This window comes from Stenella coeruleoalba, assembly GCF_951394435.1.
Source record: "Stenella coeruleoalba genome assembly, chromosome: 2".
In the NCBI taxonomy this organism is placed as follows: domain Eukaryota; kingdom Metazoa; phylum Chordata; class Mammalia; order Artiodactyla; family Delphinidae; genus Stenella; species Stenella coeruleoalba.
In genome coordinates, this window is record NC_137147.1 from 43716956 (window position 1) to 43861134 (window position 144179).

A 144179-nucleotide genomic window follows, 5' to 3' on the forward strand; every position below is an offset into this window, starting at 1 on the left:
TGCTACAAGGACTTACCTTTGGTGGAATATTTTGGGTTGGCCTTTTTTTTTTTTTTTTTTAATACATAGATTGCTTCTCCCCTTCGTGCAACCCACTGTCCCAACTCTCAAGCTGTCACCAAACTCTGTGCATGGCAGGAATAATTTCATGCTGAGTAAAATGTGTTTAATTTCACATCCTGTAAGAATAATTACTTAGCATAATGCCACTTAAAATGTATTTCTATCTGCAAATGCTAATGGAGCTGCAAAAACCTGAATCATCTTTGGAAAGAATTAGGGAATTAAGGGTGCTTTGCCTTCACTCCCTCTTCTCCTGGAGAAGGACTGCCTGAAGAGAGAAACCCAGACCACAGGAATAATCCAAGGCGAGATCCTGCTGTCTTCAAACTGGGTGTGAGTCCAGTGGCTTTTCGGGGAAGTTAATCCCACAGACCTCTCCTGAGCCTCCGCCAAGATGCTGCAACAGAGCCTCAGGCTCCCTGGAGATGCCCAATCCTCACCCAGGTCCCACTGGACAGCCACTAGGAGGGGACTCAGGCCCAGGGCCAGTGAGGACCACCTACCCGAATGGCAGGGCTGTGGCCTTTGGCCTTAGGGATCTTGTCTCTTTGATCATTGGTGCGCCCAGGTAGTAAAGACCACTGTGCTAGCTATTGCTCATCTTGAGGCTTAAAGCTTTCAATAAAGAACGACAAGGACTAAGAGAGAAAAGAAGTGCTTTGCCTTAAAAAAAATTCTTTAAACCGCTTTATTTTGAAATCATCTTAGAATTATAGAAAAGTTGCAAAAATAACTCAGAGAGTTCCTGTATACCCGTCCCCCGATTCCACCTAATTTAATAGCTTACGTGACTACAGTACAATGATCAAAACCAAGAAACTGACATGAGTGCAACATTATTAAGTATTAACTACACGGCAGAGTTGGATTCGGTTTCACTAGCGTTTCCACTAATATTTCTTCCGTTCTAGAATCTAATCCGGGATCCCTTATTGCATTTAGTTGTCCCAACTCCTCAGTCCCCTTCAATCTGTGTCACACTCTTTGTCTTTCCTTGTCGTTCACAACTTTGACACTTTTGAAGAGTACTGGTCAGGTATTTTGCAGAGTGTCCCTTCATTTGGGTTTGGGTGCTATTTTCTTGTGACTACATTGAGGTTATGCATTTTTGGCAAGAATGTTACAGAAGTGCTGATTCCTTCTCATTGCTTTGTGGAAGAGGGGCCTGTTCTCTTCCAGCAACGGAGTGAAGCAACAGCATGTGCTGAGGGCCTGAGGGAGCCACTGCACCTCTTAGAACCTGGGTGGTGGGTCCCAGAGAGTCAGGCACTGAGCCTGAGAGCACTCAGCATGCTTTTCTTACCTGTCTCTTCCCTTCTCCGTTACCATGGTGGCAATGGAGAAGTGAGAAGGTTTCTTCTCTGTAGGCAGATAGCACTAGTGTTTTCTTAATCCAGTGCAGAAGGACAAGGTGTAGCCAAGGAAAGCAGAGTATTATGGATGCTGGGGGGAGAAGAGGTGTGGGGAGAGGAGGACCACGATGGAAGTGTGGGGAAAGGAAAGCCGTTTGTGGATTCAGCAGGGCTCCCTATGACCTAGGAGTGAGAATGAGGACGTCTCCGTGGGTGGGAACCGTGTTAATTTGTGTTGAGGCAGTGGTGGTAAACATTTCTCAATCAGCATTTGTAACTATGAGACGGCAGGTTTGATTTCCTCAGTGGGGTTAAATGTAGTGGTGGTACAAAAGGACCCTCGGGTAGATTTTAAATGCTTGCATTTTGGTTTTCTCCTTCTCTAGATTGGAAGTTCCCTAGGGAACAGGCCCTAGTCTGTCTGGTTCCCCTCCCCCTCTGAAAACCTAGTACCCGGGGCCTGGAACACTGTAGAGCTCAAAAAGTGTTTATTGATTAAATGAATTTTTAAAAATGAGGTTTTTTTTAATTTCCTGGTGTTTTTTAAACTTTTTTTTTTTTTGATGTTGGGGGTAGGAGTTTATTTATTTTGGCTGTGTTGGGTCTTCGTTTCTGTGCGAGGGCTTTCTCTAGTTGTGGCAAGCGGGGGCCACTCTTCATCGCGGTGCGCGGGCCTTTCACTGTCGCAGCCTCTTTTGTTGCGGAGCACAGGCTCCGGACGCGCAGGCTCAGTAGTTGTGGCTCACGGGCCTAGTTGCTCCGCGGCATGTGGGATCCTCCCAGACCAGGGCTCGAACCTGTGTCCCCTGCATTAGCAGGCAGACTCTCAACCACTGCGCCACCAGGGAAGCCCTAAAAATGAGTTTTAAAAAATTGAGTGGATGAGATACTCATTTACAAAACACACTGACGGGCACTCCACTCATTCTTTATTGCAAGTCTGTGGCCCCGCCCCCAGCATGGTTTTGGAAGCCCAGTGGTGGCTGTGAGTTCAGGGCTCCAAGCTTTCCGACCCGTATCTGTCCTCAAAGTGCCTGGCGAAGCTGTGTTGTGGGGAGGCTGTTCTTTGAGAGGTCCTGGGAATCTACAACGGAATCTACACTCTTTGGGGGAAAGTGGAATCAGATCAAACGTGTAGATGGCAAAATCTCATTTTGGGAAGAGGCAAATAGTAGTAATGTTGGAGCTTCCTGCCTCGTGGACCATGGTTTGGGGAAGCCAGTAAAGAAGGGAAGACAGTGATGGTAATGGGGTTGCGTGGAATGGATTTTACTCGTGTGTGTGTGTGTGTGTGTGTGTGCGCACACGCACGCACACACACGCACACACGTACTCACAGGTTGAGTCGTGTTTCCCTTACTGATGGGACTGCCTTCATTTCTTCACGTGTTCAGTTCTTGGTTATGCTCTTATAATTGCCAGTATAATTTAAATAACACATTATTTATAATTATCATTGTAATTTAAATTGAATTGTTTTTCAGATGTATATTTAGTGAGAACTTGTTAAACGCTCAAGAGAGAAGCAAAGCAGCAGGAGGCTTTGAAGACTTAGTGTACTCAGGTGTGGAGAGTGGAGCACTGGTGTTCTGGCATTAATAACAGTCAGCACCCTGAACAGTGGCTATGCGCCGGGTACGCTTCCGTGCACGCTGTCTGCGTCAGCCCATTTCGTCCTTACAGACACACCGTGAGGTAAGTCTGCTATAACTCCCTTCTCCAGATGAGGAGGTTAAGGCACACAGACACGTGCACCACGTCATCCAGCTACCAAGTGGCAGAACCCTTGTCCAGCCCTAACCACTGTACTCTACAGTGTTCTAGTGCAGTCTAGAAAAGGCCTGTGCTTTCTGGAACAGCCTGGCAGCTGGAAATGTGAATGGAAGAGTTGGGAAGGACTAGGATTCTGCTGTTTCAGGGACACAATGACCCCGCCAGGCACACGTCCCTCTGTGTGTGTGTGTGTGTGTGTGTGTGTGTGTACTGCTTCACGCAGGCAACAAGATCTCGAGTTGTCCTTCCCTCCATGGGAGGTGACAGTGAGTTCCTGCAGGAGACTGCACACTGCTGGGGGAGCTTTCAGATGAGATGAAGGTGTTTGTTAAAGTATTTCTTTAATCCAGCAGCACTGTAATAAAAAAGGAACATAAAAGGTCTATCTTACAAAATTTCAAGCAGGTCACATGTTTCACATGACAATTATAAGCACAATTATTAAGAAATCTTATGGCATTGATTTAAAATAAAGTTCTAGTTTTGTTTGATTCTTGCACAGGCTCCCACATTTATCTTGTACAAATTAGCTCATAGTACTCAACAGGTTTAGGCTCTGTAGATCAACTATTTAATTGTTCACAAGGGGACACGTGAAAGGAGAAAAGTATCGTCACATAAACGCATGCAGCATGGCTTGTGTGGTCACATCAGAAGGAGTCGTTGTTGCACGAATGACACTAAATTTATTTGCCTCCCAAAGATGAAAAGCCAAACTACTTCCAACTCTGACAGTAAATGCAGGAATGAAGCCATTCAATGGATATTAAATGGAATTAGCTGTTATAACAATCATTGTTATTATTGTTGTTATACATTTTTACAAATCATAGTTATGACTTCAGAACCAAATTTGGAAGAAATCATTATCATCTAAACACTGAATTGGTAAGGCTCACAATTAGGAAAACAGATATTTAGTTCTTCACAGAGGCCTCTGACCTTCTGGACACTGTCAGAAATTTTTAATAGAGTGGCTGAACCAAACAGAACAATCATGAACACTGGCTCTAGGTGGTTTTGGTTTCTGGGAGGAAAAGTCTAATTCCCAACTCAATGAACATTCCAGTGGAGCTGGGACATATTTCCTTCTGCAAAACATAGAAATACTATTATGTTCTGAACCCTGCATAGGAGGGGGAAGGAGAATATGAACTAGAGCGACATTTTTCAAATGGAGCTTTCAGTAGCTGATTCAGCTGGAATGTAATTTATGCTAATAAGTTCCTGGATTTCAAAGTGACTTTTTCTTATCACACTAAAACCTTTAATTTGGATATATATCCCTAAGTCCAGAATGGGTAGGAAAATTCTCTATCAAAAGCCAGTGATACAACTGGCCCTGTGTAGAAAGGAAGAAAGAAAAAGAAATTGTATTCCAGAGGTTTGGAGGAGGGCAAGAACGAAGTTCAGTGTATGGCTTTTAAACAATTTCCTACGACATAGTTCTTGATTTCACACACCTTTTACAGCTAGAAAAGTTTATCATAATTTTAACATGACTGCATAATTTGGGTCAATGTGACACAGAGTTGATAGTAGAATGTAACTGGTTTCGTTTAACTGTGATGGAAGAGGGGAAAGTATACCAGATTGAGCCAAGAACCTTGTTTCTAGTCCCTAACTAGATTAGTTGTGTTAGTTATACTAGATGATCCCTTAGCCAACCTTTTTGGCATTAATATTCAATAAATTTGGATAAATTCTCCTAGGCCAGCGGCTTTCAAATTTATTCTTTACTGTGATCCACAGTAAGAAGTACATTTTATGTTATGACCTTGTTCACATACATTTATAGATTTATATGTAAATGTTGTATCTATATATATATCTCATAGTATGATATATGTGCTGTACATAAACCACACACACATATATGTGAAATGAAACAAAATTTCGTGAAACAATAGCTACCCTTGTTACCTCTGATGCATTATATTTTTTATTCTATTTCATTATGAAAAAGCTGGTCGATTTCCACTAAATTGACGTTATGACCCAGCCTTACTATTACTGTAAGTAGGCACAGTCCTGCACTTTGGGGAGCTGCCTCCTGATGAATGCAGGTTACTGCACAGGTTAATGGTTAACACTCTGATCGCTGAAAGAAAAATATAAAAACTGTGTAGATACCAGTCCACATATTGAAGGAATATGCTCTAATTTTAGTGAAAAATTATGACACACTAAGTAGAAACAACCACTAAGTACAAGTACTCTCTATCAGTGAACTTACCCATTTTAAACTCTGCATAATTGAACTTTGGTTTTTCATTCTTCTAAAAGCAAATCTATTTTTGAAACTTCCTCTCACCTGGTAGATTGGCTTTTAAGTCTTCAAGCAAAGGAACCTAGAGTTTTGATAAATGAATCATCTTCTATTTATAAACCACCCCTTTTAAAGCTTCCGTGGCTTTTGCTGGAGTATTTTAAAAGAGCCCTTGATTTTTTTTAATATTAACTTTTAAAAGCACTGTTAATAATAAAACAATTTTAGGGAATTTCCTGGTGGTCCAGTGGTTAGGATATCCGTGCTTCCACTGCAGGGGACCCAGGTTTGATCCCTGGTCAGGGAGCTAAAGTCCCGCAAACCGCATGGTGCAGGCAAAAAAAATTTTTTTAAATAAATAAAACAATTATATAATGTTTTCCTTCCACTTTCAAAACCCATTTTTTGGGGAGATACTGTAACAAGATTCTAGTCCTTGCATCTTTTACCCTGTCCTCAAATCCTCTGTGGCAGTTTTTGAGTAAAAGTCTTGGCATGCCAGATATTACAGGGATTTCTTGTGTCTCAGATGGTACTCAAGGATGTGCGGTAATAAGTGATTCATTTAGGTTCCATCACACTATAATCCAAGGAAGAGAAAATTGGGTCTGACTTCACAAGCATTGTTCCCTTGTGGCTTTAATCACACATACTTTTGCATATAAGTGACAACCACCGGTATTAAGGGTATTTCCAATGGTTCAACCATTAGGGAATATCTTATTTATATGAGAGAAATCTCCAAAGATTTTCTTTAAAAGGTTATATTATAAAATAACTCCTCAGACAACATTTCTTTTTTTAAAATATTTATTTATTTACTTTTTATTTTTGGCTGCGTTGGGTCTTAGTTGCAACGCAGCTAAGTACGCGGGATCTTCGTTGCGGCGCATGGGCTCTTCATTGTGGCACGGGTTTCTCTCTAGTTGTGGTGCGCGGGCTTTTCTCTAGTTGTGGCACATGGGCTTCTCTCTAGCTGTGACTCATGTGCTCAGTAGTTAAGGCTTAAGGGCTTAGTTGCCCTGTGGCATGTGGGATCTTAGTTCCTTGATCAGGGATCAAATCTGCATCCCCTGCATTGGAAGGCGGATTCTTAACCACTGGACTACCAGGGAAGTCCCCAGATAACATTTCTAAAATAGAAGATGGTTATAGTTTGTTTGCATATTTTAAAAAACAGGATGTAATCTTCATTTATTAGTTTATAATATATAATGAATTTACCAATATAAAAATCATAATTCACCTATGTTACCCCCCCCATACTACTTGTACAGATTTATAACAGATTCTGAACAATTAACATTCTGAATGGGTTAAAACTTCGATTGGGCTTATTTCTATTTATCTTTTATTAGACATTTATTTAACATTAACCTCATCTAATGGCAATTATGTACAAAAAGACTTGCAACTACTCAGGTGCTCTGTGAAGTTGGATCACGTGGATGGGAACATGGTCCAATTATTTGTCTTTGTATTTGATCTGTATCTTGAAACTTTCTCAACCTTATCAACTTTTTAAAATCATCACAATATCTGTGCTATTGAAAATTAACCCTCACCAATAACACTTGGGATCGGTGGAAAAGATCCAGATAACTCTATTTACAGGGCAATAATTTCAGGCTCTGTGTTTACAGTTTTGTAACCTCTACCTGTCTCTCCCATCTTTTTCTTTTTGCGATATGACATAAGCTAATCTTTCCAGGATATACAAATATGTTACATTGTTGAGCAATCAGATTTTTTTTTCAGAAAAATCCCTTCCTCAAGATATATTCCTACTAGTTTACCTTCCGATATCCAGGTAAGCACATCGTGCTATTCCTGAGGCTTGTTTTATACCGTCCACGCTGATCCAAGTCAAACAGACCTTTAGAGGGTACTGACAATGACGTCTTCATTGAATATGATCGTGGCTAAAGCTTTAGCTCCGTTTGCTCTGTAATGCTGTGCCAAGATCTTGGCCTTTAGATGTTTCCAGAATCCCTGGAAACATTACTTATTTGTTTGTGAGTATAAGCCTTAGAATGGGTTTGCATTCACAGCAAAATATGAGGGTGAACAAAGCAGTGTGAATCTCTTGAGTTTGAGTTTTTTTTTCTTTACCGAACCATAGGGCTTGGAGCCAGTTAGAAGAACAGAATTGTAAGTAATACCCTACATTGGTGCTTTTACAAAATATACCAGAATTAAAACAGAGTAAAAGGATTTGCTGTAATAGGATCCACTTTTTAAAAAAATCTTTGGTGTTAACTTTTTGTCCTGAATATTAAAAGTATTAACATTTCTAAATTCTGAGGGATATTGGTAGGAACTATGAAAAAGGACTCACACTGTTTAACTTTCAAAATATAAATTAAAAAACTACTCTTCATATCCTAATCTGATGACTTAAAGAAATCAGCAGGGTATCATACAATAATCCTAACACTCAAAATGGCTTTATTTAAGTATAATAAAAAGGCTAAACATCATGGTTCTGTCATTAGAAAGGACTACGAATATAGGCAGAAATAACATTTCACAATTTCTATTAGAAGACTTCAAAATAGGACACTAGTCATCGACTCACTTCTATTTTGGCTGCATTTTGAGTCATAGAACAAAAGCATTAAAAAAAAAAAAGGATCCTTTGAAAAAACAAAGAGAAGAGGAAAGTCAACAGCAAGAAGCAAGCATACCTCCATCAGCGGGAACAGGGCTGGGGAGGTTTGTTAGGGAACGTGGAAGCCACAGTCTCCCTCTCCACTCGCTCTCTGGTGTGTGCCAGCCTCGGTGCCGGGCAGGAGGGCACCACAGCATGTGGAGAGGCAGACAGTTTTGCTGGCTCCTACTTGCTCCTCAGGCCAAAGTCCAGGCAGAACTTGGCCTTGCAGGGTTCCTGTCATCCTGCCAACCCTCGGCACTCCAGGGACACTGCTAGGAGAATGCCAGCCAAAAGCTGCAGAAGTCACCTCCTTCATGTCCTCTTCCATGTCGGGGGTTAGACTAAAGGATACCCCTTCTGTCAGATTTTATGGTGTTTGTGTACTAGCCAAGGAGAAGTAAGAGAAAGGAAAAGAAAGCAACTTGTTTAACCTCACACAGTAGAAAGGAAAGAATTCTTCAAAAAGTAGTTGGTCTGGGAATGAAGCCCAACATCCCAAAAATCTCAGCTCAGTCTGCTCTTTTTTCATTCACTGCTGGTTTTTGGAAATTTAAATGATTATGATCCTGTCTACTGTGGGCCATCATATCATTGCTTCCTCAAACAGAGAGTGGTCCAAAGCCACTGATGCACAAATACAGAATAATCTATGTACCATCAGACAACAGTCAATACGCAAAGCATATTCAGGCATATATGTAGTACCACATTATAGACACATTTAAAATGCAGATATTTTCAAAAAGAGGCCCTCATTTTCCATTCTTAAGGCCATAAATAGGAAATATTACTCCAACACCAGATGTGTATGTAGATGCTGTAATAATATTTACATATTATTCCATATACAATATGTAGGTGTTCAAAACCAATATGATCATCTCACATACGCATGCAATCTCTTTTCTGAAATAATAAAGACAGTGCATTTTCAGGGAACGCATATATGAATTTTATTGTACTCTTTTAAAAGAAAAGTGGAAATCATCATCTTATATAATTCTTTCAAATGGATCAACTTAGACAATTTATCAATGCTCCCTTAAATTTTTACACCACACTGCACTCCAACAGGTTTTTGTTTTAAGGTAAACCAGGTTTTTGGTTCTTCCCTGTGGAGAAGTTACTTTCAAGTCAGTGAAAGTTCTTGGCCCATGATTAAAAGTCTTTGCCAATTAGTACTCAACAACTTCAATTCATTTTTTTCTGGTTCAAGATGAGTAGGAGCCTAATAAGGCTGTGATAAAAGGGCAAAAGGCACCGAGAGCCAAAAGCGGATTAATGAGCTCCTCCATTTATTTGTCTTCCTAACAGCTGAACTGTTACAACTATTGACACTCTTCAAAAGGTTCCGCTCTGAACCCCGTCCAGGCACTGCAGGCTCCAATGGACATCTTCAAATCCAGAGAATGGAGGGGCAAGAGCTTCCCCTGTGTGATGCCAAAACCAACAAAGCCCCATGGATCAGGTAATGAAACTTCAGCTTTTCCCCCTTTGAGATTTATTTACTGGCAGCTGACAAGGGGCAAATTCAGCTCGAATTGTGCAGTCAAGGCCCTGTCAAGCTTTTAGAGGCACCCTTGTCTTGAAGCACCTTCATGACTGGCATTTCACTCAAAAGCCCTCGGCACTGGTCCTTAACAGCTTATGACATCACAAAGGACACTCCAGACAGATGCCTACATGGCATCCTGCAGCATTTTAAAAGAGAATTAGTGGTTTTAATTATGGTCGTAGTATGAAAGGGAACCATGCAAGCTCCACAGGAGACCTTTGATCAGACCCTTTTGCTAGTACAATGCCACGGAACTGTGACTATTCCTGGTAAGGGGCCTTTTCTTGCTGAATGACTCACCAGTGATCTTTGAATGCAGACAAGCTTCTAGCCCTCCCTCTTCATTAGTGAGCATTTCTATACAGGGGCCTATATAGTTCTTGGAGTCTAGGAGCTATACAATTGGGGGGAAAAGAATCCCTACAGATTCAGGCCTCTACTTAGGAAGTGCTGAAGGACTCTGAGTGACTTTATTCATTAAAACAGGTTGCTATTAATTAACTGTCATAATAAAATAAAGAACTATTATTTGCATTTCTTACTATGTTCTCTTTAGTAATATGTATAAAAGATGCTTGTAACAGAAATGAATTTATTGAACCACTTCCCCACACCCCCCGAGTCCCTGCCCCTTTTTTTTTTTTTTTTTTGGCATTTTGGCAGCAGGACTAATTATTGGGCCCAGATTTATGAGCCCAAATGGAAGTAAACCATGAATATAAAATTAATTAAGGAAAGACAAAATCCTTTTTACTTGCCAATCAGTTTAAGCAACTGAAAAAAAAGCAAACAACAATTAGCTTAATTTTTTAGTGATTTCAGAGAATGATCTAAGACAATAAAACCCCAACCTTTTCAAAATACCATTTGGTTGGTATTTAGTTTGAAGTGTGAGATTATGTAACAACCACAGCTACTCAAAAAAAAAAACCAAAAATACACAACAGTATTCTAACTTGAAGCATAACAAGATTCATTCTTAAAAAAAATGATTTCACTTCTTGAAAACAAAGAATGTTTTTGGTATGGTATTAATGTTTGAAGAATTTAATTTCAATCCCAATCCCAATAAGCAGGGCCCTTAAGATTCATGGTCAATATGTTAAGTATATGAAAACAGTTCATTCTCTTCTAGAATCTAATCGAGCAACTCATTTGGTGAAAGACTGTGGAAGTAGGAAGATTTTTCAAAATATTCTCGCTGAAATGCTAATTCAGTAACATGGGCTAAATAGAATTTGCATAAATAGCACATCTCGGTCTCTAACCGCCCCCCCACCCCCACCTCCGAAACAGTACGGCTGCACCATGTACTTATATCTGGGAGATGACTTAGGCCCCCATTTTTTTATGCTGTTTCTTTTCTTGGATGAAAAACTTCTAGATTTTGGAAGCCAAACGCCAAGCAGGTTTTTCACAGTTTGCTGTCTCAGCCATTTTTCATATTTCTCAGACTTCGCAGTTCTTTTCTTAGGTGTTTTAGAGCAACTGAAATATCGGCCAGCTGTGGATCATTCTGGGCCTTCTGAGTGTAGAGACGGAAGTGTCTGATGGTTTCAGATAACAAGACTTCAGGGTCTGCACCTCTTTCCCGAAGGCGCAGCATCCGTTCACAGGCGATGGCATAGTTCTTATGCCAGTTCACTGGATGTTCCTTTCGTAAATAGACAATCTCCTTATAAAGCTGGAAGACAGCAAAAATGTTGGTATTCCATTGTTATCCCTTGACTTTTTTCAAAAAAAACCACAGAAAACACAGAGAAATTAGCACAAGAAAAAAAAAAATCCAACCAGCCTGCAGTAAAAATCTAATTGTTGCTAGGCCATGCAGAAAATGCAAGGATGTTACTATAATTATTACAGTAGCAGGAGGCACATGTGCTTCATCTAAAACTGCTTCTGGGGTTTTTGGATGTTGCAGAGGGAACCTAAGACACACTGTGTCAGGACAAAATGCTGTTCCTCCAGAAAGATGTTCTGAGAAAGGGATTTAGTTCTAATGCATGGAAAGCTATTTACTCAACAGGCAGAAAGGATGAAACTCTAAATTTAGCTATAGGAGAAAAAGATAGCTTTCTTTAGAAAACTGCACGGAAAAAGAACTTGAAGAAATTTAAATTTTGTCCCTCAGTTTTACATAAATTTCTCTCTATATTATAAACAACAGTAATAACAATAGCGACAATAAAACACATCAAACAAATCCAGCATCAAACAGACTGGGCATAATAGAATTTAAGAGACATCCTTAAAGTGAGATATTGAAAATCTTCACAGTGTCCTAAAATTACAATTTTCATAGTTAAAACTTTGCCCACAGGAATTCAGAGTTTTGTTTTTCAATATCAGAGATAGTATTAATTGGATAGGGTTAGAATCTTTAATATTGATTTTTCCAGAGGAAAAACATCAAAATTTAACAAATAAACCAAAAAGTAGATGCAAATCTACAAAACAGAATATTATCCTTGCATATTTGGGCATTTCACAGCCTTCTTGGGGATTATCAAATTGCAGTCAGATCCACAGGCTCTTGAGTTAACCAGTAGCCTCCATGAGAGCACAGGACAAGCAATGATGCTTTCTCCAGGGACAAGGGCTTTCTGAATTAGAACTATACTCATTACATCATCCAGTTGAAAGGGACCCAATTATATTATCTATTTCCCCAACCCCTACTCCAGAGCAGACAAATGCCTACCTAATCTGTTTCAAAACAACATCCCCATGAAAAAGTCCCCAATCCGTATGTGATATGTCATTTTGATATTTAATAACCCTCAGGCCTCAAGCTGCCTTTTAAAGCTATTTTCCCCTTAGTTCTCTTCACTCCATAAAATAGGAGAGTCACCTTGCACTTTCATAGACATCAAAGCTATTAAGTCAGCCTCCTACCCGTTTATTTTCTTGGTAAAATAAACCTTCTCTACCTTTCCTCATAGTTTTTGGCTTTTTTTTTTCCCTATCCGTTGCTCCTCTTCCCAAGCCTCCCTCTGATGAGGGACATCTGTAAACTGCATGGCAGGCTGCCCGGAACAAAGCAGGTGCTCAGGAACTGCTCAGGTTCTTTTCTTCCCCAAGTTTTCAAAATCCTGATAAGGTTCTGGAGTGCAAGACAGACGCTAGCACTTCATTTCCCAATGGCTCAAGAGAATAAGAGGCAGCTCATGACCTCCCTGCTTCAGTCTGCAGACATCAGAACAACTACGCTACCCTTTTCTAGAACATCGACTCATTCTGGATGGCCCATTAGGCCACATGTGCTGTATCTTAAAAAGCTAAGAGTCATTTCTCATCATGTGGAATTACATTTCCCCCTCTAGGCATGTATCACTGTGACATTAGTGTTAGTGGAACGTATTCTGTCTTGGGGGGAAATCTTCAATGTATCGGATGTATTCCTAAAGATAACAAAGATCATTCTTGCTCTCCCACTATACCTGAACTTAATGTCCTGTATAAGCTATTGAGCAGGATAATTTAATAATAACAAAAATATCTTTTATAGCTAACAAGACTGTTCTTGAAAAACCTGTACTAGGGGCTGATTTGTGTTGACCCATGGAGTACTTGGCCTCATTTGTCTTGCAAATGGTGTCACACATCTGGAGACATATGTGAAGGAGATACCTATAGACTGCTACAGACTTGTGTTCACTGAACAGAGTAAAGCTTACAGGCCCAAAGGGACAATAAATCCATGAATTAGCTTCAGTGGTGGCCTAACTGACCATGGAACAGATCACTGATGAGAATATAAAATATTAAGTCTCAGATTTCTCCCAACTAAATACTACTTGTTTTTCACAGAATTATACAGGGTATTAGAGATGAACCGGATATGACCAGGATATGAGAGATAATCTATAAAGTTTACAGTCCACTTTTTTTTTTAAAGAAAAAATAGAGGTCTGGAAAGGTTAACTGGCTCACAGTTGACAGTGAATGGTGGAGCAGGCCTTGAACCTGGACCTCCTGACTGCCAGATAGCACTCCAGCATGCCGCTTCCTATAACTAGTCCCTGGCTGTCCTTGAGTGGGCACCTAGGAGGTTTCCACCTTTGTCCCTGTGGTTCCGTCGTTACGGACTGTCCGCCCTCCCCCACTTTCTCGCTACCCTGCCCCACATCTGCCTGGACAGTTCCTTCTGATCTTTCAGGATGACACTGCAGTGACATCTCCTCTAGAAGCCTTCCCTCCCTTCCTCACCAGCCCCTCCCCAGAAGGCTGTACTCATGTGCTGCTCTCTGCTCCCACTGCACCTCTGCAAACCTCTCGTAACTCTCACGACTGAATTAACTGAGGACCTTATCTTCCACCTCTCTCTCTAGCTTGTGCCTCTTTGACAGCAGGGAATATTCCTGATTGTCTCCATCACAGTATTTGGTACAGACTGGGTGCTCCATAAATGCTCCATGAGTGAATGAATAAATGAATAAACAATGGACCAATGAGCACAAAATTGAGGAGTAAAATCTGTCATACTAATTGGACATCATGCAATTTTGACTCAGCATCAAACAAATGCCCTGGCTGAGTAGATCTACAGCAGCCCAGAGACAGCAGAAATACCTCCTCACTTGCTTAGACATACAGCTCCTGGGCTCTGTTCTTATTGGCCTTTGCCAGGATGTCTATTTCCTACACAGCAGGCTCCAAGACTATCTCTGAAGGTGATGAACAGCCCAGTGCTATGAATCTCAGAAAAGCAGGGACTTGTTAACACAGTGCTACAGCAAAGCAAGCCTCTGCTCTGGACTCCCCTTGCCATCACAGAGGACCAGCTAAGCAATAGCCTCAGTGTGGCTGGATGTGAAGGCTGTTTGGTTTCCTGGGGCCACATCAGAAGACAGAGCCACTCTCCATGACCCTTTATCTCGCTCATAAAATCCCAACCAGGGCTTCCCTGGTGGCACAGTGGTTAAGAATCCGCCTGCCAATGCAGGGGACACGGGTTCAAGCCCTGGTTCAGGAAGATCCCACATGCCCCGGAGCAACTAAGCCCGTGTATCACAACTACTAAGCCTGCGCTCTAGAGCCCGCGAGCCACAACCACTGAGCCCGAGTGCCACAGCTACTGAAGCCCGCGCGCCTTAGAGCCCGTGCTCCACAACAAGAGAAGCCACCACAATGAGAAGCCTGTGCACTGCAACGAAGAGTAGCCCCCGCTCGCCGCAACTAGAGAAAGCCTGTGCACAGCAACGAAGACCCAACGCAGCCAAAAATAAATAAATTTAAAAAAATAATAAAAATTAATTAATTAATTAAAAAAAAAGAAATCCCAATCAGCCACGGCCCGATCATTTCAAGTGCAGCCAGGGTCATGATTTTGCGTAGAGGGCAACCCATCAGAACTTGTTTCTTTTTTTAAATAAAGCCATCATATTAGTTTCCTATTGCTGTTGTAACTAATCACCACAAATGTAGTGGCTTAAAACAATATAAATGTATTATCGAATACTTCTAGGGGTCAAAAGTCATAAAAATGAAGGTTTTTGTAAAATCAGCAGGGCTGTGTTCCTTCTGGAGGCTCTGGAATCTATTTCTTTGCCCTTTCCAGCTTCCAGAGGCTGCCTGCACTCCCAAACTTGTGGCCCCTTCCTCCATCTTCCAGGCCGTACGTGTGGCAATCTTTTAAGTCTTTCTCTCTGACCTCTGCTTGCAATGCCACATCTCCTTCTCTGACTCTGACCTTCCTGCCTCCTTCTTCTAAGGACCCTTGTGATTACGTTGGGCCCACCCGGATAATCCAGGATAATCTCCCCACCGCAAGATCCTTAATCACATCTGCAAAGTGCCCTTTGCCATGTAAGGCCATATATTCATAGGTTCTGGAGATTAGGACATGAACTTCTTTCATTAATCTGCAGACCACAGCCATTTACTTTAGATATTATTTGTGATACACATGACTATTTTTCCATTTATACTGCTTTATAATGCCAAATAAAGCTGGAAACAAAAAAGTAAAAACTCTACTGTGATACAGCCTTTCTCCATCCCAAACAGCCACCACCCTCCCACCAAATAAATTTATATATGTAAAAGTACAACATACGTCATACGCGTGAGTGTAGAGCTGAGCTTTCACATTTGAAGGCAAACTTGCAGTTTCTGCCAGGTTAAAGATGAAGAACGGTGTTTTCATCCTGGGAGTGGGAGGGTGTTCATGTCAATTTTACATTCAAAGCTAAATCTGCCAGACTTTTCCATTGATAAGGAACATACAAAACCATTTACTGTATTCTTTTCACTTCTCTCGTATTAATAGTTTACTCTGAACCAACGGTAATCCTCCCCCGCCATCCCAAGACACTGCATTCACACCTAGTGCCAAATCTTAGAAAAAAGCTTATGTTCATCATCCCTACTGTACATCATCTTCCCTCCAGATGTACATTTCATTATGCAAGAGCAGCTAGGAGGCGGAGACTTGCTGAGTTTGTCAGCATATCCCTGAAGGTACCCATCGTGACAGTTCATGCCACGTGTGACCACTTCTTCAAAGATGGCTGGACTCTTTGACCACATGAACTCATCCAAATTGTAGTCAGCACACCAATTAAATCAATACCTGCCTGAATAATGACCTGCTTTCTTCTTTTATGTGATTTCTCCCCCAGCTTTCCCGCATTCAGTCACAGTGAGGAATTGTGGAGACATTCGGTGTATCTTTGATTAGTTCTTCAAAGCAACTATTTGTTCCTATAACTGGGCTGATAACTTGCAATATGCAATTTGCTGACTTTTTCAAAAACACTACTGCAAAAACTGTATCTTTTTTGTAATTGTTGTTTTGTCAAGAACCATTTCTTAGCAATTTTTTTTTTTAAAGATTTCTTTGATGTGGACCACTTTCAAAGTCTTTATTGCGTCTGTCACAACGTTGCCCCTGCTTTATGCTTTGGCCCTTTGGCCGCGAGGCATGCGGGATCCCAGCTCCCCAACCAGGGATCGAACCCGCACCCCCCGCACCAGAAGGCAAAGCCCCAGCCACTGGACCACCAGGGAAGTCCCTCTTGACAATTTTTAAAAAAACCTCTTTAAATGTATGTAAGCCCTTTACACCCTAACTCAATTCTTGGTGCAAAGCACAGTCCCTGGCCCAGAGTGGGCATCAATGCATTTTTACTGGAGGAAGCACTTCATACTTGGTACCCCTGTCTGCATCACTTAAGACTTTTACATTAATATTTAGGCCAAAGTCTGTTAGTGTTATATGTTTTGAATATTTTAAAAGAATGACAGGAACCCGAGAGTCAAGAGCATCACCATGAAGTGTTTGTTCCACACAGGAACAACAGGAAAGTACAGTATCTAGCACATGAATAGTCAGATCTCTTTGAACATGTCTGTCCGTTCCATTAGACTGAGCTCCGTGAGAGTAGGAACTGTGTCATATTCATATGTGTAGCTCCCATGCCTAGCACAGTGCCTGGTCTCTACGAAGTTTTCAATAAGTGCTTAAATAATTAACTAGCACATTACACATGGAGACAGGGTTGTAATTATCAACTTCTCCTCAGTCAATTACACTCACTTTGGTTTAGTTGAGATAGGAGAGCACAGGAATTAGGAATGTTCCAGAGTCAGACAGGTGTGAGTTTTGGACTCTATTGGTAGAACTATGTGGCCTTGGACAAGTAACCTCTCTACCTCCGGTTTGTTCTTTTGTAAAACGGGGATAATAATAACTTCTTCACAGGTTATCGTGAGGATGAAATGAGATTATGCATGGGTAATGATTAGTACAATCCCTCAAACAAAATAATTACTCATAAGTATTATTTTTAAGATCCCCACGCACCACTACTCCCCAGGTGAAAAGCACCAGAGGCTCTTCTGCTGCATTACAAACAGACTGCAAACACACACGTGTACATTATTCACCTGGCTTGCCACATCTCTTCATTGGCCACAGATTCCCAGGAAGATGGAGCAAACCTGCAGTTACAAGAAAATGGTAACATGTTTCTGCTAGCCACCTTTATTGCTGTGGACACGTAATTCTTGTTTTATAACCTTACAAGGCAAATAAAATAGGCTGCATCCTGAAGTACTGATAGAGACCAAAATAACAAACTTATTCTCCTAGAAAAATTTGATCATTAGGAATTTGAGGTTTGGGTAAATGTATTCTTAATCCGCATAATGAGCCCCAGTGCCTCATGGGGGCAAACTAAAGATTAGTGGGAAGAGGCTGGAGGCATCTGGGGAGCCAGCTGTTCCTAAGAACTGTCAGGTGGGCGATGGGGCAGGGCTGAGGCCTGGGTCACTCTATGGACACAGCTAAGAGCCACTGAGCTGTAAAGAGAGGGGACTCCCGGCTTGCATAAATCATTGCTGGAGCTAGGATGCTGCTCCAAAAACACTGGCTGAACCATTTGCTGATTTTTTTTCACTTAATTAAAATTTCTTTTATTATGTATCTATTTTGACAGAATGGAGATAAAGAGTGATGCCATGTACCTGTACTGTTGTTAGCTGTTTGGAGAACAGGTGATTTTCTAACTTTTCCTCACAATGGTCACAGAGTACTTTTTTTTTGGCCGCACCGTGCAGCTTGTAGGATCTTAGTTCTCTGACCAGGGATTGAACCTGGGCCACGGCAGTGAAAGCGCTGAGTCCTAACCACTTGACTGCCAGGGAATTCCTGTCACAGAGTACTCTGAGGTAGAACTACTTATCCAGCAATGTGGTCTATTTGCTCATATTGACTCAAAAAACTTTGGTACCATTTGTTCATATGATCTTGACTGTTGTTCTTAAATTATAAGCAATAATTATCTAATCTTTGAATAATTCATAATTTAAAAAATAGGCAATGGAGACACCTGTCTTCAGATGGTGACTCATCTTCCATATGGGAGAGAGTCAAGTCTAGGAAGAAATGCTTCCAGGAAGACTAATCATGCCCAAAACGACAGACCAAGGCTGATGACAAACAACTGAAGAAAAAGTTACTCAAATCCCAGGCTTCCCTACAGAGGAGTGATCTGCCATTCTTGAAGGAAAAAAATATGAGTTTATGCAGGTGGAAACCATCATGGGCAACAGGGTGAGCGCCTTTTAAAGCTCTGTTGCAGCTAATACATCTCTTCCACTGTTAGGGTCTAAGCTACAGGATGGTGGACCGTGTAGCATTACAACAGCTGGAGGTGGACGGTGGCACATGTTTAACTACTGTGGTGCCCAATCAACCACCACCGCCCTTCCTCCATCTCCAAGCCTGAGGACAAGAAATATATGTTCTCTTTCTCTATTACAATACTCTGTGGGCAGCAAATAACCATATTAACTAGTAATAAAAAAACACAAAGTACATCAAATAATTAAAAGGCATCTCTAAGTTTCTTAGGCACACAAAATGGCTACACACTGATGAAAAACATAACTGCTCTCCATACCTTCCATAGTCTTCAGTCCAGTTATAGATGTTTCTCGTAAGTTTAATCCACTCCTCAGGGTCGAATACAATCTCCGAAGAAACTAATTTGTCACAAGAACCCCATGGCCAAAGTGAATAGTTCTTTTTCCACGTTGGGTCGCCTTCATGAATTCCTATGCAAACAAATGTTTCTTTTCTATTGAAAACAGAAAATATGCATTTTTAACTTAAAGTTCTAAATGTTAAAGTATAACTCATGAAGGGTCATTTCTGACTCTTTAAACCTTGGTTACCAATAAACCATTTGTGAACACTTTGGTCTATTTAAATCTCTCCCAAATAGATCGTTTTAAATTTACATTGAGGGACTTCCCTGGTGGTGCAGTGGTTGGGAATCCACCTGCCAATGTAGGGAACACAGGTTCGATCCCTAGTCCAGGAAGATCCCACATGCCGCAGAGCAACTAAGCCCATGCACCACCACTACTGAGCCTGCGCTCTAGAGCCCGTGAGCCATAACTACTGAGCTCGCATGCCACAACTACTGAAGCCCACGCACCTAGAGCACGTGCTCTGCAACAAGAGAAGCCACCACAATGAGAAGCCCGTGCACCGCAACGAAGAGTAGCCCCCGCTCGCTGCAACTAGAGAAAGCCCGTGCACAGCAACAAAGACCCAATGCAGCCAAAAATAAATAAATAAATTTTAAAAGTAAATAAATTTACATTGATATTAGTGTAAAAAATGCTATTTGGGAGGTTGAGGCGAAGCACACAGACATAAATGATAAAACTACCTGTTTGTGACATTGTAAGAAATCACTTGGGGATAAGCACTGTTACAAGGAACGCTTCTGTAGTTCTGTCTCATGTGTAAATATACATATGATTTGATACCTTTAAAATTTTATAGGTGGAAATGTGTCTTCATAGTAGTAGTAGTAGTAGTAGTAGTAGTACTACTACTACTACTACTAATCTCTCCTTCCTCAAATTTCCATGGCATTTTATTTTTAATCTCTTTTAACATTATTTTATTGAACTTGTTATCTTCATTTATAAATCTTTCTGAGAAGCCCAGAAGCATCCTGAGGACAGGCTCTCTGTCTCTGAATTAATTCGAAATCCCACATAGCATGATGCATAGCTAATACAGAATATTTGCTGAATAAAATTAATTAGATTTGACTAACTATTAGCATCTTCAAATCCTGCAAAAATTCGTAATAGAAATGGTTTAAATAAGCTTGGCTCAAAAACATTATAATTGACTGGTTCTATTCCAATTTTTGGTGTATACCTTAACAGCTATTACCAAGCAGAAAAATAAAGGAGCATATTAGGAGCAATTCCTTGAAAGTAAAAACTTCATGAACTTTGAAACAAGACACTTCTGGCTTAAATTTTGGATTTTTTCCACCATGTATTACCTCTATGATTTTGGGGAAATCACTTAATTACTTGTGTCTGGTCTTCTCATCAGTGAAATTGGTATGAACTATCTTTCACAGCTGTTTAAGATTAAATAAGATATCTGACATAAAGTAAAACATAATAGAGTTCTGGTTCTAGGGAAGATGGAGTCATCATATTCTATTCTGTCTCTCTCACTGCACACAACTAGAATTTCTGAACAAAAGACCTGGAACAACTATCTGAAGACTCTGAAAAGTAAATGGTAGAAAGAAGATTGAAGGAAGAAAGCAGAGTTCTAAGTTCCACCAAATCCGCAGTGAGTTTATCCCTTTTCCCCTTCCAGGATTACCTGGCCTGGACTCAAAGGAAGCCTGAAACCCAAAAGTACATACCAAGTAAGGACAGAAAGAACTCCAAGAAAAGCCCGGCCCCCTCCCTTTTTCCTAGTCCAAAGGGCAGGAAAAGGAACTTGTACGGACTGAGGAGAGCAGAGGAAATCCCCAGGATGTTTTCCCTTCTTTCCTTCCCTGGGCACCGGGCAATACTGTGCCAGCAGCAGCACAGTTACAGCAGTGGCAGCTGGGCAGGTCCCTATAGCTCTGAGGAAGGGGAACACTTCTTACTAATCAGAGGAGCTGTGGTTCCAAAGGTTGGGAGCAAATTCCTATTACTCCTCGACTGGGTGAACTTGAAGACAGATCAAGAGAAATTATACAATTTAAACAAAGAGAAAAAATATTGAGAAAAATGTACAGAGTTTAGGCACCTGTGGGACAATATCAAAAGGTCTAACATTGGTGTCATCAGAATCCCAGAAGGAGAAGAGAAAGAAGGTGGGGCAGAAAAACTACTTAAAGAAATAATGTCAGGAAGCTTCCAAATTTTGTGAAAGACATAATCTTTCAGATTCGAGATACTCAGTAAATCCCAAGGAGGTTAAACTCAAACAAAGTCATGCCCAGATACATCATAATCAAACTGCTGAAAACTAAAGACAAATAAAAAATCTTTTTTTTTTTTTTTTTTTTTGTGGTATGCGGGCCTCTCACTGTCGTGGCCTCTCCCATTGCAGAGCACAGGCTCCGGACGCGCAGGCTCAGCGGCCATGGCTCACGGGCCCAGCTGCTCCGCGGCATGTGGGATCCTCCCGGACCGGGGAACGAACCCGTGTCCCCTGCATCGGCAGGCGGACTCTCAACCACTGCGCCACCAGGGAAGCCCAATAAAAAATCTTGAAAGCAGCCAGAGAAAAACAACACATTTCACACAAGGGAAACAATGATTTGAATAACTGCAGATTTCTCATCAGAAACCATGCATGTCAAAAGGATATAAAATAACATTGTTAAAGTGGGGGGGAAAGAAAAGAACTATCAAGCCAGAATTCCATATCCAGAAATATCCTTCAAAAATGAAGGTGAAATAAAGACATTTTCAGATACAGGAAAACTAAGAGAATTCACTGCTAACAGTCTTGCTCTAAAAGAAATGCTAAAGGACTAATTTCAGATGAAGAGAAATGATACAAGAGGGCAGCTTGGAATATGAGGATTGCAGGAAGAGCAACAGATCTGGTAAATATGTGGACAAATATTTTAGATTATCTTTTCTCTTAGATTTTAAAATATATGTATGAGGGTTGAAAACAAAAATTATCACACGTCTAATATATTTGACAACTCAATCAAAAGTGGGGAGGTTAAAGGAACTTATATGCCACTAAGGTTTCTACAGTTCACTTGAAGTAGTAAGTAGATTGTAAAAAGTTAAGTATGTCTGTATACTGTAATTCCAAGAGCAACCACTGAAAAAATTTACCAAGAGACATAGTAAAAATAATTTAACATGGAATACTAGAAAAAATCAAAGTATCCCAAGAAAGCAGGAAGGGAAACAGTGGAATGAAAAACAGAGAAACAAACAGAAAACAAATAGTAAAATGATAGATGTACATCTAAAACATATCAATATTTACATTAAATGCAAATGATCTGAATACACAATGAAAACATAGACACTGTCAGAATGGATAATAAAACAAGAGCCAAATATGTACTGTCTACAAGAAACCCACTTTAAACGTGACATAGGTGGTTAAAAGCAAAAGGATAAAAAGAGAAATACCATGAAAACACTAATCAAATTAAAACCAACCAAAAACCCAGAAGGATTTTTTTCTAAATATAGAAAAAGGTGCAAATGCAATTCAACGAAGAAAGAATAATGTTTTCAACAAATGATATTCATATGCAAAAAAAGACCTTTGTTCTAAGCAATACCCTTGCAAAGTTAACTCAAAAGGGGCCATTGATCTGAAATGTAAAACATAAAACTATAAAACGCTTAGAAGAAAACATGAGAGAATCTTTGTGACCTGGTATTAGGCAAAGAGTTCTTAGATATGAGATCAAAAAGTATGATCTATAAAATAAAAAATGATAGTTGGATTTCATCAAAATAAAGCAACTTTTATCTGCAAAAGACACTTTGAAGAGAACAAAAAGACTGGGAGAAAATATTTATGAATCACGTATTTGACAAAGGATTTGAATCTAGAATATACACAGAACTCTCACAACTCAATAGTAAAAAAACAAATAATCCAGTAATCCCACTCCTAGGTATGAAAACATATTTACACACAAACGTGTACATGAATGTTTATAGCAGCTCTATTCACAAATGCCCCAAACTGGAAACAACCCAAATGTCCTTCAACAGGTGGATGGATAAATTGTAGTACATCCATACAATGGAATACTACTCAGTAACGAAAAGGAATAAACTATTGATATACAACAGTAACTTCTATGGATCTCCAAGGCATTATGCTAAGTGAAATATGCTGATGTCAAAAAGTCACATACTTTATGAGTCCATTTATATGACATTCTGGAAAAGTTAAAACTATAGGAACAGAGAATAGATCAGTGGTTGTGAGGGTTAGGGCTTCGGGGACAGTATGATGACACAGGACAGCGCAAGGGAGTTTCTGGGGTCATGGATGTGTTCTGTATCCTAATTGTTCCTACCCACTTGGCAAATTCTTACTTAGCCTTTAAGTCTCCAACATTTTATCCATACCACTATTATCATGCTTGCCAGCTGATACTATAACTTATCAGTTTCATGTTTAAGGTACCACTTGACACCTCTCTGAAAGACTGCGACAGCAGGGATTCACACCCATGCATCTGCAGCTAGTATAGGTCTTGGGACATTTTGAATACCCAATATTTATTAAATAAATACTGCATGAATGCCCCTGGGAAGAATTAATTGCTTCCTCATCCGTGCTCCCAGAACACTTGGCTTATACTGTCAATTAAATCATCTATTTAGTAAACACACATTGAACATTTACTGTGTCTCACACTTTACAAGGCTTTGTTAGTAGAGAGCTTATGCCATCATATTATGGCCAATTGTATTCATATCTGTGTGTAGATACAACTAGATTGTAGTCTTACTTAAATCTGGAACTGTCTCACTTTATTGCCTAATACAAACTGGTACATAGTAGGTTCAATTAATGTTTATAAGGTTGGATTAAATAAAATTCACCAAAAAATGCTGATTTGGAGATGTTAATTGTTAACATTTTATTCCACAATAGAACAATTAAATATAACTCTCACAGCACATTTATACCTATCACCTTCCTATTACTTCATGAGCCAGAGTAAACTTCAGGCTCTGAACACCAGAAGTACCACATCATTAGGTTCTTGGTAAGGAATAGTTCAACTTTTACAAAGAATTTCTGAAGTCCCCTTTATAAGAGAATAGAAATTATGAAATAAGTTTTCTTCATGCTCTGGACAATCCCAAGCATTTCACGGACAGGAAAAATGTAACACTACCACTGAAGGAGTTATTTATTCTTGACCTTAACTATGAATAATTTTATGTTCTCAAGTATAGAATTCACAATTCTCATATGTTATCTCAGCCAACATAACTGTAGGTGTTTTTCTTATTTATAAAAAATGGCTTATCCTTTAAAAAAAAATCCTTAAGCTATTTTTATATAGTGATTATTCCTGGAAAACGTTTGCATTAAACTTAAAAGGGGGCCATGGTGTTGATCAGGGGGAAACTATAATTGCTTGCGATCTACCTGCAATGATTTCAAGTAGGCAGGCACATCTCCAATTTCTCTGAATTGTACTAAGATCTTATTTGCTATTCTTGCTAATCTGTCTTTATTTTTCTTTTACCCAGAACAATAACATTTATTTCTGCCTGGCCTCATTTATGCACAGATATTCAATTTAATTACAGAGATAATCTCACCGGTGACAGGGAAATAGGTGTAGAAAATTGGTCTTTTGGATGAAGCACAGCTGCTACATAAACAATTTTAGAAAAGCTTAAGATTTTAGAAAAGCTATTATATGAAAAGAGTGCTTACAGTTTATTTACTTCAAGAAAATGATAAAGATTAAATGTGACCATTCCACTAGGTAATATTCCTTCCACAGGATTCCACCGGTCCCCAGGAAATTTGACGCCTGGTAAATGCTTTGCCATCTTGGGTAAATACCACTCATAAGTCATCATCTGCCAGAAAGATAAAATATGGTATCATGCTTTTAATATGTTTCTTTAAAAAGAATCAAGTTTATCAAGGACAATGAAAAGGTTCTAAAATGTGGAGGTACTCATTAAATATAAACATAATTGAAAAGTACATACAAATGCAACTGAGGTATGTGGCACTGACTCTTCTTCTAATGCCTTAGACCTTAGGTTTCATGCCTTCAATTATAACTATCAGCCATCAATAAAAGCAGCACCTAGTTTCACTTACCTCCATGCATTTGCCAGACTACCCAGAATGACCTCCCGCTCTCATGCCTAGAGAGTGTACTGAGCTTTCGGAACCAGCTTAAACACCACTGCCTCTCAGATGCCCTCCCCAGGTCCCATGCTCTTATAGCACTTTGTACCTACCTCAGTTATAGCTCTTAGCCTATTCCTCACTAGACTGCAAGCTCCTACATGAAAAGGGCTGTTTTCATCTCACTGCCTCTGCGCCTATCACATTGCCTGGCACAGAATACTTCCCAAACTATGTTTGCTGGACCTGAAAAGTCTTTCTGATGGCCAGACTAGACAACCTAGGCAAAATACAGAGACGTGTCATTACTCTGTTCTTTCATTCATTCATTCATTCAAAAAACAAGTATTGCTCACCTATAATGAAGAAGATATCAATCCCTGCCCTTGAGAAGCTCAATTATATGATAACCTAGGCCTCAAAATTAAAAACCCTTTGGCTAAATTATCTGAATTTATTAGTAGCTCCAAATTAATTACATAGTCTTTTGATTAAAATAAATCATTAGTATAAAAATTTTTTTCTTAATTCTATACTTAATATATACTTCGTTTTATACTTTTATATGTACAGATTTCTTTTTTTTTTTTTTAAAGAAAAGACTCCTATTTACACCTTCAAAGCTTCATTAAGTTTGGATATCATCGTTTGAGCAATTATGCGTATGTTTTACTTGTCTATACAAATCATTTAACTAGAAGTGACAAATTAATTTTAATCTAAGTGTACATTGTAAATACTCAAAAAATACTTATTGAATTAGTTTATTACCCAATAGTTTCAGTTCTTGGGTATAGTAACATTAACTACCCACTGTGTGCTATGGCCTTACTCTTTCTAATTTAATTCTCATAATAACCTTATTATGTGAGAATAATTAAGTTATATCAGACACTGTTGATTGCCCACTCAACAGCCAATCCTTTCCAACTAACACAATCCTGGTTTTAATCAGGTAGTTCTAGTCATTCTCCTTTGCTAGTGAGTAGTTTAGGAGTGGTCAAGTGACCCAATACTGGTTAGTGGGGCCCAAGTAGAGGTCTGCTGGGGCCATCTGGGGTACATGTTACTCCCAATACAGAGAGAGAGAGAGAAAGAGAGAGACCCCAGGAGAAGCACTTTGCATGTGATGTTTGGAACCAGGCATCCATCAGTTCAAGAGGCCTGCAGAAAAGCTGCCCCAGAACACTGTCATCATGGAACTGCTTGTATTATCAATCCTAAAACCTCCTCTCTCCAGACTACTTGTCTTATGAGATTAAAAACTCCATAGTTTAAGCTACTCTTTAGTCAGGGATTTTGTTCCTTACATTCAGAAGCATCCTAACTTACTTATCTAATGATCATTTCCATTTTATAGATAAGGAAATAGAAGCTCTGAGAGGAAAAATCAATAGACCCAAGTCACACATCCAAGGAAGTGAGAGGATGAGGACTTGAATTTGGGTCTAATTAACTTTGAAATCCAAGCTTCTCAATCATAGTAGCTGTCATCCCAAATAGTATTTAAAATCATATTATGATACCATATTTTCAACAAATGATCTAGCTTTGGTCAGACGCTAGACTGAAGATCAAATTAATCATTTGTGTACATGGTATAAATGCAAACTCCTTCTAAAAATATGTGTAATTTTCAAATTTCCCTATATTTTCAAATCTGTTTATAGTGTTCTCAAAAAATTTTAATTATTCATTAATTGAATGAAATTTATTAAGTAAGTATTGTGCCTAATAGTTTGCTCAAACTAAATGTATTTTTTCAAGGTTAAGAATTTCTCTTTTCCTGACAACCGTTCTAAAAACACCAGAGAAAGATTTGTTCCCTTTAATTATTTGTGGCTTAAACAATAAACCCTATAGTTTACATATATTTTTTTCAGTTCAAGAAGATTGTTTTAATAGACCTTGAAATTTTCACAAGTCGTCTCCAAAAATACTTTTGTCTTAAGATCAACAAAATTTACAAATAAATTCTATAGCAGAATTGTGGTTAATAATTTCTATTTTGCATGAAATGTATACCAACCTGCAGTATGACTTATTTTATAGTCAGCCTAATTTAATTTAATCCCTGGATCACTGGGAAGTGTTAATTTGAATGGTTGAGTTAGCTGGATGTAAAAGAACAATTTAAAAATAAATTTACAACACAACATTGTCATGGTCTGTCACGTGAACTACAGACCTAGGATGCTGTTTGAATCTAATATGAAACACATTAATTCTTAGAACATTCAGTTTAAAAAGGAAAGAAGCAACTCATGACTTTTCCTATTAGTTAAAATAAATAAAAGAATGTGATATATATTTTACCTAAGAGTGATCATAGAAACTGTACCCACTCAATGTTTAAAAAAAATAGTTCTTTAAAAAACATATGTTTTAAAATGATGGCTACTACTATATTCTAAGTGTATCTTTCATATACTTACTTCCTGATCCACTAATGAAATATCTGGCCTCAGTCCCTCACAATAATGCATGTAACGGAGAGAATTCCCTGGCAGATCTCCTCTGAGTAAGATAATTGCATCATGAGGCATAGAGGCTAGAAGATTCTTTGCAAACTTATCGATCACATAGTTGGTCCTTTGGTCACAAATGCTAAATAAAAGGATTACAAAATATTAAAATAGCAACACATTGTTTTAGTTTTAATAAGACTGGGCTTATTTCCTGCTCCATTCCTTTCCCATCACACAATCTACATTTAGTGCTTTAAAATATTCTAACATATCTTCTAAGAGGATGCATATATTTGAAAAGGGAACACTATTAACTGGGGAAAAAAAAGAAGGAACTAATTGTGCAATTGAGAAAAATCAGCATACTGCTTTAATTCTGGAATTCATTATCATTTCCATAAAAAAGGGAATCAGTTAGGGGTCAATAATAAGTACTTTTTTTCCTAAAAGCATATCCAATTTCACTAAAAAGAAGTAAGATTTCTGATTCCACTTGGAGTTTAAGGTAATTTCATGTTAATTCCATTTAGCTCAAAGGAATTTTCAGAAATGCAAAAGGAAATCTGCCAGTTTCTGGCATAAATTTGCACGTTTGTCTGACTCTCTTGCGCATAGAGGTTGATCCTTTCCACCACTTCCCTGGACCAAAGACTCCCTGTGTTCCTCTCTCCCTTCTAGACTGAGAAATCACTACAGAATGAGACCAATGAGAAAGAAGGGAAGGAATAATTTGTTGAGATGTTTACTTCTCTCCAGGCATAATCTGCCATTGCCAACAACAGCAGTACAACTCTTTTCAGGGATGAAGTGGACTTTCTAACTTCAAAGAAAAAACTGGCATGAATTCTGAGAGCTTTCCGTGAAAAAAGAAAAAGAATACAAGAAAGGAAACGCATCGAAAAACAGAAGAAGCAATGTCCTTCCTGTTATTATCAGGTCCATTACATGTAATGGTACTGAAAAACACAGCCTAAAGTTGAATCACTGGGTTAGCATCACAAAGCAAATGAATACTTCCGGGAACAAAATATTATCCTTGCCTTTGTAACTGATGCAACCATTTTCTACTGTGATTCCCTACATTGCAGGGTGACGCCTCACATTTTGCCACCCAGGAAAGTTGCTGTCTATTCCATTCACCTGGGGTAAAAAAAGAATCAAAACCAAACCAAACCACCCAGTCTGTGCAGGCATCCCTGGTGTGGAACTGGAATTGCCCTAAAGACCTGAGCCACGAGAAGACTGGGATAAAAAAGGGTGAGTGGAACTTCCCTGGTGGCACAGTGGTTAAGAATCCGCCTGCTAATGCAGGGGACACGGGTTCGAGCCCTGCTCCAGGAAGATCCCACATGCCGCGGAGCAACTAACCCCATGTGCCACAACTACTGAAGCCCGCGCACCTAGAGCCCGCGAGCCACAGCTACTGACCCTGCGCGCCTAGAGCCGGTACTCCACAAGAGAAGGCACCGCAATGAGAAGCCCTCGCACCGCAATGAAGAGGAGCCCCCGCTCTCCATAACTAGAGAAAGCCCGTGCACAGCAACGAAGACCCAGTGCAGCCAAAAAAACAAATAAATAGTTAAGGTTTTTTTTTAAAAAAAGGGTGGGAAACACACTATGGACTCGGCAAACCCTTCTTGAACTTGGAGTTGTATCTGGGACCTGCATCCCCTTCCCACAAGGCCTCCTGGTGACACAGCCTTCCTAACACCGGCTCTTCCTCAGTATTATAAAGAACATCAGTTTTTCAAGTTAAGTTGAAAGGGGGAGTGTAACCTTTTAAAGTACCAATCAAATCTCAGTGTAACAAAACTCCAATGGACTCTTCCACTTCTGTAATGTTTACTCAATACTGCCGCAAATAAATGAACTATCATCTAAACTTTTACATCTTTTATGTTAGACTGAAGTTTTCATTATAATGGTTATTAAGCAGATTTTGAAAAACACATATCATACTAATAATGCACCAGGGCTAAGAAACTTCTAGAACTTTGATTATTTAAAATACTTAATATACACTACTACAGAGAATACGAGATAAGGGCCAAGGATTACTCAAAAGATGAAATCTTTGAAGCATAAAGTGAATTATTTTAGGGCATACAAAAAAACCCCAAATGTCTTTAGTCTCCATCTAAGTGGTATTTCAGATCATGGAATTTTAGGTACACTCCAGATTCTACAAAGTATCTCTAGGATTCCTTAGTGGAAAATATACAGAGTGTTTACATGCACCAGCCAAAACCTTGTTTGCAATGGCCTGAAACTACACATCACTCATGCTGAGATTCTTGTTCAAAAGTTTAAGAACCACTGCGTTCAGACCAAGCTGTCTCACTTTGAAAACTAGTGGAAGGTAAAAATAAGACAAACCCCTAGAATCTAAATATCCAAACGCCTCTGGCTTGAATCCTACTTTTCATAAAAATAACCAGGTGTTACCTATAGTTAGAATATATTTGGTAAATTACAAAAAGAGTTGCTGAAAGCCATTCCAGACACTGAAGCCCATTGGTGTTCAGTACTCGGTTACTCTCAGAAACAAGTGCAGCCAAACCGATGCCAGCGAGGACAGCCACCACTGCATTGCTCTGCATCCAGAACCGTTCCACCTGTGAAAGAGGCAAGCAAACAGTGCGTCCAGTTGACTGGTTCATGCAATCAATCAGGTATTTACATATTTTAAAAATATATTGCATGTATCTAGCTGCTTATGCCTGTGTCATTTAGGTATTCTTAACTGACTTCTCCAACCTAACTCCATGTCACTTTATTTTTCAATTTTCAAGCATTCCTCCTTCCCTGTTTGACGTGTGGATCTCCCTTTTTGGATCCACACATTCTTTTCTATACTACAAACTTCATCTTGAACTCTTTATTCTAACATTCAAAGCAGAAGAGGTGGAGAAATGCTTTTGCTTAACTCCTGATGTTTCCTTCCATGTAGAGAAGCTCCACTAGTTTAACACTCCTGGCCTCTCTCTACCCTCACTTATTTCTTCCTGAAGGACTGTAGGGACTGAGCTGACTGGGGAGTTTGGGAGCTGGGACTGGGCCTGCATAGCCCTCCTCTTTCCTCTCTTTTCCTCTTGGAAGTGAGCCGCCCACAGGAAGTACTTGTCCAGGGGAAGACTCTGGGGTGAGGTGAGCTGGGGAGGGGAGAGGCCTGCCCTGTGCAGCACTGCCTGTGACTAGTCCATTCAGGGATGCAGGATGAGGAGACTCCCTTCCCCACAGATATTAACCACATTCTCCAATCTCAGCATTATGGGTAACAAAGGTGATTCTCCCACCCAATGTACTGGTTTATCGTGTTCTCAACTGATTCAGAACTCAGGTTCTCAAGTAAGGTATCATCATCAGGCCTCTTGAACACACACACACACACACTGTTTCAGCTGTTCAAAAAAGAGCTATCTACATTTATATAGTTTCTTCTGTAAGGAGAAGAAATACTCTAATCTCAGATATGGTAGTCAGGGAAAAACAGAAATATACTTGCTCTTTTGCACAGGCTTGGACTGGTGAGGTAAGAAATAAGGGAATGTGTTGGTAGAGCCCCTAATTACAACCCATATTTCTTTGCTATTTTTAAAAGAAAATCCCAGGAGAAATGCAGTAGTACCTATATCTGCAAGCACACATAAAAAATGACTCACTGAAATCTACCTTACATTTATTTTTCTATTTAACTATTGTGTTAACTAAACAATGCTTCCCGCCCCCCTCCCCCTACCCCCCCAAAAAAAGAAGGCTTAGCCTTACTGGTTCAATAATTTAAATTTTGATTTATAATAATGTATATACAATTTTAACTATTTCTGAGATAACTTGCTCTTCTACAAGATTCATGAAAGACAAATTTGTACATTCTTCACTAACTTTCTGGTCAAAGGATATATCTAAGTAAAACTTACCACACCCATGAAAAGTGGTTTTGAAATATCTAAATTTGCCCTCCAAGCAAAGAACAATGAATAAATGCAAAACATTCCAGTAAAAAGCCATACTAATGATGAGTTCTGTCTGTCCCTATAAAAAAAATTAAAATATGTCCAAAATTATTTATGTGACATGAATATCAATAATAATATTACACAGTTTTAAACTATGAAAAAAAATTTGGAACTAAAAAACTTTCCATTTTTAAGTAGGAAAAAAGAAAGATCTTAGGTTTAAAAATATGAGTTGGAATAGATAACCAAAGCATAGTAATAAACCATACGCTGCACTACATGTTGTCGACAGCATAATTTGGAACTATGCAGCAGAAGATACGAAGTTAAAATCTGCAGAAGAAATATAAATGACTAATCTTGTTAAATTTAAGATGTAATTAAACATATGCAAAACAAAAGAGTAATTTCATGCATCAAAATAATAAAGATTTAAAAATGACAAATCTCAGTGCTGGTGAGAATGCAGTTGTATGAGAATATATGTTAGTACAATGTTCAAGAAAAGTTAATTTGATAATATATATCAAGAGCCTTAAAGAAAATATTCACATTCATTGACCCAGTAATTTGACATGTGGGCATAAATTTTTAAGCAAGAACCAGAAGTGTGGATAAGAATTAATCCACAACAATGCTTTGGTATTACTTATAATAGTGGAAAAAGTGGAAGCAATCTAAGACCCTCAAATACGAGAACATTTAAATTAATTGTCCTAGGTTATAGTATGGAATATTATACAGAAATTTAAATGATTCTAAGTATCTCTTATGGTATGGGAAAAAGCTCAAAATATAATGTTAAGGAAATAAAACTATAAATGTATATACAAATATATATTTACATAAAATACACTCAAAAGGCTAGAAAGTAAATGAACAAGAAAATAATGGAGGTAAATAGTGCTATATTTTTTTAGGTTTCCTTTTATCATTGGAGGTTACTTTTTTCTTCAGGGGAGTTCAAATAATTGTTTGCCTCTTTTGCAAAGCAACAATAGTTGGCTATGTATGGGATAGTAAGAGATCAAACCAGAAGTTTAAGATATCAGATGGCCCACTTAGTTAGATTATAATATACTGTTCAATGTTCCAAAGTCATTAATTTATAATTAGAAAAAAAACCTAGCAAAAAAGAAATACATATTTGCCTTAATACAACTGGTTAGAGTCATTTATTTGGAATATAAAATACTACTGGCAATGTTCTATAATGACATTGAATATATTAATTCAATTAATGAACATGGGAAAAATAATGGAAAAAGGAATTACTTTACTCACTTTCTTACTAAACATATATTTGCCCAAACTGCAAGGGCTTGAATGTTGAATGAGAGTTGGGTCCTCATATTTGTCACCTGAGAACTGTAAAAGACAATCTAATTTATTGTTGGCAAAAACCAAATTTGTTAGTTCCAAATAAAGCATTCTTTATAGACTATATCTGATTATGCAATGAATAATTTTAAGGCTTTGAGTCAGATTTTAAAATTTTGTATTCTTTTAAATTGGGGAGAAAAAGTACCACAAGAAAGAGTTAAACAGTCTAAGATATTTTCCAGTTGTAACATTTGGTTAACAACTTACACAATTTGACCTGAGATAAGAACAAATAATTATTCGGTATTTTTGATATTGGTATACTATACTGATATTATAAACCAATTTGTATCCTAGATTAGTCTGATAAGAAGTCATATGAAACTGAAAATAAAACAATTCAAATAATTTTCTGGAGATCCAATCATGAAGAAAAAAGGAAAGAGAAGTGATCTCTAACCATCCTTTTCTAGGTTATCTTCTTCCGTAAAAGGCTTCCTTGTTTTCTATACTATTTGGTTCAAAAAATGTTTAAGCAATCTCCAAGAAATGTATTTTTCCCCTACAATTAATCTAAATTCTTTCATTAACTAATAAGCATTTTCTAAGTGTTACCTGAGTTCTCAAATAGCTCTAGCAGTCTCCAATTTTTAAAAAAGAAATGACTCTATACACTATCTCAAAGAACTTTCTTCTCCCTACTGGCAGTTTTACTGGAGAAAATGTGATGCCATAATTATGGAAACTACACAATGTGTATTTTACTAATGGAAACTTATCTACTATGAGAAGATATCCTTACTCATTTTCAAATACACTTGAAAAATTGATTCCAGCATGAGGCCCATTTCAAACCATTCTTCAAAAGGAATGAAGTCAGTCTCAAAATTTATTCTTGGAGATCTGTTGCTTAAATGTAAAGCTCTAAAACATGGACACTGCCTAGGGTTAGATTCAATAATTTCCAGAATGCAATTCAACAGGATTGCAATTTAAAGATATGCATGGAGAAAGAATGTAATTTGCTTGACTGGAAAAGAGAAGATGATTCGGTTCCATCATGTTGAAGGATTTTCTAGTAAGTTAATTATGAGTTGCCTTTCTCAATACTCTTGTCCACCTGAAACAAAGACTAGAAATTCTCTCACTCATTCAGAGAGTGCTAGGATTATGCCCCCATACCGTATTACGATTTCGTTTGAGCAAACAGTGTCGGTGTGAGTGGTCATCGCTCTTGTCAAGTCTTTTTTTCTAAGTATATGACCTAACTGCTATTATTTCAATGTAAAGGAGGTCTTTAAGTTCCCCAATAAATGACTTTTATGTGCTACTAATGAGAGTTAGATGTATGGTCTAGGATTAGTCTTGAGGCTTCTCTGGAGTTCATGTGGGATTGTTAAAACAAAATATGCTAGTGATCTTGAATGTGACAACTTTGGAAGGCAGGTAGAAAAGAGCCCGCAGGGAGTCTTGGCATGGAGAAAAGCAGAACAAAGGAGAAGCCCAGAGACACTGATAAAGTTGTCTTTATCTTTAAAAGGGGAACTGAGCTTCTTACTACCTTCTTCCCAACAGAAAAGAAAAAGGAGCCACAAAAGTCTCTGTCAGACATAAAAAGAAATATTTAAAGTCAATTGTAAGAACCTCAAAAGGTTATATAAGAATAACTGGTGGCAGGGAAATATTTTCAAGATATAGTATTAAATGAAAAACAGCAGGCTAACAAAACAGAGTATACATTATGATTATATTTTCAAAAACAAGCAAAAATATTAAAAATATTGGAAGGATATAGACAAAAATGTTAATGGATTAAGAACAATGGTTATCTCTGCATGTTGGAATTATAGTAATTTTAATTTCTTGGTTTGCTTGCCTGTATTTGCTAAATTTTCTGTAATAATTATGTATCATTTCCTGGAGTAAAAAGAAAGTAATTTAAAAAGAAAAGAAGGAAGTATGGAAGGAAGCAAGCAAGCTAGCAAATGAACAAGACAGAAATTGTGAGAACCTGTGAACTACCTCACATATAGATTTGAAATATTTTCCCCATATTTTAAAAATAGTTTTCAAGTAGTCCTGTGAATTCCATATTAATAGTTAGGAGATCACTTTAGTGTTAGAGAAACCTATTCATCCCTAATTTTATATTGAAAATATTGTAAGAATATTACAGAACTGGTATGTATATTTTTCAAGTTGCCTTAATCTGTATAGGTTTTTTTTTTAACATCTTTACTGGAGTATAATTGCTTTACAATGGTGTGCTGGTTTCTGCTTTATAACAAAGTGAATCAGCTATACATATACATATATCCCCATGTTCCCTCCCTCTTGTATCTCCCTCCCACCCTCCCTATCCCACCCCTCTAGGTGGTCACAAAGCACCGAGCTGATCTCCCTGTGCTATGCAGCTACTTCCCACTAGCTATCTATTTTACATTTGGTAGTGTATATATGTCAGTGTTACTCTCTCACTTCATCCCAGCTTTGTATAGGTTTTAAAGCAAATATTAACCCATTTTTCAAAGAACTCTAATAGATAATATAGATGAAAATATATTTGCTTAAGCTGGTTCTAATAAGGCTGGATGTTTAAACATATGCAAGTCAAAAATAGAGCTTACAGACAGCTTAAAGGAACTCTTAAAAAACATTAAATAAATTAATGTTTGAAGAATTAAATGAATATAGCTCAAACCAAAATAACAAGAAAATAATTGTTCAAATTGTGTTAAATACAATGTTCTAAAATGTCTCCAAAAGAAAGAAGATATAAACAAAGAAAAAGTTATTTCTAAAGCAACAATACATTGGGTAATTTTATATACAACTGAAAGTTGAAACATTTTCATTTTATATATTCTATTTAGTCTCCTAATAGTCTTATTTACTGTTTTATTTATTACTCATTTTAAGCTTTATCTTATTGAAGGAAATGCTGGAATATTTGTCATTATACACAAAAACTGTTAACCACAGAGGTGAAAACTACATCTCAGACGTACTGCTTCACAAAGAGATAAACTCAGAAATCCCTAAAATCGTTTAAAGGAACTAATAAAGAATTCATTTAAAAATAGTTTAAGATATTTCATACTCACAGCAATATTTCAGACATACTGGATCCTATTTCAGATTTGGCCTAAACATAAAAAAGTTTATTTGCATAAGCATTAAACTGAAGCTTTGGTAGACTATTGTGTTTTAATTACCCTGATTTAAAAGATACATGTTTAAATATACAATGCAACTTGTCTCTTCATTCAAAGTGTTTACTTCAGAGCCTTATTGGATTTTTTAGGAGAAGTCAGTGAAAACTAAACACAGATATCCCTTAGGAATAATTTCAGAGACAATAATTGGCTAAAAATCAGTTAAACTCTTCCAGCAGGAATGATTAACACATTAATGAACTAACAGATTTTACACTTTCATTACAAAGTCTCTTTAAGCTCTTTTTTTGGGCACTTTGGTTAAAGCTCATTATCGCCTGCCTGTAATTTCACAATTATGTGTGAATTATACACATTTCAAATCTGGAATGGCCCTCAAGCAATATTTCAATGGAATAACCAATGTAAGTAAACCAGAGTATAAATTTAAAGTACCAAACTTTCTAAGTCAAAAAATAATAATTATCCTTTTATTAAATGACTTTATTATGAAATAACTCCTACATACAAAAAACATATGTAATATATGTTTAGGGAATAAAGAGTTTTAAAAAATCTATAGACTCACCACTCACTGAAGAAACAGAACTGCACGAATACCATGAGGTATCTCACAAAGCTCTCAAAGGGGCTTTCTTGTCCCCCAGTGGTAACTGTATATATATACACAGTTTTACTATATAGTTTTACTACTTTTTATGTATCCTTCAGCAATAGACTGTTTAGTTTTTGCATGGCTTAGAATTTTGTATAAATGGTATCATATAATATTGTAGTCTTCTGAGATTTGCCTTCTTAAGACACAGAAAGTGCAAACCATGAAAGAAAAATCAGATACAACTGTCTTTCTTAAAATAAAAACCCATCTATTTATCCTTTCACTTTTCAGATAGCCATTACCTACAACCACATTTAGTGTTTTCCCTTAATTTATGTCTTAGGGAAAGAAAGGCCTTTTGAAATTCTTTAGAACATAGAGTTTCCATTAAGTGAGATCATATTTTATGAAGCATTTACATATTTAGATCCCCCACTGAATACTAACATGAACACTGTTCATCAAATATGTTTTAAAAAAAGAAACAAATATACTCATTAAGGTATATTAAAATTTTTGAGATTTTTTTCCCTTTAATCATTTCCAAATATTTTTAATCACAGACCAAGAGCCCAAGTGATACCCAATGCTAACAAGACTGAAATGCTTCAACTGTGGGCAGCAGTCTTTTTACTGCTTGTTATCCTGAAAAACACATTCAGGATATACAACAGGATGATGTCGGATTAAGTGATTCATTTTTTTTCTAACATATGTGAAAGGCTACATTCCAAGGGGCAAGTCTGCTATACAAATAACAACTGAAAATTCCAGGTACTGTCATTGATACAAAAACACTGATTTTTTTTTTCCACTCAAGGTCCAGGCAGAACACTGAAGTTTTGCCACTTATTTCCTTAAAAGGGCTTGAAATATAAATTTACCAGACTGAATGTTCCATATTCTTCCCTGAGAAAATGTGTCAAAAATCCTAGCAATGTTGTCTGGTCTCCCCAGGTCCAACGGGCTTGATGGCGGTAGGATGAGATAGGAAGGTAGACATAGGGCAGCAAACCAGCAGAGAGGTACAGACCCAACTTCAACAAAGAGCCCAGGGAGAGTTCCTGCATCAGAGCACGCGGTGTCACATGTATAATAATGTTTATTTTAGTCAGATTCATCCTGGAACTTCAAGAACACATCAAGGAAAACATCAAATATGTTTACTCAGAGCTGATCTCTCAATTTATATTAAGTCACCACAGAATACGATGTTAAACTTTCTGATTACTGTGGATTACTAGAAAATTGCATCAGTCTGAATTCCTTTGCATGGCAGGCGAAATCTGAGTGAAGCAAATAATATTAGCAAAGACTCATGAGTATCATGTCTATTGCATCTTTTACATTTAAAACCATGTCATGACATGCAGCATTGCACAGCTGAGATAACCCACTTGGAAGTGATTACGGTGTCTGGCCGTTTTTGAAAATGCCCAAAATATTGTTCTAATACTGATTCACTTCATTCCCATCATCAGGAGCAGACTTCAACTATATACTTTATTATGATTGTACACTGACAATATGTTCTTTCTACAAGTGTTTTGGACATTTAATGAAAATACGTGGCACAAATGAAGCTAGCTTTTAAGCAACATCCCAGTTCATCCAAATGTTCTTTTTTCTCAATTTACATAGGAAGGAAGGAAACTTGTTGTATGCAACAGTCTTGCCTCAAGGAGAATATATTTCTCATCTTCACATTTCTAAAACAAAGGACAACACTGCCAAATTTTTATAAAGATTAAGTCCAGAAGAATTCTGGTATACTAGAAAGATTCAAATAGTGGTTGCTTTAGTAACTGGGAAAAGGGTCTCTTACAAATATTGTGATTGGAAATTGCCCATTTTTCCTTTACAAAAAAGGAAAATTCATAGGTGACAGTGAATATGAGTACCAAAATTTGCATTCACCAGAAGCAGAAAAGCAGTTGACTTACATCAGCATTTTCAAATAAACATTCTTAATTGAAAATGGAGTGTTTTTATTATAGTACTAATTTTGTTTGACATTTCTAAAGTGGTAATGAGATTCATAAAAATGATGGGATGAAAAAAGTATAAGAAATAACTAATTGAAAAATATGCCTTTGCTATTCTTAAAAGTACCTTTAAAGAAAGTAAATGTTTAGATTTTGGTAGTTTCTGCATATTATAAGGTTCAGTTTAGAATGGCAAGATGCAGTTGCTGCAGAATTTTCCTTTTGTATGGGAAATAAAAAGGGAAACAATCACATGAGATCTATTTCAGAGAGTACAGGAGAGAGGTTCTGAGTCCCAGCTGCATGTATACTGGAATCACCTGGGGAACTTTTTAAAAATATTAATATCTGGGCCTTACCCCAAATCAATTAAATCAGAATTATTTTAGGGTGGTGGGATCACACACACACACACACAGATACACACAGCCACACAGCCACACACACATGCACACTCTCTCTTACTTACTTTCTTAAAGCTTCCCAGATAATTTAAGTGAGCAGTCAGGGTTGCAACCAACTGACTCAGGACCTCCAGCTCTGCCTTAGATCACCTGACCAGTGAGATCCAACTCCCTGTCACTTCACTGGTAGATCTTATTTTCTAGCCTCTGCTCTTTAAATAAGGAAAATAAAAGGTCCTTTGAAGAGTCATACTTTCCCAAATTTCATCATTCATCAGTAGCTGAGTACAGAGTAAACAGGCTCTCAGACCAGGCTCCTAACTTGTCAGCTATTGAGTCTTGCATGTTTTATATAAGAATACAGCTCTCCCTTCAAAGAACTAACACAAAAGATTTGCTTTTTAAGTTCATGCCAGAGAATGTACCTCTCTGATATCTAAATGCACCTCCTGTGATATCAGAAGACTGGCTAAGACTGACACCATCAAGATGGCAACATAAATCATTCCCAACTTCAGTCCTCACAAAACACCATCAGCAACTATCCGTAGACATGGCCCCACTGTGAAAATCCCAGAAACTGGGGTTGAGGCTAAAGCATACTCCTGGACCACAGAGACTGAGAAGGACCCCTTTCGAAGTGTCAGGGGCACCCTGACCACGTTACCCCGCCCCTAGGCCAGCACAGCACTGCACCAAGAGGACTCCCCTAGGACTACAGTTTTTCCAGTGGGAAAAGAGAGCCCAAGGTGGATATCCCACTCCCCCAGCATTGCAGGATGCTTCCCAGGAGGCTCACTCAGTTCTCACCTCGCAGGGACTACTGGGGGGATCTTCAGGGCTCAACCATTGGGGATCAGATAGAGACGGAGAAGGGGAGCAAGGCTTCCAGCAACCAGTCTCCCATCTTGGCAGACCACGTTCCTGCTTGCAGCAGTGCCAGAGCAGGGATCTTAGCCAGCAGTTCTGCACGTCTGCAGAGCCGAGCCAGTGGCTGATCCCAATCTAAAATAATTCTGATTTAATGGATGTGGGTCATACATTAATGTAATAAAAGCCATATATGACAAGCCCACAGCTAACATCATACTCAGTGGTGACAGACTGAAAGCTTCTCCTTTAAGATCAGGAACAAGACACGGGTGCTCACTCACCAGTCTTACCACTCATGTTCAACATAGTACTGAAGTCCTACTCAGAGTAATCAGGCAAGAAAAAGAAATAAAAGGAATCCAAATTAGAAAGGAAGAAGTGGGAATTCCCTGGCAGTCCAGTGGTTAGGAATCCACGCTTCCACTGCAGGTGGCAGGGGTTTGATCCCTGGCGGAAGAACTAAGATCCCATATGCGGCTCAGCAGAGCCAAAAGAAAAAAAAAAAAAGAAGAAATAAAATTGTCTCTGTTTGCAGATGACATGATCTTATACAAAAAATCCTAAAGATTCCATCAAAAAGCTGTTAGAACTAATAAACAAATTCAGGAAAGTTGAAGGATACAAAATCAACACACAAAAGTTAGTTGTGTTTCTATATAATAACAATGAACTATCTGGAAAAAAATAAACTATCCCATTTACAATAACATCAAAAAGATAAAATGCTTAGGAATAAATTTAACCAAGGAGGTGAAATATCTGTGTACTGAAAACTGAAAGACATTGATGAAAGAAACTGAAGAAGACACAAATGAAAAGATATATCATGTTCATGGATTAAAATAATTAATATTGTTAAAATGTTCATACTACCCAACGCCATCTATAGATTCAATGATATTCCTATCAAGCTTTATATGAAATAAATAAATAAATAAAGCAAGCCCCATGTTTTCTGATTCCCTAAATGTCATAGTGGGCATAAATAAAATATTATGAATTTTCATTTTTACTCAAAAACTTACCTTTGGGGCTTCCCTGGTGGGGCAGTGGTTGAGAGTCTGCCTGCCGATGCAGGGGACACGGGTTCGTGCCCCGGTCTGGGAAGATCCCAAATGCCGTGGAGCGGCTGGGCCTGTGAGCCATGGCTGCTGAGCCTGCGTGTCCGGAGCCTGTGCTCCACAAGGGGAGAGGCCATGGCAGTGAGAGGCCCACACACCGCAAAAAAAAAAAAGAAAAACTTACCTTCTCTTTTAAAAGTCGAAAAAGAATCCATGGTATTATGCACAAAACATAGACTACTACTGTGTGCTGATTACATAAGCTAAGGCCACAGCAGAAAGCACCAATTTTAGCTATCTGAAAAGAAAAAAAAAGAAAAAAAATCCAAGTTAAAAATTCACCAAAAACAGCACAATAGTAAAAAGCTATTCTTTATATTAAAGCTAAGCATTTGTACGATAAGTCTGGTTAAAATCAACATCTTAGATGCAAACAGTCATGCTTTAACATGCACTAATGTTTATCACCATTTTTCATTATTATTTTTCATTCTCATCAAATCATTGCAGAGTGTGACCTTAAATTACTGTCTTCAAACCAAGTTTTACTAAGTCCTATACGATGACATGTCCTAACAGTAACAGGATATTGTGTAATTCTCATTCAAGTGAAATCTAGAACTGAAGTTCAACAATTCTGTTTTACTTTTTCTCCTATTGAATTAAATAAATTGAATATAACACTTTTATTTAGAAATCTGGTTCTCTATGGGTGGTCTTTCTGCTATTTTTGAACATCTGTTATTTTCATAATCAGAAAAAAGTTTATTTTAAATAAAAAATAAACTCTAGGGGCTTCCCTGGTGGCGCAGTGGTTCAGAGTCCGCCTGCCGATGCAGGGGACACGGGTTCGTGCCCCGGTCTGGGAAGGTCCCTCATGCCACGGAGCGGCTGGGCCCGTGAGCCATGGCCACTGAGCCTGCGCATCCGGAGCCTGTGCTCCGCAATGGGAGAGGCCACAACAGTGAGAGGCCCGCGTACCACAAAATAAATAAATAAATAAATAAACTCTAATAGCACCACAGGTTTGTTTATGGAAGCCACAGATAAACTTTTATATTCTTTTGTTTCTATAATCTTTAATGACACAGGCTGTGCATATACTAAGATGATCTGGCACTCTTCAATGTATAGACGGTAAGCCCTTAGAAGACAGGGTTCCTCCACATTTCAAATTATTTTGATGATAGTGTTGGCCTTAGAAGTCACTGTAATCTCTTTGGGACTACTTCATTTTACAGTTGATCCTCTCCTTTTAGTTAAAAAAAAAAGTGCAAATTTGATTTTTTTTGCAATTAGAGAATAAGTCAATGTGCCATAATGGTAAATAATTTAAGGTAGTCAACTGAGGACTTGGCATCTTAAGATCACACACACACACACACACACACACACACACACGCGATGGTGGATTAACCAACAAGTCTATCTTTCTCATAGGACTCAAAAGGGATTTCAGAATACCCTCATTCTTCAAAAACCTTCTGAACTCTGAAAGAAAAAAAAAATTGCATGTTTTATAAAGGCTCTCATCGTTCATAGTAAAAGAATTGAGAATATTTTCTCTCTCAACATGCCTAGATTACCTTGACAGTAATCAGAATAGATAAACAATATCTAAACCAAAGTTAAAAAGAAATAGAGCATCTGTCTAAAAATTAAAACAAAAAGTGATTTCACTTTGATCAAAATAGGTTACCTTTGATCTTTCTTGTGCAGTTGTTGCCTCCTCAAAATGTACAGTAAGAGCCATAAGCAGCCCCACAAACAGATTGTTTAAGCTAAAAACCTCTGCTGCAATGGACCACTGCCATGTTAGACGAGAAAATGAAAACACCCCCGCAGCAAGGATTCCTCCAGCATATGAGCCAGAAAGCCTGCAAATACAGATAACATGAAATCTTCTTTCCCAACCAAAAGGACCGACTTTACTTTCCTTTTTGTGAACTGTAGCAGCAGCAATTACGACAGTCGCCCAGCACTATCCCAACACATTAGATGGTTAATACATTACTTCATGTAATAATTCCTTTCAACAGATTTTAATTATGAAGTCCATATATTAACCTATTAACAAACAAATGAACAAACCTGCTTGGTATCCTATGGATTGGATGAGGTTTAGTTCTCAGATGTAACCTTTAGGATTCAAGCCAGTTCAGAAAGCCTGAAGAGACAGTAGCTAGAGAGATAACAAACCTGTGTCATTTTTCTTGCTATATCTAAGAAGAAGAATGATAACGACTGGTTAAGACTGAAATGCGTTTAATTGTAAAAATTAATGAAATGGCAGAATATCTGTTCAGGAACATTCACTTATTGTGGAATGTTTGGATCTAGGTACTTCCTACATTTATCTCCCAACATTTGGCAAAATATGTCTTGGTCACAATATTTGGTGCTTTTAAGATCTTGTAAGCTAGATTCTTAGTTTCTGATGATTTCTTCTTTACACAACGTCAAAGTTAAAAATGATATATCTTTTAAAGAGAAGGATGGGAATGTGAATTTTAGAAACCCAGAAGAATCAAATGCTACACTTGGAAACAAATTCCTCGCCCCCAAATGCCAACAAGAGCCCCACATTTCAAATCAGTCAAGGAAACTGGATCTCAATTCAGAGATAAGATTTGAGACTGGTAGTGTGGCATATCAAACCAAAACAACTTCCTGTTTCACTATAAATCTAAAGCTATGAAAATTAAAGCTATTACTGAAAATCTATTGCTTACAAGCATTATTCAGCAAGCATCTCTGTGTCTAATAATTATGATATTATATGGTCCCAGGGCGTTACTTTTTAGCTGTATTGCTTTGTATAAAAAGTATGGAGTAACTGCATGGCTTTTAATCAATCTTAATAGAAAAAAAAAAAAAGCTAAAAAATTTCAGTATCACCAAACTTGTTTTTCTTTGAGTTTCTCTTTACAATTTTTCTGTTTTCTTTCCCTTATAAAAATCATCAGTTTCCTATTTCTTGCAGAGTACCCCATTCTCCCAGTTATCCTGATTCAGTACCCTAAAGTTATTTCTTCCTTCCAAATTCCTTCCCAGATTCCTTTCGATTTGTATTCCTATTGCCTTACACTCAATTATTTTAATACTTTCCTAACTTGTCTTATGTTTTTCCAACCTTCTGCAATATAACATCAGATTAAGCTTTCTGAAACATACTCTTTGTGAATACTCTTCATCCCTATAGGATAAGTAAGAAATGAGTTAGGCTGGAATCCAGGCTCCCAATAAACCAGACACCCCTAGCCACTAATTACCAACATGATCTCCCACCAACTAGTCAAGCTCCTCAAAATTCCCTAATAAGACAGGACTATTCCTAGCTCTGCACCTTTGCTCATGCTGTAGTGCTGAACTGAATATCTTCGCTGCTCCTTTATTAAAACTCTGCTCTTTTCTCAATTTTCTCTTCAGTTCCCTGGTTTCTAGCCCATCTCTGCATATTGATAGCATTTAACTGTCTGTAACAATTATTTTGACATTGTTTTTGAAATATGAACTGGAGTTAAACTTCACTTAGATTGGAAGCATCTAGCCCCAAGCACAGAAAGGAAACTTAGCAAATGAGAGAATGAATTAATCTTCAAGTTAGCAACATTTTAAAGGAACTAAGTTTCAGCTCTCAATATGACTCTGGACCGTCAGCATAAGATGCAAGATTCCTTCCTCTACTTAAAAGAAAGGAAGTGCTCAAACGGAGACATGACAAAAGGACATAGGAGCCAGCTTACAGGGCTCTCATGGCCAAACTGGGGATAACTTGGTCATCAAGATAATTATAGTAATAGACTGTAACCCAATGAATAAATAAGAATCTATGAATCTATAGTGATACAAAAATTGGGTGAGAAGAGAAAGTCCATGGAAAGTCAACTAATAACTAATAACTGCAGAAGAAATGATGGAATTAAAATCACCATTTGGCAACTGTCATAACAATAATCAATGGATACCAAAATAGTTGGTAAGAGGTTTGCAGTAACAGAAATATGTACATAGTCTAAAGGTATCATCCTGTTAACAGATTAATTACAAAGGGAGAAATGGTAACTTCACAGTGGCAAACTGGACAGACACAATCTTAACCACATGATCAAAGTTGACAGCCCAGTAATGGGACAAACAAACATCATATGCTTCCTTATCTATTGCAATAAAAAGAATACAGCATCATTTCTATGGCATTCTTGCCAAAAATGCATTACCTGAATTTAAGCAAGAGGAAAGACAAACTCAAACTGAAGGACACTACAAAATAACTGGCCCGTATGTATCAAAAAATGTCAAGGTCTTGACAAAAAACAAAAAAAATCATGAGGAACAGTTTCAGATTAAAGAGGAATACACAACAGAATAAAAGACATGATCTAGGATTTTCTTCTACTATAAGAACACTATCTGAGAAAATTGGAAGAATTGAATCAAGTCTGAAGGTTAGGTACCAGTGTTGTATCACTGATAATTTCTTTGAGACCTCCACTGTGGATATACAAGAAAATGTTTTTAAGGAACATATCTTGAAGCATTTAAGGGTAAAAGGATACTATGACTGCAGCTTATTCTTAAATGGTTAAAAAACAAAACAAAACAATACATGCATACTCACTGAGTCAAGCATAAAGCGAATGTGGTAAAATACTAACATCTGGGGAACCTGGGTAAAGGGTAGACAGAGTTGGGCTCTTCTTGCCACTTTTCTATAAATCTGAAATTACGGCAAAATAAGAAGTTAAAAAAACAAATCAGGGGCTTCCCTGGTGGCGCAGTGGTTGAGTCCGCCTGCCGATGCAGGGGACACGGGTTCGTGCCCCGGTCTGGGAGGATCCCACATGCTGCCGAGTAGCTGGGTCCGTGAGCCATGGCCGCTGCTCCTGCGTGTCCGGAGCCTGTGCTCCGCTGCGGAAGAGGCCACAACGGTGAGAGGCCCGCGTACCGCCAAAAAAAAAAAAAAAAAAAAAATCAGCAAATTTCCAAGATAATTTGCTAACATTTATTGAGTTTCTTGCTAGCTGTGTTTCAGGTATTGCTCTAAGTGCCTTCTTTATATTAATTCATTTAATATGCACAATAACCCTATGAGTAGACGTGATTTGTCTCCTTTTTTCAAATGAAGAAACTGAGGCTCAGGGAGGCCAAGTAATTTTTCCAAGTCCTATGGTAGGTAATTAAGTGGCAGAACCAGGATTGAAATTATTAGTCTAGCTATTTAGGACCATGACATTATGGGGTAAAAGATGGTTCTTTTAGTTTTAATGTCAAATAATTTATTCCAGACTAATGATACATTGTACTTTTACTTGGTTAACTATGCACTCCTTGAGTAAATAGAACAGAACAAAAGTTTTGTCCATTATTAGAATCGTGTTTATGTCTATGTTTTATCAACACAACATACTACCAACTTGAATTGTACACACCTGTCAAGATTGATTTTAACCTTTTCTTTTTTTGAAAGGGCAATTAAAGTTTAAAACCACCAAACAGTTAATTAAAGAGAACTGATATGTACAAATCCTCAGGAAGAAAACTCATGACTCACTAATCTACAATGATTTTTAACACATTATTATACTCAGGAAGACATCCTAGTGTTTGAATTGTTGACATTAATTATTGGAATTATGAACTATGTTAACTGCCTTTTCAAATATTTCATAAGGTTTTAGAAACTGAAGAGTAAAGGTAAAATTATCAACTTCAGTGATAAAATTTATCCAGTCACCTTAGACTATTACAGATAGTTATGTACATTAGCGTTTTATTGAAGACTTATCCTACAACAGCAAGGTCTTTATAATCTGAATTCTCCCCACCTGATTTCTGTCCCACACCACCCTCCTGCCAAGGTCAGGATGGTTTTACAACAAATAATCCGTATACTCTTTCATTAGATTTTTCTTGGTATCAGAGAAATAATTTGTGAGACTGCTGAGTAAGGTGATAGAAGAGAAGATAACTGATTATAAAACCAGTAATGGAAATCAAACCTATAATCATGATCTTTTTAGCATCTCAAATGAGCTTGCTTAGAAATCAACTCAGTCTATAGGAATTTGGGTTGTAGTCCTAATATAAATTGAAGACAAAAGGGTAGTGGACCTTTTCTTTTCTTTTGGTTTTGCTGCTTAACATCTAAAATCCTCTCCTATGCTTGAGGGATATGAGTTTATGAGGCAAGGCCCCTCCTATTATACACACTGAAAATACGAGATACTTTTCCAATCCCCCTTGCAGCTAGAGCATTGGTGTATGACCTGGGCTCTGTCTGTCAGAATCACCTGCTCCATTCTTTGAACTGGAAAATCGTGAGGCCAAGAAACAGGGATGGAGACAGAATCAGACATGGCTGGTGGGATTTGTGCATCATTTTCACAGACAACGATGGCAGCACTTGGAAGGGCAGTGCTCAGAATCCAGGTCAGTGTTGGTGGTGTAAGCTGGGGTGTCTGGGTCCAGAGATGGCAGCAGTGGTGGTTTCACTAGCATATACCTGCCTAGGACTCTGAATATTTTGGGCTCTGAGCCTGGTAATCCATCCCTCCTAGAAATCCTGCAAGCTGTGCAACTTCCTTCTTTTTTTTCCAGTACTAGATTTGAATGTTTCCTTTTGTAAAAAGCTTTATTGAGACATAATTCATATACTGTACATTCACCCATGTAAAGTGTACAATTAAATATTTTTAGTATATTTACAGATATATGCAACGATCACTACAGTCAATTTTATAACATTTTCATCACCTCAGAAAGAAACTCTCTCTCCTTTAACTATCTCCCCCCATCCCCACCCGCAATCTCACTGCCAGGCTTAAGCAACCACTAATCTACTTTCTGTCTGTGAATTTCCCTCTTCTGGGCTTTCTTATAAATGGAATCATAGAATATGTGGACTTCTGTGACCGGCTTCTTTCACTTAGCACAACGTGTTCGAGGTTCATCCAACTTGTAGTATCAGTATCTCATTTCTTTTTATGGCTGAATTAATATTCCACTGTATAGATATACCAAATTTTGCTTATTCATTCTTCCGTTGATGGACATTTGGACTGTTTCCACCTTTTGCCTACTATGAATAGTGCGCCTATACACATTTGTGTACAAGTTTTTGTGTGGACATATGCTTTCATTTCTCTAGGGTATGTAACTAGGAGTGGAATTGCTGGAGCCTATGGCAACCCATTTAATCATCTGAGGAACTGCTAGACTGTTTTCCAAAGTCACTACATAATTTTACATTCCCACTAGCAATGGATGAGGGTTCTGATTTTTCCACAACCTAGTGAACACCTGTTATCTGATTTTTTGATTCTAGCCATCCTAGTGGGTGTGAAGTGGTATCTCCCTGAGATTTTTTTTTTAAAGCATTTTTTAAAAAAACATTTATTTGGTTGCGCTGGGTCTTAGTTGTGGCAGGCAGGCTCCTTAGTCATGGCAGCCAGGCTCCTTAGTTGCAGTTCTCCAGCTCCTTAGTTGAGGCATGCGACCTCTTAGTTGCAGCACGCATGTGGGATCTAGTTCCTTGAGTAGGGATCGAATCCGGGCCCCCTGCATTGGGAACGCAGAGTCTTAACCACTGCGCCACTAGGGCAGTCCCTCACATTGAGATTTTGATTTGCATTTCCCTAATGGCTAATGATGTTGCACAACTTTTTAAGCACTTATTGGCCATTTGTACATCTTCCCTGGAGAAATGTCTATTCAGATCTTTTGCCCATTTTTAAAATTGTGTTGTCTTTTTATTATTGAGTTGTAGCATTCTTCCCAACTTCCTTTCAATATGTTTCTTTTTTGCTAAACACAGCCAGAGTCAATTGCTTGCAATCAAGAATCCTGACTAAAACAACCTGCCTTCCCTGTTTATTATTTCTATTAAGTCTTCAAGAAAAACTGTGTGAGGAAATTCTGAAAATAAATGCTTAAATGCTTAAAATAAATGCTTGTCAGAGCTTTGTGGGACACGGAAGAGACGGCAGGTATGCTTAAGAGCAGAAAGTTACGCGTGCATCCATAAAGAGAATATACTAAGACATTTTGGAGGCCTCGTCATTTTACTATTTATGTTTTCCATAAAATAAGGTATATAGGCTAAGCCTGTGAGAAGTTCTTTGATTCCAACAGCCTTTTATAAGTCAAACTGTGAATGTCTCTTCAAACACACACGTTTGAACACACTGCCTTTAAAAGGCAGTGTGTTACTTCATACTAAGATTCAGAATCAACCAACATTTACTGACCACGTAACATGTACAAATTAATGGATTAAGAAAAGTAGAGATAATTTGAAACATCTGTTGTGAGAAAACTCCACAGGCTGAGGAAGGCTACATAACAAGGACTTGTAGGTAGCAAATAACACGTAATAATAAACGCTCAGCTGAGGCTGGAGACCGCAGGGGCTATGGATATGGGGCAGTATAGCCTCGGTCCGCATGGCTGTGGAAAGGTCTGCAGCAGCCTGAGCTGGGCCTGGGCGGGCTGGACGGAGCTGGGGTTAGGTGCTTTACTAGGTAAGCAGGACAGAAGGACAAGAGGGAAAGGTGTTGAAGTATGAACCACAGGGTCTACATTGGATGGGGATGGAAGCAGAGCCAGCAGGGGGCTGATGGAGGGATCAAAAAGATGAGCAAAGGGATCTAGGTCTCAATTAAATGGAAGACAAGTGTAGGGGCATCGAGGAAATGAGGGAGCTGAAAGCTCAAGTCAGGCAGGGAGTGGGAAGTGGGTTGGGAAAGGGGACGGAAAATTGCTGAAGGATGGAACAGGCCTGTAAAGTAAGACGACTCTACTGTTGAAAGGAGCCTGTGATGGAAGAGTTTAATAAAGCTGTTCTCAAAATCATACGATATTCATTAAAATTAAGCATTTTTCTCAAAAGACAAGCAGTACATCATACATTAATAAGTCTGCAGGGTGAGCCCGGTGTAGGAAGACAGGTGTGTGGCCCAGTGCCACATCACACGCAGGCTAACGAGGAGATGTGCCCCCCCACGTGAGTACACAGCAAGCTGGGTCTGTGACTGGCTAACCCGTCAAAGGATAATGTCAGCAATGGTGAGGATCCAGTTCATTCACTGACTCTGTAGGCAGGCAGTCTCATTATATTGTTCACGGTATACACATTATCTGCGCATGCTTCGTTTCACCTTATTGAGATGGAGATAAATGACTAAAGAGCAAGCTGATGTCGAGGATGCTTTTCTGAAGGCAAGTTTCAGGGTTACGGTGAGGCTCAGGATTGGCTTCACACTGTCCACATCTGCAGCCTCCACCCTCTGTTCTCACCCTGGTTCTCTACTAAAATTGTTCTCACTGGGGTCCCCAATGACCATCTAACTGCCAAATACAACAGGCTCTGGGGACCCCTCTGCTGCCCTGGGTCACTCCCACAGCCACACTCATTGAGTTGACATCTGGACCTCACATCCTCTGGGTTTCCTTCTATGGCTCTGGATCTTCCTTATGTGTTTTCTCCAAATGGCTCCTCTTCTTGCATTTAACTCCTTTAAAGCCAGCGTTTCCCAAGATTTCTTTCTCAGGACATTGTTCTCACTCTGCTCTGCCTGGGTGACTTTATTCACCATCTTGATTTCACCTGCCAGCTACAAACTAAAGGAACCAAATGTCTCCAGGAATGCCTCTCCCTTAGTTTTGAACTTACCTTATCCCCAACTTACTGTTGTACCGTCACCACAAAGCCACCCCAACTCTGGACATTCCATAGAACCTCAGTGTCCGTACATGCAAAACTGATTTCTCATCCCCCTCCCTGAAATAATTCCTGCTCCCGTGTTCTCTATCTTAGTAAATTTCATTATCTTCCTCGTTTAGTTATCTAAGTTAAGAGACCTAGGAGTCATCATCAGAACTCCTCTCCCCTTCTCCCTGCAAAACATATCACATCCTGCCAACTGTACTTCATCAACATTTTAAAAACTCACGCTCTTCTCTCCACCCACATCACCACTGCCCTAGTTCAGCTCATCTGAATCCACACCTCAGGTTCACACCAATACTGCAGCTTTGCGTGCTGCCTGCTTCCAGTGCTAGGCCCACCACTGCCACCAGAGTGAGGGACCTCAAGCATATCTGATCTTGAACTTTTCTGCCTCCAACCCTTTAAGGATTCCTCTCTGACTATCAAGCATGTTCCAAGCTCCCCATGACAACAGACAAGGATTTTCGTGATCTGGTCTCAGTCCACCTGTAGCTTCATTTTTGACATAACCCATTTCGAGCTGTGCTCCAGCAACACTGAATGACTTGTTAAGTCCTTGTGCTCACAGGCTCTTTCTCCTCCACCTCTGGGTTTCTCTGCATAGGAGGTTCTCTGTATCTGGAACATGGTTCTGCCTTCACTTGGCCACTGCCACTCATTGTGTACAACTCAATATGGGCATCACCTTTCCAAGAAGTTTTCCCGAAAGTACTTTCACCAAGACTAGGGTAGTTGCTCCATCTCCCGGTTCTCATTAAACATAATAAATGGGTACTGAATAGGTAGATTTTTCTGTATTTCTGAGGAACAGAATATTTTAACTGTAACCTAATCAAAACATAGGAAGGAAACCAGATGTGAGGAACTTAAAACTCTCCAAGAGAATTATTTTTGGATTACTGATACCACTAGATAGCCACGTCAGCATTTTAGCACTTTTTAAAAGGTAAAAGTATATTGCACTTTACATATATGTGTATTTGTGTATCCCATATAGAAAAGCTATATGACTTTTTGAAAACTAAATGTTTATATATATATATATAATTTCAGATACACTTTATCTTCAGTTTTTAATGCTCTTCAAATATCCAAATAGCAATGGTTTCTAATTACCGCAACCTAAGTCCAACCATCTCTAGTAATGCTTTATAAAATAACTTATGCCATTACTTAGAAATTATTCTTTTTTAATTGTAAAAAATCGAAAGAAAAGATGTTTTGGTAGTGGAGTAAATTTTGTTTCTTTTAAGGACCATGTCCTTTATCACTGCTGTTCTTTACTGTTATAAAAGTGATGTTTTAGTAACAAATGCGATTAAGGGAAAAAAACTAAAAGATTCATTGTATTTTGTTACGTTGATTTTTTAAAAATAAAGTGAGGTCCATATGGATATATCTTTCAGAAACTAGGGAATAATCATTGCATCATTCTGTACTTTAATTCAAGTGTTTAAATATTCTTTTGGTAACAGTATAGAAATAATAATTTACTTTAAAAGTTTTTTTCATATTACTTGATTTATTCCTTGTCTGTAACACAAATATTTCAAAGCAAAAAATAAAATATGGAAGGTTCACAGTTACTCATATTGCCTTTCACACTGATGTGTAAAGAAGATCCCTTACAGTTTCTCAAACTTCTGTGAAATTTCAAACGAAATACCTCAAAGTTTCCATTTTATGTCTTTTTGAGGCAAATATCAATGAACCATTCATAGAAATAAGCCACTGCGAATTTGAGATAGAAAAAGACATTAAATGTGCAGAAGACTTATCTAAGTGATGCTGCAAAAATCACATTGACAAATATGTCTGTAGGTGAATCTGGTCTTAAACTTTTTAAGCAAATAAGATGACTTAGCGGGACTTCCCTGGTGATCCAGTGGTTAAGAATCCACCTTCCAATGCAGGGGACACAGGTTCAATCCCTGGTCAGGGAACTAAGATCCCACATGCCACAGGGCAACTAAGCGCACGCTCTGCAACTACTGAGCCCATGCGCTCTGGAGCCCATGTGCCACAACTAGAGAGCCCACGTGCCACAACTACTGAGGCTGCGTGCTCTGAAGCCTGTGCACCACAACAAAGAGCCTGCACGCTGCAACGAAAGATCCCGCATACCGGAACTAAGACCCGATGCAGCCAAATAAGTAATAAATAAATTAAAAAGAAAAGATGACTTAGCAAGCACTGTTTTAAATCTGTTTATCAGTTTTTTTAAAAATGGCATGAATTCTATGAATCTACTGAATACTTTTTTTAAAAAACATCTTTATTAGAGCATAATTGCTTTACAATGGTGTGTTAGTTTCTACTTTATAACGAAGTGAATCAGTTATACATATGTCCCCATATCTCTTCCCTCTTGCGTCTCCCTCCCTCCCACCCTCCCTATCCCATCCCTCTAGGTGGTCACAAACCACCGAGCTGATCTCCCTGTGCTATGCAGCTGCTTCCCACTAGCTATCTATTTTATGTTTGGGAGTGTATATATGTCCGTGCCATTCTCTCACTTTGTCCCAGCTTACCCTTCCCCCTCCCCGTATCCTCAAGTCCATTCTCTAGTAGGTCTGTGTGTTTATTCCCGTCTTGCCCCTAGGTTCTTTGTGACCATTTTTTTTTTTTTTAGATTCCATATATATATATATATATATATATATATGTTAGCATACGGTATTTGTTTTTCTCTTTCTGACTAACTTCACTTTGTATGACAGACTCTAGGTCCATCCACCTCACTACAAACGACTCAATTTCATTTCTTTTTATGGCTGAGTAATATTCTATTGTATATATGTGCCACATCTTCTTTATCCATTCATCTGTTGATGGACACTTAGGTTGCTTCCATGTCCTGGCTATTGTAAATAGAACTGCAATGAACATTTTGGTACAAGACTCTTTTTTAATTATGGTTTTCTCAGGGTATATGCCCAGTTAATGGGATTGCTGGGTCGTATGGTAGTTCTGTTTTTAGTTTTTTAAGGAACCTCCATAGTGTTCTCCACAGTGGCTGTATCAATTTACATTCCCACCAACAGTGCAAGAGGGTTTCCTTTTCTCCACACCCTCTCCAGCATTTATTGTTTGTAGATTTTTTGATGATGGCCATTCTGACCGGTGTGAGATGATATCTCATTGTAGTTTTGATTTGCATTTCTCTAATGGTTAATGATGTTGAGCATTCTTTCATGTGTTTGTTGGCTACTGACTTCTTAAAGCCTCTAATTAATCCATCATCTGTTTTGATTGCTGGGGCCTTTGTTATGAGTTGGACCAATTATGAGCCTTCTCGATGAAGGGTTCCCCAAAATGAGTGATTAAACAAGTTAGTTGTAATCTAACTCTTTTGGGCAATAATTCTAACCAGAACACACATTCTGCATTTTTTTTCCCCAAAAAGGCTACAACATATATTTGTAATTTTTTGGCAGAGTTAGATTATATAAGTAGAGTGAAACACTATGCATAAATAATGGTACATGAATTGGTAGTCCAAATTTCTGGCTAAGCAATATTTCTTTCAAACATATATGAAAGGAATATCTAATCTGATATTGTTATTTAAACATGAGTTTTAAATGAAATTGTTGTCCTAAGCCCACAAAATGAGCTGTTTGGAATCGTCCATAAAGTCAAATGTACAGATGGAGTATACATATAAGTACCTCCCAAATAAGACAAAACAATTGTCATCTATCTGTAGACTAAGTATGAAGGGTTTTTTTCCCAAAGAAAACTGGCATAATCAAAAACACCATTGTGTTTTCACTTAGCAGTCAAGGAGGCCTACTTTCAATTTTCATTTCATTCTTTTAAATAAATATGCTTAAGTAATTATTATTTTTTTAAAAAGCAACTAAGGAATTAATGAATTTATTAACCCTTAATATGCTAAAGTGACATCTTAAAATTAGCTCATTAAAATTAAAAGATGTACATTTTTCTACTGAAATTGATGAACCTACTTCAACCACACTAATAGGAAGCTGGAGGGAAAAAAAGGGGAAATTCAAGTGAGGTTGTGAATAAAATGAGAACTGTTTTCAGCAGAACTCACTAATAAATGGCAAAATAATCTAAACTGTTTTCCAGTTGAACTAAAGAACACCTCATGATAAGTTATATATAATATGAGAAAAAACTGTTTTCTATTCCCAATCTAGAGGCTCATGAAGCCTCATAGAAGGATATCAAGGGAGATACTTCTTCAAGTGAAATACATGTTCTCAGAATCTAACCTGACTTACAGAAAGATAACACCTTACAAGGCTATATGAAGAACACACACTTCAAACATTACTGTGAAATTTTACTAAAACAACCATTGTATTTTAAAAGATAGTCACATGCCAACAATCAAAATCAAGTTTTTACACTATTAGAGAGGCATGCTTAATTTTCAAGGTCTCACATTAACAGAGTAAGGTAATGATATGGATGATTCAAAATAACAAATAATCTAAAAGTCATTGAAGTATGTTTTATATAAATAAATATCTTACAAATATGTTATATATAAAATATATTTTGCAGTATATTGGCAGTAAATACATTTTCCTAATTATTTTTAACTTGGGCTAACACTAAAACCATGTAGTTCACATTCCAGGAGATCACAGTGGTCAGTCACTGAGAAAAGATATACCAAGAGTATGACAGATAGTATGGGAAAGGTGGTTAAGTATTTAAAATATCCCCCAGAAAATGCCACTGACAGAAATTCTCCACTAGGGTAAGGAATATGTGATGCTTTTAAGAGCATCCTGACAAATGTGAGGCTCAGAATTCTGTAAGGCCTACATGAGATTCCTAAGAAAGGTACTGACTGTGCAGCAGTTTTCTCACTTATGGAATACTATTCATCTGTTGACACAATGGATAAATCAGGAGGTTACAATTTACACCATTGACACAGGTTTGCTGTTGATGATAAGGTATATTTTTCTTTCCGCTACACAGTATTTGATTTTCATGTGTAGTCACATGTTTGTCTAACCCTCAATCAAAAGGCAAATAACAGAAACCTGAAATTCTTTCAGAACACACATTTGACGTGCCTCATAAAATTCATGAATGTATTTGTCTTCAGTGTTACCTGTGTGCAAAGAACCCAACATGGAGGGTACACTACTTTCCTTCAACACTGAAAACTCCTACTTGAAGTACGTAGAATCGAGTAGGAAGGCCACAATGCAGCATCTGAGCATTACTGTTAAATAAATTATTATTAGTGTCAACTCATATTCACAACTTTAAAAAAATGCAGTGGATTACAGGGAAGACATATGGTAAAGCAGGGTACAATTAGTGGCAAATCTACTGCCCCTGTCCTCCCAGGTTCTTATCTTTCTGGGTCTTGTTCATGAAGATCATACAAATGTTATCTCTGGCTCCCATTCACAAAGTCAACACCCATATATTTCTCTCTTCAATGTACCTGGAGATGGTCAAACTGGGAAGCTAAGCTACTGACAAGAAAGGTTTTCAGTTTCAGCTGAACCTTTCTCATTGAGTGGCAGTTCACTCAAGACCCTTTCAACAAATACGTATTGAGTATCTAACATGTTCCAGGTGGGCAAATTATAGTCAGTGGGCATTTGGAGAGCAGTAGAATCTAAATTTTTTCTTGTCATTTTCAAGTTTAGACCTAATAAACATAAATCAATAATTGAGGACATGGTATATTAAAGTTCTACCTCTGAAGCCACCATCACTGCACCTAAAAAATAATGTAAAACATTTCCATCTTTAGTAAATTTGCAAGTAATCCCATTTTCCTATATTTTATAAAAATTTACTTTCACTCCAGGTAAAATCCTACCAAGGTTTATTCTGTTCCATGCGATTCTATCAAAAGGAAGAAAACTGTTCTACCCTGAATTTTCAGCTACGTAAATATCAACTACCAGTACACTGAAAGGAAAAATACAAAGTATTATTCCTGATTTAAAACCACTAAATAAACTTGGGAAAAAAATGGAAAAGGCTTCGAAAAGGAAAAAGGCACAAGTGAAATGGAAGGAACAAGATTATGAATAGCTTCCATAAATAAAATGTAATTACACAATTTCCATTAGAATTAAAATTTGTTCACTAACCAATAAATGATGAAACTAGTCAAGGCTTAGAACAATTCACTTTATTACAGCTCATCAACCTTATACCCAAATATCTAAAAGGAAAACAATGAACTGAGCTTTATAGGGATCACCATCATTTACTTTACATTTTACCAAGTTTCCATAGTATGCCAAATGACTTGCACTATGGGAGGCAATATCTTAAGGTACAGCCTAGCTTAAAATAACTCCCAAATTACAGATTTTCATCAATTTTGTTTGAAATTTTTAAAAACACACAAGGCCTTAGGCTTCCCTGGTGGCAGAGTGGTTAAGAATCTGCCTGGCAATGCAGGGGACACGGGTTTGAGCCCTGGTCCAGGAAGATCCCACATGCCCTGGAGCAACTAAGCCCATGCACCACAACTACTGAAGCCTGCGCGCCTAGAGCCCGTGCTCCACAACAAGAGAAGCCACCGCAGCGAGAAGCCCGCGCACCACAACGAAGAGTAGCCCCGCTCACCGCAACTAGAGAAAGCCCAAAGCCCGTGCACAGCAACAAAGACCCAACACAGCCAAAAATAAACAAATAAACTAATTTAAAAAAGAAAAGAAAAAAGCACGCACACAAAGCCTCAAGATTAGCTTATTACTCAATCTTGACAGTGTATTTTGTATTCAGTAGCAAAACTGAAATTGGTTAAAAGTATAGTCCAGCATATTATTCTCAAAGTCCTTTTTAACTGAAAACTTAGAAAATGCTGCATAATTTTTAAAATGTTATATACTAAAGGTATATGAAGTAAACGTAAAAGATCCAAATAACTAAGATCAACAGAATGAGGGTATTAAACTACTTTCATCAGCAACACTAACTTACTAAACAACAGAGATTTAATATAAAGTAGTCTTATTATGCGAAGTTATGAAGTATATTGTAATATTTCAATTCATTAAGACTGTTTTCTACTTTTTATGGCTTTGAAAAGCAGCAAATCTATATGAGTTATGGTTTATAAGTTTATTTGTAGCTTTAAGAAATATATGCATTTATTATTATAGCCATAATGACTGATGACTAGTTCCAGTGGCAAAATCTCGGCAGGAAACAGATTTAGCAATTTAAATGTTTTATAAGTTTCTGTAATTGAGGAAACTTTTCATAATCTGACGTTTGTTAAAACCACTTATTAGAAATTATGCAGCACAGTAGCTGTGGAAATATGAGCTAGCTTCACAATTATAAAGTCAGCCTATGTAGCCCTTTCCTATTGTATATAGTGGCATAAACCCCACGGCGGCCTATCAGCTAACTGGCAGGCAGGGGGCTGCTCTATTCAAAGTGAGAGATACAAGCTGCAGGGCAAAAACCTGGCAGCTCCCATCTGACCCCACAATCCCCTACTGGTGACAGCTCCAAGCTCCATGGCAAATTAGGCCTTCTCATATTACAATTGGAGAAGACAGATTCCATTAGCAGTATCTGAAATTGAGTGGAGAGCTGCACTGTTATCAGACTTGACTCATAAGCACTGCTATTAATCAGAGCTATGATAGCATTTATATATTTCAAGCTATCTGCTGCCGCTGTGATATTCTGCTACAAAGGGTTGATGGGACTTAGGAAAGTGAACAATAGAGCTTTCTGGGAAAAGCAGAGTAAATCAAGAAAGTCTATGACTTCCGCACATTCTGAAGGGATTGTGGTTTACATAAATTTTCTCCCAATTGGAGATTGAGCTCTTCCTCATCTTACACATGGGATTTAGTTGTCACTCAATGGTAACAGCTGTGAAAAGGTGAAGCGGCCCACCGCTCAGAATATTGCCTTCGCTTTTAAAGCAATTAACCCATGAACAGGAGGATACCTGGTGATATCAAAGGGATTAGGCCAGGCAATGCATTATTAACATTTCCTTGAACTAATTCTAACTCTGACTAGCTGTCAGAAGAGACTCTACAGTCTTAAAAAAGAGTTTTTGCCCTGCTTTTTTCCCTTCAAAACGAAATGCTATTTGAGCCTAATATGTCCCTCTACTTATAAGAAAATGCAAATGAACCAAGCTCTTAATATGCTTAGCCAGTCTGAGTCAATGCAATTTTAATACAAGTATGAGAGAAATATATGATCAATTAACCAGGGATCAAGACAGATATTCTCCTGAATAGAAATTAATACTCCAGTACTTTCCATTCTTCTTCAACTACAAAAACTTGGTGACTATTTGTTACTTATGCATAGTTACCTCTGAAATTAGAAGAGCTTCACATTATTCTCTATGGCAATAATCTAAAATACTCTTTGAGCTGGAAAATCCAAACGTCTCCTTAAGCAGGAGATTCTACGTTCTCTAAGGTATGGCATTTTAATTTTCGATTTTTATTGAATGGAATCTTAGCTGAAGCTATAAGAACAGCAGACACAGTGCTCAGAATCAAGTGTTCCTGTTCCAAAAGTTTAATAAAATTAATTTTTAGCAGCGGCACAACGTTTAGGAATACATAACTTATAAAAAATAAAATATGCATAAATAAAATACTGGCACAAAACAGTCTTCCAGGAGATATTTAAATATCACTGAAATTGGTTGTAAGTTCTTTGTAGTAAGCAGGCATAGTTTCAAGATACCTTTAATTATAATTAATATTCATATATTCTAGGGAACCTGCTTGACATTAAGAGATCTGATTTCTTACTGTACAATGTTAATGGTGTTAGAAAGTTTTTTTATGCAAGTTTCCTGAAACAGTGCCTTTTAGAAAAACTGTTTATTGAATAGTAACTTTGTCTTACTTTCTTTAAAATAAGCACTGAATTTTGATTATAAAAACTAAAGGAATTTTACTTTCGATTCATATGAGTGTGTAACAAATATTGTTCAATGAATTCTTCTAGAGTTCCATCTGGCCCATACTAGCTTGAAAAGGATATGCTGACTCTCAAGCCTGCTGAAAATATATTCCCTGCCCTGTAACTATCAAAATACATGATACAAGACATGCCCTCACCTGAGATCATAAGCAATTTAAATCTTCCCTCAAGTAAAGAATTTTTATATGATACTATCAACAGACTCCATTCTATTTCAGTGTCACCAGAACATATGAAATGTAAGCATGTTGATACTAATTACAGTGATTTCAGTACTCCTTCCTTACTAAGTATATAGGATCTAGTTTGAGGTTTCTTAGAAAACAATTTTGAAATTCAAGTACTAAGGAAAGCTAAATGATGTTCCTATTAGTGATTTACATACCTATAACTTTTAAAATTTTATATTAATAAGATTTGTGAATTTCAAATATGACATTTTAAATATCATACTAAAAAATCATTTACTTCATTGGCCTTAAAAGAGAAAATCCCAGTTTCTCTAAATCACTAATTGTAGTACAGTCAAATGCACAGATGTACATATTAATGAAATGAATACTCTTTCCTATAAATGAAATAGATTAAACTCCCTTAACACAGTGCATGCTTTAAAATACCCCTGAAGGGGACAATACATAAATAAATACATGCAGAAACAACTGCCACAATCTTACTATTTTTAATTCAATAAACTACAGTGACACAGCTTTCAATGTACTGTTTTACTCATATGCTTTCTACATCAGGGCAAAGCAAATATAAAAGAGCTCTTGCCAACCATTAGGAAAGATTGACAAAATATGCAGTGTTAATGACCTCTTAAAGGCTTTTAAAAGCAAGATGTAAGAAAAGCAAAAATTACAAAGTAATTGGAAACAACGAATAAATTGTTCTTTCAATCTAAGTCATGTTTACTGAAAAAATGGAGCTTTTTACATCAACATATTTAAACAGAAATTTGCTTTTGAAATACAATCTTTGTTTAAAAGGTACAGAAGGTCTTTATACCCCCCCCAAGAGCTAAATATAGTGAATGCTATGTGAACAATTACCTGAAAAAAACCTAAAACTGTTGAAAGAATTAATTTCCTGCACACCAGTCAGCACTAATCCTACATGTACAGTAATGTTCTCTTAAGTGATGGGGGAAAGAAAGAATACAGCTGTCTCCTGGATCAAAACCCTTCAATATTCAACAACAAAACGGAATGATGACTTGGTCGGCAAATGAATAAAGTAGTGAAATGTCTCCTGAATGAGTTCTGGTGAAGGAGTCAACCTGTGAAGGAATACATTTACTGTACACTGGGACAGGAAAAAAGCCGTCACTGTAATGGCTGCACAAAAACCGCGTCCTGCTCTTGGGCTTATATTCACAGAAGGAAGGTTTTAAAGGCTAGGTTCAGGTCATACGACAAATGAAATTGTAACAAGCCAGCTGACATTGTATAATGTCTTCTTCTACTGGATCAATAGGCTACTGTTAGTCCTATTACCATAGAGATGGCTTGCTCTTTCCTGAAGGGTGGCTATTGTTTGACAAAACAGATTTGCCACTTGAACTAGGTTGTTCCCAAAGGACGTGTACCTTGTCAATTATTTGTATTCAAAATAATGAAGTATTTTCATATTAAAAGTATGTAAGAGATAATGTTGTCAGGTCCCTTTTCAGAAAGAAAGCAACTTTTCCAAAGTACTAGATTACTAAAAGCATGCAAATATCCAATTTAGTCTATGAAGAGTTTTTGATTTAAAACATATGTCAGCAAGTATACAAATTTATCATTAAGACTGTATATTAAAAGAAAAGGGTCACAGGCTTGTGTGCTAATCTAAAACCCATTATAATCAAGCATAATAACTAATCAAAGCTATTTTAAAATGTGGACAACTCAAAGGAAAATTATTGTCCCAAACTATTCGGATTCTGGAAAGATAAAGATTTTTATATATGATTTTTACAGTGGTTTTTATGTGGAAGGGCATTGACAATTAATATAGTGGAAAACATGGAAAAGTTTTAGAAAACGAATCACTTTACTTGCTTAAGAGCTGGCTACAGCATTTAAATATATGTATATGTTGTAGAAATAATCTAAAATACAGATGAACTAACAAAACAAATACAAGTATTAGTTTTCTTTAAAATGTCTTTGTCTTAAATGTCTTGCGAAAACTCATACATTTAATAAAAGACAGGTAAGTTCTAAATTTCAACCTAGATATTTAAAAATAAAAAGTTTTTCTCTCAGAGAAAATGACAGTCTTAATTATAAAGGATCAGAAGGAACAATTCTAATAATGATTATTCTAATCATTTAGAAAGAGAAAGTATTCATAACACTAATTAATCCAAGCAGAAATGTTATTTTAAACATTTCATACTTAAAGATATGGCTATCACTGAAAACCTGTAAGACCGAAATAGAAACAAATTAAATAATACAGATTAAAGTTTAGTAAATGATCAACAATTACAACTTTAAATCTGAAAGCTTTCCACAAATAGATTTAATAGTAAGCTTTAGCCATAATTATTGTAACTTTTACCTTTCTACAAATAATCAAAAGGGAATTTACAAAGAATTTAGTCAAAGGGCAGTGATATGACAAATGTAAATAAAAACATTAGTCTCCAAAACTGACATCTGAAATTGTCTATTCAAATTATACTCTATTTACATACAAAAATTACTTGTTTTTATAATAAAATCTGCAATACTTTTTCAAAGAAATGTTCTAACTTGGTTTCCCCTTTGCAGGAAAAATAATTTGTATTTTTGACTATAATCCTTTTAGGCATAAGTTAGACTGAGTTAATACCGAAGGAGAGAGAAACAGCAAAGGCAAATGTGTTTAGCAATATCCTAAACTAATGACCTGTTTTTTTAAAAGCAGCATAGCCTTCCAAACTAAGAAAGCCTTCCATCATGAAGTAAGTGGTGTCTAATTCGCCTATCTTCCCTACAGCAATAATGGAACAAAGTGAAACCTTACTAAAACCACAACCCAAATTGATTTCCTTAGTTAACAGCCTCATTTCAAAAAGTATACATGTGCATATTTAAAATACAATATAATTAGGTATTAGCTCTGGACCTGATAGGCAGCTGCCCATCAGCAATACTATGAGTAATTAAGTGATATTTACCATTTACCAAAAGATGAACTTTATATTGTTGAATTAAACTGGCCCATCTGCATCTTCCTGAAATGACAAACCTTATTAGTTCTGCCTAACCAGAGAACTGTGATAATGAACTGGTGACACCTTCTCTCCGTTGTATGAAGCAGAACCAACTGTGTAATCATTTAAGCAGTCAAACGCATATGAAATTACTGTAAATTGAGAAAGTGAAATCACATGAGTGATTAGGAAAAACCATTCAAGCAACAAAAGATTTTTTTTTGTAATGTATGTACATAGGCCATCTCCAATTAGTCAAAATTAACTAATCAACTACTTTACCTGAAAACGGTGAAAAAAAGTAATGCTGCAGCTACTGCTCCAAATAAGCCACACAGAAGATTGACTCGGTAGGCAACCGAACCAAAAGGAAATAGTATAATTGCCAGTTTAGCCACCAGAGTGAACAAAGGATAGCCAGGAGGATGGGCAACCTAAGGGAAAATTAGCAACAGTCAGAAGGTTTTCATCTAGTAAAGGAAGAGTCACACTGGCTTTAATTGAAAAGCAGCGCTTTTCTCAGGCAAGTATAAAGATTAAGAGACAATGACTAAATGTTTGAATAGTGGTTTTCTATTGTAATCCTCTTGTGCCAATACAAATAAATATTTTCTTTAGTGGATTTGGCAGGGTCTATCACATGGTGTGTCACCTAGAGAAAGGGTGACATATTTCATTGTCAGTTCTTAAGCAGTTTGTTCTCTGGGTTCACAGTACATTAGGGTCATTTAAAAGGCTATTGAAAAAAAACGGGTTCTGAAATATCGTATTGGTTAGTAAGTTGAAAGACCACACTGCTATCGGATTACCACCATGCTGACAGTCCTAAGGTCTTGCCTAAAGGGATCATGCACCACAATAAAGTTTATTAAATAATAAACTTATTAAAACTGTTAACCCGATTTATTTTATTCTCCATAGCTTATACAAAATTTCGGGTGATAATAAGCCAGCTACTGTATATATAGTAAAGGCTTTGCTTTATGATTTAGTTTAATTGGATTTAAAACTTAAAGTAAATTGTCATGTACTGTACTTATAAGTTACTAAAAACTGGGGTTTGAAAATAAATTAATCTACTTTACTCCATGCTTAATTAAACTTTCTTAATTCCTAAAACTGTTAATGAGAGCATTGATTAAACAATAAAACTAATACTTACTCCAAGCTCATGTGCGGCTGTGATCAGTTCCCCTGTGAAAAAATAATGGAAAACCAATAATTACTATTCGAAAATGACACTCCTCCAAAGTTTTCAAAATCCAAATGCTTGCATTGGGGTTTTGCATTAATTTGACTGGATAAAACTGTAAATCTGTGGAGATTTAACAGCATGAAATAGTCTCAGAATATGTTCTCCCTTAGGTATTACTGAACAAACTATCTTTGTTAGTTTTTAATAACTGGTCAGTGTAAATATACGTGAATTCTAGTTTCTAAAAATGCTTATTTTAAGCAACAAGGTCCTATAGCATAGGGAACCATGTTCAATATCTTGTAATAACCTATAATGAAGAATATGTAATATGTGTAACTGAATCACTTTGGTGTACCCCAGAAACTAACACAACATTGTAGATCAACTATCCTTCAATTTAAAAAATATGCCTACTTTCCCTCCTGAAAGTTGTTTTCCCTTGCAAATATAAAAAAACTCTTACAGAGCATTAGTGTAAAATGCTGTATTATCCCTCAAGAATTTAGTACAAAACTGTCGGTAAAGATGCAACCTTATGATATGTAAAATGTGCAGACACTGGAGATTTGAACAGTCTATAAAATGTGCCATTCTGCCCTAAACTGACATTTGGATACATCCTCTACATTAATTATGTTGGCTATCTTTAAACAATTGCCAAATTCTTATTAACTCCAGGTTATTTTGGTAAGCTTTGACTACCAAAGTACATTTTTTTCAAACCAATAAATCATAATATTTACATAGTTCTTCGTAATTCCTCACCATTAGTAATTACTTCTAAAATTATGATGTAGTAATTCAGTGCTTATTTGTTAATACTTTAAGTATCCAGAGCACAGGGACTATTTCTGATTATCCCTATACACTTAATACAGTACAGTGTAAGAAATCAATCAATATTAATTGATGATTTATGAAAGTACTATTATCTATTGGGAAATGTATTAATGTCCATTTTCTATCCTTCAGTGGATATCAGTACTCTTCATTTCTACTGCCCTGACCGTATTTTAGACCCTTCCTCTCTCTGGCCTGGGCTACAGCGATAGCTTTGACCAATGTTTTATTCCAATTCATCTTCCTACTGAAATCACTAATTACTGCCATCCCCACTCCCCAGAGGTCAGATTGTTTCCTTAGACTAAAACTGCTCAATGGCTGCTCTCTGTGTACTGAATGAAGCTGATTCCTCAGCGTGACATGCAAGCCCTCTATGGCTTCCAGGTCCCCTTCCAAGGCTTATGTCCATGAAACCTATGCTCACCTTTGTCAGATCTGACTACCCACTGTTCCTCTGAATGGTCCTCTTTTGCACCTCTTACCACTCATTTTCTCATCCAGCATTCTCTCCTAAATCCATCAAGGCCTAGTTCAGTTGCTACCTTCTCAGTGACACCTTTCCTTACACATACCCTTCCCCAGCTTCACCCATCAGAATGAATCACTTCCTCCTCCTCCATAGAACCTGCTGGAACCTCTCTATTTAGCACTTAGATTGCCTTTTATTCTGGTTAGTTGTTCTCATTTGTCTTTTCCACTAAGTTGAAAATATCCTATCCATTTCAGGGTTCTGTCAAGACATCAGCACCTCTCCCTCCTCGTGCCACACAGAAAAGCCCTGCACCTAGAGACTGACAAAAAGACCTATCACGTTGTCATCCTTGCTACTCAAGACACCCCCATCTCAGCTTGAATGACTGCTCACTTCACAGAAATCCCGAGGGCACCAAAGACAGATACTGCTCACTTAAGTCATTTACTTAAGGACATCTTTGACGTTTACTGGAGATAGTCAAGAGCATCTTACAAGCCAAAGGCCCTGCTTGTATCTTATATAAATTGTTTATGGTTTTAAAATGTTTAAAATAACTCCTCCCTTTGTAGCTGTTACCAGTATTTTATAGTATTTCATAGTTTTACTCTAGAATGGGTTTGCTCTTTATGTCTTCAGTCCCAAATGGCTTTAATCAATTTTTGGTCTTTATATTTCTGTAGGTGCTATGAAGCACAGTTCAGTTCAGATTTCCAAGGTTGCTATTCATTCTCCTCCATTTAAAATGTACTTAGAATTAAATTTAACATTAAGAAAAATAGCCTATTTTCTCTAATTTCCTTTTACCATTGAAAAGTCAATATGCTGTTATTCTTTGCTGGAGTTGTTGGTAAAAAGATGAACCTGGAATGTGACTAACCTCCATCACCAACTCTTATCAAATGTGAAACTAAAATATAAATAGAAAAGATGCTACTATTCAAAGTCTATGAATGCACCCTTGATAAAAAGCTAAACACGACTCTTAAAATTGAATATGATACAAAAGAGAAAGTAAATATGATAAAAGGGTGCTTGCTTTCCCTCAACCCTTTACACTAGGGTTGCCTCAAATGTTAAGTCCTACTACAACCTGCATCAGAATTACCCAGATGCCTTTTAAAAATGAAGATTTCTTGACCATAACCCAAATCTGCCTATACTAAACCCTCTGGCATTGGGGCCCAAGTTTCCCAGGCAATTCTCCAGTACATTCAAGTTTGAGAACCACAGCTTTTTCATCTGGGACACAAATGGGTGGCAAGCTCAGAGTTGTTAGCAGAAGCTTCACCTTTACAAAACCCAGCTCCCTCCGTATTATACTTTTTATATTAATTATAAAATTATATTGTCATATATCAAGTGTGTTAAAGACAGTATCTTAAAAATATATAAACACATATATAAGCTAATTTATTTTTCCCAAGGATAACAAATAGAAGTGAAGGCTAGATTCCTACCCTTTCCTCTACAGGACCAGGAGTGCTCCTGCCCATACATCAACTATGTGTATCAAGCAGTGCAAAAACTAAACTTTGGCAAGGCCACACAATGCGATGGATTCATGGAGTGTAATTTAAGACTTATCAGGAAGAAGAATGCATGCTTTATGTTGGTTTTGAGATGTATTCTATTTATTGGTAAAAAAATTTTTCATAAACACAAAATTCAAAGAGAACAGTACATTCAACATATAAACAAAATCATCAGACATGATTATACAAATTTTACTGGCAACATTTGGAAAACAGTTTATCACTCCCAAAAATGAACATAGAAATATTAGAAGCAACCACTATTCAGCGTCAAACTAAACAAGTCACAATGCCTAAAAAGTCTGATAACTTAAAGTGAATAGATAACTTTATTCTTTTGGGGAAAAAAAACAGTATTAATAAAAACAAGGCAACAGCTGTAATAGGGGCGGGACAGGTGTGAGCTATAGCAGCCCCATTCAGCCATTGGCTGGCACTGCAGTGGGCCCCTCCTCCTCCCCATCTGTATAAAAGGAGCTCAAATTTGGATTGAGGGAAGATGTTTTTTGAGACACTAGTCAGCCATCTTCTCGGTCTGCTAGCTTTCCAATTCAAGTGGTTATTCCTTGCTCTAACAACACATCTCTCGATTTATTGGCCTGTCATGTGGTGAGCAGACCACGCTTGGGCTCCGTAACACAACTGTACATTTTAAATAGACTTTATCACTAAATACGTGATGACAGATTTAACAAAGAATTTAGAGCACAGGTTGGTTAAGAGAGCATGTTCTAAAGTCAGTCTACTTGGTTTCTTTCCTTGACGGCCTCTACTTTCTAGCTGTGTGATTCTGGACACAGCTTAACTGTTTTGTCATCTATAAAAATAAAGAAATTGATAGTACCTACCTCACAGGGTAGTAGCTGGGAGGATTAAAATAATTCACGTAAAGCACTTGGAACAGCACTGGCACGTAGTAAGTACTCAATAAGTGTTATTATTATTCATCCTAATTCCGTCCTTCAGGCTCAAACAACCATGGTAAAGAACTGTCAATGTTTTTTTGCAAGTTACAGAACTCCTCAACCTCTGAGTAATGCTCTCCAATGTCAAAACTCTCACAACTATAAAGCTATTTCTATTATTTAGTATAACCCTTAGAAATACGGTAACTCCGTTCCCCACTATACTAATGAAACATTGCTCCTATTTGTTCAATAGGACATGAAAGAAAGAGTCAAGGTAATGACGTGTAAAAGGAACATCAAGGATCCCCAGTGTGGTAGGCAGCCTTGAAGACGGCCTCCAAAGCTTCCCAACTCCAGTATTCTCACTGTGTAATCCTCTCGCCCTTGAGTGTGGGCTGACATATTGACTCACTTCCAAGAATAAAACAGGGCAGTGGTCTGTCACTTCCAAGATTAGGTTACGAAATGACAGAGCTGTCAGGCAGAGGTGCCATCTCTTCCTCTTGACAAAAGTCAGCTTACAGAGAAACCCGTTTGGCAAAGAGCTGGATGGGGTTTAGAAGTTAATCCTCGCTAAGCTGAACCCTGAGAGGACTGCAGCCCTACCCCATACCACGACAGCATCCTTGTCCTAAAAGCACCCACTTAAACTGCACCCAGATTCCTGATCAACAGAAAATGTGAAATAGTAAACGTTTTTTGTTTTAAGCCACTCAATTTGGGGGTATTTTGTTATGCAGGAACTAGGGCACTCAGTTTTTTTTCAGTCTATACATTCATGACCCAAATTTACAGCACCATTCTAACAAAATTACGGATCATTATTAGGCATTATTAGACGGTCAATTTGGCAGCAAAACAAAGCCTGCATCTTGTCTCTCATCCCAAATACATAACGATTATTCATGTGATTTAAATGGCCCACGGGTCACGCTTTTCAATAGAAGCAGCTTTAAGCCGCAACTGGCTTCCACCCTTTCAGGCGTTCTCCCGCAAATAGTCTGCAAGGCTGGTTCCTTTTCAACATTCAGGTTTCAACTAAAATATCACCTCCTCAGAGGCCTTTCCCAACTAGCCATTCTGATGGAGCCACTGCCTACCCCACTGTCAATCACATTTCCCTCTTACTGTCTCCATTAAATTCTCCCCACCTAATATGTTGCTGGCTATTCAGTAGTATTGTCTCTGCCCGCATTACAACACTCTCCAAGATACTTGTACACCACTCCTGTTAGTCTTTTTGTCTGGAACACGATAAGCACTCAGTAAGTAATGTTTGTGGACTAAAAAGGAATGGAAAGCAAAAACTCAGGTCCAGGAAAATGATCGGAGAAGTGGAGAGAGAGGTCGGTAAGTCCCATCAGGCGAAACCAACCAGCCCCGTCTCGAAAGCCTGAGAACTAAAGAGACCAGAATTACAGAAAAATTACACGAATGGAAACACAGATTGGTTCTGGAACGCAAAACCCTGCGGGGGCCCCGGCGGGTGGATGGAGGGGTCGAGCTGACCAGACCTCGTGGGGACAGTGCGGACCAGAGAAGGGGGGCAGGAGGCACGACCCTGAGAGTACGTTACCCGAGTCGCCCCCCGGCACCGAGGGGGGCAGCGTGAGGGTGAACACGGCAGCCACAGCGGCGAACACGGCGACGCCACCGCGGAGGCCCCCAGAGCGCCGCGGCCCCGCTCGGGCTGCCCGCCCCCCGGCCGGGCCCCCGCCGTCGCCATGGAGACCCATGGGCCAGAGGGGACCGAGGAAGGAGGACACGGCAGGCCCCAGGACTCGGGACAGCCGGGTATCCCCAGGCCGACGGGCGAGCGCGGCGCGCGGCGGCTTCCGGGTCGGGCCGGGCGTACGGGACCGCACCTTCTGCGCCGGCGCGGGGGGGAGAAAATGCGGGGTCTCGCTGGAGCCAGGCCCAGGCAGCCTTCTGGCGCCGTACCGCGCGCCAGGGTTTACAGAATTATAATATGCTTTCCACTAGCGCATCACAAGCGACAGTCTTCTTTTAAGAAAGGAAGCCTGGGCCCAGGGCCTCCGTCTCTATGGCCTCCCCAACTTCCTAGAGACTTGGTCGGGTCTGACAGAGACAGGAGCCGGGTTGCCAAGCGGGCGTGAGGAAGGGCCGCGACTGCCCCCTGCGGTGTGGGGTGGAACTACACGAGGGGCCCCAGACCGCCAGCCCGAGGGGACGTGTGCGCACAGTAAGTGCCGAGTAAGCCAATACATACATTAATCGCATGTTTACTACGAGTAATTATAAGCTCGTGTGCTAATTATTAAATCGCTGAGTTATTTTCAGAGAGATTAAAATAAGCTAGTTGGTCTATTTTGTTTCTTATAGCATGAGGAAAACTTGGGAGATAAGTTGAGAAACTTGAGTTTCTGTAGTAAAACAAATAATTTACACCGTGATAAAGTTGTCTCCTACTTTAATGAAGAGAAGTATTTAGATGAAGATTTGACCACACAATGGAAAATGAACTGAAGATACTGCATTTTCCAACTAGCTGTGATGCAAAAAAGAATGGGGACTCTTGGGTCACCACATAGCATGGCTCTTGGCGAGATCTTTAAGCTTACATTTTACATTATTATAGCAATTATTCTGGAGTGGGAGGAGAGGAGGGCAACCTCCCTGGAATGCATCTCAAAAGACACTGAAGATCAGTGACAATCTAAAACGTGTTACAAGCAATCTGACAGGAACATAGTCTCAAATGTAGAGTGACTAACACACTTGCATAGCTAGGCAGCCATTGTGTCAGCATCTCAGGTACTGCATAGTGCTTTCTCTGCTATATTGTAAGCCCTGGAGAGTAGGTAGGCAGCTTCTAAATGGACCCCCCAGTAATCCCTGACTCCCGGTATTCACTCCCTTGTGTAATCCTCTCTCCTTGTGTGTGGGAAGGATCTAGTGACTCACTTCTGTCTGTAATAGCATAAGGAAAAAGTGATGGATGTCACTTTGGAGATTAGGTTATAAAAGACCGACTTTTCATCTTGCCTGCCCTCCCCTTGGCGGGTGCTACCTCTCTTGCCCTCCCACTTGTTCACTCTGATGAAGCCACCTACCATGTTGTGAGGTGCTTTATGGAGAGGTCCACATGGCAAGGAACTGAGCGTCACCTCCAGCCAAACAGCCAGCGAGGCGCTGAGGCCCTCAGTCCAACAACCTGCAAGGAACTGAATCCCACTAATACCTCACGAGGGACCTAGGGAGCCGAGCCTTCCCCACGTAAGCCATGAGATAATGACTAACTAACTCCCTCCAAGACCTTGACTGCAGCCTTGACTACAGACCCTAATGCAGAGGACCCAGCTAAGTCTCACCCAGATTACTGTCCTGCAAAAACTGAAATAATAAATGTTGTTGTTTTAGTCCACTAAATTTGGGGTAATTTGTTGCTCAGCAATAGATTACTAAGACAGCCTGCCTTCAATTTTTCTGAAAGAACATGCCAGTGATTAATACTGACTGAGCCAAGCATATGCTTCTTTCCTTTTTTATCCATTTCATCTTTTGCTCATGAGCTTTATAAAAAAATAAGTTTTTATCATGGCAATTACTTTCAAAAGAGCATAATTATGGGACATCCCCGGGGGTGCAGTGGTTAAGAATCCACTTGCCAATGCAGGGGACAGGGGTTCGAGCCCTGGTCCGGGAAGATCCCACATGCCGCGGAGCAACTAAGCCCATGTGCCACAACTACTGAGCCTGCGCTCTAGAGCCCTCGAGCCACGACTACTGAGCTTGTGTGCTGCAACTACTGAAGCTTGTGCGCCTAGAGCCCGTGCTCCGCAACAAGAGGAGCCACCGCAATGAGAAGTCCGCGCACCACAACGAAGAACAGCCCCCGCTTGCCGCAACTAGAGAAAGCCCGCGCGCAGCAATGAAGACCCAACATAGCCTAAAATAAATAAATTTATTTTAAAAAATTTTTAAAAAAGAAGGGCTCCAAGTGATCCCTTAAAAAAAGCAGCACATAATTATTTGCCCATGTTTGAGAGGTAGAGCTCAGTGCTGGAAGTTTGAATTTGGGAGTTGTCATGTAAGGATGAGATGAATTAATAAGTTCACAGAGGCATAATGTAGGGAGAACAAGGTTGAGGTCAAATGTTAGACCACATCTTCATTTAGGGAATGGCAGGAGAAGAGGAGAGAACAGTGGAAGAGAGGGATGCACCACAGGGACCTAAGGATGAAATGATATCAGTGATGTATGTGTGGTCAGGTTGTCACAGAGAGGAGAAGGATGGTGAGGAGAGCCACATCTAAGTTTATGGGGCTTAAGTTTATACAATTTGGAGAATCGTGTAAGCAAAAGAATACAAAACTGCAGATACAAAATTAGGTATGGGCATTGGAAGGAGCTTGTGCTAGTGACGGGCTGTGAAAATTTTTTTTAATTGAAGTGTAGTTGATTTACAATATTGTATTAGTTTCAGATTCTTTTCCATTATAGGTTATTACGATATAGTTCCCTGTGCTATAAGTAGGTTCTTGTTTATCTATTTTATGTACAGTAGTGTATATCTGTTAATCCCCAACTCCTAATTTATCCCTTCCCTCCCCTTCCCTCCCCTTCCCCTTTCGTAACCATGAGATTTGGGCTGTGAAATTTAAGCTTTGTTAGCTTCATGGCTAATCTCCTTTGAGGATGGAGTTTCAGTAGAGTAGTACTTATGGAAACAAAGTAATAGTGGGTAAGAAGTGAGGAAATGGAAGAAGGGAAAATAGAATACATTTGCAAGAAGTTTGGCAGTGAGGGGAAAGAGAGAAGTAGTGTGGGAAGTCACAGGGATTGAAGTGTCAAATGGGTTTTTGGTAATCCAATGGAGTATTTGGAGAGAAATAGTGAGGAGATAAAGATGTACTGGAGCATGGAGGGGATGGAACCAAGGAGGGAAGAAGAGAAGAGATGAAAACAGAAAATGTTAGAGTTGTAGTTGTGTAAGAAAGAGGGAAACAGATGACAGTTGGACCTTATTCTTGGGCAGACTAGCAAAATATGCAAAGAGTATTATTTATCTGTTATGTATGCTCTGTTTCACTCCACAGTGGGTTAGAGACAGCTACTATAATACATACAGTGTGGCTTCCCTGGTGGCGCAGTGGTTAAGAGTCCGCCTGCCAATGCAGGGGACACAGGTTCGAGCCCTGGTCCGGGAAGATCCCACATGCCATGGAGCAACTAAGCCCACACGCCACAACTACTGAGCCCGTGTGCCACAACTCCTGAGCCTGCGCACACCTAGAGCCCTGGCTCCGCAACAAGGGAAGCCACCGCAATGGGAAGCCCATGCACCGCAACGAAGAGTAGCCCCCGCTCATCGCAACTAGAGAAAGCCAGCATGCAGCAACGAAGACCCAACACAGCCAAAGATTAAAAAAAAAAAAAAGAAACATACTGTACAACAGAAAAATATGTGGATCGTTTAGGATCCAACCAGAGAAACAGAACTAGTGGGAGATACATATTAGGAGATTTATTGCAAGGAATTGTCTCATGTGATTGTGGGGCTGGCTAGGCCAGTGTGAAATCCACAGGGAAAGCCAAGTCTAGCATCTACGGACAGTCTAGGGCTCCGCATTACAGCCAGGCAGAGGTGGGTGTCCCAGCTCCCCACCAGGCCTCCACTGATAGATACCTCCCTCAAATGGGAAAGGGGTAAGAGTGCCCGTGACTGCTCCCCCGTAGCCCCCGCCAACACGACACCACGGTGAGGAGAAGGCAGAGCGGGGAAGTGCCCTCCTTTTTCTGGGCACAAGTCCTGACTCTCCTCTAGGGTCCCTCTAACACCACCACAGCAGGGAGAAGACGGGCAGCTCATTACTGCTGGGTGGGTGGGAGTGTGTGTTCCCCACGTGGACTCCACTGATGCCATGGATGAAAGGTCTGGCTCCCTGTTCAGCCTTCTTTGCCATCAGCCTGGTGGGTGTGCTGGGGCGCCTGGAGAGGGTGGAGGTCAAGGTTCCCCACTCAGCTTTTGCTGGAATAGGGGTGGATGGCCACAGTTTTCTCTTTGGTTTCTGGCTACAGTAGAGAGTTATTTTCTAAATGTGTCTATCTTGCCTTTTCCTCGTCCTCTGACCAGGGAGAGCAGGCTTTTTTTTTTTTTTTTTGTCTGTGCTGTTGGTGTCTCTGGGTTGCTCACTTCTCTGGCACACGGTCTGGGCTGCACGAAGCAAAAAGAAATCCAGGGATCTCACCACCGTGTTGTTCTTCAGGTTTCAAGGCTCCTGTCTGGTCTACCTTATTCTCTCCACCTTTCCGTCTTGTTACGTTTGTCTTATATATAATATCCAGGGTGTTTAGTTGTACTTAGCAAGAGGAATAGGGGAAACTATGGCCACTCCATCTCTCTGGAAGCAGAAGTCCCTCCCCTTTGTTTTATTCTTTCTGAGCATTCAGAGCAGCTTCACAGATATTAATGCACTGAAATTCACCTGAAAATTTTGTCATTATCCCCCAAAACCCCACTTGAAATAAAGTCAAATGCATCTTAATCTTACAAATACCTGTGAAATTTTAGATTAGAAACAATAGAAATTAGATACATGGAATACTATCCAATAAGCCATCTACAATAGGACAATACAAGAAGATGCAAACATCCCTGTTAAGTGCCTTAGAAAAATAATTTTAAACATTCAAATATACTAGTAACCAAAGGAATTTAAAATAAAAGAAAGAAAAGCTATTTTCACCTTTCTAATTATCAAAGATTTTTAAAAATTGAAGTGTAGCTGATACACAATATTGTGTTAGTTTCAGGTATACAGCAAAGTGATTCAGCTATATATATGTGTGTGTGTGTGTGTATATGTGTGTATATATATATATATATGTATATATATACATGTATATATACGTACATGTATATATATATTCTTTTTCAGATCCTTTTTCATTATAGGTTATTACAAGACATTGACTATAGTTCCCTGTGCTATACAGTAGGTCCTTGTTGTTTACCTATTTTGTATATAGTAGTATGTTTCTGTTAATCCTAAATGCCTAATTTACCCCCCTTCCATTTTGGTAACCATAAGATTGTTTTCTGTGTCTGTGAGTCTGTTTCTGTTTTGTAAATAAGTTCATTTGTATCATTTTTTTTAGATTCCACATATAAGTGATATCATATGGTATTTGTCTTTGTCTGACTTACTTCACTTAGTTTGATAATCTCTGGGTCCATCTGTATTGCTGCAAATGGCATTATTTCATCCTTTATTATGGCTGAGTAATAGTCCATTGTATATATGTATTTTTTATATATATATATATAATACATATATATACACACACACACACATCTTCATTCATTGTCAGTGGACACTTAGGTTGCTTCCACATATTGACTATTGTAAATAGTGCTGCCATGAACATTGGGGTGCATATATCTTTTCAAATTAGAGTTTTTATCTTTTCCAGATATATGCCCAGGAGTGGGATTGCTGGATCATATGGAAACCCTATTTTTAGTTTTTAAGGAACCTCCATACTGTTCTCCACAGTGGTTGCACCAATTTACATTCCTACCAACAATGTAGGAGGGTCCCTTTTTTCCCCACCCTCTCCAACATTTACTATTTGTAGACATTTTGATGATGGCCATTCCAAAGATATTTAATATCTCTAGAGTACTGGTGATAAAGGAATTTGGTATAACATTTTATAGGGCAATATACCTATGTGTATCAACAATCTGTAAGATACTCATATAATTTGACCTAGAATTGTGAGTAAATATATGAAAATGTGTTCAACTTTATTAGTAAGCAGAGAAATGCAAATTAAAACCACAATGGGATACTACACACTTACCAGATTAGCAAAAATGAAAGTCTAACTGTATATAAAGTCGGCAAGCATGTAGAACAATGGAAATGTTAGCAGGAGAGCAAAATGGTACAACCACTTTGGAAAACAAACTTTTTTTTCTAGTAAAGCCGAAGATATGCAGAGCCTACAACTCAGCAGTTCTACTCTATGTTTGTGCCTAGAGAAGCCAGGAGACAGATACAAAATATTTATGGCAATATTGTTCCTAAGAGCCCCCAAATAGGAATGACCTCAGACACTCATCAACGCTGGAATAGAGAAATAAATCCTAGCATATTTATACAATGAAATACTGTATAACAACGAACAAACTACAGCTAGCTACCATGGAATAATATAGAGGACTCCCACAAAAAATAGTGAGCAAAAGGAACAAGTGATAAAACAATATACACAGAATGATTCTAGTTATTTAAAGTTGAAAGATAAATAGTTTAGAGATATATTCATAGAGTTTTAAACTATAAAGAAAAAAATCATCTCAGATGTTGAGACAGTGGTAGTTACCTCTAGAGATGAGTGGGCGCTTTGATGGGAAGGGGTACATTTGGGCTTTATGTGCTATTCTGTTCTTCAGTGTTTCTATTCTTGACTTGAGTGGTGGCTACATGGGTATTTCCTTTATAATTATTCTTTTTTGATTTTTTTTGGTTTAAAATAAATTGCAGTCTTTAATAAATCAAAATCACAATACCAGCCTAACGAGTAATCCAAAAAATGGTATTCTAATGATGACAGACATGGGAAGTTCCACTGTCCTATAATTATTCTTTAAACTATTTATAAATATATACTTTCCTATCTATATGATATATCTCATGATTAAAAAAAGTAGACAGGAGGGAAGGAAGATTGCAGAGCTGTTACCTAATGGATAGTTTTGTAATGAATGCTAGCAAGAATATTACCCTGAGTTAGCATGCAATAACTCATGAATATTTCTGCATTTGTTTAGTTCCCTGTAATATAAGTGGTTATATGGAGGTGTTTTATACTTAAGGAAAATAACTTTCAGCATGAAAGTAAATTCTCTTCCAAAATCCCTTCTGGTGATATAATATAATAGAGTACTAAACTCTCTCATGAAACCAATTTACTTTTTAAACATAAATTTTGTGAATTGTGCTTCAATTTGGCAAAAATCTTTGGCAAAAATAAATACTTGGTTTCATAGTCTGGTATCTGTGAGTATTCCTCAAAGTTTTAATGAACCAATTTTTTTTCTGACAAAACTCTAAGATATCACACAAAAAAGGAATATTGTTTAAAGGCACAAAAGTAAACAATTAAAAAAGCTAAACCTACAACTATCAAAGTTAGAAGTGGAGGTGAGGATTGTAGCAATGAGCCACATCCTCATTGTGTCTGGGGACTAATAGATAATGTCTTAAAGTGATAAATCAACAGATCTTCTAGAGACCTATTAGTTAGGGAGGTAATCATGGGAAGAACCAAAATCAGAAAAGGTTAAAAGTGGTTGCCTCTGAGACAGGAGATGGGGAGGGGAGAAGTAGGATGGGAGATATAGGTTTTGTTACAGTTGTTCTGCACTACTATATATTTTGCCATCTGCATTGTATTATTTTGATTAAAAAAATAGGAAAATATTTGTAAAGGAACAAATGAGAATGAAAAAGAAAAAGCCAAAACCATAGCTTTTTTTGAATTAGAGATTGTAATATATGTGAAGAGCCTGAAACATAGTAGGAGATATGTAAATATTTGCCCTAAAGCAATTGTTTCCTGTTTGAATTACATGTTATTTATTTATTTTTCTTCCAGTTTTATTGAGATATAATTGACGTACAGCACTGGATAAGTTTAAGGTGTACAGCATAATGATTTACATACACCATGAAGTGATTATCACAATAAGTCTACTGAACATGCATCATCTCATATAGATACAAAATTAAAGAAATAGGAAAAACGTTTCTTTCTCATGATGAGAACTCTCAGGATTTTCTCTAAGAGCTTTCATATATAGAATACAACAGTGTTAATTGTATTTATCATGTTGTACGTTACATCACTAGTATTTATTTACCTTGTAACTGGAAGTTTGTAGTACCTTTTGACTGCCTTTATCCAGTTCCTCCTCTCCCTATCCCCCATATCTGGTAGCCACAAATCTGATCTCTTTTTCCATGTTTGTTTATTTATTTTTTGTTTGTTTTTGAAGTAAAATTGACCTACAAGATTATATCATTTCTTGTTATACGGCATAGGGCTTCGATATTTCTATACATTTTCAAACTGATCACCACCATAAGTCTAGTTGCAATATGTCACCATATGAAGATGTTACATAGTTATTGACTATATTCCCCACACTGTACATTTCATACCCTCGACTCATTTATTTTGAAACTGGAAGTTTGTCCCTCTTAATTAGTTACATTTGAAAAATTCTCTGATTTAGCCATTCTATTTCAATTTGCAAATAGTTTTATCCATATTAGACAAATTCATAAAGTATTTTGAAAATCTTGATTCTAATTATCTGTTTTCATGTTAAAAACTACCCCAAAACTTAGTGGCATATAACAACAACCATTCATTATATCTCACAATTTTGTGAGTCAGAAATGTGGACAGGGCTCAGCTAGAAGATTCTTCTGCATTGTTTGGCATTGACTGAGGTCACTTTGTGGTATGCAGCTGGCAGATGGTCTGTAAGGTCCAAGATGCCTTCATTACATGTCTGATGCTTTGGTGGGAATGGTGGGAATGCTGGGCTTGGCTGAAACTTTTGATCTGAGTGGTCACATGTTGCAGTCTCAGGGTACTGGAACTTATTTCCTGTTCAAGTTTGTTTACCAGAGACTTATAAGAGGCAAGGGTGGAAGCTGCAAGGTTTCTCTGTGTGTGTTTGTTTTGTCGTTATTGTTGTTTTAATGACTTAGCCTCAGAAAGCCCAGAATTTTCCTTCTACTGTATTCCTTGGGTCAGACAAGTCACTAAAACCCGGCCCAGATTCAAGGGGAGGGGAATTGGACTCCACCTATCAAAGGGAGTAGGAAAGAATTTACAGCCATCTTTTTTTTTTTTTTTTGCAGTACGCGGGCCTCTCACTGTTGTGGCCTCTCCCGTTGCGGAGCACAGGCTCCGGATGCGCAGGCTCAGCGGCCATGGCTCACGGGCCCAGCCGCTCCGCGGCATGTGGGATCTTCCCGGACCGGAGCACGAACCCGTGTCCCCTGCATCGGCAGGCGGACTCTCAACCACTGCGCCACCAGGGAAGCCCTACAGCCATCTTTAATACATCCTCCAGTAAGACCTCTTACAAAAATAAAGAAAATATATGGGACAAACATTATTTTTTTTCTGCCTGAGCAAAAGAAAACACATTTGAGGCAGATGTCTGGAAAATTCAAACCATTAACCCAATACGTATTTAGGAAAAGAAATGTCTGGCCCCAACACAGAAGAGTCTTAAATATTATGGTACAACTGTTCCAAAATCTGGTGAGCTTATACTTTAATTCAACTAGAGTTTTTGATGGTTTGAGCTATTTTCAAAACCTTTTTGTTCTAATTCAGTTCAAATCATGACTTTTTTACATTCAGTAAAGAAGATGATATTTAAAAGTTATCTATCAGATTGAAAATGAACATTGAATACTAGGACTGTGGATTTACCCCAGTGCCTATCATAGTACTTAGAACATAATATGTACTCAAAAGTATTTGATGATTGACAGTAGAAAAGCTGTAGAGGGGATATCTAACTTTGCCAACTGTTTTCAGAAAAGATTATATCTAAACCACCCACCCTAAGGAAGGTCTCTCCTAAATCAGACCTGCGATAAATTAAATGACAAAGGAAATTTAAGAGGCATATAACTATACAGGGGTAATTTAGAAAGTAATTATGGAACTTATATTAAGCATTTTCATAATAGTTCAGGGAGCACCTGTGTTAAGTCTTGGTTCTACTAATTATCTTTGTGATCTTGAACAAGTCTCTTAACTTCTCTGGCCCTCGGATGGCTCATCTGAAAAATGAGCTTGCTCATTTTGTGAGCCACAATAAATATTCGCTATCATTATTATTATCTAAATTTAGAAGAAATACTCGAGGATATGCTTTTTAAATAGGACAAGTAAAACTCATACTTTTCTACTTCATTTAAAACTTAATTCACTAGAAATGAAAATATATGAGAGAAACGAACCATCCATTTGCAGCCTAGGTGTGATCTGAAAAGCTCCTTGCTCCCTACAGATTTAGTCTAACTTGGGTGAAACCCCCAACCCAAAGCCCTTTCCAATATGTCCAGGGTGGGAAATCTTGCTGTAAATGTCCCACACTGTCTGTAGCTCTTTAATCATGCTGCATTAGCCCAAACTCAGCCCTTTCTCCAGTTTCCACAGAGATCCACTCATGCCAAACAAGCTTGAGTTCTAGTGAAATGGGAAGAAGTGTTCAAACAACAACCCCCGCTTCCTGCTCACTCTCTTCCTCATCCCCTTACGTCTCAAAATTGCCTTTGCAAACTCTGAGTTCTTCCCCCACTTATGCACAGCACGTGTACTTGCTCAAACTAGCATACCACAGTCACCAAAGGCATTTAGTTAGTAAAATATAGGACCTTCCATGTGCCAGGAGTTACAAGCTCTGGATCACAGGCATAGTTAATGATCTAGGACCTGACTCCCAGTCCGGTACACTTTCTTCTCTCTCAGGTTTCCTGCATTGATGCTTTCAACATCAGAAGAAAAATTACCAAAGGACAGATGTATAATATCTTGATGAGTTTAACATAGTTGATAAGATGAACTAAGTATTTTCACATATATGCATACAAGTAGTGATTCCACATATAATTAAAGTCTACCTTCCATAGACTATGCAGTGGTCTCTCTGGGTGTAGGCAACAGAGTCCCTGGATGGTGCTTTTTGAGGGTCAATAACCCAAGACCCCGGTGGTCAGTTGGGCTGTAATCCTGTTCTTTACCTTCTCCCTGACCCGAAATTCTATGGTTTGTCATTCAGCCACGCGAAACAACAAAGTTGAGAATATTGTCTCCAGACGTGTCCATTTGCTTGTGATGATCTAATCCTGGAAGTTGGAGAAGAAGAAAAGTAAAATCACTGATTTTCTGATACTGATTCTTTTCTTCCCCTTTAGAAATTAGCCACACACTAATAACTGGGGTTTAGAAGAAGGCAAATAGTGTCTCAAAATGTTGACAGTCAAAGGACAACTTAGTGTTTCACAACCCACAGCACATCCCAAGAGTGTTAAATTTGTCCTGCTGAGTGAGAGAAGATGGATCATCTTTCTTCTGCCTGAGCCTTAGGAGTGAGGGAGAAACCCCTTACTTCCCAGGTAATAGAGCCCAGTGGGAAACTGGCTTTTCTCTGAAGGATGGGAGCTTGAGTAGAGTAGGGAGAGAGGACCCTTCTGGGGGCCTGAGCCCTACACACCCCAAGGCTTCTGGGGCTGGCATTACATCCTGTAAGAGGATGCCCCAGATTCAGCCCTCCTACTCGTTTCCAGAAGGAAAAGGTGAGGATGCTGACAGTTGAGTCTTCATTTTAGAAGGATGTTAACAGCAGGTCCCTGTGAAGCCAAAGATAAGCCGAGATGAAGAATGCCTGAACACACTAGACTTCTGTCACGGGGTCAGGAGAAGGAGTATGGCAGACTAGGCAACTAGTGCCATTCCTAGTGGGATTTTCCCCCCAACAAACCCAATAAAAGGGCTTTGCTCCCCTGTGGGAACGCACCATGTGAAGTGCATCATTTAGTTCAATCACAAGTTTGGGCTCAGGACATTGGGAATAAGCTGCTGGTAAATCAGTGGAGTTAATTGAGGGAGCATTCATCAAGTGTTATTATTAAAATTCAAATATGCAACCTGAGGGGCAAATGAGACCTTTCTCCCCTGTGCACATGAAAGAAGATGGGGTTACTAAGTTCTAGAGTGTTCACCTTGGAAGGCAATGTCCTGGACATGAGGGAAGCACATGCAGCATGTATGTTCGTAGAAATAAAGGAAGGTTGCAAGAGCAGCAGGTGGGGAGCGGGGAGTGAACAGAGAGTATGCACGCAGTGCAGGAAGTGGTCATGAACCGTGAGGTGGGCCTCTCAGCAGAGTGCTAGTCTCGCTAGAGCCCAGGGAGATGGTGGTACCTGGCCTACCAGGAGCTGTGCTCCTTTCAGGGCAGTGTTTAAGTCCATGGGCTGTAGAATTAGGCTACCTGAGTTCAAATCCCACCTCCATCACTTACGAGCTGAGCAAGTTTCTTAACTTCTCTTACCTTATTTTTCCCGTGTATAAAATGGTGATATTGTCAGAATTAAATAATCTAGGTTAAGTGCTTAGCAGCCAGCCTGGCACAGAGTAAGCCAGAACAGCAGTGTTTGTTGTTCTATTATTAGTCACTTCAAAAATTTCAGCTGGGGGCTTCCCTGGCGGCGCAGTGGTTGAGAGTCCGCCTGCCGATGCAGGGGACACGGGTTCGTGCCCCGGTCCGGGAGGATCCCACATGCCGCGGAGCGGCTGGGCCCGTGAGCCATGGCCGCTGAGCCTGCGCGTCCGGAGCCTGTGCTCCGCAACAGGAGAGGCCACAACAGTGAGAGGCCCGCGTACAGAAAAAAAAAAAAAAAAAAAATTTCAGCTGGGTATCTGTGTGCCAGGCTTTGTGCACTGTGTAAACAGTTATAAGTATGGCAGGCATTATTTCTCCACCCCACTTGGTGGTCAGGAAATTCACCCAGTCATTATTGGGGCTCCTTTCCATCCCACCCAGGTCACATGAGGGTCTTGGGGCTTATACAGCCACCACACTCTGGGCTTGATCTACATGGCGGCCTCTGGTGATGTGCTCGTTGTTCAAGTCCACCTGGTGTCTTGAAGGCAGGTGTCATCTACGCCAACGCCAAGTTCGGGCCAGCAGAGATTTTCCCACCTGGATACCAAAGAGATGTCTCTCTGTGTATGTACCCCACACTTATTCCCCTCACTCCACTCCATCAGTCCTTAGTCTCAGGTGGTGCTAACAGGTGAAACTGAATCTCCACCTGCTTGAAAACCTTTGAGAATCTGGTCTCTCTGGAAATCTCTGTCACCTGTCTAGTTTGGCTACTTCTGTTTCTTAAATCCTCAGCTCTTGTGCCCTTCCTCCCCATCTATAGGACAAGCCAACGTCCATGAGTCCAAATGTCACAAACAAAGGCCAGCCCTGGAGTCGTCTGGACAGATTTTCCTTAAATTAATATCATTGAACTCCTACTGTGTGCCAGACACTTTAGCAAGTGTGTTATGTGAGTTATGGAGTAGTGGCTGAGGCCGTGGAGTCTGAGCCTACCTGCCTGGGTTGGAGACCCGCGTCCACCGGTGACATGTGTCAATACTCGTACAATGCTTAGAACGCTGCCTGCTGTGCAGTAAGCACCTAAAACAAAGTTAGCTGTGTCACATGATCTCATTTTACATTACAGCAACCCTGTGAGCTAGAAACCATTTTTATTCCTGTTTCACAGAGGAGGGAAGGGAGCTACGGAGAGGTTAGTTAACTTGCCAGTTAGTGGTGGAGCCACGTATTTCATCTCAGGGCCCACACGTTAACCACGATGGGCAACTGTCTCGTCTGTACCCCTTGCTTTGACACCACGTCCTTGAATGAGCATTTGAAGTGACCTTGTCTTGGGCTAGCCTTCGCCCCAGAGCCTGAGTATGTGGATATGTGGGTGGTACGGATGTGGTCAAGGAACTGGGTTCATCCTATCAGTGGCTTCAGCTGCGGCGGGTAGTGAGCCGTCGGGGCAGGAATCCAAGCAGTGGGAACAGTGACGGGGCTCTCAGTGGAGGAGGGACCTGAGGACATAGGAGGAGCAGAGACGTCTGTCTGTGGCCACAGGTGCAAAGGAGCACATCATGAAGCCCCTCAGCAAGGAGTGGCAAAGTGATGGAAGAGACTGGGATGAATTTGAGAGAGATTTCTTTAATCAGGATGAGAAAACAGGTGTGTTAAAGAAAGACCAAGGGTGGCCAGTTTTCTAAGGTGGTATTTCTTAGACCTGGCTGATCACCAGAAACATTGGGCAACGCTTTTAAAAAATGTAAATGCCTGGGCCCACCCCTGGAGATTTTAATTAGTAGTTCCAGGTAGATCTTGGGTGTCTTCACGTTTTCAAAGCTTCCCAGGTGAACCTGTTGACTAGCTTGGTCTGGGGCCCACCGATCTAAAGTTACAACCCTTCATTTTATAGATAAGGAAGCAGATGCCAGGGATGTTAAGCGTCTCCCCTGAGCCACACAGCTGGTTGATGGCAGAGTGGAACTGGGCTTTAGTCCAACGCTCTTTCCACAACATTCTACCTTCCTGTCACTATATTGAATGGGTCCAATGCTTTTGGGGGAAAAACACCCCAATATAAGTGCATTTGTGTTTTGGTATGCCATTATCATATAGTATTCATCATCATAAACTGGGAGTAACGATAATTACGCACAATATACATTCTATGTAAGTCTCTCTTCACAAGTTCAAGGTGTGTGGTTCTGTCCTCAAGTGGGATGTGAGCAGCTCAGAAGCTGGAACCATATTATTTTTTTCATTTTTATGTCGCCAATTTCTCCCATGTTAAATAACCGCAATGACTTTTAAAAAGGCAACATACGTTCAGTAGGAAAACATTTATTTTTGGGCAAATCTCAAAATTCTTTTCTCTTTTTAAGTCTGTCAAAACTTTGTTGCTTTTGAAATTACAGCTTGTTTGGTAAATAATATAAACCCTAGAAGGAGTAATTATCTTCTTTTTTTAAGGCACTTTTGACAAATGGGGTTGCAGAAACCATCCTGTAGATTGAAGAATCCTGAGTTAACAGCGCTGATTTTCACTTTTGGTTCTCACATGACCTCTCTTTTACAAAGAAGGAAACTGAGGCCAAGAAAGTTTGAGTAAACCTCGATCACACAACCGACAAGCTGAGAAATTTGGGGCCTGCACTTTCTATACCTAGCATCACGCTGCTGGGTTTGTGTTAGTTTTTTCTGCCCAAAGTCACAGGAGCACAAGGCTGAAGGAACTTTGAGAGTGAGAGAAAAGGCAGCACCAGCGTGGGAGCTTTGCTGTCACACAAACCATCCTTATGGGTGTTCTCAGAAGCCAACGAGGTGCCCGAACCGTGATATTTGAGGGGCTTCTGGTCCTGATAGAATCTCGGGGTCAGGAGTGGGACAGATGGTGCTCATTTGCTCCTGGAGACCTGGAGTCCACAGAGGCTAGCTCCCCTGGGTTTCTAGAAGGGGAGTCAGAAAGACCGACTGTTCAGGAGCCGCAGTGGAAGAAAGACGGCTCCTGTGTCCACATGGATGGGGCTCTGCTTGGAAGCCAGAGAAGCTGCTCCTCGCGTGACTTGGCTTAAAACTGTACTGACGTAGCGAGTGTGCTGCCTTTCTTTAGATTCTGCTTTTATTTGGGGTGGCTTTGAAAGGGCCTGGGTGCAGGTTATGAAACAGCACCTAAGACACTGACCAGCTTAAACTGGGTTTGCCTCCTTCAATAGGTCGTTGATTAATCAAATTGAAACAGCACCAGCTTACACTGGGTTTGCCTCCTTCAATAGGTAGTTGATTGATCAAACCTTGCGTTATTTTACAGCACATGGGCCAGCCCGGGACCCTTGCCTCCAGAATGACCCCAGAACCAAGAATCTTCCGTCTTCGGAGCTCAAAGAATAGAAATGATGCCACTGGTGCCCTTTACGAAGTGAGAAGACCTTCAATAAGGAAAACCTGGCTTCGAGCAGCTGGAGTAGCTTATATGGACTGATTCAAGGCTAGCCAATCAGCTTCTGAGTTTAAAATTCCCCTAACTCCTTGAATTTCGCAGGGAACCCTGGATCTAGGAGATAGGTTTGAGAGTCTTGCCGCCTGTCTCTTTGTCAGTCAGCCTTGCAATACTCTTTCTTTTCTCAAAAAGTGCCACGTTACTGGCTTCTGTGCATTTCGGGCAGCCAGCCCTTGCTCGGTAACTATTACTGCAGGGAGGAGGGGGGCCTGAAATCTTCCAAGCTACCTCTCTGTGGCTCCATTGTGCAAGAGAAACTTTGAACTAAAGAGCGTTCACCACCACCTCCCAGCTGAAAAGAGGGCTGGAATGCTGTCTGTTCTAAATCTGAGGTTCCTAGGGAGAGGGGGCACAAGTCACACAGGGGTGGTTAGGCACCTATGGGGGGGAGTCTCTCCAGGGGCAAAGGAAGCCTGGCACACTGAACCACCTCAGCACCCTGGGCTGTGGTCCCTTTAGGGCCAGTCTGCTTCAGGGTGGCCTCCAGAATGGGACCTGGGCTGGGTCTCCATCTGTCTAGGCAGGACCCAGCCACCCAGCTGGGCTATCCTCTGGTTAGAAGGAGAATGTAAGCCCCAGAGGTGGTGGTCGCTGAACCCTGGGCAGTGAGCCTTAGACATCCAGGCAGACAAGGGGTCCCAGCTACAAGGATGGTGTTGCAGACTTTGCTGGAGCAACTATACTGAGGCCTAATAGAAGGAAGTTATACTGGGTCTCAAGCTGTTTAAAGGCCCAAGAGCAAAAGAGTGGGTCAGTGGAGGTATGAGGGGCCACTTTCTCTTGGGGAAGAGTAAAGATGAAAGGCAGTACTCTGTTCCAGTGGTGGGACTGAAGGAGGAGGAGGTGATGCTAAAACGTTCTAGCATCACACTGATGAGTGCGGTGCTGTCCTCCAGCATGACCGGCCCCCAGTGTGGAGACTGAGATTGTGCTCTCGTCACCATCAGGGTGTCCAAGACTGGGGGAGGGGTCTTCTGCCAGGAACTTGAGACAAGGGCAAGGGACACTCAAGGAATGAATTCTTTCCAAGTCATGTCACTATACATCCATGCACTGGGCCATGGTGATGGTTATTTTCTAAATCAAGACTTGCTGCCTGAAAACATAGCATGTAGATGGAGAGGGAAATATTTCTTACCATTGGAGCTAAACGAGGCAAATTCCAAATACAAAAAATGAACTCAGTCAAAACAGTATACATTAATATTGAAGGTAAAGTCTCCGGTTCCACTTTAATCATATCCACGAACATAATCCAGCCTTACGAAGACACTTAAAGGGACACTTGTGAAATTAGATGCAAAAGATTTTTTGCCTAGGCATTTCATCTACCTTGCCAACTTCCTAAAGAAAACATTCTGAATCTTATGGCACTAGAGCACCCTCTAGTGGTGGTGACGCAAAGCAAATACTTCCAAACTGCTAAATTTATCCACTGCAAGGGAACGCTAGATAAATATTCCTTGTTTGGGCAAAAGGTTAGGTAGGCTTGCCTCAAAACAGCTAAGGGAATTAGTAGAACATTTATGATGACTCCAAGCCTTATAATTCTCCTCTAAGAATAAGGCAAGTTCTGTTTTATCCAATGTTCAATGCCGAAGGCAAACAAGAATTATTCAAAATTGTAAAACAATCTAAAATAACACCCTACCCAGTGAGGATTTAGGAAAGCTTTTGTTTTTTCTTTTCTTCTTAAATCCAAGCCACATTCAGACTTTCTCCTTGGAGATTCTGTTTATAGAAAGGAGAGGAAGCAGATAATAGATATAATACCTAAAACAAACTCCCTTCAGCCATGACGGTGTTATTACAAACTTGAGTGAGTACCATTATTGCAGATAAATAAAAACAATGGACCAGAACCAATTTTACATAAGGAAATATCATTCAATTTTTTGCACGCCTTGGTTTAGACTTTTCTCTGGTCTATCAAGTGATGGTTAATATAAATAAGAACATCTGTCTTTGCTTACAGATAGCACTCTTAGAAAAGCACCCGTATCCACTTAACCAAGCAACAATGTTACCATCTTTTGTGTGTTACTCTTGACCCAAGTAAATAGATTCGCTAGGTTTGAAAGGTAAATTATACTCTTAAAATCAAACAAACACAAACTGGAAGAAAAAAATCCAACAACACACATATAAAAAAATAAAAACTTTTTTTTAAAAGCCAGAAGCTTTGCGTTCTATTGTGTTTAGACTTAAAATATGGAACTATTTACAAGGAATTAAAGAGATTATGTTTATTTGATGTCAAGTTATCTCAGCAAGGAACACATTTTTCCTACCTCTTTGGAAGAACAGCAGGTCAAATGACACATTTGTGAGTGCCTGCTTGAAATATTGCAGCCGCGCTGCAGGGTCCACCTGACCTGAGCACCATAGATTGAGGGAACAAAGGCTCATGTTTTAAATGTTCCTTTAAGAGGCTTTCTGGGGAGTCAAGGGAAAGTGGGAAGCTGTCACAGGCCTTGCTTTTTATTTTTATCCTATGACACTAATCAGTTTATATTTCTAACCCATGACTTAGGATCATAATTAACTTTCCCAAATGCGAACATCATATAGCATAATTCTGCAACTTTGCAAGAATAATACAGTACTTTCAGTCAGCCACATCCTTAAACTCCAAAGAGTTTCCCAATATGTGCAGATTCATTCCTTGCGTTGAGTAGGTTTTGCTTGTGAATCAGTTCAGTAACAAAGGTAGGTCTTTATTCTCAATGCTAAAACAAGGAGCAGAACAGGTTTATGAAAAAGGAGATCTGGGATCTGAGAAAGCCATTCACCTTATTACTTGACTAAATGCAAATCATAGCTTCATGTAAGGTTCAGGGGGACTGCGGTTCCCTTATTAAATGGAACAATTAATATTACAAGTGTCTGAAGATCACGCTTGGGAGGACTTCACTGAACATTTCCGAGAGTAATCGTTCCAGACACAGAGCGGCACACAACCCCTGTTTAGGGTGTAACTCAACATAAGGACTTGTGAGTCAAATGTTGAGTCCTTAGAACTACAAACCTTTGTGTGTGGCCTTAAGAAGAAATCCTCCCATCTCCATTTAAAGGGATAGATCGCCAAGGTCTAAATAAAACGCTAGAACCTAAATCGAAAATGGTTTGACCTCAGTACCACACCTGGTACTTCCAATGCTGATTTCCTCCAAGCTCCCCTTTCTTCACCTCCTTTGCCCCAGGCTTTCATAAGCCAGAGAGAGAAAAATGAATTTCACTTCCCAAATGCTAGAATTGCTGGTGCAGAACGTAACTAAATATCAGCAGCTGTGCCAGGGCACCTGGGGCCATAAAAGGAAACCTGACAAAAGACTTAGTTATGAACAAGATCCCAGTTCTCTGCTCATCGTGGTTTCATGTACTTTAAGAAGGGCAGGGAGAATTGGGAGAATTGCAGCTATGCTCTTTAAAAAAAAAAAAAAATGTATGAGAGAAATTCTTAGGAAAAAGCATAAAACAGATGTTCCTAAAGCAACAAAGTGGGACAGAAGTAATGCCAGTATTTCTCCTGACCACTCCTTCCAACTTTAATGTGTAAATATATCACCCGGGGATTGTGTAAGATGCAGATTGTGAACCAGCAGATCTGGGGTAGGGTCTGAGACTCTGCATTTCTGACAGGCTCCCAGAGGATGTCGGTGCAGCTGGTCTGAGGACCACATTTTAATTAGGGGCGGGGCTTCCCTGGTGGCGCAGTGGTTGAGAGTCCGCCTGCCGATGCAGGGGACACGGGTTTGGGCCCCGGTCCGGGAAGGTCCCACATGCCGCGGAGCGGCTGGGCCCGTGAGCCATGGCCACTGAGCCTGTGTGTCCGGAGCCTGTGCTCCACAACGGGAGAGGCCACAACAGTGAGAGGCCCGCGTACCGCAAAAAAATAAATAAATAAATAAAAATAATAATAATAATTAGGGGCTAGAGCAATTACTGGTTTTTCAAATAATCATCCCCCCCCCAGTATTATTTCAAAGTAGTTTCATTTAAGAATTGCTATTCAACTCAACAAGAGATCTCCCGAAGACAAGCACTGCGTATTCTAGCTCCTTGGTATACCCCTTAGCACATAGCCTAGCGCCATCATCAGAACAAGAAAGATGAAGTAACAGTTTCAGAGGCAAACCCTTTCAGAGGTGATGGCAGCTCAGCTGTGAGGAAGGACCCTTAGGTTCAAGGACAATGCGTGATATTGGCAGAAAAGGTGTCAAAGAGCCTCTCTTCGTGTCTTTATAGTCTCTCATGAAGAATGTTTGAGAAGAGCATCTCTGGTCTCTTTCTACTTCTCTTTCCAGTGTTTGAAATGATGGTACTGTCCTTCCAGGGGAGCAGCAGTTAGAGCAGGAAACGATTAGGTTTGAGGGCAGGCAGATGGGACAGACTCTCTGTGACCCTGATTTAGCCTTAAGGCTTAGTGTATTCACTTCTCAAAACGGGATGAGCATACTTACCTGCAAGTTGATTTTAAGGATTGGAAAGGATCCATGTAAAGTGCCCAGCGCAGTGCCTGGGGATAGTAGTTGCTCAATAAATATCAGGTGCAATTAACTCCATCAGGACTTGCTCTAATCCACGGGTTTTCAAACTTGGCACCTCGGCAGCTGCACAAAAGAATCAGCTGGAGGAGTTCAGAAAAAACCAATTCTGCCCTCCTTCCCCCTCCACCACACTACAGCCCAATTAAAAGATAATCCCTGAGGGGGTGAGTGTGGGTGGGGGCTAAAGCCCCAGGCGCTTCAAATGTTCAGCCTAGATTGAGAACCACTGGTCTACCTGTAGCTAAGGAGCCTAGTAATGGGCACTAGCTAATTAGCCTGCCCCAGGAGTGGTGGGGAAGAAAAGGGGAGGGGGAGAGGCTGCCCACCCCCCTCTCATGCACACCCCCAAGGCTTGTCTTTCTTCTTTTCCAACTTGCCAGAACAGCAATCTGCCAGCCATCAGTGCTAATCAGTTTCTTCCTAGTTACATCTCTGCCCCGGGGACATCAGCACTGCACAGCTCCTTCTCTCCGGATATTTGAGCTAGAACTACTTTATTTCTGATTTGTGGTAATCTACCTTCTCCTTAACCCAGTATGATTACTTTATTCTCCAACCCATGCAATCCAATGGGGTTTGATTAAAATAGTCAGCAGAAAACCCCCAATATTTAGCCTCTGGAGAGCTCACCCCACAAGTGTCTGTTTCTTGGGGTTGGGGCAGTGGGCTCACGTGTGTTCTTGAACGAATCCAGTCTGTTACCTTCCTTGTTCTGTTGCACCATATCTGAGACCTCACACTACCTCAGAGGATTGTGAATAGTAAATAAATAACGTACATGATGTACGTTAGCCTAGTGTTTGGAACAAGGCATGTTTTCAGTAAATGTTAGGGGTTTTTACCATTGATAGGTGACACCTGCCGGGCTCAGCCACCCTGCCAGGAACCACGCCGTTTGCCAGGCCCTGCTGTCCCTTCCCGACGCTGCTGCTTTTTCCACATCACACTGCTCCCTCACGATGCTCCTACCATTGTCTGGAGACCGCACAGGGGCTCGTAGCAAAGATGAGCAGAGTCCCAGCCTTCTGTGAGACATTTTGTTACGCAGGTTCCCGGGGCAGGACTGCTTGGGCCCCAAAGTCTCACTAAGCTTTTACTTGCTTCCTTTTCTCCCTCTGACACAGGCATAAGCCCCTGCCTTGTACTCAGAAGCATATTCTTCCCTTTATTCCTTAACTGTTGCTACCAGGTTGTGCTTAACGGCCTGACTCCCTCTGTGCCCCACCTGCACCGGATCATTAGACATTGCTGGGCACACAGAGCTGAATCTCTGCAGAGAGCACAGCTTGGGCCAGGCTGGGACACTGATGCGCTTCCCCTCCATGAGAGGAGGAGGGCCTTTGGGGGGGTGCTGGTCTGCAAATCGCCATCCGCACCCTCTTCCACTACCAACTGATGAACAATTACTGTGCACCTGTTAGGTCATTCAGCAGGTGACGGATGCCGGACCCAGTCCTATCCTTGTTATGCGCTTTTTGAGGAGGTACACGATGTACAGGAAGGGGTAATTAACATTTAAGTTTATGTTTGGATAAGGGCTAATGAAGATGGACCGAGTAAAATGGCTATACAAGATCTTAGAAGAAACAAGTACTAGGAGTCAGCTTGACATGGGCTGGTCATAAAGATATTATAGGGCTTCCCTGATGGCGCAGTGGTTGAGAGTCCGCCTGCCGATGCAGGGGACACGGGTTCGTGCCCCGGTCCGGGAAGATCCCACATGGCACGGAGCGGCTGGGCCGGTGAGCCATGGCCGCTGAGGCTGCGCGTCCGAAGCCTGTGCTCCGAAAAAAGATGTTATAGATGAAATTAACCTAAGAAAATGTTTGAAGGAAGAGCAGTGGTGTACCAAGGGGTGGAGGGCCAGAGTCGTAAGAGTGGTTACCCCCGGGTGCAGGCACAAGGAAGGTGTTCTCTGGAGAGAATCTAAAAACAATAAAACCAACTAAAAGTCAGTCCACTTTTTATTATCATTGTGAACCAGCAATTCTAGATAATAAAATATTATCCTGGTAATAGTCCTTTATTGCCCTAGTAATTCTTACAAAACACTATGAGCTGGGTGCTTTATATTTACTCTCAGAGAAATCAGTGTCTTTCTGTCTCAAGTATTTGACCTCCCCATTCCTTCTGTCAAATAAGTTAAGCTTTCTATTTTCAATCTCTCACCTCGCCTTTCTGGAAAGTCCAGTATTTGGTAAAAGTCAGATCATTATTCCAATTTAGAATGAAAAAGGGACATCAGTGAGAGGATTAGGTACGTAAACAACATTCAGGGAATAGGCAATGGGTCTAAAATCCTAGCATTTTGCCTTCAGCCTTTACTTTCGACTCCCCATGTAAACCTGTCGTCTCATCCAAAATCAGTTAGCCCATGGTGCTGTGGATAGCTGGAATGTAGGCCCCATGCGGGCTGGGGTCCTTTCCTTGTAGTGTTCACGTGTGTACCCAAAGCACCAAGATTAGTGCTTGGCCAGAGGAGATGCTCAATAAATATTTGTTGTGTTGGAGGGAAAAAGAAATAGTTCAAGTGATTCAAACAGAGGTTAAAGCCTTTCTTCAGCTGATACAAATCTGGCTCTGAAGACCCAGAAACTTTCCAAGAGGAAGCAGTATTGGTGTCTTATAAATTGAGAAGTGAGGAGTATGTGACTCTGTGGTCTGGCCCAAGTTGCAATTTTCTTGATCTCTAACTGCTGCAAAATTTGCGTTGCAGCAAATGGTTGGAGATTGCTCTGGGTGTTCATGATTCTTGCTGGAGATCACTGGAGCAATCTCACCCCAGCAACCGTCAGAATCGTTCTTTCCAGAGCTGTTTTTGTAAGCTTGGGGGTTGCCTGTTAATCAAGGTCATGGACAAGGGAGGTAGCCAAAAAAGGGATAACGTGGAGAAAAAGGGAAAAAGAAAAAGAAAGGAGGCAAGGTTTGAAGCAAGGAAAATGAGGTCTGTTCTAATCCTTTTAGAACCAAATGAATGAATTGCCTCTTTACCCCCTCAGCCATGCATTTGCACTTGGAAAGTTGCTAGAAATACTTAATTTTTTTGGATCCACACATATAGCCAAAGCAGCTGCTGCAGGATATTCTCCTACCAGTTCTGATCTCACATAGGAGATTTGCTACTCCTTTCGTTTCCAAAGCCTCTGTTTTAGCAGTCACATTGAATTAAAATCAGATCCACTAGAGGCATTTTAACATTTCTTTAGTGATGGGATCAAGACTTGGCGTCCCCACCAAACACTTCACATGTACAGCTAAGAGAGAGCAAATCAGCCAGGTTCTACCAAGTTTTATATCCAGTCTAATTCTGCACTGGTGTGTAACTCTGATCTGTTTTAGGAACACAGCCTGAACTTCTAATCTGGGCCGATGGTCCTGCCCATAAGAGATGCTGAGAAAGAAGGGGTAAATACATAGGGCAAGCCCACCACCACCCCTGGGAAAAGCACCTCAAGGGCATTGCTGGTGCTAGGTCAGCACTGCCACCTTTAATAGGAAAGATCCTTCTGGAGTTTTCAAAAGTATTCCAGTTCTAATGAGGACTGTGCTTGGATTGGGGATTGATGAGGGAAAAGAGATAAGGCAAATGCTAGTTACTTCTTAGGAAGACCTCAGACAACACCATCTTTTCTTTTTTTCAAAACACTTGTTGAACTGAATGAATCTTCGTCACTTGTAGCTGTATTCAGTGGTGTTGGTAATCGGCTTGCACTGGCTCACAAGAGCCAGTTATGAACAGTTCTCCCCACGTCACGTTCAGTGAGATCAGGTTGGTAGCTTTCAATCAGCGATGGTGGGAGTGTTTATGGGAATAGCGGATGCTACAGCTCAGGCTCCCCCAGCCCACCAGCACACCCCTGCTCCTATCCATCTTTCATGAACCAGCTTAATACTCATTTCCTCATAAAACTTCAACTCCAACTCAGTGATCTCCTGCCTGCCACAGCTTGAGGGCACATATACGATCTATTCCACTTATTTGACACTTAAGCAGTATATTGTGGCTTAAGATGTGTTCAGAGTTATTTTCTTAACATGCCACCATTTAACCTTTAATGATTCTTCATGTGGATTTTAAGCTCCATGAGAGCAGGAACAATGTGATGTGCATCTATATACCCCATGGGGTTTGTCAGCATGAAAATGAATGGCAGGTGCTCAAAATAAAATATGTTAAAGAAATGAGTTACTTAGTCATAATTAGGCACTGGAAAAATGTAGGCAGTTGAATGGAAAATGAGGTACATTTTGAAATACGTAAAATCGTATTTTCAGAAGATGATTTAAGTTAACCATACAAATAGCTGTTGCAATGCCACTTGCAATTTGTTGATAATAGAGCTGGTTTTTGCTTTTTGGAGACCTGGACCTGCCTTTTGTGCTTGTTCAAACATTGTTTGGTTGTGAAAGCTGAACATTGACTCGCTGGTTGAACGTGGCAGATGTCCTTCACTGCAATCAGACACATTCAAAGGCAGGGAAGCAAAATATGTCACAAGGTACCGTCTTTTTAATCCGCTGTCTCACTAATCAGTTATAAATGGCCATAAAATCTTTGCTCTGCTACTAACTGAAAAAGTGATGTAAGTCACAATCTGTATTCCCTACCCAACTTCACATATAGCCATGATTTCTACTCAATGTTTTTGGGGTCAGGATATGTCTTAATACCAAGAAATAAAGCCCCATACATAGTGTACCAGTAATGGATACACGTGTTTTTAAACATGTTTTAATACTAATGTCAGATGACTTAAGGTCTAATCCATTCTGTTGATTGGACCTAGTATCAGTGGAAGGATAAAGATTTCTAGCCCTACATTAATACATTTTATGGGTTGCAAAGCCACTTTTTCTCCACTAAAACATAAGGTCGTGAACTAACAGAATCCTCACTTTCTGAGGGTTTCCGTTGGCTTTAAAAAAACAGTTTTAGAAAAGATTAATCTGTAGGATAGGCCTGGAGAAGAACTGGGTAAATAAGCCATCTGAGTTTTAGGAAATGTTGCTCTCAAAGTAATGTCTGCTCCTCAAAATATTTACGTTAAATGGAATAGAAGTAAATGTTAAGAGCACTCTGCTCAAAGCTCTTTATGTAAATGTGCTGTCACAGATGAAAATTAAGTGACTTGAGGCAACCTCCCCCAAACAAAACAAGACTAAAAGGAAAGACTGGATTTTTCCATAACCTTTTTCCTTCTACATGGCTAAAATTTCTATCTTACGGCCATTAACGGCTGTAATACTAAATGAATTATTTTACTTATTTCATTGTTCTTTGTACTTTCCCCTCTATCACGTGCGTCTTCTCTATGCATCTGCTTTTATATCAGTAAACGACAATTTTATGGATAAAAAAAGTCGGACAACAATATAATTAGCACTCCTTTTTAAAATTTAATTAAAATTTTTTATACAGCAGGTTCTTATTAGTTATCTATTTTATACATAGTAGTGTATACATGTCGATCCCAATCTCCCAATTCAACACCCCTCCACCTTCCCCCCTTGGTGTCCATATGTTTGTTCTCTACATCTGAAGCACTCTAAGATGGTCTCCTCTCCTTTATGCTCAGTTACTACCAATCTCCTGCCTGACATTAAAGAAAATTTTCTTTCTTTTCTCCCTCTTTTTCTTCCTTCCTAATTTCCAGGGTTCTACTGCATTCTACTAATCTCTTGTTTCTCCAGAATGGCCCATTTACTCTTTTCCTTGGGGACGAGGAGCTGGGCGACCCGACTCTCTTTTATCACCAGCCTTTTCTATCTGCCGCTCAGGCTCCTGGCAGCTGATTCAGGACTCACAGTCTTGGACGAAGAGAGTCCATCTCCCAAGAAAACCTGGAATCAGCAGTCTCTGTGCTTGGTCTATTTGCTCTAAATTGTACCAGGATGAATAGATTACAAACTTTTTGCATCCGAAATAAGAAAACGCTACTGTAGGGCCATTACCATAGCTGAAACAAGTTTCAGGTGCCTGAGAAATTATATTTTCCCTGCAGGAACTTAATAAGCACCGGGTTTTAGTTTTCAAAGAAAAGGAAACCCTTTACAATTTTCCCCCCAAAGTAGTTTTCCCCAACGAAACAATGGAGATAAAGAGACATCCTGTGATTTGTCCCAGTAAGTTTATATTGTTATTTCTCTCTGACTTGTTATGTAGCACAAGTTTTCTCTTCTCTGCTCTTAAAGCATCTGTTAGCAGTGCTTTCCTTTCCATCCCCATTCCCAGGGCATTTTCTTTCCTCTGCTCCTGTTGCGCCATCTGTATCTAGTCTTGCCACATTCAAAACCATCCTCCACGTAGCCACCTGAGAGGAGTCCTCCCCAAACAGAAACGTTATTACGTTATTCCACTTTTAAAAACTCTCCAACATGTATAGCAAGGGAGTGGTTGCTCGAGAGAGTAAAAAGCATCTGGGGCAGCCAGGCTGCGATGCTCCCAACTGAACATAAGCTGTGTTCACAGAACAGTGATCAGACACCTTCTCTCCATGACCATGTCTGAAACAGACAAGGAGGCTCCGCAACCACAAAAATGAGTAAATATCCCCTCTTCCCAACTAACATGGAAGACTCTACCACGACAATGCTAACCTCGCTTTAATCCTTCCATCTCCTAGATTCAATTAAATACGCAACTACTGAATAGCCCGTTCTGGATGGGACTCAATCCAGAACAGGCCTGCACTTGCTTACAGTCTCCTTAAAACTACTCAGCAGAAGCTCGAATGAGCCCCTCTCAACTTCCTATTACCTTCGCTGATCATTCTCTCCTGCTACAGCAAGCTAAATAAATTTATCCTTTTTGCCCAGGTGTAGGCTCTTGATGGTTTTGGTCCATGGGCTTTAACACATCTCTCCCCTCCACAGCGGATGCTCTGGTCACAGCAAGCCCACATGCAGTTTCCCAAACATGGCAGCTCCCTTGGCTTCCAGGATATTTTTCCTCCCTTTCTCCACATAGAAAACTCTATCTAAATTTTCAAAATCCAACTCCCATGTCAAGTCATGTGTGAACACTTCCAAGAACCTACACACTTTCTTGGGTCAAGTTCCCATTGTTTTGTGTTAACGCTCAGCCAGAGCCTCTGACGTAGAGGCTCAACCTCTGTGGACATTGAAATCGGAGAAGACCAGATTCAGGTTCTGGTTTTTGCAATGTATGACCTTGAGACGCCTACTTTCTACTCAAATTAGGGCTGAACTAGCAAATGCTATTCTCCCAACGAACTCTATTTAATCGTTACCACCCTCTTTCTCACTTAAGAAACAACCCTGAAACCAACTGCACACCTATTAATAGTCCTGGGGCTGAGAACAATATATCTTTTTCCTATTTGGAGCTTAATAAGACAATGCCCAAGATGGGTAAATAAATCATGTTCATTTTCTTTGCTTCTCGAGTTTGTAAACTGGGAATTATCAATTTGATTTATTCTAGAGCATGGTTGTGAAACATATATAAAGAATTGACTTTTAAGAGACAGTGATAGAGGGTCTGAGGATTACAGCCAGGTCTCAATCCTCAGATTCTGTCCTGACCACTTGACCAAGCCAGAGGGTCCTCATCTGAAAATCTGTGATAATACCATCTTCCTCTGAGGGTTAATGGATGGGCTGTATGAACTTTCTAAATCAGTGGTTCTCGACCTGCGACATACATTAGAAGGAGCTTTTGAAACATACCCACGCCTGGGTCTACCCTCTGAATTCTGGAGGGCTGCCTGGGCATGAATAATCTTTTTAAAGTTTTGTAGGTCTAATTCATAGTCAGGGCTGAGCATCACTGATCTAGATTTAGGCAGGAAAATTCCTCTAAAAACATAAAGAATTTCCTAGGACTGGCGAATGGATAATAAAACAAGCATGGAAATCTATATCGAATAAGTGATTGATAAATTATCAAATTTTATGGAGACCCCAGGCACACCTTCATAAGGGCAGTACTCCTCCAAACTAAAAGGAAAGAAATGATGGATAGGTTCACAATGAAATTCAGGTGGTAGAAATTTAAGACGTTAACAAATTTGGAAATGTACACTGTTGCATATTTCAGGGAATGCTGAAATGAGATGGAGCCAGAAGCTAATTATATGGAAATATTTCTATTTGCACATTTCTCCAGAAGGCAAAGTAGAGATTGCAACCAGTGTATCTATACAAGTGACACGAATATTAAGTTTTCTGTCTTTCCCCCAGTACACTACCTTTCTCAGCATGTATTCTGTCCTAGTTCTTGTCAAGGTGAGAATAATATCAAACTCATTAATTGTCTACATTTTAGATATGATAAGACTTTAGTGGATGGTGTTAATTAAGCTACAAAACAACTCCTCTTGCTGTGGTGTGCATTCCAAGTTAGAGCAATTAATTCACTCACTTAAACTGATCAAGATTTAATTACCATCACTCCGTGCAATTACTCCATAATTAAAGTAATTTGGTTCATTCCACTTGCTGACAGTCATTGAACAGCAATTCACAGGACCAAAAGAAGTGATAATTAACTTAAAGAATAGCTCAGGGCAGTTTTACTCAGACAAGTTCACTGTTAGTTATTCCTAAAATACCTAGAATGAGGTGAAGTATGGAGAGGAAATCCTGGAAGAATTTTAAAACAAGAATAATGATAAAAATAAACAATACTTTAGGGTTTTCTCCTCCCTTAAATAAGGTCCCCAGCAATTTAAATAGCCATTGTTATAACCTAACCGTAAATTAGTGTCATGGGCAAAACACACAGACCTTGAAAAAAAAATTAAGCACTTAAATATTGGTTAGGGCTAGTCACCGTGGGGGATTGGGGCCTACTTGGAGGTTAGTAGGTTTGGTACAAAATACACTGGTACAAAAAGAACACCCAGAATCTTTAGAGAAGCGCCAAAACGCTGTTTAAGAATGGCAAAACTTGGGCTTCCCTGGTGGCGCAGTGGTTGAGAGTCCGCCTGCCGATGCAGGGGACATGAGTTCGTGCCCCGGTCCGGGAAGATCCCGCATGCTGCGGAGCGGCTGAGCCCGTGAGCCATGGCCGCTGAGCCTGCGCGTCTGGCGCCTGTGCTCCGCAACGGGAGAGGCCACAACAGTGAGAGGCCTGCGTACCGCAAACAAAAAAAAAAAAAAAAAAAAAAGAATGGCAAAACTCAAGTTTGAAAGTAGCTTTAGAACACACATACACAAAAAGATCATGAAGATGAACCGTTGTCTCTACTTACATAAAGAAACGTTGTTTTATGTGGTTAATTGACTAGTTTTCCAACCAGGAAAAAATGGAGAGATTAGTTTAGGAATTCTGATGGAGCATTACTGGGAAATGCTAGAACAGATTATAGGGTATGTGATTTGCCCAACATCATGGGACTAGAGAATGGGAGAGCTAGGACTGGGACGCTGCTCCTTAGAAGGTGTACTCAGAGGCAAATTACACTGAACTGAACAGAATGGAATTAAATTGAATTTCTGGGAAAGACCAGATGAAATGTAAAGTAACCTCCCTTGTAAAGGGCCAAATGAATTTAAATATTCAGGTAATGGTGGTTCTGCTGGGTTTTAGGGAGTAGTTTCTGAAAGCCCTGCTTCTAAGGGAAATAGTCATAAGAGGCAATAACCTGCCATTACACTTCAAGGAAAACATTAGCTTTTGAAGGGTGACCCTTTAGAGTCTAGCTATTGGGCGTGACCCCTGGGCAGCTTCTCCTGGATCCTGTGCTTGGGATTGGAGAGAGGGTGAGGGAGACCATGTCCTCTTGCCCTTTTCTCAACATGATTTCAATGGAAGTTTGAAATTTTCACCTTTAACGATATATCCCATGGAGCCTGTAAAAGATGCCAAGAGTGCAATTACCTCGGGTGGTCCACACTAGGGGAGTGGCCCCAGAAACGAGCCCTTTCAGGAGGCCCTGCCCACGTCTTCACCATTATACTGGTAAGGAAATTGGTTGTACTAAACAACTCTCTTCAAACACTGAGAACTAGGGCTTCCCTGGTGGCACAGTGGTTGAGAGTCCGCCTACCAATGCAGGGGACACGGGTTCGTGCCCCGGTCCGGGAAGATCCCACATGCTGCGGAGCGGCTGGGTCCGTGAGCCATGGCCGCTGAGCCTGCGCATCCGGAGCCTGTGCTCCGCAACGGCTGCAAAAAAAAAAAAAAAAAACAATAAAAAACCCCCAAAACACCGAGAGCTGGGGGTAAGAGGACTTGTCCGAGATCCCAAGTCTAGCTGGTGCCAGAGCTGGGGCTACAGTTCCTGTCTCCTGTCTGCCTAGACCATGCTCTTTTCACTGACAGTGATTAATACAAACTATGGCAAAAATGACTCTCTATTAATCAAAGCACTGTGTATTTCCCCACTCATGACACTTCCATGTACCCTTAGAAAATTTAGCTTAATGCATTGCTCAACCTTGTCTCAGAAACGTTCCTTCTGAAATCCTTCTTTTCTGATCCCATTTGAAAATATTAGAAGGGCATGATATTAAAATATCATTCAAAGGATAAAATATACACCCTCAGAGTTTTACTCACAAATTAGTTGTCACCTATGTATTATTAAGGGTATCTCCTGAATATAATGAAAAAGATTATAGTAAGAATCCATGTAACGATAAAACTAAGTTTTAAATAGGATAATCTCAGAATGAGTGATCAGGATCATAGAACTTGATAGCTAGATGTGATTGTTGGAAGTAAACTAACAACATAATCTGTATATAAGGAAATGGTTGCCTAGAGTGGCTGTGTGACTTGCCAAAGGGCAGGTGGGTAAATAGTGGCAGAGCTGGGACCAAATCAAGTCTACTCACTCTCACCCAGGAAGCAGTGGAGAAAGTCAGATATTTGAATTAAACATAAAACTTCAGGTTTTCTGAGGAAACATGCCCAGGCTTCTGTGTGCTAAGGGCACAGGCTCTTTAGCCAGACCACCTGGGCTAGACCCCAGACCCACCATTTCCTGACCTCTGTGTCCCTCAGTTTTGCCCCATGTAAAAAGGGGGTATCGACAGCACCTCCTCATAGAATTAGTGTCGGCTTAAATGAGTTATCTCCAGGGACTTCCCTGGTGGCCCAGTGGTTAAGCCTCCCTGCTTCCACTGCAGGGGGCACAGGTTTTATCCCTGGTTGGGGAACAAACATGCTGCATGCGGTGCGATGCGACTTAAAAAACAAAAAACGAAAGAAAAAAAGAGTTAACTCTAGGAAAAGGCTTAGAAGAGTGCCTGGCCATGGCAACCAGTAAATGTTGGCTACTATTCTCACTCCACCTTGGCGAAGACAGGCTGTCTCAGCAGCTGTGTGTCTCCTCTGTGCTGGGACCTCCAGCTCACTCCAGCATTGCTATTTTCTAACATAGATCCCTGAGCTTCTCAAGGTTCTGATACTCTGGGTTGGAACACAGTATACTAGGAGAATGTGCCAAACAGAAACCTCAGATCTCAGATCAGCTTACTCATTAAATCATTAACCCAGATGCGCAGGTTCAGCCACAACTCCAGGCGGGTTTGTCCATTGCTATTGAAAAACCACCCGCTGCTTCAGACTTCTCACCACCAACCTTAATTGCACCTCCTAGCTAATGAATTCTCTTCATATAACTGATGGACTTTCTATCATGATTTGAGTTCCAAAAATATCTCCTGCTGGGTACAAAAGCAAAATTCTCATTGAAGTAGGTTGCTTTCATTTTTAAAAAGTGAGAGCATGTGAGCATCCCAGTGTGGTGCTGTACACATGTGGTACAGGGTGCAAGAGCACTGACGTAGGAATTGGAGGACTTCGTTTTTAACCCTGATCCATCCCCAAATGGCTGTGTGACCTTGAGCAAATCACTAATCTCTCTAGTCTTTAGCTGATTCTGCTCTAAAATGAGGGAGGTTGGATGAAAAGCTTTCTGTATTAGGGTTCTCCAGAGAAATAGAACCAATAGGATATTTATTTATTTATTTATTTATTTATTTATTATAAGGAATTGGCTTGTGTGATTTAAGGAGGCTGGCGAGTCCCAAGATCTGCAGGGTGAGTCAGCAGGTTGGAGACCTAGGAGCGTTGATGGTATGGTTCCCGTCTGGAGACCAGCAGATGTGAAACCCAGGAAGACTTGATGTTTCAGTTTGAGTTGGAAGGCAGAAAAAAGCTGATGTCTCAGTTCAAAGGCCTTCAGACAGGAAGAATACTCTCACTTGGGGAAGGTCAGTCTTTTGTTCTATTCAGACCTTCAACTGATTGGATGAGGCTCACCCACATTATGGAGGGCAATTCCATTTACTCAAGCTACTGATTTAAATGTTAATCGTATCCCAAAATTCCCTCACAGAAACATCAAGTCATGTTTGACCAAATATTTGGGTACCTCATGGCCCAGTCAAGTTGACACATAAAATTAACCTTCCCACCTTCTGAAGCCTCTTCCAGTTTATACCTCTGTGATACAAAACCATATTTATCACTAGTACATAGGCAAAAATCTCTCCTATAAGCAGAATCAGTGCTCTCTGTCTCCCTAGCCATTTCCTAAGTGCAGAAGGCCTAATAATTACTGTAAGGCAGGTGCATACAAAGCATGATGGGGAGAGAAAAGTAGGAGTTCTGAGTAGGCTCTCTTTACCAAACAGGTAAGTGGCTCAAAAGTAGGAAGTATTTCCTTCAGTTTTTATAGTAGGCACTAAATAATATATACTTATTAAATTGAAAGATATAAAATGAGTAGAAATTTGATAACTGAGGGAAGGAAACACTTCAAAACATTGAACATGATATGAAATTATCTGGTCAATAGGATAAGTTAGACTGGGAAAAAGAAAGTCTGGCCACTAATGGCTATTGTGAATTGAGATGTGCTGTTGTATAGGATACACACTGGAAAAAAAGACTTAATATGAAAAAGAGACAGTAAAATATCTCGAAATTTTATACTGATTCTGTGTTGAAATAAAACAATATTGAATATATTGATTAAACATAACACTAAAATTAACTTCATCTGTTTCTCTTTACTTGTTAAATGTGGCCACCAATAAATTAAAAACTATGTATGTGGCTTGAATTATATTTTCATGGGAGAGCACTTCTGTAGAATGTCAGCAAAAGGCTTTAATGAAATGGAAAATGGTGGAAATTTTAAACAAAGAGATATAGGTATCCAGGAGGGGAATCATAGGTCACTTGAGTACATATATGTACATTCTAGGAAAAAGTCTGTAGAAGTTATTAAAGATACAAGTGTATAGAACAGCTTTATGTTAAATACCCATTAATAACATATAGATTGAATATATCTCATGAATGCAATACATGGTTATTGAGTACCAGGCACTGCACTTGACATTGGAGTTAAAAAGCTTTATCCTTCTTCTTACATCTCACTGACCAGAATCACCACAAAGGATAATGAGATTACCATAGACCTGGTAGGAAGAGTCTACCTTTCTTAAAATCAAGAAATCTCTGCCTATTATCTGAAGAAAATCTGAGGTTTTTAAAGCAGGGATTAAAGGTGACAATTGCCGTATGCCACAATCAACGTATGCACCGGTGTCCTGGTTAAAAAATGAGCAGGTTCACAGCATTCAACATTATGACCCCTTAAATTAATAATTAAAAATACTATGACAAAAATCATTTGGGGTCATTCACATTTGATCATCATCTCTCCAAAAACTTCAACCATGGGCATGAATTTTAGTTTTGCTGACATACAACTCTAACAATATGTGTTTCATTTAGACTTAGGTTAGAAAAAAATTGGTTTCAAATTGAAAAAGATACACAGAAGCATATGGCCCTATTTTCCTTCCTTCCCTCCCTCCCTCCTTCCCACCTTCCTTCCCTGTGGAGGAAATGTGTATATCTTAGCATTGATTTTTTTTTTTTTAATTGGAAGGGAAAAGGGCAGGAGGGGAGACTTGAAGCTTTTCTAGAGGATAGGATTTCCCTGGATGGAGCATACCTGTGATTACATTTGTAAGGACATATAATAAACTACCACAAAATCTTATCTTCCTCTGTTGACTGACTCAGTTATACAGCCCCTTATAGCATGGACTGAAGTACAGATTTATATCAGTAAACTCTTGTCCATAGGTATACTAGTCCATTTTTTAAAGCTTCAAATAAAGTATTTAGAAAACAGAAAAGAGAGAGGATTCCACTGAATTGATTCAATAAGCTTTCATACACATGAGGCACATCTAGTAATAGGTGGATGTGGACATAAATCATGCTAACCTTGCACATTTAATACCATTAATTTGTCAAAACTAATAACATTAATTCATTCAAAAGTGAGATTAAATCCAGGCACCCCTTGCAGCCGTAATCCGTGACTGATGGCTCTTCGACACGGGCAGCACAGCACCTCCAGCAAAGCGAGCGGCGCACGTGTGGCAGATTGCAATGGGAAACCATCGAGTAACTCCTGTCTTCAGCTAAAGCATCTTTAAAAAAAAAAAAAATGCCTCTGCACTCCTTGAATGTTGTATTTTAGCAGCCAAACCAACGATTTATATTTAATGCCAACAGGGCAGAGTCACACAATTATTTTTCTAAACAGCGTTTAATGGAAATCAGCAGGTACGAAGAGACCGACCAGACTCACCAAATGATGGTCGCTGCAGTTGACTTTATTTCCGACCATGCAAATCAGGTATGGGCATCATTAAATGTAGCCGACCAAGGATGGTGCAGGTGTTCCATGGTGTCACTCTGAATTATGAAGGACACCCACTTGTCTCCTTCCCTCGCTTGCTCCTTTGCAGTATGTTAACACACCATACTACTTTTCTCCAGTCTATTCTGTACTATTATTCATTCTATAAACATTTACTGAGCACCTACTATGAGTGAGGGACTCCACTAGAACTGGGCATGTGAAGATTAATAAGAAAGGGCAGTCTTTCCCACGGAGATCTTTGCCTATTGAGAGGTACTGAGGTGGGTGGAAAAGAGCACACACGTGTACTAGAGTCAGGCGGCTCCAACTTCTCCGTTCCAGATGCTGGAATTAGAATAACTAGCTGTGTGACCTTGGATAAGTTACTTAGCCTTTCTGAGCTTCTATTTTCTCCTCTGTAAAATGGAGGTAACTACTTATCTGCTTTATAACATTGTCATGAGGATGGACTGAAAAAAATAGATGTAAGACAATTAGTACAATACTTAGCAAATAATTATTTTTTAAATGATAGCTAAGTTGTTGTTTTAATTATTATCTAAAGTATCCAGCAAAACACACGTGTGAGGTAGACACTCAATAAATATTCACTCCCTTCTTCCTTGTTATTTAAGATGATAATTTGCTCAGCACCAGCCTTAGGGAGGGATGAAGGGGGAGAAATTTGTTTTGGGCACATTCCCTCACCTTATGCTTCTTTCCCTCCCTGGTGAGTCTCTATGCTCCTGTGTCTTCTGTTTAAAGCACCTATTTTCAGGAAGAAAACGGAAATTTCTCCAAGCTGAAAAATGTAGGTAAATAACTGTCAAGGGGAAAGAAACTCTAACAGAAGCCTAGTCACCAGCCTATAGATAAGGGAGGCTTCTGCTTTTATTAGATGCCAGTCACCGGAGATAGCAAAATACCGCTCCCCTCTGATTCTAATCACTGGTGGGGTTGTCATAAATAGTGCATTCTTGTGATATGGAAAAACAAGCCAAAAAAAAAGACTTTTGTGGTCCCATATTCTATAGTGGGCATTTATTAAAGTATTTTTTTCCAATCAGAGAGTTTTCTTTCTAAGACAGATTCCTGTGATAGTTGTTAGAATTAAAAATAAGTATGTGGAGACTCCCCTGGTGGCGCAGTGGTTAAGAATCTGCCTGCCAATGCAGGGGACACGGGTTCGTAGCCCTGGTCCGGGAAGATCCCACATGACATGGAGCAACTAAGCCCATGTGCCACAATTACTGAGCCTGTGCTCTAGAGCCCTCAAGCCACAACTACTGAGCCCCCGTGCCACAACTACTGAAGCCCATGCACCTACAGCCCATGCTCTGCAACAAAAGAAGCCACCACAATGAAAAGCCCGCACACCGCAACAAAGAGTAGCCCCCGCTCGCCGCAACTAGAGAAAGCCCACGTGCAGCAACGAAGACCCAACGCAGCCAAAAATAAATAAATAAATATTTTTTAAAAAGCATGCGACATACAGTAATAGTACCATTTATATGTTCTGTGTAAGTACATAATGTGGATCTTCTCATTACATCCTTCAAAAGTTCTAGGAGGTAGGCAACTTACCATCTGCATTTTACAGATGAGAAAACTGAGGTCAGAGAAGTAAAACATCTCTACTGATTGATAAAGCTAGGATTTCCAGTCCCTTCTGAATGAACACAGAAATGGTGTTCTTTAAACTGTCCTAGGAGTGGTTCTCACAAAGCTGAGCCTCAATAGACTATATGAAGTGAAATCCAATTTTTATTTTATCGTATGTTTATAGATGAAATTTTTCCTTTTAGCTACTTTTACTGATAAAGCAAATCACCCACATAAATCTGTTGGGAGCAGCTGATGACTCAAAGCTACCTGTTATCTAGCATCGCTGATGGAGGGGATTATGCATGGTCCTAGAGGGAGAACTCAGGTGCTTCCTCGTGGACAATGTCCGATGTTGCAATGTGTGGGGTTTTTTTTTAATAGGTTAAATTCAATCTATCATTTCTTTTAGGTAGGAATTAGGGACAGAAGATGCAACAAGATAATACAGAACCAACACAGAACGACCTACAAATCTGAGCTAAAAGACGAGGCAATACCAAAAATGTTAACAAAGTAAGAAAATATATGACAAAGATACCACTAAACTTTTTCAGACAATGTACATCACAGACAATGTGCTATACATGCAAAAGTTGGAAAACTAAGAGATGAGTCCAAATGCTTCCAGATATTTTGAAAAATTGACTCCTTAAAAGCATAGACTCATGCTATTGTTTTGCTCATCTTCTCTTAACCTCGTGGGTGCGAGAGAGAGTCTTGCCCTAAGGTTCCAGGGAAAACTGAATAAGTGACACTGGACACAACAGATGAGATTGACAGCAGTTTATTGGTCCCATGTACTCACAGCCTGGGGGAGGACACCACATACCATGCAGAGCCACATGCAGGTCGTAAAGTGAAGCAGCAGGGACTGTAGGAGACAAGCTCTGTAGTAGTAAGAGGGTGGGATGATGTCTGGTTCCCACAGGAGGATGTGATTTTCTTGTCTGAATAATGCCACAGGCTTGCAGAGAGGTGAAACTCATTAGGTGGAGGACCAGGTAGGGAGCAGCTGGTCTGGCTGCTAGGGGAACTAGCTGGCTAGGGAGCCTTTCCTCCCTAGTGGGGGAGGCATATCTGGCAAGAGCAGGAAAGCTCAGAGTTAGGACTTGGCCCTGTGAGGCTCAAAGATATCAAGGCAGCACATGAAATTTTAGGCCTTACAATCTAGTATGTTAGCCACTGGCCACATGTGGCTGTTAAACACCTGAAATGTGACTAGTCTGCACTGGGATATGCTGTAAGTGTAAAATACACACCAGAGTTTAAGGATTTAATACAACAACAACAAAAAAGGTAAAACTATCTCACTAACTTTTTTGATTGCATGTTGGAATGATAATATTTTGGATATATTTTGGGGTAAAATATATTATTGAAATTAGTTTTACCTGTGTCTTTTTACTTTTTTTAAAAAAGTGATTACTAGGGCTTCCCTGGTGGCGCAGTGGTTGGGAGTCCGCCTGCCGACGCAGGGGACGCGGGTTCGTGCCCCGGTCCAGGAAGATCCCACATGCCGCGGAGCGGCTGGGCCCGTGAGCCATGGCCGCTGAGCCTGCGCGTCCAGAGCCTGTGCTCCGGAGAGGCCACAACAGTGAGAGGCCCGCGTACCGCAAAAAAAAAAACAAAAAAAAAAAAAGTGATTACTAAAAACCTTAAAATTACATATGTGACTGGCATTTGTGGTTCACATTACGTTTCTGCTGGACAGTGCTAGCATACATCTGCCTCTAGGAAACTGAGAAACTCAAATACCTTGGAAAAGTTGACTGGAATTTTTGTAGTGTGGAAAACTCCTGCTTTACTGACAGAGAGACTCATTATAGCTATGTGCTCCAGTTATCATTCCTCAAACAGGCCCCTTAGCAAATAGGTGCTCTTTTTTCTGGCCTGGACCAAATCTCACCCTTCATTGACTAGCATTCCAAATTTAGCTTAGCTGAAGTTCAGAGAAAGAGGTGTTACTGTTAAGTTATTGGGCTGAGTTGTAGCAAAGTAACAGAAGGGGTAGGGCAGTAACGCCCAGCGCCTTGCTGCTGTGATGTACATGGCCAGGGATGCTCTAAATCACGACATATGATTTATTTTTAAGCCCCTTGTATTGATTGTGCTGGACCCCAAATATCAACAGCCTTCTCCTAAAACTAATTAATACAAGGTGAAAAAGCAACAACTGATCATTTTGTCCCCAAAATTGAAACCAGGAGGCCAAAAGCATATCACACTAAATAAAGCAGAGTTAACAGCAATTCCACATACTCAAGAAAAAAAAAAAAGAAAGAAAAAAAAGAAGTGCTATCTTTGGAGGCAAAACTCTGTGGTCCAAATAATGTTTCTCTGGTTTTTAATTGAAATGCCCTATTAGATGCTAATTTTGCAGTTTGCTGCTATTACTGCTCAGGAATGAAACACAGCCAAGGAATTCAGCTTCACTATAAACAAGGCAACAGCTTGCTCTCTAAGTGTTAGAAACAGCTAGTGTGCATTAGCAATAAGCCAGAAAAATCTCCTAAAGTAAGAACAGAAGGATGCAGTTTTTGGATATTGACCATTTATAGACCATCCTACTGAGGTAAGGCTTCCACCCCAGTATGACCTCAGCACCTTGCCCAGAAGAGTCCCCATCTCAGGGAAAGCTGGGCTCTGCTGCTTTAAGTTTCCTGAAAGAAAAAGAAATACTCATTTCAATCTTACCAATAAATAATAATAATAGCCTCCAATTATTACTGTGAGTCAGGTATTGGGCTAGGAATTATACATGTACCAACCAGGTTTTACAGCAAATCTTCAAAGTTGATAAAGATTAGATCTCCATTTTGTAGATAAGGAAATGAAGCTCAGAGACATTGATTTATCATTCAGAAATGGCTTGGTTGCAAATAATAGAACACCTGACAACTGGTGGCTTAATGCAAGTTGGAGTTTACTTGGTCTATGCAAAAAGTTGTTGAAGGGAGGCCACCTAGGGTTGCTGCATTGGCTCAAAGACCCAGCTCTTTGTGTCTTTCCACTCCGCCATTCAGAGTGTGTTGGCTTTCGTCCTTGGGTTCGTCATTGCCACGTGGCTGCTAGACCTCTAGCAGGAAGAGGGGAGGAGGATTGAGAGGCGAAGGACCCTGCCAGCTGCAGCTGCCCTTCTTAATTAAAAACTTTCCCCAGAATCATATCCGGCATCTCATTGGCCAGAGCATGTTTCATGGCTACCTCTGTCTGCCGGGAAAGCCAGGAAACAGTATCAGTATTTTTATCTGAACAATGAACTGTAAAGCTGGATTCTTTTAGCAAAGAATAAGAAGAGACGGATTAGACAAGAAATTTTAGCATCTATCACTTTGGGGTTGGATTCCAGGGTTATCTGATTCCAAAACCCATGCTCATGTCTTAAGTGCTTTGCAGCCTCCTGAGGACCTTATCTTATTTATCACATTCCCACACTGATGGGCGTAAGTAGGCACACAGGTTTTTTGACTTAAGGCACCATGTTGAAATCCCACCAGAGAAGGTTTAGTATCCCACCTTCCTTATAACCCTCCTTGGATGTTGGTGACCGCAGCACAATTGGCTGCAGTTCAGTTGTGCAATATTAAAATAGTCTCTGTTTAGAGAAATTTTTTTTTAAAGACAGAAAGCTAAGTGATTTTTTTTTTTAAGGTTTGGAGACCACCTACATGAAAAGATTCTCCCAACAGCTAGATACAGAAAACAATTCCAAAACTAATTATTTTCCCTATTTTATCTAAGCTTTTACTAATGTGTTTTTAGTCCCAAAGAGCTGCCTCAAATCCTTTGCCTTTGGGTAGCAAGTTATTGGAACTAAGCTTCACATTTTTGGTAAAATAACATTTTCTTCTTAGCAGACATGGGATGCTGTAGATAAAATGAGGACTATTTTAGTAATTGGAAAACAAGTGGGTGATATGTGTGAGGCTGTGTATACAAACACGTGGACACAAAAGCTGTGGAGGAAAGATTTTTCAGGGACAGAAGATGATGAGTTAGACTCTGGATTGCAGAGCTCCAGTTATCATTCCTCAAACAGGCCCCTTAGCAAATAGGTGCTCTTTTTTCTGGCCTGGACCAGGAACGGGAGAAGCCATCATAAACATGACTTTCTTCTAGGCCAGCAACAGAATCCATTATAGGGAAACTCACAGATTTGTCAGACCTTCTGGGGCAGTCCCAATTTTAAACATTCTGTCCTGTTGCAGATCAGATATTTGATGGTGTGTCCTGATCAGCCGGTCATGTGTGAAATATGGCCCCTTAGCTACTGGTGAGCATTGGGACATTTTCAATTAAAATGATCCTGAACCTCTTTAAGCTGTCTGTGAGGGATTCAAAGTTTGGCCATTCCCTCTTCTTTGTTCTTTACTCTTTTCCTTTTGTTGTAATAAGTTGCCAAGTGTAAAAGTCAAATTTTCACGCCAGGGCAATTCTGCAGGTCAGACCACAGAGTTTGCTGTGGCCACAGTGCCAGTCAGTCTTTTTATTTTTAAACATGTATTTATTTATAAATTTATTTATTTACTTTTGTTTGCGTTGGGTTTTTGTTGCTGCGCATGGCAGGCTCTCTCTAGTTGTGGCGAGCGGGTGCTGCTCTTCGTTGCAGTGCACGGGCTTCTCATTGTGGTGGCTTCTCTTGTTGCAGAGCATGGACTCTAGGAGTGAGGGCTTCAGTAGCTGCGGTATGTGGGCTCAGTAGTTGTGGTGCACGGGCTTAGTTGCTCCGTGGCATGTGGGATCTTCCCCCATTCAAGGCTGGACCAGGACTTGAACCCGTGTGCCCTACATTAGCAGGCGGATTCTTAACCACTGCGCCACCAGGGAAGTCCCAGGCAATCTTTTTAAATGGAGGCTCTTTTTGGCGTTCCTAATGATCAGCAAACAAACTCACAAAATCCATTTCCTCTGAAGTCATCGTACCTGGTTACAGATATGCTGATCAAATGGATGTAGTCATAGCTTCTCCCACGAATAAAATAAGCAAAAAATAAATAAAAGAATTATTTTACTTTTTATGTGTTAACACTTGATGAAATGTTTGAATTTTATCACATAAATGTCATACGTTTAATGCAAATCTATGGGCTACGTGGCTATTAACTAGAAGTATTACCACCATTCTAAGACTTTAATTATTATACTAATTTATGCTCACAGGTCAACTATATTCATTGGAGATTTGCTTCTGATTTCATGCACACTATGGTATTTTATATTGACAAATGCCCACATGATCTTCATATAGGGCATGGGGAATGCCATTTTACTTATTTTATGATAAGACAATAAAATTTTATTCCAGTTTTTTGTTTTACTTTGTTTTGTTTCATTTTTCCCTTCCCCTCTCTCCCAGAGACCCCCAAATCTCTGACATTCTGGAAATTTGATATTTTAACACGCACATTTTAAAAGGTACTACGGTGATCGAGGCTTTCTTTCCAAGGGTCTGCTGAAAATTACAACGGACAAGCCTAAAAACAGCAATTAATCAGCGCTTTGTCTCATCTTCTGGCTCATCAGTTCCAAATTTTCAGTCCAACTAATAGCGGTTTGGGATGTTTCTTTAAGGTGGCATATAGCTAACGGTTTCTGGAGAGTCTCTCTCTAGTCAGAACGACACCATCTCAGCACACCCTCATCCATAATCGGAGGGTGGGCTCAAATGGGGCTAGACTGTGAAATGCTTTCATTTCCTATTGACTGGTTGTATACTTCCCTTGTGTTAATCCCTTGTTAATGGACACTTTCTTTGAGCCAGCTGAGATCAGGGTTGTGTTGTCTTTGTGATTCCAGCAGATTTTATTACTTGGATATCTTTGTTTTCATTATTTTTGAGATTTTGGGATTTTGTCTGTTTCATTGATATTGATTCTCTCAGTTAGAGATGGCCCGGCCTCCTACTGTTTTTGTTTGTGTTTGATCTACAAACAGTGGGAGGGAATCCTTAGGCTGCAAATGCTTTAGTTCTGTGCTTCCGCTGGGAAAGACGTGGTAAGAGCCATTAGCAGATTTCTCAACTGAAAACAGATGAATGTGGCTTTATACCTAGAAGGGGGACTTATATTTTGTCTTTTAAATGACCTCAGGTCCTTGCTCTGGGGCACTCATTTTAGAGGACAATGTGCAATTTTGAAGAGCTCTGACAATCACTTTCTGAGAAATCCAAAGAAAAATACTATGATTCCTTTATTTATTTGCTCTGCCTCTTCCTAGCTGTGTGACTTTGGGCAAGTCATTTTACTTCTCTGGGCCTCAGTTTCTTATCTTTAAAATGAAGGTACTAGACCAGATGATCTTTAAGTTCTTTCTCCCCTTGATTAATAGATGGAGAAGAAGTAACATTTCTTGAGCTGTTACTTAATGCTCAGGTATTTAAATATCTTATTTCAATGATGTACAGTTATTTCACTTTGTAACAACCCAGTGTGTAAGGATCATGATTTTGCAGATGAAATAATGGAGTTAAAATGTAGGTACATGGTCTATCACCTATCTATGCTGAGATAGAGTTGGCTTCATGACTGCTTAGTATGGAAAAACGTACATTCTCTCCCCATTAAGATTATAAGGTGTTAGAGAGAGAGACCACACCTGCCGAACACTTACTTCAGGGCTTGGTTTCAAATACGTGGCTGTTAAATTAGGTTACTTAGTAGTTTATATGCAAGCTAAGGGGTCATGACATTGAAAATGCACTAGCTGTGTAGTTGCAACCAGGTTGACTTCAGATGACAGTTGCACGATCTCTGATTCCCCTCCACTGGGGAGTCTAGCTGTTTACCACCTTGTCATCCAACTAATAGCCAGAAAGATGCCACTTTCTGCTCAGGATCCCTTTTCAGGCAACCTATCCTTTCACTTATGTGCCTGTTAAGAAAGATTAAGAATTGACTTAAAAAAGAAGTAAAATCTTTACCAAAAATGCTTATTAAGTACCAACGTTAGTAAGGATTTCTTAAAAAATGGAAACATGTTGGCTAATGTATTTTATAATTGCACAATTAAAAGTAATCTAAATTGGCTAGAGATTTTACAATAGTTGTAATAAAAATGCTATCTCAGAAAGAAGTGTGCTTTGAGCTTCCCCCTTCATTGTCAATAGCAGTCTGGATTGGACATCACTGTCTTTGCAGAGGGAGGACCTGGACCAGAGCCTTTCTCCAAGGAGGTAGAGGGAATGATGGACAGGTACAGACTAAGACAAGAGAACTTAATAACTTGGATCCCTTTCAAAGTGATATTCTTTACATTTTTGTTCAAAATGTAGAAACGCCAAAGGCTTTACGTGAGAAGGTTGGAGAACACCAACTGCTGGTATCAACAATTCAGCTCTGGCCCCAAATTTCTAATTCCCACCCAGTAAAGCAAAACCCATATGGTTAATGGAGCTCCTTCTTATAAGGCAGTTTGGAAACCATCGATTGCCCCTCATAACGTGCCCTTTGGGAGATTCATCATTTTATACATCAAGCTATTTATCTAAGAATTCCTTCCAACCTGTTGCAATTCTTCACCTCCTTCTGTTTCTAGAGATGTTTTAGATGGTTGTGAGCACGTTTTGCTGAGCTTCCCTTTATCCAGCTCGTGGCCCCAGTGAGGGGTTTTTTTGCCCTTGTGCTCCCAACTATCCTTCCGTGGACTGACTTGTTAGGAGGCTTAAAGAATCTACCACTGGAATTTCTCAGATGATGGTGTCTCTACAGCAGTCATGCTCAACCCACAACAGAATCCCCTTCAGGAACTTAAAATAATCCCCAATGCCTAGGCTTCACCCCCAGACCAGTAGCTCAGAATCTCTGGACTTGAGACCTGGCAGGAGTACTTTTTAAAGCTCCCCAGGTGATTCCAATGTGCAGCCAAGGTTGAAAACCAGGGCTTTGGAAGGACGGCACTCTTACCTGGAATTTGCAATATATTCATTTGGGTATATTTATCAGGAATTGACTGTTGAACAACATGGGAGTTAGGGGTGTTGACCCTCCCCACAGGCTAAAATCTGCGTGTAACTTTACAGGTGGTCCTCAGTATCCATGGTTACGTGTACACAGATTCAACCACCTTTGTACTGTAAGAAGTATTTCTTTAAAAAAAATTTTTTTTGGCCACGACGGGTGACCTGCGGGATCTTAGTTCCCCGACCAGGAATTGAACCTGGGCCCCCTGCAGTGGAAGCGTGGAGTCCCAACCACTGGACTGCCAGGGAAGTCCTTGTAAGAAGTATTTATTGAAAAAGATCCACATGTAAGTGGACCCCTGCAGTTCAAACCCGTGTTATTCAATGGTCAACCATATTCATCTTGTTATCAGCTGTTGAAAATTTTTGTCTAATTCATCTGCTGGTCTGCAGAGTTCTGAAGAAATAGATTTTTCCCTTTTTGAAAAGAGGAGTGGGGTGGAGCCTGAGAAACCAGGGTGTCACTAACCACAGCAAACCTTGTGCTTGTAGTGATGCTGTCTCTGTGCTCACTGAAGCTACAAAGATAACTATTTGTCTAACCCTGGCCTGGAGAAGAAATTAGGGGAAAGGTGCCTTGTGGAGAGCAAGGTCTGGGAAAGGAGATGTGGGCACGGGCAGAAGAGGGCTCTGAGTCAAGGATTCCACTTAGATGCTGCCTTGGAAAGGAGACTCAGATTGGCCCACACCACATCCACTCCTCCCCCACCCCAGGACCTCAAGCTTCCGTGTGTGTGTGTGTGTGTGTGTGTGTGTGTGTATGTGTGTGTGTGTATTTATTTAACATATATAATACATAGAGAAATGCATATTTATGAGACAATCATGTAAATTTGAACCCTGAAAAATTTAAGAGTAATTGTTAATTAAAAAAAATTTTTTTTTTTTTGCGGTACGCGGGCCTCTCACTGTTGTGGCCTCTCCCGTTGCGGAGCACAGGCTCTGGACGCGCAGGCCCAGCGGCCATGGCTCACGGGCACAGCCGCTCCGCGGCATGTGGGATCCTCCCAGATCAGGGCATGAACCCGTGTCCCCTGCATTGGCAGGCAGACTCTCATCCACTGCGCCACCAGGGAAGCCCCCAAATTTTTATTTTATATCAGCATAGTTTATTAACAATGTTAGTTTCAGGTGTACAGAAAAGCGATTCAGTTATACATATACATGTATCTATTCCTTTTCAAATTATTTTCCTATTTAGGTTATTACAGAATACTGAGCAGAGTTCCCTGTGCTATACAGTAGGTCCTTGTTGGTTATATATTTTAAAGACAGCAGTATGTACATTGTCAGTCCTAAACTCCCAATCTATCCCTCCCACCCACACTTCCCCCCGGTAACCCTGAATTCGTTCTCTAAGTCTGTGAGTCTATTTCTGTTTTGTCATTTTTTTTTAGATTCTGCATATAAGTGATATCATGATATTTGTCTTTCTCTGTCTGACTTACTTCATTTAGTAGGATAATCTCCAGGTCCATCCACGTTGCTGCAAATGGCATTATTTCATTCTTTTTAATGACTGAGTAATATTCGGTTGTATATATGTATCACATCCTCTTTATCTATTCATCTGTCGATGGACACTTAGGTTGTCAAGCTTCCTTTTCATGGAAATAACTGCCCATTATCCTATTCCGGGACTTTTCCATTCCTCTGCCCTACTTGGTCTGGATCACATTCCACCCTTAGATAGCCACTTAGTCTATCATTTATTCAATACTGAGTATGTACTCTACTGGGCCCTACTGGGCAGTGGTTTCCTTACTACAGTATCAGAATTCCTGGTGGAATATGTTTTAAAATATATATTTCTACTCTAGCCCTTTTCTTGATTAAAAATGAAGATTTCTATCACTCACCCCAGTATATTTGATTCAGTAGAGCTGGATAGGGGGTGGAAATCTGCATTTTTAAACATGCTCCCATGTGATTCTGTTGTAGGTGCTATGAGAAATCCAGTTTGAGATGCTGTCACAGAAGATATAGAGAGAAGAGTCACGTGTAGTCCCTAACCTTGAGGAGAACGACAGCAACAGATGGGAGCCAGAGCTCAGGACCAAGGCACAGGGCTCCCAGCCCAGGAGCAGTAGGGGTGGTCCATCCTGTGCTCAACTCACCACACTTGAACTCTGTCCTCTTACCTAGGAAAGTCTCATGTGGACGAGCCAGTCTTGCCAGAGGGTTGACCTAAGACCAGGGCAAGATCATGACTTACTGTTCCCCAAACTAGTCACATTCTAGGCACCTTGGTGCTTGGTTTCTCCTGTCTAATCCTTTTTTGCTTGTCTGGAGAATCCCATCAATTCTTCAACATTCAATTAGTAAGTCATCCTCTGGGTAAAGTCTTTCCTCATCCTTCCAAAGCCCAGTTGGTACACCCTGTTGGCTCTCCTGGTGTTTTGTGCTTGCCTCTGTGTGTTTGTCTCTGTGTCTCATTATGTCACACTGTGTCTCACTGTGACCTCCAGAACATGTGGTGCTTGTCCATCTCAGTATTAGCAGCGCTTCAGCAGGGACTGGCACATGGCAGGTACTCAAGAAATCTTTATCGAGTGGAGTCCTGAGGGCAGGAACAGGCAACCACTGGACCCCTCCATACAATGGGAGTGAACCTCCTGAGCAGTGAGAGTGAGATGAGAAGACACTCCCCCACCTCCAGTATAAGTGCTCATAATCCCACCCCCAGCTCCAGGAATGGTGAGGAGCCACGGGATGTGAGCATCCCACTATAAGGACCACTGCATCCAGCGTGCTGATGGACGCAGCTCCGCCAGAGCTCACAGTTCCAACAAGCAAAGAATGCGTGTGTAACAGATAGGAATAGCTAACACATAGTGCTTCCTGTGTGCCTGGCCCGCCTCTAAGCACTTACACTAGTAATTCACACACGGGCCCTACTTAACAGGTGAGACCAAGGCACAGAGTGCTTAGTTAACTTGCCCAAGGGCATATAGCTTGAAGTGGCAGAACTGCGATTCAAACTCATGCGATCTGGCTCCAGAGTCTATGTTTTAACCACCACGCTCTAGTGGTTCTCTCTAAATACTAGTAAGTGTTCATTTTATGGCAGAAGAATTGGGGGGAGAAGCTCATCACTTGTGGGGGACTCAGGGTTTCCATTTTATTACGCTTTCATATCACTGGAAATCATTTAATCCCATTTGTTAATCCATTTGTGGCAAACACTCTTCATCGTCTTCAGGTATTTAACGCCACTCCCAAATCTATATTAATTCACTAAGTTGAGAGTTTCAGAATTCAACATTTTTGCTTAACCTCTTTAGCTGGTACGTAGGAAAGCAAATTAACCATGCAGAATCCTTTCCAGTACTTCATATGATTTTATAGAATAAATTATTTTAGTTATTTAAGCTTAAATAATTTTCAATGGTAATTGCCTAATGCTCTCCACTGAGCTTGCTTTTTTACTCTTTTCATTGCTTCAAGGTATTCACTAAAAAGGATTTAAAATTATTGCTTAGAATGCTCTTTCCCTCGACCAAGAGTACAGGGCATTCTACATTCAATACCCTGTTAACTCACCTTTTCCATTTAACTCTTCAGAAAAGTTACCCCATGCTTAATATTAGCAAGCAGTTGAATAAAGAAAAAAAGCTGAGATGTTGATGATTTTTAGGAATCAATGCAAGTGAGCTCAGATAGAACTGGCAGGGGCACAACTCAGTGGAAAAAAAAACCCTTCAGAAAGGCAGAAAAGAGATGCTCTCTCTGAAACACCTTTGGCTGGCAGTGGGCTAGGGGCAGAGGCGTCGGACGACGCCTGGATGGGAGACCTGCTGCCAGAGCCTGCAGCAGACAGCTGTCTCCTGCTGCCCCAAGCAGGGGAACTCTTCTTCCTCAGCAATCACAGAATCAGAGGTTTAGAGCTTTTGCATTTGTCAGGAATTGTACACCGACTCTGAATCTTTTGTAATGAATTAAGGAAGGAAAGGAGGGAGGAAGGAAGGGAAGGAGGAAAGAATTAAGGAAGGTGGGGGAATATCCCCACCAAAACCCCAAATATATACACTCACAGATGGCGGAAAGAAAGGGCAACCCTCCTAAATTCTACATATTATTCATAAAAACTGTACTTAACTTTTTCAATAAATAAAAATTTGCATTACTAGGTCTTCTTTCCTTTTTTAGTGTTAACAGATAAGGCATAATCGATTCTTGGTCTAGAAATTTTCTGAGGATGGGGTAGGAGGACAGGGATGGTTTGGGACTCCCCTAAGAAGCAAAATAAAACAAAAATTGTCAAAGTGTTCTGAATTTGCCTCCTTGAATTAGCTGAAACATTTCACATCTGGTGGGGAGGTGATGGTGGTGAGAGCAGCTTTAGTGCTCTATAAACAAAATTCTAGCAAAGAAACTCAGACTGCACCCCTCCAAGGGTCCATCCACCTCAATATGTATGTATTCTTATAGTATCAACAAGGGAATTTTGAAGGTAAGTACAAAAGTTACCTTCTCTAAAATTATCCTCACAGATTATGGTTGCTCCTTTGAGGGCAAGAATGCTATTTACCTGCAATATTTGTTCTCTTTCTTTCTCTTCTTTAAAAAAATTTTTTTAAAGACTTTTTTTTAGGTTTGCAACAAAATTGAGAGGAAGGTACAGAGACTTGGGCTTCCCTGGTGGCGCAGTGGTTGAGAGTCCGCCTGCCGATACAGGGGACACGGGTTCGTGCCCCGGTCTGGGAAGATCCCACATGCTGCGGGGCGGCTGGGCCCGTGAGCCATGGCTGCTGAGCCTGCGCGTCCGGAGCCTGTGCTCCGCAACGGGAGAGGCCACAACAGTGAGAGGCGCGCATACCGCAAAAAAAAAAAAAAAAAAAAAAGGTACAGAGACTTTTCCTATGCTCCCTGCCACTACATATGCAAAGTGTACTTCATCATCAACATCACCCTTTCCTTGACTTCTTTTATGAGAGAAAGAAAGACACCTCTATCTCAATTAAGCCTCTGTTTGGTTTCTTGTTTGGGTTTTTTTGGTCATGCTCTTATATGTAGCCAAAGCTAATCTGAAAAGATATATCTGCTTTTTTTTGCGGTACACGGGCCTCTCACTGTTGTGGCCTCTCCCGTTGCGGAGCACAGGCTCTGGATGCGCAGGCTCAGCGGCCATGGCTCACGGGCCCAGCCGCTCCGCGGCATGTGGGAGAGGGCACGAACCCGCGTCCCCTGCATCGGCAGGCGGACTCTCAACCACTGCGCCACCAGGGAAGCACCCCTCCTCCCCATGACATTTTTTAATGAATGCAACCGAGCTGCCATTTCCTCTTGCACTAAGTGAATTGAAGCCCTCGGCTGGTGCACATCACACTCTTAGATGTGTGAAAAACTGATACCCACAACCTAAATCACCATTCCTTTCTTTCCTGGGACCATGCACATGACTCAATATCCACACTAGGGCTGTCAGGAATGTGTCAGCTCAGTGTTAGGAAAATAATCCAACGCCATCTCCCAGGCACAAGATGTTATTCTTCAAAAACATTTTTAAAAATTCTTTAAGCAGGTGGATGATTGAAGGAATAAGTTGGCTGGCTTCTAAGAATGAACTTTTCAAAAGAAGTCCAACATAATTGTTGTTGACATTTCTTTGGAAAGACGATGAGCAAATAAGATATTCTGCAGCAGAGAGTTCGGAGGGGTAGGGCAACGGCATCTGTGGAACCTAATTTACTGCTCCACAAGGCAAGGGGTGTCTCATTATGATCATGAATAGATGGCTCTAGGATTGAAACAAGAAGGGCGTTTTGGATGACTCCTGCCATTTTATTTGAGTAAAAGTAGATTTGGGCTTAGATCTGGCAAAGAGCTAAAAGAAAATAACGAGCAATTAGAATGTCTGGTTTTTAATTTGTGCTTATCTATCTTTTTGCAGAGTACACGTGGTGAATATGTGGTACTTTTTTACTCTGTTTCCCTTTCACACTCCTGAAAAACATTGTTGATTCTTTGCACTCCTGCTTACTGAGTTCAGATTTAACTTCAGTTACTTCTCAACTCACCAGCTAAGCAGCTCCTACCAATCCATTGACTATGCCTTAAAAATGATTATTGGTGCCCTGCTCTGGACGCTTGAAAGTTTGGTGAAAGTTATTTTATCCAATGCGGCTGGATGGGAGCCATGGCTGTTGCGTGTGAGTCGGCTGGAGTTTCCAGTCATCCAGGTTTAAAACACGCCCAGGGTGCCTCCCCCATGGTTCCCAGTTAGTGTCTTTCAAGTAAAGTCCAAACATTACAGACACCTATAAAGCAACCTAAGTTCAGAATTCCTTTTTATTTTTGTAATGTTCCCCTTCAGTTTAACTTTACTTTGTCCACACCTACCTAGTACATCTGCGATTTTTTTTTTTTTTTTTTGCGGTACGCGGGCCTCTCACTCTTGCGGCCTCTCCCATTGCGGAGCACAGGCTCCGGACGCGCAGGCTCAGCGGCCATGGCTTACGGGCCCAGCCGCTCCACGGCATGTGGGATTCTCCCGGACTGGGGCACGAACCCGTGTCCCCTGCATCGGCAGGCGGACTCTCAACCACTGCGCCACCAGGGAAGCCCTGCGATATTTTTGTAGAGCCCAACCTTATCAAGTTTTACTAAGGCATTCAATCTGGTTTCCATAGAAACAACTCTCTTTCTTTGTGAGCTCACATTTCATCTTACATAATATCTAATTAAATTGTATAATTAAAATAACCTGGTGTAAACAGGTCTGGGGACAATCCTAACCGAATCTTAGGAGGCATTCAACAAACCGGTGGAAGCAGAATGCACAAGCGTATGTAGTGGTGAGGCGCATCAGCTTTTCCTGAGCCTTGGTCGGTAGATCCTACAGATGCAGCAGATGGCGTTGGCTAATCCTCTGAGTCAGTTAAGCAGAGGTCAGTTAGAGACCCCACTGTCAAACAGAAGCCCTAACTCTCACTATAGATGACACTAGGGCATGTTTTCCTTTTTGTGTGTGTGTTTTCTTTAAAAAAGGAAACCAGTTAGCTTGAATATCCTCATTACTTACTTTTGGGGGGGTTGGGAGCAAATAATTTTTAATGGGATGGGTTTTTTTTAAACAAAAACACTGGAGAATCATACAATGCTGCCAGCATTGGACACAATTAGGCCACAAGTCTGCGCACACCTTTGCAACTGGCCCCATGATGGCAGAGCCTCTCCTCTTGCCTTTACTGTTTCCTATGACCTCCACATGATACCAAAATAAAGGAACGTCTTTCTCCAGGATGACTTCCGTTGTTGAATTACCACTACTGCATGTATCTTCCTTCTGAGCTCCAGTTTGCCTTTCTCGACTGTGGCCATCACCATGTCACCTGCATCAGCAGCAGGAATCTGTTCAACCGTCCCTCGATCCACTTCACAGAGACAGTACACAGAATTTTGGCTCCCGTGCTGTCAGCATAGCTCATCATGGTTCCTACCAGAAGACCCCAGAAATGCAGAATTTTGCATGAGAGGAACCACCACATCCTTGCTTCCACATCTCGAACATGAAAAAAGGCTGTATTGCTTTTTTTTATTGTGGTAAAATATATATAACATAAAATTTACCCTTTTAAGCCTTTTTGAGTGTATAATTCTGTGGCATTCAGTCAGTCTCATCTTGTGCAGTCATCACCACTATCTTCAGAACTTTGTTTTTATCACTACTAACAAACTCTGTACCCATTAAACACTAAGGTTTCCCCATTCCACGTTCCCCTCAGCCACTGGCAAACACCATTTTACTTTCTGTCTCTATGCAGTTGTCTCTTCTAGGCACCTCATATAGGTGAAATCTACAATATCTGTCCTTCTTTGTCTGGCTTATTTCACTTAGCATAACGTCTTCAAGCTTCACCCATGTTGTCTCATTGCTTTTGAAATGGTTTTCCCACTCAGACCGCACCATTGTAGCCTAGAGTCTTCTGTACACCCCCATTTTGAGATTGCCTTTCTTGCTCCAGCCTCCTGCAAAGTGGTGGTCTCCTGCCTCTACCACCCCAAAGTGTGAATGCCTTTTAGGGAGACCACCCCACAGTCCGCCAGACTTGGTTTCTGGGCTCTATTTGTCCTTTCCAAGGTTCTAGGATTTTCAAATGCCTGCTAAATCTTCTGTAACAATCAATTCAAATACACAAGTTTGGCGATTCAAATTACTTTTTCCAAAAGTACTTTAAAATGCATTCAGTTATTAATTGCCTGGTGGCCCTTTAATCAAATGGGAAAATTGACACAGCCAGAGGCATGTATTTTTGTGGAAAGAAAATTTATTTAAGAAGAAACAGCAGCTCTCACTGCTTAATTTAAACTGAGAAAACTGTGGAAAATCCACTACTATGGAAAATTAATAAAACATTGCCGGCTGCAAACAGTGACTAATTGTGCAAGATGAAGACTGCCCGGAATTAATAACGTGCAGTCTTCTGTGTGAAGAACCCCCTACCACTTCAATTGACTGGGAGATTAAATTACTTCTAAGTTTGCCATATTAAAACAGAGCAGGAATAAAACGTTAGTGAAGGTACGTCTATTATTTACTGTCTGTGATATGGATATAATTATTTCCAAACAACTACAATGTGACGTGACCAGTAATATTTAAATGACTCTTTTAGCAAAAGGATCTACGGCAACGTTTTTTACCCGAAGGGGAAAAAATATATCCTTCTTTTACTTCGAAAGTGGTAAAATGATGCCTAGTGGACTTCTGCAGAGGGTAGGTCCCTGCCCCAATGGACAGAAATGTGCTCGCTGTCCGAGTTTATACATTTCCCTCTCTGCATCAGATAGTGCTCTGGGGCAGTATGTGAAGCAGAAAATCTTAGCAATTCATTTCATAAGCTCTGATCTTAAGTGGAAGGGATCCAGAGGAAACCAGTGTAGATGCTTCAAGGCTTCTCCTGGTGCCTGATGTGACCATGAGCACACGTCTAAGAGGATGGGTTCCTTTATGGGAGGCAGGAGGGAAGGGCAGAGCGATTTCCTGGGAAAAGGGGGTTTGTTCATAAGGGACATACATTCGCACAGGCCCCGTCAACAACACGGACGCGTCCTCCAAGCTTGATCATGACACTGTACCACCTGGTAGGCCTTGGTTTCCTCCACGATAAAATGAGGATTAAATGACATAAACCAATGCTGCCCCTTTTCTTGCCCTGTTGTCAGGATTGGATTAATTTTCTTGCCCCAGAGGGTCACCAGGAGGTTCTGTCAGTTTTCCTAGTGCATCCAAACTCTGATCCTGTGAAACAAGATACAGCAAGAAGATGCCATTCAATGACCAGGAGAGATCTGTTCAAGTGAGAGGGATAAAGAAAAGAAATTCAGAAAACTAAGAGCTCTATTTGTATGAAGTGATGGGATGTTTGGGGGTTTGTTTCGTGTTTTGGTTTGTTTTTCAAATTTTAGAGATTAGCAAATAACTCAAGGAACCCAGGAACCAAATGAAGCCAGCTGGACATGTGTGTTGAGGAGGTGTCTCAAAGATGGAGATGTCCTTGGCCGAGAGGCGCTGTCTTCCTCGCCTGCTTATCCTTTAATGCTCACACAGAGGGTACATTCAGCCTCTTGCTATTTGATATTGCTGGCAGGAAGGTCCGAGCATTGGCCTGGAGAGAATAAAGGCGTGTTGTTTAGAAATGCAGAGGCTTAACCCGAAGCGTAACTGGCTTGCGGTTTACCACAGAAATTATCTGGACATATCATTTGATTTCCAGGTTTTAAATGTTATTCTAAACAAGATCTGGCTGCACAGCCCTCCGCTGTATGACATACAGAGACTTTATCTGCCACCAGATGCCATTCAGGCTTAATGCTGCAGCAGTGAATTGTATAAATTGGGGCATCCTTTGAGACCCTAGAGCATTATGGCCTCTCAGAGGGGGAGAGATGAGACCTGCTTCCTTCTCCCTGTTGCTCAGGCAAAACACTTTTTAGGCTGTTTCTCTCTATTTGGGTCATTTTGGTTTCCCTTTTTAAGAAACACTTAAGACTGGTTGTAGCAGGCCCACCCTTATCTACATGCTGGGTGTCCAGGTGCATTTATCACTGGATTTGAGGAGTCATGGGGAAGGTTCATGACCTGGCAAAGCTTCCTCTCCCTGCTGGCAAATACCCCCAAGAGAGGCAACGAACTGATTTGCACTTTTGCCAGTAACTGCTATCAAGCAGGATGTGAAAGGGTGGCCCTCCAGATCCTGAAGGGGAAGCAGCCCTAGGAAAGGTACCAGAAAGGGAGAAACGGGACACAGGACCCAGAGTCAGACTGCCTGGGCCTGGGTGGTTTCTGCCTTTTAGAAGTGGCAGACTGACCTGCCCTGTTGCCTTCACACATCATTTCACGTATAGAGTTTGCCCCAAACTTGAGTGAAACGAGGACATTTAGAAAACATAAATTTGCCCTAAAGAGTTGTCTCGACTCAGTATCTCCAACTCCCCTCATTTTCCTTGAACTCACTTCAGTCAGACTCTCATCCCGGCTGCTCCTTGGGAACTGCCTTTGTCCAGGTCATCATGACCTTTACGTTGTCAGATCCAGTGGACACTCCTGATCCTTAAGTTATTTGACTATGAGGAATATCTGATCTGTTGATCTTTCCTCCTGAACACTTCTGTACTTTGAAATGTGGACACACAAAGAAACATCAGAGACGCATGCACACGGAAGACCTTGTGAGGACACAGCAAGAAGGCAGCCATACGCGAGCCAAGGAGAGACGCCTCGGAAGAAGGCAAACCTGCAACACCTTGATCTTGGACTCCCAGCCTCCAGAAATAGGAGAAAATACATTTCTGTTGTTTAAGGCATCCAGTCTGTGGTATTTTGTTATGGCAGCCCTAACAAACTAATACTCTTGTCAAGATGCTAACCATCGATAAATCAAGTGTTCATCAACTAGTTGTCTCTGAAAATTATACTCGGACAAAAAGTAGAAGACAGAGACTCTGGCCTCAAGAAGCTTGCCATGTGTTGCACGTGCAGAGGTACTTGCATGTTAGGGATGGTTCTGGTTATTCTCCATTTCCCTCTCTAGCCCCACTCTCCCCGCCATGATGCTCTGCTCGGTGCTTGGGGATGCTGATCCAGGGGCTCTCTGATCCTGGGCTCTCTGATCCTGCTGACCCTGGGCTCTCTGATCCTTCTGATCCTGGGCTCTCTGATCCTGCTGATCCTGGGCTCTCTTGCCCTCTGGCTTCCAACTGGGTTTGGCTAATGGAAATTAATACCAGGGGATTGGAGGTGGAAGAGAGAGGTAAGTTAGTTATTGCAACCCCTCTCCTTAAAGCGCCAGGTTGTGTCAATGCCTGGGTTTCTTCCCAGCCAGAGCTTTCTCTAGATTCTGTCATCTCCATTCCCTCTCCTTGTCCCTGTAGGCCTATAGGTGGTCATGGCTTCCCATCACCCCTAATCCCCAGGTGCTCTCTCCTCTGTTGGCTCCCTTTAACACTACCCACACCTCTATAAAGAATCCTAAGTTAATTAAGCTCTTTTTAATTAGACCTCTTTGAGTATGCTGCTTGTTTTCCATCAGAACGCTGACTTGTACGGAGAGGTAGAGTAGTATGGTGAGAAAAACCATCACTTTGGTGTCAGGCAGCCCTGAGTTTGTTTTTTTTTCAAATTGAAGTATAGTTGATGTACAATATTGTATAAGTTACATGTGTACAATACAGTGATTCACAATATGTAATGGTAATACTCCGTTTATAGTTATTATAAAATATTGGTTGTATTCCCTGTGTTATACAATATATCCTTGTAGATTATTTTATACATAATAATATGTAGCTCTTAATCCCCTATCCCTAAATTGCTCCTTCTCCCTCCTCTCTCCCCACTCGTAACCACTAGTTTTTTCTCTATATCTGTGAGTCTGTTTCTTTTTTGTTATATTCACTAGTGTATTGTATTTTTTAGATTCCACATGTAAGTGATATCATATAGTATTTATCCTTCTTTGTCTGACATTTCACTTCGCATAAAACCCTCCAAATTCATCCATGTTGTTGCAAATGGCAAAATTTTATTCTTTTTTATGGCTGAGTAGTATTCCGTTGTGTGTGTGTGTGTATATATATATATATATATATATATATATATATATATATACCACATCTTCTTTAACCATTCATCCGCTGATGGACACTTAGGTTGCTTCCATATCTTGGCAATTGTAAATAATGCTGCTATGAACATTGGGCATGTATTCTTTGGAATTAGTGTTTTAGTTTTTTTCTGATATATACCCAGGAGTGGAATTGCTGGATGGTGTGATTAGAAAGCCCTGAATTTGAATACCAACCCATCAGTAAACAATTGCACAATTGCACAATTCTGTTGCAAGTTTCTTTATCTCTTGGATCCTCAGTCTCCCCTGAGGATATATAAAGTGGGCACAATAACACTTTTCTTATAAGGTTGCTAAGAAAGTTAAATAAGATAATATACAGTGCTTGGCAAATAGCAAGTGCTCAACAGTGGTATTACAGAAGTAGATGAAGTAGTTGATTTTATTTTACAGACATTCTTAGAAATACTTAAGCCCAAAGAAATGCCTTCCTCATGAGAAAGTTGCAGGTGCCAGAGCAATTTTAAAGAAGAGATCGAAGTCCTGACAGGTCCCCCGTGCTGGGCAGAACTGATGGTCCCAAGCCATGGGGGACACACCCCTTCTCCCAGTTATTCAATCCAATACTAAAGTAGGTATTATTTTGAAGGGATTTTGTAATTAAGGTTCCACATCAGTTGACCTTAAGATAGGTAGATTACCTAATCACATGAGCCCTTTAGAAACAGAGACTTTTCTCTGACTGGTCCCAGAAGGAGGAGGCAGAGAAACACACTCCAGCTGGCCTGGAGGAAAGAAAAACATCCAGGTTGTGAACTGCCTACAGGGGCCACATGGCAAAGAACTGCGGACAGCCTCTGGGAGCCGAGAGAGGTCCCCAGCCAACTTCTAGCAGGAAAACAGAAAAACAAAGACCTCAGTCCTACAACCACAGGAAATGGATTCTGTCCACAAAATGACCTCGGGCCCCAGGTGAGAACTGTGGCCTCAGCTGACACTTTGATTTCATCCCAGTGGATCTTGCCCTACGGAAACTATGAGAAATAAATTTCTGCTGTTTTAAATCACCAAGTTTGTGGTCATTTGTTTCACAGTAAATAATAACAACCACACATTGAACTTCTGCCCCTGATGGGAAACAAAATTGTCTATGTAGCTATTGGCCAAAGGGATAAACAAGTAGCTATTGGCCAAAGGGAGAAACAACACAGAAAAATAGCTTCTGACTTCAAGTGACATTTTTAGTAGGCTCATTAATTTCAAAAATGGTAATGGAAGACTTTGGAAAATTCCACAGTTCAAGATAGGAAAAGGAAGGCTTACCAAAAGGTAAACACCTTAGTTCCCATCTGCACGCTGTTTCTTTAGGCTACCAAGCTCTCTCTTTCTCAGGGGGCCATAGTGCAAACAACTAAAATCTTAAAGAAACAATCAAGTAAAATAAAGCATATAGGAAACTTTGTTTATGTAGTAAAGGTGTTCCAGCAAAGAAAAATGGAATTTAAATAATTACCTTGGTAAAGCAGAGCACATATTAGCTCTAGGAATCAAGTCTACTGTTTAAGGAACTTTTTGCAGTCTGTATTTATAAGTGATTAATAGCTATAAAGGAAGAATCTTACTTTGGCACATGTTAATCCACTTCATTATCTATGATATATATTTGATTGTTCTTTTTTTTTTCCATATTTGAAAATGTGTGCTTCAGGTAGATTTTCATGATTTTGATAGATTGCTTAAACTTTCTTTATGAGCATTTAAGGGAATCTAAATTATTTTCTGAATCCTCATTGTTTCTCTCTTGTTCTCTGGAATAATGTGCAGAACTGAGTTTTGCAACACAGTGCTAAGGTCTTTGTTTTATTATGGGGCTAATTATTACCATAGGTCATTATAAGATAAGAAACCACAAATACGTTAGTAATGACAAAGATCTAAGCAGCTAAAAGAGCATACATGCTTGGATGAGGATATATTCTTGCAAAGATATCTTTACATTTCAGTAATTAAGCATGTCACATTAATTGCATGGCCCTTTCATAAAACCTTGCAAAAAAAAAAACACATCAAGAACTTTTCCTCTTGATATCAGATTAGAACTGATTGCATAATTCCATTACCTGGATAATTAAATACAAATTTGGTAGCTTCAGAACTGTACAATGTTGTGGTTTCATTTTCTAATAGAATTACCCTGCCTTTGGTGTAGAATCCTTGCTAAGCAATGGAGATCTAATTACTTAGTGACATGACATTAACTCCTCAGGGACCTTTCCTTGGAGAAAAGGCTCAGATTAAAAATGATTCAGGGAGCTTCTTTCTCATTTCATTACTGGGATCTAAATCACAGGAATTAGAGATGTGAGAGATCTATTAGGTTTTCTTCTCTCTTATTCAGGGAGCACGGGAAGAGTGTTCATCAGATATCGTTCTTCTGGGTTTGCTTAGGTCCAATTTACATAAAAAAAGAACAATTTCTGGATGTAACATATTGTTGGGATGAGTCCCTCCTCCAGCCCCTGAAAGACACATCATTTCTGTCACTTCACAGATTCTCTAATGATGATCTCAGGACACACTTGTTTGCCAAGGTGCAGGGTGATAACATGGCTGTGTTCCTGACAGAATAATTACCTCACGTTGAAAATGATTTTAGGCAGAACTAAACAGGAATATCCTCATGTGAATGATACCTTTCAGTAACTCTGAAAATAACTCTGTGTAGGATTTGAAGGCCTTCATCGTTTGGTTTGATAACAGACCTTGAAGCCACTTCTGTAGGTCAGAGTCCAATTATTTTCACAGTAGTTTAAACTTATACCAGCTCTGATTCCCTGAAAGTTTTTAAATCAGGGTGTGCAAAGAAACATCATCCATCACCTCTACCAGTGGGAATGATGGGGTAGAGCAGGTGTTTTCCATGTTTGCTGCCTGTGTCAGTTTGTGTTTTAGGTCCTGCATCTGTGGCCATCTGGAGGTCATCTCAGTAGTCCTGCTGACCTTGGTTGGGCTTGTCCACTGGGGTGACTTAGCTCTTGTCCTGTATTGGGCTAGCCTCGGCTTGTCCCCTGCTGATGGCAGAAGTTCAAGGGTGAGCAAACCCAATGCACAAGCCCATATCAAGCCTCTGCTTGCCGCCTATCTTTTCACATGGCACTGAACAAAGAAAGACACACAGTGAGCTCAGTGTCAGGTACAGGGTGCTACCATCAGGCTATCCTGCCCATGGAGGAGGGCAAAGGGACATGATACAGGGTATGGATACAGGGAGGGATGAAAAATTGGGGCCATTATGGTTATTTACCACACAGTTCCATCAGCAACTGTGGGACTGCTCTTTTATATAATCTGGAAAAAATCTCTTTATTAGTAAACTGTCTCTTAGATGATTTTCAACCCTGGAGTAGGTTTAGAAATGAGCCATTAAATGAGATGTTGTAGAAGAAAGTATGTAGTGTCTTGATTATCTTTGAGTCCGTTAGTCATTATTGAAATTGCTAATTAGAAAGATAATCTTGGATGCAATCTTTTCTTTTCTATCTAAATCTTTTCTATCTTTATTAATCAGAAACACTATTCCTTGGGTATAACTGTCTTAGTCCACTCAGGCTGCTATAACAATATGCCATAGACTGGGTGGCTTAAACAACAGGAATTTATCTGTCATGGTTCTGGAGGCTGGGAAGTCCAAGATCAAGGTGGCAGACAATTGAGTTCCAACAGTGAGGGCTCTTTTCTGGCTTTTAGATAGCTACCAGCTTACTGTGTCCTCACATGGGAGGGAGGGAGGGAAGGAAAGAGAGAGAGGAAGAGGGAAGGAAGGAGGCTGGGAGGGAAAGGGGGAGAGAGAGAGAGTTTGTTTCTGGTGTCTCTTCTTATAAGGACACTTATCCCATCATGAGAGGCCCCACCCTCATGACCTCATCTAACCCTAATTACCTCCCAAAGGCCCTATTTCCAAATACCTTCACATTGTAGGTTAGGGCTTCAACATAGAATTTGGGGTGGGGGGAGACATAATTCAGTCCACAGCAATAGCTATTACCCAAATAGATTCTTCAATATGTGAGGGAGCTCCATGAGAGCAGTGTCTCTATTGCTAAAAGTGAGATGTGGATTGTAATGGAAATGGGTGAGTGTTGAACTGGGAGGGCATTGTGAATAATGTAGGAAGGAGAGAGGTTGGGGTGTATCACTTTGAGAACTTATTCCTGTGACCTGGCCTTCAGACTTCACATTATCCACTCCATGATAAACACCCATCCAGAAGTCAGTCACATTGTCTAAGATTTGGCAAGACAAACACTACACTTCCCTGATGACCCCAGTGAGACCATGCTAGTGGTAGTTATTTTACAACCACATCAGAAAAATGAAACATAGTTTACACTACAATTGCAAAGATGATTAAGATAATATATTTTCACTTGGAATGATACAGTGAAAGAAGCATTTTTATTTTATAAATTGTGGGTCTTTTTTTATGTGCAGAAGATACTCTTCAGAAGATAACTTTAGTTTTAAAATAATAATACTTGATATACTAAATTACAAATTAAAAAACCTAGCTCTTCCATAAGCTTTTAGGTTTGACTTAAAATTTTTATTATTCTATTTATTAGCCTAGCAAATTTAAAAATTACTTTTTTTTTTTTTTTTTGCGGTACACGGTTGGCCTCTCCTGTTGCGGCGCACAGGCTCCGGACGCGCAGGCTCAGCGGCCATGGCTCACGGGCCCAGCCGCTCCGTGGCATGTGGGGTCCTCCTGGACCGGGGCATGAACCCGTGTCCCCTGCATTAGCAGGTGGACTCTCAACCACTGCGCCACCAGGGAAGCCCTAACAATTACTTTTTAAACTGGCCTTTGAATACACTTGTTTAATTTAATTAATAAATTTAAATACCTTAAAATAATTTCAATTACATTTACTAATTAATGTACTTGATTTCCTTTTAAAATCTTTTGTTTGATAGACCAACCTTCTCAAATACTCAACTTGCTCTTATAATTCCAATAATTGAAATTTGTGTATGGTGATTCTTAAGCTCTCTTAGACAATCCAGTAATATTTATAACCTTAGTTAGATTTCAACTTAAAATCACAAGTCTAAATCAATTACTGGCTCATACATCTTGATACTGGAATTACAAGGCTGATCAGTTACTCTAACAGGACAGATTCTCTTAAATAGTACAAGTAGTATTATATACCAAATATGCAGATTTCTTTCCACTCAAACATATTGAAACTACAAGTTTGAGCCTCTTAACACTTCTACATTTCATTCTGAAAGATTTGAATTATCCCAAGCCATGTTAAGGATTGAGGTCGCTTAATGACCAGTTTCCCAGTAGGGCCAAGGCTGGATTCTTGTCAGCAATCCTGATAGAATATGCTGCTGCTGCTTCATAGTCATTATATTTAAACCCCCACTGCCAAATGGGTGATCCCAGATAGACCTGTGCCCTGAGTTCGAGTTTTGTCTTACCTAATTCTTCTGTAATCCGAGTCTGAACACCTCCAAATGAAATCACTAGATTACATTTGACATATTTTTGGCTCTTTATTGTATGTAAATTTCTCTTCTCCCTAATTCTAAAGATCTTTGAACTTCCCAGAAGTGTGCATTCTTTCCATATACTTTTAATCTCTTATGACCATACAACTTTTTCAGATATAAAATAATACCCAATTCGATTGTGGAGATTTCTCACGGCTTTGAGTATTTTGGTCACAACTTTCAAGGTCATTTTAATGACACAGGTGTTTTTCAGAAAGTCAAAGTCTAAATGCGATCAGATTTCTTCATTTCAAACCACTGATGGCATCTCCCAGATGGTGCGTTTCTCACTGCACAGCAAGATCACAGTATGATTTGAAGTTTTTTGAAGTATTCAAATGTAAATGACAAGTAATGTTTCCATAGCTTACTTTAAACCTTGTGAGTTGACCGAGAAATGCTGATTCCTCATTAGCAAATTTTGAATACATTTAAATATGGAAATCTTTATATGTTTATGTCTTGTCTCCTGAAGTAGATTGTAAGCTCCTTAAGGGATAACACCCAGTCTTACATTTATTAGCTGGAGAACAGTAATTGGCTAGATAATGAAGACTAGTTATTTGATCAGGACTTGGACTCTTGCCTCATAGCAAAGAAGGGATATTTTTGTTCTTTAAATCAGATGCTCAGTCCTGTGGCAAGAAAATAAATTCTGGGGACAAAGACACTGTTTAACTTGTAACATTTATTTAGAATCCTTAAATCCAGGACCAAGTATATATTCTCAGGGGACATTGCACTCTCTCTAAAAAGTCATTGACTTTATGTAAAAGACAATCTTTTAAAAATGTAATATAATCATATTCTGGACCATCTGGATGACAAATATAATGGAGTCCTGCCATGTAATTTCAGCACCAAGTCTGTGATTGTAGTATTATTGGAGTCCAGTAGTACTTTCACAGTTTCAGACTAATGAGTGGAGAACACCACAAACTCAATCTGTAAAATCACATATTAGGTTTTTACAACTGCATCAGAAAAATGAAGGAGAATATATATTGCAGTTAAAGATCATTATGATAACAATTACTCAAGGAAGTAATGCTTTGACCAATAAGTAATAAGGATCAAATGATGTCAACATATTCAGTTTGAAAAACACTTCCCAGGAATTCAGATAGTTGCATTGGCATGCCCAACTCAACAGAACAAGGGAGGGGCAGACAGCCCTGTAGTCATGTTGTAAGTGGTAGTTCAATTTCAGGAAAACATTATGTATCTGTCTCATTAATTTAATGTTAATTTGAATTTTACTGGGTTTGCAATTTGTTTGCAATTAGTGCACAGACTTTGGTTTTATAATTGAATAAGAACTGCACTAGGAGTTCATCACTAGTTTTATGTTCATACATGTTTAAGTAATATTATTATAAACATAAATTGAAGTCAACATCTGGGCTTCAATGGGATTTTATTTTTTTTCTTTTAGATTGATTTTACAGTACTCACATTGAGAAACTTTGGTGCAACATTTATATACTAGTATGATTTCCATTTTCATCACAGAGAACTTAAGTATTTTAAGGGCAATTTGAGTATAATAATTGATTAAAAAAGGAGTACATATCCATGTGTATGTGAGTGTATACATGTATACATCTTACCAAAAACTACAAAATGCTTTGAAATCCCAGAAGATAAATTATATTTACATATGTACGATTACAATAAAAATCATTATAACATTGCATCAGCACAGCATGGCTAGTCCTGACCCAGGACTATAAGTCTATGCAGTGAGGTATGTTAATTCCTCTCATGGAGTAGAGTTATGTTAACCCATTAGGACACCCTGTTGCTTGTTTGCATTTCTCTCTCTGGGATTTTCATGCCAAATGCAAGCACCAGAATGGAGAGTTCAGTCTGCTCTGCTGGAGGGATGTAAACAGCACTCCCTAGTTCACCTGTTTATTGTCACTGTGACACCGTCTGAGTGATGGGGCCCTGGGAGGTGCCTGAACCTGATAATCATTTGATTGGGGAGATGCCTGGGGCTGGGTCTTTAAAAACAAACCCCCAAAAAGCATTTTCAATCTGATTCTCTTAACCTGGGGTTCTTACTCTGGGTAGGACCCTGGGAACTGGGGGGAAAAAAAAGAAGGGGAAAAAACCTCCCCATACAGAGAGGAGCAAATTGAAAGTCACAGAGGGGTGTGCCTCAAGGCAGTGTGTAAATCCACTTCCTTTGTCATAACAAGGACAAATCCTATCTTTGAAGTTTCTCCTTCCTGTTACAAGGAGAATGTCTTTTGTTTAATCCATTTTAGCCCTTAATACCTGACCGGGATCAATCCCATTGGCTAGATTACACAGCATTCACACTGATTTTAAACTGGCCTGGGGTGGGGGTCGGCGGACAGGGGGTGCCAGGTACTGCCTCATTGGTGTGAGAATCTCAAAAACAATCAACATCTCTGTCCAGATCACCTTGATTTTGACAAACAAGCCGTCCTTTTACACTTAAATGCATAATCATAATGACCATTGTTAAACAGATTTTGGTGTGTTCTATAAACGGTATATTTTCAGTGGTCCTTTAAAAACATTCTTATTCACTCATTCACAGTGGCATAGGAGACTGTGAGGTTCATCACATAGAACATAATGCCTTCAATTAGAATTCAAGGGCCACCTTCTTCCCCAGTCCCCATATCAACTGTGGGTGCCAGTTTGAGCAATAGGGGACACTGAGCTTCTCAGTCCCTAGCCCCAATGTCATATCTCTTTCACAGGGATCTGATTATTGAGTAAGAAAAAGAAAATAAGAAAGAAAGCCTTTTAATAAAATGCAGTCCTATTTTTTTCAATCTCTAAGAAAGCTTTCAGCGCCTTTTCTTACAAGAATTCTCAAACCCAGTGACAAGCAAAGGTGAGGAGCCTTCAGAGCAGACTTCAAAAAGGGCCATTTACGGGCTTCCCTGGTGGCGCAGTGGTTGAGAGTCCGCCTGTCGATGCAGGGGACATGGGTTCGTGCCCCGGTCGGGGAAGATCCCACGTGCCGCGGAGCGGCTGGGCCTGTGAACCGTGGCCGCTGAGCCTGCGCGTCCGGAGCCTGTGCTCTGCAACGGGAGAGGCCCGCGTACCGCAAAAAAAAAAGGGCCATTTGCTAATTAGGTATTTTTCTAGGCACGTGGCTGTTAACTGGTTCTTAATCAATACACGTTGTCTCTCAAATCACTTCAGGTTGCCTGAGTGCTGAGAAACTATCCCTGAAAACCAAACAGCAGAGCGGGGAGGAAGGAAGGTGGAGCAGGCTGCCATTAGCAGTGGGACTTTCACTTACTCTCTCATCCAGAAGGAGACCAAAACTTCACAACTACTTCTCACCACCCTGTTGTGTCTTTGAAAAACTTACTCACATAGGAATGACTAGAAAATAGCACAGTCAGTGGGGACAGGGAATGCACATTTGATGCTTGCGTCAAAGGCAAGACAGATTGGCTCCTGGTTTCTTCATTTTGGCTGGTTAGGTTTGCTCTGACAGTCACCCCGAGCTTCCGAAGGGCAGAAAACATGCTATTCATCTCTCCAGCCACAGGTCACTTCACAAGGGCTTGGGACTTCATGAAGTCTCAAAAAAAGGTTTATGGGTAACCAAATGAATTGATTTTGAGAGTACACTGTGTGCCCCCCCTCCAGAAGAAGGTGAACATATCATTTGTCACCAATAACCATATCAAGTAACAAATGTGAAACATGCTAGTATTTTTTTCTCTCTCTCTTTAATAGTCAGGAGAGAGAAGTACTGTTTGAGAACTGAAATTGTTTATTGGATGGCACGTTAATTCATTTATTCTTGTGATGCTTTTTTCATCTCCATCCTTCACACTGGCAGCTGGAATGCACTTTTGCTTGCACAAGGTAGGAAAAACTGACAAAGTAGAGCACCTTGAGTTACATGGATTAGATTTTAAAGTTTCTAATTTATCAATGTAGCTTAATATAAAAATATTGGGGTACAGAAATTGACAAGCTGATCCCAAAATTCACATGGAAACGCAAAGTACCCAGAAGAGCCAACACAGTCTTGAAAAGGAAGAACAAAGAAGACTCACACTTCCTGATTCCAAAACGTATCACTAAGCTGCAGTAATGAAGACCGCAAGGTGCTGGCATGTAGAGAGACATCTAGATGGTGATGGTCAGTTTCAGGTGTCCGCTTTGCTGAGCTACAGTCTCCTGTCATTTGATCAAACTCTAATCTAGGTGCTGCCTTGGAGGTATTTTGTAAATGTGACTAAAGTCTATAATCAGTTTACTTTAAGGAAGATTATCCCAGATAATCTGGGTGGGCCTGATTCAATCAGTTGAAAGGCCTCAAGAGCAGAGCTGAGGCTTCCCTGAGGAAGAAATTCTGCCTGTGGATAGCAGCTTCAGCCTGTGCCTGAGATGTTCAGCCTGCCCTTCCTCACCGCCTGCCCTATGGATTTCAGATTGCCACAGTTGCAAAGTCAGTTCTTTACAATAAATTCCTCTTTCTCTCTCTCTCTCTGTATGTATGTATGTGTAGGTGTATATATATACAGATGTGTGTATATACGTCTCTCTACGTATGTATATGTGTGTGTGCAAATATGTAAATAAAGGCGTACCTTATTTTACTGGGCTTTGCTTTACTGCACTTCACAGATACTGCGTTTTTTTACAAATTGAAGTTTTGTGGCAACCCTATGTTGAGCAAGTCTACTGGCACCATTTTTTCCAATGGCATTTACTCATTTTGTGTCACTGTGTCACATTTTGGTAATTCTTGCAATATTTCAAACTTTTTCATTAATTTCATATTTGTTATGGTTGTTAGTGAACTGAACTTGGGTCCACTCACCTGCCCTAGAGCAAAACCAATCTACTGACACTGGATGGTGGTGAAGGAACGTACAATGTTTATTGCAGGGCACCAAGCAACGAGAATGGGCAGCTCATACTGAAAAGATCCAAACTCCCTGATGGCTTTCAGGGAAGGGTTTTCAAAGGCAGTATTTGGGGTGAGGGTTGAAACTCATGGAGTTTCTTCTGACTGCTTGGTGAAGTTTCAGGAATCTTAATCATCAACCTTCTGGTTCAAGCCAGTCTGGGGTTTAGGTTTTTGTGGTCGGCATGTACTCACCATCCTCCACCTAGGTGGTGGTCTTAGTTTCTGCAGAACAACTCAAAGATATGCATCAGATTGTGATGTATATCCCTTGAGGAGAACTAGGACTCTGTTTTATTGCTGAACTATTTGCTTTCCTTTTGTTTCTGCATTCCCTCACTTCCCTAATGAGTAATGGCTTGAGTCTGCTCTTTGGAACTCAGGGAAGGCCTAGGAGACTAAAGCCTTTTTCTACAAACAAGAAATGGGATACAGGGAGGAGCTTCTGTACCTGGGAGAGCCCTGCAGGGTCCTGCTCTGTTTCAAATCCCCCCTTTTCTTTGATACTCCCCAATTCTGAGGGGAACAGGGGTGGGACAAGAAAGGGGATAAAGTTTTAGATAGAGAGGTTAATCATAAACTCGGCGGGGAAACTCAGTTTTAGGGGGATTCCGTTTCATGGTGATTGGTGATTTGTGATCGGTGATCTTTGATGTTACTCTCGTAAATGTTTTGGGAGCCACAAACCACAACCATGTAAGACATCAAACTTAATTGATAAATGTTGTGTGTATTCTGACTGCTCTACCAACTGGCTGTTCCCCATCTCTCCCCCATCCTCAGGCCTCCCTATTCCCTAAGACACTACAGTATTGAAATTAGGCCAGTTAATAACCTTACAATGGCCTCCAGGTGTTCCAGTGAAATGAAGAGTCACATGTGTCTCACTTTAAGTCAAAAGCTAGAAATGATTAAACTTAGTGAGGAAGGCATGTCGAAAGTGAAGACAGGCTGAAAGCTAGGCCTCTTGCACCAAACAGCCAAGTTGTGAATGCAAAGGAAAAGCTCTTGAAGAAAATTAAAAGTGCTACTCTGGGGGTCGGGGGAAGATATAAATTAGGAGTTTGGGATTAACAGATACACGCTGCTATCTACAAAACAGATAAACAACAAGGACCTACTGTATAGCACAGGGAACTATATTCAATATCTTGTAATAACCTATAATGAAAAAGAATCCGAAAAAGAATATATATATAAAACTGAATCACTTTACTGCACACCTGAGACTAATACAACATTGTAAATTAACTATACTTCAATTAAAAAATAGTTTTAAATAAAATGCTACTCCAGTGAGCACACAATTGATAAAAAAGTAAAACAGGCTTATTGCTGATATGGAGAAAGTTTGAGTGGTCTGCATAGAAGATCAAATCAGCCACAACATTCCCTTAAACCAGAGCAAGACCCTAACTCTCTTCAGTTCTATGAAGGCTGAGAGAGTTGAGGAAGCTGTAGAAGAAAAGTCTGAAACTAGCAGAGGTTGGCTCATGAAGTTTGAGGAAAGAAGCCATCTCCATAACATAGAAGTGCAAGGTGAAGCAGCAAGTGCTCATGTAGAAGCTGCAGCAAGTTATCCAGAAGATCCGGCTAAGATCATTAATGAAGGTGGCTACACTAACAACAGATTTTCAATACAGACCAAACAACATTCTACTGGAAGAAGATGCCATCTAGAACTTTCATAGCTAGAGAGGAGAAGTCAATGCCTGGCTTCAAAACTTCAAAGGACAGGCTGACTCTCTTGTTAGGGGCTAACGCAGCTGGCAACTTTAAGTTGAGCTCTCATTTACCATCCTGAAAATCCTAGGACCCTTAAGAATTATACTATATCTACTCTGCTTGTGCTCTATAAATGGAACAACAAAGCCTAGATGACAGCATATCTGTTTGTAACATGGTTTACTGACTATTTTAAGCCCACTGTTGAGATCTACCGCTCAGAAAAAAAGATTCTTTTCAAAATATTACTGCTCATTGACAATGCGCCTGGCCTTCCACGAGCTCTGATGGAGATATACAAAGAGATTCATGTTTTTTCATGCCTGCTAACACAACATCCATTCTGCAGCCCATGGATCAAAGAGTAATTTCTACTTTCAAGTCTTCTAATTTAAGAAATACATTTCATAAGACTATAAATGCCATACGTAATGATTCCTCTGATGGATCTGGACAAAGTAAATGGAAAACCTTCTGGAAAGGAGTTACCATTCTAAATGCCATTAAGAACATTTGTGATTCATGGAAGAGGTCAAAATATCAGTATTAACAGGAGTTTAGAAAAAGTTGATTCCAACTCTCACGGATGACATTATTCAAAAGAATGACATTGTACCCTTACCTCATAACCTTTGGAAAAATTATCTCAAAATAGATCAAAGACCTAAATGTAAGGGCTAAAACTACAAAATTCATAGAAACGTAGTTGTGCATTTTGTGATCTTGCATTAAGCAATGGATTCTTAGATATGACACCAAGAACACAAGCAACAACAACAAAAATAGACAAACTGGCCTTCATCAAAATTAAAAATTTTGGGGACTTCCCTCGTGGCACAGTGTTTAAGAATCCGCCTGCCAATGCAGGGGACACGGGTTCGAACCCTGATCTGGGAAGATCCCACATGCCACAGAACAAATAAGCCCGCGTGCCACAACTACTGAGCATGCATGCCACAACTACTGAAGCCTGTGTGCCTAGAGCCCGTGCTCTGCAACAGAGAAACCACCACAATGAGAAGCCCACGCACCACAATGAAGAGTAGCCCCCACTCGCCACACTAGAGAAAGCCCACACACAGCAACAAAGACCAAATGCAGCCATAAATAAATAAGTAAATAAATAAATAATTTAAAAGTTTGTATTTCAAAGGACATTAGGAAGAAAGTGAAAAGATAACCCATAGAATGGGAGGGAAAATTTGCAAATCATATATCTGATAAAGGTCTAGTACCCGGAATATATAAAGAATGATTGCAACTCAACAACAAAGACAAATGGCCCAATTAAAAAATGGGCAAATGATTTGAATAGACATTTCTCCAAAAAAAAAAAAATTCAAGTGGATATGAAACACATGAAAAGGTACTCAATATTATTAGTCTTTAGGAAAATGCAAGTCAATGAAATACCACTTCATACTATTAGAATGGCTAAAATTAAAAAAACAGACAAAAATAAGTGTTGATAAGGATGTGGAGAAATTGGAACCCTTAGACATTGCTGGTGAAAATGTAACAGCCACTTTGAAAACAGTTAGCAGTTCTTCAAAAGTTTAAACATAAAGTTAGCACGCAATCCAGCAGTTCCACCCCTAGGCATATACCCAAGAGAAATGAAAACATATGACCACATAAAAACTTGCACACAAATGTTCATAGTAGTGTTATTCATAATCATCCAAAAGTGGAAGCAACACAAATAGTTATCAAATGATGAATGGATAAACAAAATGTGGCATATCTCTATAATGAATATAGTTTATTCAGCCATAAAAGGGAATGAAATACTGAAACATGCTACAACATGAATGAACCTTAAAATGATTATGCCAAGTGAAGAAGCCAGACACAAAGGTCACATATTATGGGATTCCATTGACATGAACTATCTAGGATAGGTAAATCCATAGGAATAGGAAGGAGATTAGTGCTTTCCAGTGACTGGGTGAGGGATGGGTGAGAGTATGGAAGTGACAGCTAATGTAGATGGGGATTTCTTTTTGCAGTGAAGAGAATATTCTGGAGTTAGACTATGACAATGGTTGCACAACCCAGAACATACCAAAATCCACTGGATGGTATACTTTAAAGGGCAAATTTTATGGTATGTGAATTATATCTCAATGAAAGAATGAATGAGGAATAATTATAAATTCTTTGATACTTATATAGAATACATATGACCTTACTATAAGTAAGTCTTCATGCTTACAGAATATCGATATGTAAAACACACAGCCATTCCTATGGAGATATTCTGTGACATTTCCTTGAAACTGGGACTATAATTATCACCAGGTTTGTTTTTTTTCTAATATAGAGGTGTCTAGATACATAAATGATATGGAGCTAAGAAATTTCTCAGCTTCATTGTGTGATACAGAACTTTTTGGCTCTAGGGCAGTGAAATAATCTGCAAATGAGAGAACTTTGACCTGACAAAAGTATGTTATTGACGATCCAAGATTCTTTCGCTAATAATAATAATATTTTGAGTATCTACCATGTGCTGAGCATTTTACATATGCTATGTCATTTAATACTTAAAATAACCCTCTGAGGCTATTATTCATATTCTATTATGTCACATTCTACCAATAAGCAAACTGAAGATCAATGAGGTTAGCTAACAGGCTAACTCGTATTGCTTTCTAGTAAAATTCGATAATGGCTGAGCCAAAATCAAACCTCCGAAGCTCAGACTCTTTTCCCAGTGAAACACTGCCTTCCCAGAGATGGCCCATGTATGAGGGCAATCTCACTCCACCATGTACATTTGGGGAGTAGGCGTAGGTAAAGGGATGGTACCAGAGTGCAGCAGACAAAGGTAGAAAAGTCATCCAGGATCAGCTTCTCTTTGAGACAGAGCACCTCTTCCTTGAAAGGGGTGCTCTTTTCTAACTGCAAATAATGAACACTTCTGTATATGCTTTACCCAGAAATGCCATTTCTTAAGGAATTACAGCATGTAGCAAAACGTTTTGGAGCTCTCATTTATTCAGTTAGTATGTGCCAGGCTTTGTGCTCAGTCTTGGGAATATGAATAAGATATATATGAATAAGATTCCGCAAGAAGCCCAATCTGGGGGTGAACAAAGGTATGGAAAGAGACAGCTGCAAGTCAGTGTGATACATGCCAGGGTAGAGTTGGTTGTGGGAGCAGAGGCATGGACATGCGTAACACTGGGATGTGATGCCAGGAATGGGCTCATGAAGATGATTTCAGTAGGATCTTAAGGATGAGAAGAAATTTGCTTGTAATCTACCTGTGCGTATAAGAAGAAAAGGTTAGTTCAGAAGAGGGAGGGAAGGGAAGGAGAAGAAGGTATTCAAGGCAAAGAGTGATGCAGTCCATTGTATTTCCATCCCACAACAGCTAAAAACCATTGGGTCCGACATGGCAAGGGATTGTGACAGACACTGTTAGTTGTCTACCCAATAACTCTTCCTGTTTCTTGCTACTGGAATCCCAATTTTGTTTGTGATAACAAACGGCCTGGCTCTTGGAGATGATTTATGGCTGGTTTAAACCAGTCATGACAATCCTCTTCTTCTTAGACAGACATTCATTTCTCCAGCCTCCATTAGAGCTTGGGGTGACCACATGACCCAGTTCTGGCCATAATATGTAGAGGGAAAGTCTTCTCCTTTCCTGATAGAAGAGGCAGAAATGGTTGGTGTTATATGAAGGGATAAGCAAAACCTAAAATGCCAACATGCTAAGAATGAGGGGCAGAAAAGAGAGAAAAACTACCCATATAGGACTTCTTGGTATGCAATAAAATAATAAGCCATCGATATTGGGTTTGCTGTAAAGTAGCAATCAAAAGCATTTCCATACGATATAGAGTACTTCCAACTAAAAACAAAGAAGCAAAGTTTTCTCCCCACCCTTTCTTTAAAATCCACCCATAAACAGCTTTCCTTAATATGGTATATGGAATTCATCTCTGACTAACCACCAACAACATAGGCTGAGCTCTGTGTGTGTCCTTCCTAATGTGCATTTCCAGCTCCATTTGCTCTGGGAAGTTACGAGAAGAACATGGCCTTGGCAATTTCATGATAATGCAGCAGCCATGGGGGCCATCATATAGTATGAGGCCCTTGGAGCCGCTACAGATAGTAAATGGTTATGGTAGCAATGGCCCGTGACCCTGGGGCCATGCACATGTCAGGTTGCCATTACCAGAAAGATTTAGCTTTTGCTCCTGGCAGAGGACCTTGTTTATCTTTGTCACTGGCACTATTGCTTCCATCACTGGGCCAAAAGCTTATTAGCCACTGGAAGTTGGCAGAGGTACACGAACCAGAGCAACCCCCTGTGACACTAAGAACCAAGATTCTTTCAGACTTAACAGGACATCTTCCCATTGGTCAAATCTGTGACCTTAACTGGCTAGATTTACTTATCTGTGTCAAATTCATCTCCAGCCCAAAAGACAGAAATAAGTTAACATTAGACTTGGATGGATTCTGCCAGTTGTTTTTTCTTTCATGCCCAAAGTGAGAAAAACCCACAAGAAAAGCAGTCCCAAATGACTTCTGCCCCTGAACTGAAGCCACCTCAGTTTTATTCATCCAGAAAGCTCTGAGAAATGACAGAAATTTGAAGATACATATATTCTTTTCTGTGAATACCAGAGACTTGATTATGTATGATCTTCTTCAGGAAATTGTAAGCTTATCAAGGGCAGAATCAGGGTCCTTATCTTAGCACCTCCCCATAATTCAGGGCCTTGTCCTATAACTTCAATTTGTACTGACTCTTTTCCTCTTTTCTTTGCCTGTGCTCTATATATCCAATTCGCTTTGAGTTATCTCACCTTCATATGTTTGCTTACTCTGTCCATTTGGTGTGGGATACCCTTTCTTTCATCACCCAATTCTATCAACCTAAACTTGATTTCCTCACACTGGAAGCTTTAAGTGTTTGTCCTTTGAATTCTCAATAACATTTTTCTGATACCTCTCATAACTTAATTCTCCATTTCCATTTGTCTCCTTGAGTGTAGTAACTATTCTGTGAGTGCTCAGCAAAAGATCATTTGCCAAATGAGTACATGAATGTATCTTTTTTTTTTTTTTTTTTTTTTTGCGGTACGCAGGCCTCTCACTGTTGTGGCCTCTCCCGTTGCGGAGCACAGGCTTCGGACGCGCAGGCTCAGCGGCCATGGCTCACGGACCCAGCCGCTCCGCGGCATGTGGGATCTTCCTGGACCGGGGCACGAATCCGTGTCCCCTGCATCGGCAGGCGGACTCCCAACCACTGCGCCACCAGGGAAGCCCTGAATGTATCTTTTGTGGTGGAAAATTGAGAACATGGGGGTGAAAGATAATGTTCTCTTTCCTTAGTGAAGGAGGCCACAGGGGGCTCATTCTCATGCTTTTTGCATCCTTTTACTGAGTTACCGGCAATATATTATAATAGGTCTGAGGATTCAATAGATCCTGCCCTACTCAAAAGAATTGAAAGAAGCAAGCTAGTTGATCTTGATTACTGCCTCCCACCAC

General features: G+C 40.0%; 1 protein-coding gene across 4 annotated transcripts; it reads right to left on the reverse strand.

Annotated features, from left to right (window-relative positions):
- Positions 1-10965: 10965 nt before the first annotated feature.
- Positions 10966-69908, reverse strand: TMEM260 (transmembrane protein 260). 4 transcript variants are annotated; one of them, XM_079912905.1, is made up of 16 exons: positions 69837-69908; positions 64178-64209; positions 63298-63449; positions 42858-43035; positions 41343-41456; positions 37720-37899; positions 36166-36206; positions 33023-33106; positions 31700-31814; positions 30225-30394; positions 27747-27918; positions 24883-25031; positions 19073-19249; positions 17556-17609; positions 15724-15814; positions 10966-11349 (listed from the first exon to the last, which is right to left on the reverse strand). In XM_079912905.1, exons 4-16 carry the CDS (start codon positions 42909-42911, stop codon positions 11095-11097), a joined length of 1656 nt encoding a protein of 551 aa, XP_079769031.1. In that variant the 5' UTR covers positions 42912-43035; positions 63298-63449; positions 64178-64209; positions 69837-69908; the 3' UTR covers positions 10966-11094. The 4 variants fall into 4 exon arrangements, with proteins under 4 accessions (XP_079769031.1, XP_079769028.1, XP_079769029.1 ...); XM_079912902.1 differs by lacking the exon at positions 69837-69908 and adding an exon at positions 69548-69815; XM_079912903.1 differs by lacking the exons at positions 27747-27918; positions 69837-69908 and adding an exon at positions 69548-69815 and having other exon boundaries at positions 30254-30394.
- Positions 69909-144179: the final 74271 nt, after the last annotated feature.

Bases quoted from the DNA above. Each gene is read 5' to 3' on its own strand.
- TMEM260 (XM_079912902.1), bottom strand. From the start codon at position 69,707: ATGGGTCTCCATGGCGACGGCGGGGGCCCGGCCGGGGGGCGGGCAGCC. The intron at 31,815-33,022 runs GTGAGTAAAGTA...TTTTTTTTATAG, and splicing joins AATATATGTTTAGTAAGAAA to GGACAGACAGAACTCATCAT. The intron at 27,919-30,224 runs GTAACACCTGGT...CCTTTTATTTAG, and splicing joins CAAATATATTCTAACTATAG to CATTTGTGACCAAAGGACCA.